The 144,179-nt window shown below is 38.0% G+C and overlaps 2 protein-coding genes across 5 annotated transcripts; both read left to right on the forward strand.

The window, feature by feature from the left end:
* The first annotated feature begins 20,493 nt into the window (after positions 1 to 20,493).
* On the forward strand, positions 20,494 to 77,279 carry POT1 (protection of telomeres 1). Of its 4 annotated transcripts, XM_085041935.1 has the most exons (22): positions 20,494 to 20,961; positions 21,588 to 21,673; positions 24,233 to 24,366; positions 28,466 to 28,538; positions 29,890 to 29,981; positions 33,881 to 33,991; positions 35,165 to 35,212; positions 36,287 to 36,401; positions 43,612 to 43,742; positions 51,834 to 52,124; positions 56,119 to 56,274; positions 61,350 to 61,510; positions 64,212 to 64,300; positions 65,435 to 65,479; positions 65,901 to 66,057; positions 67,325 to 67,530; positions 68,791 to 68,926; positions 71,474 to 71,568; positions 72,268 to 72,359; positions 74,482 to 74,587; positions 75,625 to 75,765; positions 76,884 to 77,279. In XM_085041935.1, exons 3-21 carry the CDS (start codon positions 24,244 to 24,246, stop codon positions 75,735 to 75,737), a joined length of 2,340 nt encoding a protein of 779 aa, XP_084898061.1. In that variant the 5' UTR covers positions 20,494 to 20,961; positions 21,588 to 21,673; positions 24,233 to 24,243; the 3' UTR covers positions 75,738 to 75,765; positions 76,884 to 77,279. The 4 variants fall into 4 exon arrangements, with proteins under 4 accessions (XP_084898061.1, XP_084898078.1, XP_084898051.1 ...); XM_085041925.1 differs by having other exon boundaries at positions 20,495 to 20,961; positions 75,625 to 77,279; XM_085041943.1 differs by lacking the exon at positions 24,233 to 24,366 and having other exon boundaries at positions 20,495 to 20,961; positions 75,625 to 77,279.
* A 33,624-nt stretch (positions 77,280 to 110,903) lies between these two features.
* Positions 110,904 to 124,214, forward strand: GPR37 (G protein-coupled receptor 37). The gene is made up of 2 exons (XM_085041965.1): positions 110,904 to 112,515; positions 122,928 to 124,214. The coding sequence occupies exons 1-2, from the start codon at positions 111,814 to 111,816 to the stop codon at positions 123,744 to 123,746; spliced, it is 1,521 nt and encodes a 506-aa protein (XP_084898091.1). The 5' UTR covers positions 110,904 to 111,813; the 3' UTR covers positions 123,747 to 124,214.
* Positions 124,215 to 144,179: the final 19,965 nt, after the last annotated feature.

Raw genomic sequence — 144,179 nt, forward strand, 5'->3', positions numbered from 1 at the left:
TATCCAACACTGTGTTCAGCACAAATGCAAACCACAGCCCCACACCAACCACAGAAGAAAATAAACTCTACCCCAGTCAAAATAAGCACAGATAAATAATTTTATAATAAATCGCAGAAATAATAGTCCATTGAAACAGAATTCAGCAGGGTTTCCAGATCAAAATGAAATGACAGAACTGGGATTTGGGATGTATTCTCATCCCAGTCCCTCAGTCCTCATGATGTGGCTGAACTGTGTGCTGGGAGCCCAGATGCTCCAAGGGTATGAGCAGATCTTCAGGGTGCTCTAGGCCACACAACCTGTTGAATTTGGCTTAGCAAAGCTGGAACAGCCACGGAACTGAGAAAGGTGCCCAAGGCTAAGCCCCATCCCTTGACAAAGCTATTGCTGAGCAGCAACCTCAGCTGAGGCTACACACAGCACAGGCATCACTGCAACCCCAGCAGCAGATCACAGACCCACAGTATCTCAGCAGGCGGAGCACAGCAGAGATGCCCATCACAGTGGGTTCCCTCCCACCATCCAGACAAAGCTGACGTAATGACTCAGTGTAATATCAGTTCAGGAAATCTAATTAATAGCTCAGGAATGATGGGACAGGGCTGGAGAAAGGCAGATGAGGTGAGACTAGGGGCCCAGGCTTGAGCTGAAATGAGACTTCTGGCCATGGAGAGAGTGGGTGGGTTGGGGTCCCAGGTGGGGCTTAGCAGGACACTAGAACAATTTCATGACGGGATTCAGGAGGCCCTAAAGAGGAAGGTTTCACTATTAGGAGGAAAATGCTTTCTGCAGGGTCTCTAAACTGTCCTCCAACTTCTGTAGGAAAACATCCCAGTGTCATTAGAGTTAGAATTACCTTGGGTAACCGACTGTGAAGAAAAAGTAAATGACTGTAGACCCATAAAAACAAAGAAATAATTAAATAGGTCCTTGTGGATGAGGAGCTTTCCAGAAAACAGAGCAATGGTTGAGCCATTGCTCATTTATCATTTGGTAGATGGTGTTCTAACTTTACAGAAAGAATTAAAGCTGCTTATTACCTCTCCCATTTTCAGTATTGATCCTGGTGTTGTAAAAAATAGTGCTTGGATTATGATGCCAACTGGTTCCTGGGAAAGTAGACAGTACACAAACCATAAATTTCACATTTCCTTCCTGATGCAACAGCATTGCCCATCTTGCCTGTTTCACTGATTAGTGTTAGTTACATTTAAAATTATTAAAACCCTGGAAGTATAAATTAAAAGAGACCATCCTGCTTCCTGATTCTAGCCCTAGGTTTCTGTTCTATAATATAATTTATAAATTACTTAGTTTAGTGTTTGAAGGAATTGGTGGTTTTGCAATCACTGTTTTTTAAAGCTATTTTTTGCATAGCCTTTAGTCAGGATGTGAAATCATCAACACTATTAGCTCTTACAATCAAATGTTCCTCACATATTTTTAAAATAAATGGCTAATTTTATGTCTGATAATATGTTATTTATTTTATAAACAAAATTTTATCAATTCTGAATCTGTGACAAGACCATTAAACAACTGATAAGAAGGTGCCATCCTGTCAGGTAGGGATGGATGATCAGATCATCACCATTTCCTCAGAAACAGTACTAAGCCTCTTTCAAAAATGTTTATTAAACAGTTTGAAAAAATGGTCTGATCAAAATTAACAGCTTCACTTGACTTCCATATAGCACTGAAGTGTTGTAAGTAATTATGGTAGAGGGAATCTACACTTCACAGAAATTCAAGATTAGTGAGAGTTTTCTCCTTCTATGTTTTGCATTATTCTTTATCCCTTTCCTTTTCTCTAGTCTGTGGCAGAGATATGCTAATACTTGTCCAATAATGGAAAAACATTTAAAAGAGCTCTGCATTTTTCAATTATCTGACTATTGCCACTCTCTAGTTATCTTATATTTCCTTTTTCTTTCTGGTATTGTGGCTACAACAGTATCACCAACAGTGAAAGGTCACTAGGGCAGCTTTAGTGCTGGCACTAGGGCTCTTCTGTGACAGATGATTACTGGACCCAGGAATACTCTCAGTATTTGGGAGCTTGAGTGATGGATTTGCTGTGTAAATTTGGATAACCTCAAGCTACTCTTATTCATAAGAAAAGTAAGAAGCTGGCTCTTGGCTTGCCAATATTACAGAAACAGAAATTTGCCTTGGACTACTGTTCACCAGAACTCAAGGGAAGCTGTTCAGTTAGTTGGTCATTGATCTTTTTTTGTCCAAGTATTAGTTAATACAACACTACTGCATTTCTGAAAAGTAAAAATCCCATAGAGAAAGGATAGATTCCTGTAGTTCAATTGCCAGCTTTAACTTTGGATGTTGTGGGCTGGATCCATATCTCTCTGAACACCTGCAATTACTTTTCTGTCAGGAAAACTGGTAAAGTAAAAAAAAAAAAAAACAAAGAAGAAAACACTAGGCTAACTCAGAAGGGCTTGTAATAACTTACCTCTGGTCCTTAGTAAATTCCTGTTGTTTCCTCTTGACTGAAATCACAATTTTACAGCATGAGAATCCATAAATTACCTTTTAAAAACCTGAGGTGAAATTCTGAGGAGATAGTTTTTCCTTTCTTATATGAAGTTTCACTAAAAGAGAGATGCCAAAATCGATACCCTCTTTTAAGAGCTCTGACTCTTTGGTGTTTTTTTATTTTTGTGGTCATTAAATCTTCTGATTTTTTTACTAAGTCTGCTCCATTTAACTATAGAATTTGAAAAAAAAATGTTTTCCTTTGCCTATATGTGATGCTATTGCAATTACTGATGTTTGTCCTTTTATATCAGCCATTGTGAGACGTCCTACTGATTTCACAAGGATTTGTTATGTCAGTGATATTAAATGCCTGCATCTGTGACTATAGAGAATTTAAAATAATGTGGTACATTGATTACTATATGCTTTTAGGCACATCTGCAGTTAACTTTATGCACTTGTATTTTATGATAGTTTGTTGAATATTTCATTTACAGCACAGTCTATTGACAATTTTTTTTTTTCAAAGCTTCAGTATATGGATTCTGGTGATTCACGAGGGACAAAAATATCAAATTCCTACACCTAGGCAGCTACAGGGAGAAGTTTGAACCTCTGAGATATAACATTTATGGTAACTTGAAGCCATAAAAGCAACTAAAATTTATTTCCTTAACCAACCCTTCAGCCAGTTTCCTAAGTAGGAAAGACCCAACTCACTTTTCTGAATGCAGTCTCAGAAACTCTAGATTGTGAGAGATTAGACGTAGTTTTATTGAGATCAAGTTAAAAATTAAGAGAAAAGAAATATGAGACACATGAGAATTATACTAGTAAATTAAATTTACTGAGAGTATTTCTTGGTCTTGAAACCAGGTGGTACAGAAAAGCCTTTTTCCACACTAGTAACCACAGTTGTCCTGGGAAATTAGATGGTTGCACACAAACTATCTATTGGCAGTCCTCACTGGAACCTTCCAACTCCAGCATCATGCCCAGGAATTCTTTGAGTAAGTTACTCATGGCACATCAAAAAAATCCTGCCAAAAACACTAGCTAAAAAGATAAAAGCTTCCTAGCATAGGCATTTGTGTTCCAACATTCAGAAGTGTCATTACAGACTGCATAAAGAGCTAGAAGTTTGTGTCAAGTATTAGGATTGTCTGAAATATGTACATATAAAATTTTGGATGTACATAAAATAAATATATAAGAAATAAATTCTGTAACAGCCATTTAATGTGGCAACAGCTTCTGTGGCTTCTTATGTACATTTCAGTTTCAAACACTATGTTTATTCATTCTGATTCAATTTTACATTATGTCCTTACATTGGCTTGATCTAATGCTATGTTTAATCACCCGCTATTGATCTCACATTACTCTTCTGCTCCAAGTTGCAGCTGAAGAATCCCCCGGCAAGGGAACCTGCTGCATTTTCACTGGAGCAAACCAACAGAACACAGCTCAGAGGCAAAGCACAAGGATGTTCACATGTTCCTTCAGTCACATATACTCTGACATTGTTCATGGGCATTCTTCAAGAAAATCCTCTAACTCACCATGCTAGATCACAGAGTACTCTCAAGCTGGTTCATCCTTTAGCAGAACAACACCTTACAGGGACAAGGCTGGAGGATATGGAGCTGAAGATAAGTAGCTATTAGCAGGTTCCAAGTAGAACCTATGATAACACACAACAATGGCGAATTTCTCCTGTCTAGATAAACTCTGTTGGTGTAATGTTACCGAAAACTTGCATGCATGGAGCCCAGCTGGACTAGACAAATAAAACTGTTTCCATGCAGCTCCAACCAAATCCAAACGCCTGGGTCCTTGCAGCTGACCAGCCTCTGGAAGACATTTTGAGTGCACAGATCATGACTTAAAGCAGAGGAAACTTAGCGAACACTTCTTGGTAATAGAAAAAACACTGTGGCTCTTGTTGGCCAAACCCAGCCATGATATTCTCCTGTAGATATTTCCAGATGATTAACAGACTGAACAGTTTCTTAAGACACAAGAAGTTGTTGAAGACTTGTGAAAAAACTGCTTCACAAGCTATAGGCTGAGACAAACGTCTTGGACCCCAAAGAGTGAAAAACCATGCTCATATTTTGAAGAATTTTTCATCTTGAGGACAGAACATCAGGTTTGCGGAATTTATAAACTGCCAGGTGAAACAGATGAATTGATTTCCAGAAAACTGTTTTCAGCAAGAGCAGTTCGATTTGTCAAATTTGGTATTTCTCTCTGCTGACAGAGAAAATGTCAGGTGTACTAGCACAAATCAAAGTACTTCAAGTAATGTTTGCATGCATGTCACAAGAACAAAAGAATTTTGTTGCTACCCTGGGCTCTCTGACATATAACTGCACAGCAGGGCCAAGCATGCACATTAGTGCCGAGAATGGGAGGCAGAAGCAATAGTATAAAAGATTGCAAGTAATTTCTAGTCCTGTTTATGCCATAAATCGTCCAAGGACTTTTGTGATTTTTTGACTATCAATTACACATTCTGCCCACACATTCAAGTAATCTCAAGCTCATACTCCTGTCAGTCCTGCTTTGGCCAGCACTGAAAGATCATTTCTTGTCCTCTGAAGCATTGCCATATAGATGTTGTTCTGCTAAGCAACAAATCTGATTTGTCTTTGTTCGAAGCCTGCTTCATTTTTCAGAAAAACTCAGTGCAATTTTCAAAAAGCTGATCACTCCACTTCATGCAAGAGATTAAATCAGTACAGAAAACAGTAAATGAATTCCATACCTCAATATTTTTACATCACATCATGACATGCTACTATGAATAGGCTGTATCATTTTATAAAGTACAGTGATGTAAACAAATCTTAATTCTAGTTTAGAACTCCATACAGTCTCAATTGGTTTATATATTTGTATTTTCAGTCACCCTCTTTTCCCTTATGTCATGCTTTTAAGCCCAGCTGGGGATGCAGTGATGCCTGTGCTGTGCATAGTCTCAGCTGAGGCTCGCCCTCCCTGTGGAACAGCCTGACTTGCTGCTCAGCAATAGCTTTGTCAAGGGATGGGGCTTAGCCTTGGGCACCTTTTTCAGTTCCATGGCTGTTCCAGCTTTGCTAAGCCAAATTCAACAGGTTGTGTGGCCTAGAGCACCCTGAAGATCTGCTCATACCCTTAGAGCATCTGGACTCACAGCGCACAGTTCAGCCACATCATGAGGGCTGAGGGATTGAGATGAGAACACATCCCAAATCCCAGTTCTGTCATTCCATTTTAATCTGGAAACCCTGCTGAATTCTGTTTCAATGGCCTTTTCTCCCCCCCCCCATCCTCACTGCAGTGGAATGGGGAGGAGAATCAAAAGTAAAATTTGTAGGTTGGCATAAGGACATTGAAATTAATAATTGAAAACAAAGTAAACTACAATAATAAGAGTAAATAATAATAATAATGACAATAAAAAGGGAAGGAAAAAAACCAAATGAATGAGTTACACACAATATAATTGCTCCACCCACTGACTGATGCCAGACCCCATTCCTGAACCTAGATCAGTCCCTCTTCCAGTAACTCCCACAGTTTACATATTGGGTGTGATATTCTATGGTGTGGAATATCCCTTCAGCCAGTGTTATCAACACCACTCTCATTCCAAGTCCAAAATACAGCACTGTATCAGCTACTGAGGAGAAATTAACTCCACCCTAGCTGAAACAATGATATCCTAGTAATTTAGGTTTGCTTCTTTTTACTTGTGTTATTTGTTAAAACATGGTAAAAATCATTTGTGCTGAAAATAACATGAATCATGTGAAAAGGAAGGAGAGAAAACTGCTACTTCTTGGTTAACTGACATACATATTGTAACAACTTAATACCCAGCTCTTCTCTGCAACAGGGAACAAAGATAGCAAATCATATTAAGTGGAAAACTTCTTTGCTAACAAAACTTTAAAAGGATGACAATATGTGAGGGATGCAGTACTCAAGTTGTTTATCCAGCCAGCAAAAGAAGTGGGTTTTTTTGCTCACCCAATTGCATAAAGGTTCTATCCTCATCATTTTTATAACTCACCCTCTAATAGCTTATGAATCTGAACCAAACACTTTCTTGAGGGAAGCCCTGAGTTCTTTCAGACCAGTGAGAATTTTCAAATAAAAATCTTTGGTGCACAGGAAATTCTCAGATGCTGTTAGATAAATTTTTATTAAGACCTCCTGCTACCTTCCAAGCCTCATTCTTTCATTGAGATTTAAAACACATTACACTATTTCTGAATTAGTCACACTTGAAACAATCTCCAGGGGTTTCCTTGCAGATGTCTCAGGTTGCTTCACAGAAATGTTGACTTTATGAATTGTGAATGGATTGGAGAAACTGACAAATTTGTCAAGCCTGAATTGGAATGTAAAGACAGCTTGTTTGATGCAGTAAATCATGTGAAAACTATTTCCAAGGAGCCTCTTGACAAGCTGTCAGGACATTGGTTGGACAAGCACCAGGTAGCATTACTCAGGACTGGAACAGTGACAACAGTGAGAAAACATGTCATTTCAGCTCTGTATTCTACTTTTTGAGAACCAGTTGCCATATGATAGAAAATATCCTTTCTGTCAGATTGATTTTATGTGCTATGGCTCTACAAACTGGCTGCTTTAAAAGCTGCACATTCACCAAGTTTAACTTCAGGGACAAAAATCTAAAGTAGGCAGGTTCCCCTTTTCTCAGCCCGTGGGGAGACAGGCTCTTCCACAGGCTTCTTCAGAGATCACAGGTGAGGTTCCTTTCATGAGTTCATGCTAAAATGGCTCATCTCCTGGGCTCTTCTCAGCCCACTTCTCTAGGCAGTTGAGGTCCTTCTGAAGAGCAGGTAGCACAGCCATCAGCTGTTCCCAGTTTTGCATCACATTCAAACTTGCTGAGGGTACATTCTGTCCCTTTGTCCAGGCCATTAACAAAAATGTGTTGGGTAAAAATTTATCAGCTGCTGGGTCACTCCACTAACAAGAGTCCCTCTGCAGCACTTTGGCCTGATGATCACAGCTGGAACAGCCAGCAGGTGAATGTGTTTTCTATTCTCTCAGACCAATTTTTGTTTTTCAGGCTATTTTCCTGTTCTTATAATTAGAACAGACAAAGGCAATTACTGATTCTTATTTTCTGCGGATGTTTCTACTCTTTGTGAAAAATTGGGAACAATTTTCAGTAGTATTTTTAAAAAGTGTAATTATTACTGAACTGATTTAAAAAAAAAGCATTATGTGAGACTCATGGCCCCACCTGATAAGCTCTGATGTTTCACAACACCTACTGACACCCTTTGGCTTTCATAAGAACCCTATAAAATTAAAAACTCCACTGTACGAATATTCCTCTTCAGTTATCCATAAACTTAATGGCTAATTGTTAGATTCTGCATTCTTTCAGAGCTCTTAATCATCTTAGTTTATTCCCTAGGGGATATTCCATCGTTTTACAATAAACTATAGATGTCTGGTCAGATATTAAAGTGTTAATCGAACGTTTTATAGTTTTTATAGCCTTGTTTTTTCTTGTTCTGCTGCTTTGTTAACTGTGTTTTCCATTTCAGTTCTTCATATCACCTTTCTCTGATTTTCTATGTAGAAATGCCTATGACAGTTAAATAATTCATATAAGGTTTGTTCATGACTTTCCATAAATATCCATTAATCTCCAAAATGTCACTCTATATAAAGAGTCCACATCAATTCTCAGATCACTACATGCAACACCTGTTGATATCAGTGGAAGCTGTGCTCTGGCATGCATTATCATTTGAGGTGGTACCGGCAAAATTTCCATTTTATCAGTACCAACTGATAAACATTTCCAGAACAATTTGATTCCTGACATTAATATAAGACAGCAAGATTTTTAATATTCTGAGTAGTATGTGGTACTTTCTTTTGCAAGTACATCATGGGGAAAATCACTCTATATTTCAGTGGTTATTAAGCTTAGAATAAGATTATGGTAGCAAATAGACTACCTATCAATCAATGCTTTGCTATTATCTTGCCTATGAACTTCATGATTGTCATCTCTGAATCTTTTTACCTGTGGGATGTGCCAAACTGCACTGCCCTCAGAAAACTCTGTAGAAAGTCCTCTCCATAGAGGCCAGAGACTCTGGTCCACAGAACACAGAGACACTCATCTTCCTTTCTTCTTCAGATCCCAAGAATTTCATGAAACTGCTATGAAGAGTGATGGATGACAAAAAAGGCAGAGTTAATAGGTAGTGATGGCATTTTCAAGAGTTTAAGAGATGTACAAAGTAATTATCTTCAATCACTAATGCAATCTTTTTTTTCCATTTTTTTATTTCTGTTTGGGATTTCTACCATAATTTAGCAAAATATACTTGCTGTGACACATTTGAATCCTCTGAAATTGCTTTTGGATATTTCTCTAATGAAGGTAATGATGTATACTCTTTGTTATGATCCTTTTTTATACCTTGTTTACCACAGTTCATGCCTTTTGACTTTTTCTCACAAGTGGAGACTAGCTTCTGTCAGACTAAGGAGAAAATGGACAGATGACTCACCAAGAAATTGGACTGCTGACCTTGGCAAAGCTTAATTTGCTGCTGTCTTAAAACTACCTCTCATCAAGCTGACTTTATTACCTTGCTGGCTTTCTATTGCCCTGTGCTAGTTGAAAGCAATGTCAGTGGCTGGTGTTCTCCTCAGGACAATGCAGTGTTAGTTTCTGATAAATCTACTTCTAAGAGTAAGGAAACTAATAAATAAGAATAAAATTTGACCATCCTGAAAGAAATTTAGAGCTGGACATCAATACAAATGACGTTATCATTGTCAATCCATAGCAATGTCTGTTGAATACTCCATAAGTCAGACTAAGAGCTAAAAAATACACAGTTTCTATATTATTTGTTTAAATTAAAAGCTGTGAGGCAAGCTGAGAAGAAAGGAATTATTAAAGCTCATAAAGGCATGCAGAACTTCAGATTTCTGATGAATCTATTCAGTTCTCAAAAGTAAAGAAGGGATATGGACTTCCTGCTTGAAAATGCAATGTAGATAAAACTTTCTGTGTTGGTGTGGCAAGGTTTTGGTAGTGAGTAATTGCAGGAGTGGCCTCTGTGGAAGAAGGTCAGTGATTGTCCTGTACTGGACACAGTCAGTTCCAGATAGCTCTTGACCCATCACAGGCCAAAGGTGAGCCCATCAGTGAATTTGGTGTTGCCTCTGCAAAAATGTTTTTAAGAAAGAACGGAAACTCTAGAAAGAGGAGGAGGGAACATAGAGACAATGAGTGAACAGAGATAGGAAGAGGGAACCTAAGGGAAGCAGCAAGAGAACACCAAGGTCAGAGAGGTGGGAATGCTCCATGGCAGAGGGTATATTCCCAGAGGCATAGAGCCTGTGGAAGACCCATGCCAAAGCAGAGGAAAAGAGCAAAGAAGGAGCACCGAAAGGAACCACTATTTCCTGACTGCAAACACTGCCACCCCTCCACCACTGGCTCCCTTGCCTCTTTGAAAGCACTGAGCACAACCTGCAGCTGTAAACAGGGGGGGAGGTGAGGTGCCTGATGGGAAGTCAAGCTTGGGAAAAGAAGTGTTTTCCTTAAATGTTTTAATGTTTTTTTTCTCCTTTTGTTTTTGTTTCTTAATACCTGAAAGAGTGATTAAGTATTTATATTAATTTGCAATAAATAATTTTCTCAGTTTGAGTCTACTCTGCCTGGCACAGCAATTGGTGAGTGATCTCCTTGTCTTTACCTCAAAACACGAGCTATTTTCTTCTGTTCTGTTTGCTCTTCTGCCATGCTGAGAGTGAGAAGAATGAAAAGGAACTGTGTGGATGTTTGACTGCCAGCCAGGACGAACCCACCACAGACTTTTGGGGTAATTATCTTTTTCATAATGTTGCTGACCTCTTCAGTAGCCCCCATTCTTAAATAGAAATGATCCTTGTTTACAATAATCCACCTAAGTCACAGAGAAGCTAAAACTGCTTCCTCACTGCTGTAGATGCTTCAGAGAAAGCTTCACATTTGAGCAGACATATTCAGATGTGTAGTGTTTGATCAGGTGCAATGTTCTGTGAACTGAATCACACAAAAGTTTCACATGAAAATAGCAAAGAAATATTCATACTCACCAAGGTTGAAATGAATGTGACCTACACGACTCTTCTTAATGTCTTCCTGGAAAAGTGTCCTGTTTTCTTAGAAAACACTTTCTTGGACATCCTCTCTACTATTATAAATAATAACATTAATGAATACATGCAAATAAATTGACCACCTCATTTAAGAAAATACTATTTCTATTAGCAAATGCTTCAAGCTCTGAATTTAGTGTGCTAATGTGCTCCTCCATGCTTGACTTCTTTCTTAAAGATGCAGAAATCAGTATCAGGAACCTTTGTCTATAGTCAATGTCACAATGCAGCACCCAAGTTCAATTTTTCAAAATAATTAGATGCTTGGTTGAGCACCTAGTCTTAGTCAATTCAGTTGAATGCAATTGAAATTGTGACATATCAGAAAATACTGTGTACAATGTTTATTCCTTTTTGCTACTAATCAAATTATCAAAGAAATTTTAAATACCTATTTTTGAAACTTCTTGGCATTTTAGATTTTTATGTTATCTAAAGAATGACAATTAAACTAGTAACATTAAAACACACAAACCACAAATCTGAATGACATTGTCAATATACAAAAAAGAACTAAGAACTAATGCAGCATGAAAATGAGGCAATGAACAATCAAGCAAGATTGTTTAAAATAAAACCAAATGACAGCTCTTAAGCTCATATTAATCACATCCAGTCAAATACACTGAATATACACTAAATCACAAAAAAGCAACAAATTGTAAATATTTATTTCAGTCTGCATATGAACAGACTTCCATCCTTATCTACTGATTACTTTGAGTTCACATAAACAGCTGAGAATAATGCTGTCTAACTGAGAATAATACAGTTTTAAGAAATGAATAAATTTGAAGTAAGCAAAGGTTTCAAGCCAAATCTTAAAGAACTATAGAAGAATAGAGTTAAAATGACCTTCAGAAGGTATCTTACCTGTCTATCCATCTATTCTGAGACAAATCAGCTAGCTAAACTAAATATTGTATTAACCTGGCCCAAAAAAAATCCATTTAGTAATGCAGATCTCAGAAAAAACATTCCATGCCTCAGCATTAATTTTTTTTGTTCAGAAAGTCTGTCCTATTGTCAAACACAAATTCATTACAGAATTTAAGCTTATTACTTCTTCTCCTATGTACCACAGACACACAGGAAAAAAAAATATTCACTTTTATTTTTATACACTGGACTCCACATTAAATAAAATTTTAGTCTAAATAACCCCAAGTCTTTCCATCCATCTTCAGTGGTCATGTTTCCTAACCCTTTTCTCATTCACACTGATGTCTTTCAGAACACCTCCAACAGATTTGTTTTTCTTCAAGCTTTATGACAGAAACATGACACATTGCTTCCGCTTATCAGAGCTCTTGAACAGGAAGGTTATTTATCTACCTTACAGGACATTTACGTAATTTCTTTTTTTTCCTTTTTTTTTTTTTGTTTGCTTGCTTTTAGAACAGAATGAAATGGCTGACTCACAGACTCACATGTGATTCATTCCTTTCTTCTCTAAAGAACTCCCACCTAGTCCATTGCTTAACTTTGTGTATTTACACCAAGACTATTTTTGCATAAGTATAGTATCTTTTGCTTGTCCCTATTGACTGCATCTTATTTTTTTAACCATTTTCTTCAATGCAACAAAAATACTTTTGTAGGACAATGAAGAATCAACATTCTCAGTATCTGCTGTTATTTGAGTCTTCAATTTACCATACTACCTAGGTGTGCTACATTTTGCACAGCACAGCAACAAGACCATTGCCAAGATAAGAACCTACCAGCATAATTCTGCAGGGCTTGAACATCTGCCCTGACATTTCTGTGGAAATTGAGCTCATGTAGTGCTCTTGAGAGCTCGGCAATCTGTTACATAAAGTCTTGACACAGATGAAAAATCCTTACTTCCACAAGATTCTATGTGGCTTTAAGTCCCATTGAAGTCCACAAGAATGTAAAACATTAAGGACAACACAGCTGCACTCAAAAAAATGTGGTCAGTAGTGGCTGAAATTACAAGCACTCTTGATTTATGCTGCCCTTATTCTGGCCAGGACAGGGTTATTTTTTTGCAGTAGCTGGCAGGGGCTGTGGCTGGGACATACGGTGGTACATACGCTATTCCCCATCATGTCATTGCTGGTGCAAGGGAAAGGAGCCCTCCTCTGAGGAGAAGGGGTTCCTGTTAGTCAAGAAAACATGGCAGAGGGAGCCCTCTGGTATTGTCTATTATTGGGTTTTTTTCCATGTGAATCGTTTCTTTCCTTGCACCCTCTGTCATTAGTATTGTTGCTTTTACTGTTCATTTTCTTGTTTCACTGCTGTTTCCAGTAAATTGTTCTCAACTTGTGACCTTTGCTTTTTGTGTGTCCAATTCTTCTCTCCATTCCGCCACAGAGGAGGAAAAGAGGAAAATGGGGGAGTAAGAGAGAGTGGAGCATGGTTTGGAGAGTCTTGGTGGGGGCACTGAACTGGGGAGTACCATTCCTAAGCCATGACATAAACAAATTCTAGAAGTAAAGACGAGTGCAAAATCATCACTAAACTGTTAGATACTAATACAGAGGTCAGAAGATTTCCCGTGCTTCCCTCTTATTCAGTTGCTGAGGGAGACTTTTTCATTTCTCTCATGGTCAAAAAACAAATGGCATATTTTGCCTCACTTTGAATATTTTGGCTGTTTCCAAATGTAAAATAACATTTATGTATACCATGTTTTGGAAAATGCTGTTTCTGCTTTTCTGTAACAAAGAAGCTTTAAAAAGTAATCACCTAGCCCACACACAAAAATGTTTGGAAGACTGAAGACAAACGTCTTCCAAGGTGTAAACATTTTTAAATAAGGTGATCTGTAATTCATGGTAGAGCAACTTCTGCTCAGTTTTTCACAGAACACTGAAGATAAAAAGGTTAAGAGCACTGGCCACCCAATGCTTTAGCTTCAGTGTACTGAAAAGCACTTAAGGCCCTTTGAGTTAAACCTGAATTAAGGACCTCTTAGAAAACATTCAGAATATCTCAGGATAGGAGGTGAACACGACTAGCTGACTAGATAAGGTCATTCTGTCTAAGCCACAGGTTTTTCTCCTCCTTTATTTACTTAGTTTTAATTTTATTTTACTTTCATCTTACTGAAAGTTGAAAGAAATAAATAATTAAAAAATACATTGATGCAAAGCTGAATTGAGAATTGAATGTGAAAAACCAGGGGAAAAAATTTGAAAAATCCTGCTATAGTCAATGAAGACAGAATTATCAGTGAACCCTAATAGCTAAAGACTTTTCGAGAGAGAGAGGAAAAATGGGTTTTGTGCTTTTGGAGTATTTTATATATCCCAAAAGCTCCATATTTTAATAAATTATAACTCATTTTATGTATAGAAGTTTTCTTCAGGCTAGAGAACTCAATGATGTCTGGAAAACTGGCACCACCATCACACAAATGAAAGCTAAATAACTTAATAGGAATAGGCTTCCCAGTAACATATCTTCCCAAGTCTCCTACAGCTTCTTGACATATTTTTTGTTTCAATGTAAGTAGCTCACTGCATTTTGAATTAACTCCAATACCAATTTTCTCAGTGTATTTTGACTGCAAACCTCGTGGGGTGAAGACAGACTCTTTTGTTCACCACTACATTGTTAGACACAATGATTTCAGTTCATGATGGCATCTGTAGGTTTTTACAGCGAGGAAAGTGATGCCTGTGATAATAACCATAGTTAGACTTTCATTCTTGAAATGGAAGAACTTGAATTTTCCACGTAAACTGGTTCATAGAGAATTCTATTTAAAGAGTACTATTTTCTACAGAAAAAACCTCAGGTTTTAGTACATTTCATAGAAAAGAAATTTCTTTGGTTATTGAAAATAGCAGGAAGAAACACTTTACTATTTTACAAGTAATACATAAATAGCTTTTATGAAAATAGTTCTCTTTATCTGCACTCACGCAATTGCACCCCTTAAGAAGATCTTTTAATGACTTTTTTGAAAATATATGCCTGGATTCCTGTCCACTGTTGTCTACAACTGAAGCATACATATTCAAAATTTATAAGCAAATAATTTATATACAAACAAATGCTCCAACATTAAAAGATTAAACACTCCAGTGATGCCACTTTGTTTTTAATTACCTTATAGTTATGAGTGTTATACTTTTCTCGCAAAAATATCTTAATACATTCCTGGTTTTATTCCTGTGTCTGTAACAAAATTAAAAATCCAGGGTTTCTGAAGTGCAGGGGTTTCTTTTCATTATCTTACTTCCAGGATATGTGTCACACTAACACATCAACCCTTTGGGAAAATATAAATGAGATTTATTTGTTGCAGCAGCCTTCTTTGCCTGTGCAAGCTTACAAGCATCCATGAAAAAAGCACAAACTTCTACAGCTAGTCAGACAGCTGAGGCTTTAAAATAAAGAACGGTATTTCAACATTCTTAGAGCTAGTGAGTATTTCACTTAAAAGAGAGAAAAAACTACTCAGCAAAGAGATAATAAATTTCCATCATTCTGGTTTCTACAGAAGGCTTTTGGGCAGCTGCCTTATAAGAAAATAAAATCCTATTGCTAAGAAAATTAGCTAAGAACACAAACATAGAGCAAACATATGTAATGAATGTATTAAATTTAGAAAAGAAAAACGTCTCACTTTAAACAAAGAAGCACACTTTATACCCACAAACAGACATCTAATCTGCAGTATCTGTTATGATTCAATAAATAGGAAACCTTTGGAACCAGTGGAAAGACTAACATTGAATTCAAACAGCTTTGTGTCAGATTCCAGAATTTATACCAACTATAATAACTCAATATATTCTCTTAGCATTGATGTTAATGCTCAAAACCTCAGTAAGTTTTGAAATAGCCAGTTGGCACAAGAATCCTTTGAAACAGACTCCATGTATCACACATCACCTTCTTTTACAAGCAAACTTGGAGATTTTCAGTTTTACTTGAGAGTTGGTGAACTACAGAACTGCCATAAGCAGATGTGTCTCCATGATCACATTAGTGGAGACTTTCCTCATTTCCTTGCCTACATTCAATCTCTTGCTCTTCCCTGAATCCTCTCCCATTTCTTTTTCCTTATGTCCCAGATATAGGAGAAAATTGTCTCCTGCTCAAAATGAGTCTTTCTTCACCCAGTACTCCATTAGTGAGTTATTTAAAGCTGGCTGCTCCTGATCAGGGAGCCAGTCATGAATCTGCTCAGTGACTGAGCTACTGAAATATCAGCAATAGTCTGTGAAAGTGTTCCATGCTATCATATAACTTATACAAACCATAACCTATACAATTTGGTCTAATAAAAATTTATCCTCCTCTGCAAATCTTGCTTCTTAAATTATCATAACATTCCCTTTAAATGCTTATAAACGTATGCTCTATTTATTTTTAATATAAGCTATATCACACATAAGCTATATCCATCTAAGTGAGCTTCAATCACACAGAACACTAATATAAGACAAACAAAAAAGAATTACTTATTTTAGTACCTCATATATACTTATTTCAAAATACTCTAATTCTGGTCTCTGCATTTCAGGTTTCCCAGCAGTTAAAACAAAAACTCATGGATCTGACTGTTTTTTACAGAAGGAAAATCCTTTAAGCACAGCACTTTGTAGTGAGAAGTATGCTATAGTCATATGATTTCTTATTGAGTGACTGCACATTAGCTATTTTTATAAAGATGCAATTAGTCAAAATTCATTCCTGGAAATCATCTAGAAATTCTGAAACATTTATACTGTAATAATTTCCGTAATTTTAATAAATATGGAATTTTGACTGCTCTTAGCCTATCAATTCTAGCAAGCAATACATCATTTCAGATGTACTGCAGAGGATCTCTGCCTGAATTTGGCCTGTATCCATAAAAGTTACTAAAAAATCAAGTGCTATCATCAAAGCAAAGCAAAGTTAAAGGAGTAGAAAGGGCTACATTTAGGCTGCAAAATAGCTCATGCTGAACTTGGAAAACATTATACCAAGGAAGCTGCTAATGAAGACAGTCTGTAGGCCTGCAGGACAATTCTCCTGCTACTGTTTACTAAGATATCAGAGGAGAATAAGACTGAAGAGATAGAATTTTCAATATTGCTTAAGGACTCGACTGCCACTGCAATGTGTGCTTGGAAAAACATATTTGAAAAACTTGCCTTGGTTTTTTTGGTTTTTTTTTTTTTTTGCTTTTAGGGTTTTTGGGTTGATTGTTTTTTCTTTTTTGAAAAAAAAAATATGAGCTTGAGGATAATTTCTGAAACCCCTATCTAGTTTCCTGCCTCATTAAGAGAATAGTTTTCAGAAGATCCTATGACTACATATTGATTGAATGCATAAGGCTTCTATTTCGGAAAGCTTTGATTCAATGTCTTATGTTGCATAGTATTTTGATGCACAGGGGGACCTTTTGCTCTTGCTCACATGAATGGAAAGTTTTTATTATTTTCAGTGAGACCAAAATTTGGGGCTTTCCAAGAATTCTTAAACTGGTTAAGAGCATGTGTAACTGTTACATGTGGACCCCACTACTCTACTCCAAAACATGGGTTCAAGAAATAATTTATTTATGAACTTTCATTTTGTAGCATAAGATTTAAGCATGATTTATTAAAAGCCACAAAGGAAAGCAAAGCAAATCAATGTTAAGATCAGAATTCTGGTTTTGGTGATTTTTTTCCTCTGCAGAGGTACTATTTTGTATCATGATAAATAAAAATTACTGCACATTTCAAGACTACTGCAAGTAGTATGAAAATCTACTACACACACTTGCTGGAACATTAAAACTCATCTTCTGACGTAATTTATCTAACTTCTCATAAAATTTCTTGAAAATGCGTAATTTAAGAGGAAGGGAACTACCACAGAAAAGTAAGGTTAAAATTAAAGAAAAACAGACTTCAGGCTAAATTTATGGCAGACCCAATTATTGGTTTTTTGACACATAAAACTGGGATATTCTTTTATCAAAATCAAAGTTCAGCTTATATACAGCTTCTTCTCAGTTTTTCTTCTTTGATTATACACAGGACAGGACATAAAAAACTCCAATTCTTCTAGGTTTAAGATTACTTTATAAAAGAATTTAATATTAAATTTAGAAAGTAACTGAAAACTGAAGCAGCAAAATTGAAGAGAAGATCAAGTAACCATTTAAATTACTCTGGAGTGCAATTTGATGTTTTCAAATTATTTTAATTTAATTCACCTATAATGTATAAGCTTTCCATGATTTCACTTCACCATAATTTTAATTGCTTAACAGATCTTTTACAGATATGAAAAAAGTAGCAGAACAGGAAAGAGAAATGCACCAGTGGCAAAATTTCCTCACTTTGCATTCTGTCAAATTATCCAGATTTTTTACCTAATGACAAGAGGCTCTAAAAATGTTTAATGCCTGAATGTTTCCTTTACCACTTGATCAAATTCTTTATTTGCTGATGAATCTTTCTTATCAAAAATGTTGTTTTCAAAGTGTTGATTCAAAAATAGATATCATAAGAGAAGACAGACAACCATTCCACCAGCAATGCTCACTTGACAGAACTTAATAGCCTAAAGATAAGGTTGATTTTTTTGATATATTTTGATGGAAACAAGAGATATGGGCAAGTCTCACCAATTTTCTCAGCCTATCTGCTGTATATGGCTCTTCAAATGGCAGATTGATCATTAGTACTCCATGTAACCAGGTGTGCTTAAATTCCCAGCACTGTCTCAGCACTGACTCTGGGCTACTTTTATCATACCTGTATAACAAGGTCTTAATGATATTTTTGCTCATAATCAAGCATAGTACGTTAATGCCCAATGGAAGGTACAGGATTAAAATGTATTGGGAACTGTGATGATCAAAGAAAAGAAGCCTGTTCCAGAAAAGGTTGTCAACAGTAAAAACGAGTACAAAGCATAGATGTCCCTCCAGAGGCTTCCTGAACATGGATGGATCCATGTTCCACTTTTTGAATTGGATTTGAATTCCAAGTGTAACTATAAAAAACTCCAGAGACATAACTAAAACAATTCTAAAATAAGAGGAGGGCTGTGAAGGAAATGATTTAAAGGTAGAAAAAGCAGAAAATTACTTCCAGTGGGACTTTTTGAAAATCACTAAGTGATGAGAAACAAGAAAAGGAAAGCTGTCCCAGATATCCAGGACTGCAGAGATGGGAAAGGGAAGAGAGAGCACAGACTGGCAGCAGACATATCTCTGAGGTGCTGGAGACAGAAAGCTGAAGTCTCTCAAGGAAGAAGCATCACTGCTGCAATGCTGAGCCACGAATGCTGTAATTGTGAATTGGCAAGCACTGCAAATGGGATCTTGGCAGGTGTCAGCTTGCAGCATCCAAACATCAGCAAGCCTCAGGGACCCCGTGTCGCTGTCAACAATGAATACTGGTTTCTAAAGCCCTTTAAACAGCAACAGACGCCAGCAAGCAGCATGATGTTTTTTGCCCGCATATTTTTTAACTTTCTGCAGGTAACAGCTTTTAAGTTCGCCTGAACAGGGCGGTGACATCCACGTTTTGCCGGCTACCCAACATCGGTCCTGGCCCTGCCGGCACTGAACACCCCGTTTGTAGCGGACTGGGGTCGAAAGCTGGAGCGGAGGGTGAGGAAAAGCCGGGCGAGACCGGGAGGAGCCACCCCGAGGGTCGGCATGGCTCCTGCAGGGGGGTCTGCGCCAGCACGGGGCACAGGGACAGCCCGGGGCACAGGGACAGCTGGGGCACAGGGACAGCATGGGACACAGGGACAGCATGGGGCACAGGGACCGCACGGGGCACAGGGACAGCTGGGACACAGGGACAGCCCGGGACACAGGGACCGCACGGGGCACAGGGACAGCATGGGACACAGGGACAGCCCGGGACACAGGGACCGCACGGGGCACAGGGACAGCTGGGACACAGGGACAGCCGGGGACACAGGGACAGCATGGGACACAGGGACAGCATGGGACACAGGGACAGCCCTGATATAGGGACAGCCCGGGACCCACAGACAGCCGGGGCACGGACAGGGCGCGCTTTGTTCTCAGCGCTTTCCCCACGCCCGCGCCGCCCCTGCCCCGTGCCATCCTCCTGGAGAGCAGTATGACTACCATTGAAAAACAGAAGTAAAAATTGTGGGAAAACAGACTTCAGGCTCAAGTTCTTGCAGACCCAATTACTGTTTTGTTGACACAAACAGCTGGGGTATTCTTTTACCAAAACTCTGCTTATATACAGCCGCCTAATTTTTCCTCTTTTGATTCTATACAGGACAGGACATAAACTCCAATTCCTCTAGACTTAACTTTATATAAAAGAATTTATACAATAATTTATTTTCTTTTCTAGGAGAATTTAATAGTACATTCAGAAAAAGTAACTGGAAACAGAAGCAGCAAAAGACCAAGTAACCATTTCAATTACTCTGGAGTGCAACTCGACGCTTCCAAATTATTTTAATTTACCTATAATATATAAGCTTTCCACGATTTCACTTCATCATAATTTTAATTGCTAAACAGAGATCTTACAGCCATGAAAAAGCAGCTGCAGAACAGAAAAGCGCAGAGCATCAGTAAGTTCCAGTCCATCCCTGTCCCTCCCTGTCCCTCTCCCCTCAGGACAGCTCTGCCTGCCGCCGCCTGTGCGCGTGCGCGCGCCTCCTGGGCATGCGCAGTGAGCGGGCGGTGCGCGGGGCGGGCGGAAGTGACGCAGCGGGCGGCGCGGCGGGATAGGGACCGGACTGGGCTAGCGGGGAGCGGCGGGATAGGGACAGGGACAGGGCTAACGGGGAGCGGTGGCACTCGGGCCAGGGCCAGGGCCAGGGCTAACGCTAACGGGCAGCGATGTGCTAGGGACAGGGCTAGCGGGGAGCGGCGGCACTCGGGACAGGCGGCTCTGCGGGCCCGGCTGTGCTTCCCGCCCTGACACACCCCCTCCCTCCCTCCCTCCCTCCCGCCTTCCCGCAGCTGCCCTGCGCTGGGCTCTGCTCCGGGAAGTGAGTCCCCGCACATTGCGCTACGGGTTTGGAAGTTCCTTATCGGGCACTGAGTAAGCCGAAAGTGGAGTTTTATTGGTAGTACGCCTGTGCTGGTACATCTGAGGTCTTGGTTTTAAAGATCTCGGCTTCTCGTAACTGATGGATTGACCTTCTGGAACGATTAGTTCATATCTGGTGGAGTGTGAGGTCTGCAGAGCAGCGCTGTCCTGAGGCCTCCGCTTTGCAGGGCGGTGCTGCTCTTTAGAGCTGAAGTACTGTTGCGATAATAACGGCTGTGTAAGAATCCATTTGCCCCAGGTAACGTTTGATTGTGGTCTCTTTTGCACAATGTCGTAGGAGTAAATTTTAATGTGGAATAAAGGATATTTTGTTTGTGTAAGAAATCTAGATGTGTTCTAATGCAAGTACCACCTGTGTAATCAAGAGTAAGAATAGCCTGGAACATAGTGCTAAAAGAAGTGCCTGAAGAGCTGCAGCAAGAGCAAGCTGAAGCCTTGCAGCTAAAGGAATACTAAGGGCCTTGCAGCTAAGGGCTACTGACTTGATTTCTCCTTCTGTTTTAGTTGACCTGACATGAGAATTCTTAAGGAAGTAAAAAATTACAAAGTTAGACTTTTGCAAAAATTCTAGACAGACCACACGCTTTGTTCACTGATAATCCTCTTGAATTCCTTAAGACTGCTGTATGTCAAAAGCTTTCTCTTGTGACTGCAGGTTGGATTTGTGGTAGTTCTGTACTGCATATTCTGTTCAAGCTGCAAATGTTCATTTTTATGATAAAATTCTGCATAAAATAAAGTCGGAGTGTATGGCTGTGTCTACATGTGAGTGGTTTTAAACTGAAGCATTAACTATATAATACTCATTTTAAATTTTGCGCAGTTTAGTTTGAGAATTGCACTGACAAATATTTGTGTTTACAGGGGCTTCAGGTATCTACCACTGTGACTGGCCACATCAGTGAGATGCTGATGCTCTTTGCTATTCCTTCATTCTTCATGAAACTCTGGTGAGGTTTCCTCCAGAAGTCCACACAGTCATGTGTTTTATTCTCTTTTATTTCCCAAAAATGACATTATTTTCTTTATGTAATTTTTTCTATGACTGAAGTGTTTCTTGGTTGTAGAGAAAGGCCTGAATTTTCCAATTTTCCTCTCACTTCTTGTGTTTTCTTTGGGTTTCCGCTCCAAAGATAATTTCTTACTAGTTCTTGAAGAAAAGTTTTGTTCTAGAGGAGACTACAGTATACTTTGTACTTCATTACTATGCTAATTGCCATACAAATTTTGACTATTTCATTTGCATAGAAAATCGTGGAGGAAGGTGATGCCCCAGAAGACAGGCTGGAAATAAAACCCCATAGACAGGTGTCTATAGAGCAGGTATTTGTTTATTGCAGTGCTGGTGGTTTATTTATACAGTAAATTTCACTTAGTATTACTATGTCACTATAACATCGTCATATATGTCCCGGAACTAATTTTTGTAGCATTTTATAGAAGTTGTAGCTTCTAATACCTCACTAGTCAAAGCAGTTGACAGAGGCGGAACAGCATCTGCACCTTTGTAGCAGACTTTTACCTCTCCTTCAGCTCAAGCAGAAATTGAAACCCTACTGTACCTCCAAGCTTTCTGCTGCCACAGGTTGACCCAGGCTGGAAGCCAGGTGTCTACCAAAGCCAATCTTATCATTCAGGAGGATGGGGAGAGAAAATACAGCTAAAACCTTGTGGGATGAGACAGGGAGATCACTCACCATTTACATGGACAAAAGAGTCTCAGTGTAATTTTACTTACTGGGGATCAAATCAGGGTAGGATAATGAGAAATAAGAACTAATCTAAAGACCTTTCCCCTACCTCTCCCATCTTCTGGGCGGAGCTCCACTCCCAGTTTCTCCCCTCCCCGTGAGCAGTGCAGGGGACACAGAACAAGGATTGTGGTCAGCTCATAATGCTTCCTCTCCGCCTCCTTCCTCATGTAAATTAGAGGCTAAGTAAAAACAAAAGCCAGTCATCCTACGTGTAGCCTTGCAGCTGAGACATCCTTGAACCAAAGTATTTTCTTGATATCTCATGAGTGACTGTGACTTCTTGCTTCTATCTGTTAGACAAGAATAACAGCACTCGGGAGTTTCCCAGAAAATGGGGAAGGAGAAAGGAAGGTCACTCACAACAAGAGAAATAGTCATGAGTTATTAGTGAAGTCTGATATCTTTGGATACTGGAGTGACAGTAAGGTGGATTTTTGATTTTTCTGAAGAGTAAGCTATTTTTTTGAAAAAATGGCTATCATATTGCAGTCTGCACCTATATGCATTGACTTATGCTTATAACTTATGATCCAGTGGTCTTTCCATTTTGCAATGGTTTCCCAATTCCATTTCATTATAACTAAATATTTTGTAGGAATTCAGTCTGCTTAGCTCTGAAAAAGCTCTTTTGAACTGAAACTGAAATGTAGGTTAAGCTTTTATTGAGTAAAATGCTAAGTTTTTGTGTCCATTCCAAACTATAGGAAATACTTTCTTTTCTGTCCTTTACTACCATATAAAAATTGCTAAAACTCTGTTTGAAATTAGGATTGTGACTATAATACTGCCATCTGGGTTTTTAGAGAACAGAAAGCATTTTTTCTTAGTTTATTAAAACTTACTAGAAACAGAAGATTGATAATGTTGTGGCTTTCCTGTAGATACCCTCTTGAAATAAAAATTATACAGCAAAGACTAAAGATACATCCAGAAGAAATGAGAGGACCATGTAATGAGAAAATACAGCTATTACTATTTATTGCTAGATGACTTTTTTCTATTTCTCTTATGTGTAACTTCACTATACTAGACTACTCTTCCTCGCCCCTGTTGTCAGCATTATAACACTATCACTAGTAATTTCTTTCATTGACTTTTAGCACAGTGAGGGCAGACAATAGATGACACAGTCATACATTTCTTGGCTTTTTCCCAGTGCCTTCCGAGCTTAGCATCTGTAGATACCCATCTTATTTCCTTTTTTGCTTTTTCATTACTTGATTCATTGATGAATGCTTTTCGATCTGTACATAAGCATTTTTTGTTCATTTTAAATTAAATGACAGAAGTTTTAATTTCTTGCAGTCAAATTTTCTTACAGGGGAAAAACTGAGTATAAAGACTTTGTCCATGACCTTGTGCTGGGGAAGGAGTCATTCAAAGTCTTTGCTGGCTTTTTATCTGCATTTCTGTATATAAAATGTTAACATTGTTTACATTAGCCTGTGCATTTTTATGCATTCCTATTTATTTATATGTAAAGTAATATTTTATTGCCATTTATGGTGTTGGAATGTTTGAAAAATCAAATAATTTAGATAGTTGTCTATTGCCAAGGAAATGTTAACTTTCTCTATTGCTATTTATGGTACTAAGAGATGAGGCCAATCCTTCTGAAGATTCTTAGTCTTACATATTTAAACTGTCTTGTTATGAAATAGACAAGTATTCCCCTTCTGAGTAAGCTGCAACTTCTAATAACTCTTAATTTGAGCCAGCTGAGGAGCTTCAGAACTCTTTATAATTTGTGTTTAGATAAAGCAGCTATGCCTGTTCAGTTGCTGAAGATCATTAAAGGACAATCTGAGACTCCACTACCAAGCCATTTGCAGAGGGAGAGTCTGCAGCATTTGCAAGAAGGCTGTGATCATACCAACAAATACATTCAGGTAAACTGACCAGTAAAAAAAAAATTGTCCTGCTTTGAAATAACTCCTGCTACATTAGCATGGCGCCTCCATATTCCAGCTCAGTTGGTCACTTGCTGCAGCTGTGTCTTTGTGTTGATCTGTTGCATATCTTTAAGCAGTGGAAAATGATGACCTTGTTAAACTTCATTGCATGTTGCTATTGCCTTTGTTGATTCAGAGTCCTGCCCTTTTTGCTTACGTTATCAGACTAAGATTTTATTAGAGTTTCTCTTTTCACAGTTTATAAGCTGTGGACCAATTTGAAAACTCATTAATATGCAGAATGCTGTGCTAAAAGTGGAGGGACTGGGGGAGGTTAAGTGGTATTTTGTTTTAAAAAAGTAGTAATAAGCACCTCAGTCCTGTTAAAGATCAGATTTCAGAGTAATGACTTCTAAAGTAGTTTTTCTTTCGTATGAAACAATGCAATATCCAGTTGTATGAAAAGTGTTGTTTGTAGCAACTACCAGCATCAAGACAAAATTAGGTTTTTTTTATCATTACTAAGTGTGCACTTATGTTTGACAGCAATCCCGAATATACTTCAGATTGGAAGTATAATCATGCTATGCTAGTGAAATGCAGAAATATTTTTCTCATGAGTGAAACAAGTATTCTCTGTAAAATGCAGTGTCAATTCTTGAGTGTGTTCTTTTTTTATCCTGTTTAACTGTTTTTGTGTGGCTGTGAGAATGTTTTAGTCATCCCTGATGCTTATGTGTCAGGAAATCAGCATTAACTAAGGCTTGCTTTCAGTATTTTACTGAAAGAACAAGGGGAGAAATTAGGCAGTCTAGTTCTGTAGAAAACCTAAGTTGTCTTTAATCCTCTAAAAAAAGTCACAAGCATTTTAAAAATATGAGCTGAACTGATCTAATGTTTTTCTGTATCCAAAAAAACCATTTATGCTTCCACAGCTGTGTATTCTCAGTTTCCAACTCTAGTGCTTATGTGATCCTGGGATTGAGTCCATTCATGAGAAGGACACTGGCAGAAGACCATCCATATTGATGGAGAGAGGATAATTTTCTGCTGCTTTCACTCTGCACTGGTTCATTGTGGTGTCAAATTGACATTAGGAGTGGTGCACTTCGGTATAGCGAAGGAGCAAAACTGCCCTGTTAGGAAGCAGGCAGCAGTTGAGTGGTAGAGGAGGTGATTTGATTGAGAATGATCCAGCCTCCCTTGGGTCTTGTGAAGGAACAAATGGAAACATCAATAATCACTGCTGCTAGCAAACGGGTTTTATCCCTCGGGGTGTAGTTTCCTGTCCCTGTTCACCTGCAGGATATATAGAGTTTCCTGCTTTGAAGAGCTATGTCTGCAAGCAGCCCTGACATGGAAGAGCAGGGATTCTTGTTCAGAAGGAAGAGGTGAAGGAGAAAAAAAATGGATTACAAATTAGAAAATGTTTCTGCCAAAATAAATGTTTCCATTAGGAAAGCAGACCAATTATTACCAGACTATGATTTAAAGCATACATGAAGTGCTGTAGCTGATTCTGAAAGGGAAAGTGTATATAATGTCTTTCTCAGACTTCAGCCTTATGTGAAGTGAACTTCATGCTGCTGCTGACATGGATTAGTAGGTAAATCAGCTTGGCATAAAAACAGCACAACTGGAGAGCTGATAAAGCTGGTGCTAATGCACCATTAAATGTGTAGGAAAATCCAGTTCTGCAGGCTGAGCTTGAAGTGAACCTTAGAATGCACTGATGTTAGGTTGTCTTAATGGTGGCACACCGTCACTCTAGACCTGCCAAAATAGGGATCAGGTCCTGCTTTGACAAGAAGGGAAGGGCAAAGGAGGATTTTATGGAATGTGTTCTGGGAAAAGCAAGAAAAATCATTTGCGATGATTCTGTCTGGCTTGTGTGCCAGTCCTTTCATTCTTCTGCATATTTTTTTCTTCCTGGCATCTCTTTGAACACTGCAAGCTTCTAATTTGTGGAAAAATGGCACAAGCGATGTTTGTACCTCCTCAGTCATCATGTCTGGTAACTAAAGATGGTGCCTTCTCCCATTAGTTCATCATCCTCTGGATTTTGCTGTGGTGAAGCTGAACGAAACCTGAAAATCAGCTGCCAGATCAGCTACAGAACCAGACTGAGGGCATATGAAATGCAGAGGGTTTTGGGAAAAGTTTGCTTCTGAGCTCAAGTAGTGCAGGATTTTTGGAGGAAGAATCAATTTGAGCAAATTTTGCTAATGTTACTTTTGAAGTTTGAAGCCCAAGAATTTCAGGCATATGGAGAAAGCAATGGGGCAGTATGAGGAAGTGAGTTGTCACTGGGGAAGAGAACTATTGTGTAGGTGTTTGGGATACAATGGAAAGTGGAGAGGCCAGACCATTGTAGCAAAGAATGTGCTTCCAGAATTCAAAAACTCTTTGGAAGATACTGGGATGTAAAAGGAAAAATAAAAAATAAAGGTGGTCCAAAAGCAGTCACTATCTCATCAATGTATTCCACTTTTAAATAGTGTCCTGGTGCAGACTGAAATTTCTTACTAAGAAAAACATACATATGTAAATGCTGAGCATTCCTGAGGTGAGTGTTTCGCTGCAAAGACTTTATTACAAGAAAAGTTCTGTAGTCTCTTACTTATCTGTGAGTACAGTTCAAGACAATATCAACAAGAGCAATTATGTGTGTGTGTATATATATATATGCATATATGTGTGTGTGAATATATATAAAAAGTGAAATTTTAAAAAAAGTTGTAATTTTGAAAACTAATAAGAAACCTTACTGTTTTTAATAGCTAGGTTCCTACTCTTCACAGAGAAGACTAATGAGTTTTGTAAGGAGACTTAATTATCAAATTATTTTGGAAGTCAGAATCTGCAAATAATGTTGAGATTTTGTGGAGTTATATTATTGCTCTATAAAACATCTAAATCTAAATCTTGATTTAGATTACTCCTCAGCATGTTGTAGGACAAATTTTACTCTGAAGTGCCTCTGGAGTAACAATTCACTGCTGCATATTTTATTTTGATTTGGTTTAAAAAGCATTTGCTAGCATTTAAGTCAAGTTTCCCACTGAATATGTGTACTGTAAAATCACTGCAGTTTACCTGACTGTCCTCTTAGTGTTGCTTTTGTACATTTATAGGCAGATTGCCCTGCTCTCCTTTTACAAGAAACATTTTAGTCTATTTTTGTGCTGTTTGTGTAGTTTTTTAAAAACATTTTATACAGTCTGTTTTCAATATTTTTATTTTTCTTTATTGAACCAATTTTTGTGGCTTTATCGTTGAGAAGGATATAGTACCTTACCTGCTATACTGTGAAAGAATGCACTTGACTGACATTTTTGGTACCGTTGATGAAGCCATCTTTCTAACTAGATGTGTTTGTTCCAAACAGATGTTAACATCACTGAAGTTGCTGAACTGTGATTTTTGCTTCAATGTGACTTCAGCATCACAATAAAAAGAGTGTTTTTAATTAATTGTTAAATCATAGCATCTTTTAGAGCATTTGTATTATTGCCAAATAATTAGGACACCACAGTTTCAAAACTTTGTGATACTCTTCTCACAGCTGTATTTTTTTTCACGGAAGATTATTTATCTTCATATGCATCTGTTATATCTTGACTGTGATTCTGTGCTGATATTTGTGTTGTAATCCTTTGCAAATATTTTTTGAGAAATTGCTGTATTTTTTAATATTTTGATCACTACCTCTTTAGATGCCTTTTGGGGTTTGTGCTAAATCTAGTCTTTTATGCTATTTTTGTAACTGGTAAAAATTACATATATAGTTCCGTAGCTGCTATTTTATTGTTTAATTTAGGGTTATCATCTACACAGTAGCATCTAAGTAGTATTGATATGTAATACTTCCTTTGTTATATCTCAAGAATGTTGCTTTTTACTGCTGTCTATAGCAATTTTTTTGTTGGTTTTTTTTGTTAAGAATTTAGATGACAATTTGCTCTTATTCCTTAAATTACACCTTTTTTAGCTTACAGGTGTTTCAGCTGTTATCAGTATTTCAGTAACTTAGAGGCGTACAGTCTTAGTTCACAACATTTTATTTTGGATTTTTTTTTTTTTTTTTGCTTTTTAGGGAGTAGTTACTCTTTCTTACCCATTAACAAAACTCAAAGATGGAACAGACTTTTTCAAGATTGTTCTTCAAGGTACTACATTTAAGTATACATTTTAAATCTATGCTACTACATTACCTGCTTCTGTTTAGTGTTCAATAAAATGTTACATATAAAATATTCTCTAAAACTGTTAATTTTCCACTAAAAAAGGTTTATCTAAAACTTATGCCAGATAGGTTAATGGAAACATTACAGTCTTTATTTTCAGAAGACTTCTTGTTGCATAATTTTTTTAAAGATCATCCTGGAAATGTATTAGATATATGTGTAGCTTTAATACTATATTTTCAAACTACTTATCATAAGAAGGACTAAGAAAATTGCACACATAGTAGTTACTACATAATATACATAGCAAATAGTACACTAGTGCACATTTAATGTAGGTCAGTATTTTGATTAGCAGCAAAGTATTTGTGTTTCCTTCTGTTTTAATCTAAGCACTTAAGAAAAGGAAATTTCACCTTACTACTCAAGTATTTGAACATCAGTAGCTAGATCAGCACTTTGAAAGACCTAAGTTGTTCATCATGTAATAAATGATACAAAAAAAAATAATGTGTTCCTTTTAAGTCTTAAGATTATCGCCCCCTCCAGTCAGGAGGGTGGAGGAGGTAATTTGTCAGGAGTCTGTTGGATTCAAGGAACTTTTCATTTCCTTCCATTTGATTCTCAGCTTATTCCTTACAGTGGCTGGAGAATTATCACTTGCTCCCTCTAAGCAGCAGGCTTGGGGTGTGCAGGTCCTGCATGGTGACACTGCTCGTGACTGGTGTTAGCAGAGGTGAATGAAGTTGATGGGACCTTAGTCTCCCTGCTGGCTTCAGGGTTCTCAGAGGGATGCTTAACCTCCCTGAGTCTTGCTGATTTCAGTGACTGCTCAGGAGAGGAGCGAGTTTCTGCACGTTGTCCATGTAAACATAAGTTTGCACATCTAAATCACTGACGTTTTTTCTGAAACAGTAAAAGGTAGAAAACTCTTAAAATAACAGCATAATTTCTGCTTCAGTCCTCGTGAAAGGTTATTAATTAATATGTCTATGTCCTGGAATATCTTCAGTTTGTAATAAATTCTGCAATAGGATCTGTGTTAATGTGACTGCATAATATTTCCTCTCTAACAGTATACATTGAACTATCCAAGTGGAAATCTTTGCCATTTCTATTTAATGTACACTGGTGTACAACATCATATTTTAAATGGTGCTGTTATGAAGAATATCCTGAGCAGTATACCTATAGGTAGCAATTTTTTTGTTTGTAGATTAATTGAAAAGTGTTAGATTCTGTAGATCAATTTGTTTTGCAAATGTCTTGCCATTGCTGTTTTGTTTTGGAGAAGGTGTAGTGATTGGGATCACTTTTGCTTTTTTCCCACTAGATTCGGAAAACTTGTGTTCCCCGATCAACAGCATCAATATTTCAATATATGGAAAAATGGCAGAGGACTGTGCGAGGATTATACACCGTGGGGTAAAAAAGCCACCAAAGCATACATACATACATATTCTTGTTTTACGAGTTGTTTTTCACAGATATATGTTGACTTGTCTTGTCTTAGTCTACCTATCCCTAAATAGAAATAGTCTGTTCAGTCCCTTCAAATCTATAAATATGAACCGGAACAAAAAAAGAGTATTTGCTTATGTAAATTCTTTCTCACACTAATATTGAAATAAAGCAATTCTTTTTATCAGTGCTGTTTACTTGGCAAGCAAAGGATCATGAATATAGATCATAGAGAAGTCACCCATTTATATTCCTATTTTGAATGTTTGGCCATTGGATAAGATATATTTTAGATTAATTTAAGAGACAGTTACACTAAAAGATTTTTTTAAAGATTTCAAAACTTTGTATACAGGGGTTTTTATTGACTTGGTGCTGGTGTCTTGTTTTGTCAGGGATAGAAGCTTGGTTTGATTAGCTCCAGGTAAAAGACTTAGACAAGTCAGTCTGTGAGTTTGTAAGACAGTGTGTTGCCACTAATGAAGGAAAACAAGATAAAAAACAACTATCTCAATCTTTTTAAAAGATTGCCTGTCAGTTTACTGACATTTCAGTATGAGCCAAATACCAAATTAAAAATACTATATGATACATTATGAGCTCATGTTAGTGCTTTTTCATTTGTGATACACATTCTCACTGAATTACAGAATGATTTGGGCTGGAAAGCACCTTTAAGGATGAACCAGTTACAACCCCCCTGCCATGGGCAGGGACATATTTCACTACATTATATTCCTCCAAAGCCCTATCCAGCCCTGACTTTGAACACTGCCAAGATGGGGCATCCACAGCTTCTCTGGGCAAATTACAGTCTTTGTACAGATTTCTCACTTCCATGGAATTTTGACAGGGAAGCCATGGTGGGAGTTCCTGAACTAATTTGCTAAATATGCAAGCTGCAGAATCTTTTGAAATTCAATGAACAAACCAATTTTGTCCCAATAAAAATACAAATCTTGAACAGGGCGCTGAGTGGCAATTAGAAGACAAAAAGATCAGTACTGAAGAGCTGAGTAGGAAACTACAGCCCACGGGCAAAAATCCTGAGATGTCTGTGTGCTAAAACCAGAGTTTGTTCTTCCCCAGTGAGCTGAACCTTCATGGTCCTTTCCATATGTCTCAAACGAGATTTTAATTTTGGAGGAATATGATTATGAGGAAAAAATCATTTCTGAAGCTAGCAGGGTTTGAAAAAAAAAAACCAACATTTTTTAGCTGCTAAAGAATTACTTCTGTAAGTTCCATTTCAGATTTTAGTATTTTTTATTTTCTGTACTGTTCTTGGCATAGTGTAAGAACTTTGGCTAAGTAGCCAGGGGGAGGAGCTGGCAATTTCCAAAAATATGAGTAACCATGTTGTCTCCTGAGAGTCTTCTAATATAACAGAATAACCATCAGGGAAAGTATTGTCCTTCCTGTATTTCACACTTCTTGAATGAGGGAAATAGGATTTCTATTTGCCATTTAAAAATGTTGGTTGAATCTGATACTTTCTATATGCAATACTGTCCTGTTGACATGAAAATCCACCAATTTATGTAAATAACCTTTAATTCCCAAGCCAATTATGAGAACTTCTTAGCTAAAGGTGAACTGGAAACGAATCTATTTTGAAAACTAATACAGCATTAAATTTCAAAGCACTGTGTGAATATTATGAAATTTTTTTGCAGATTTAGAAACAGCAAGTTATAGCCTGTCGAAGTTGACTGTGAATTTGTAGAAAATCTGAGAATGTATCTGTTCTTTCTGCCTGTAGAGCTAGATTTTGAAGTTAGTGCTGTCTTTTCCTTGTGGAAATTGCACAGGCCTTTCACAGGGTTTTGTTTGTGGCTTTTTTTTTTTTAATGTGATGCTACATATGGCATATGTATTATATGAAAGTAATCACTAGTGACCTAATATTACTCACAAAAGTTTTCATTTATTATGAGCCTGTTAAAAGGCTGAGTCTACCTAATTCTGAAGTTCCTTCTGACACAGGAGAGCAAGACAAGTCAGCTGTACGGAGCTCCAATCCTCACTCAGCAACCACATCCCAGAATCTTGTGCAGCCTACAGTCTCATATAATGCTGAAATGGGAATAATGTATAAGCAAGGAGTAGCTTTTAAGGTGAAGGTTGATTTTGCTGCTGAAGGAGCATTCTGGGTAGCATCAGCTAACAGTGAATGGAAAGACACATAGTAATACCTGATTTCTGCAAAATTCATGGAGTTTCCTGAAGTTTATATTTGTGTGTTTCTGTATCTGGAAAGAATTAAACAACTTCCATGCACGTTAGCAGGATAGTATGTTAGTGGTGCAAGGAATACTGAGTGTTCTAATTGACTTGACACATTTTAACTTAGCTTTGAGTATGGCTTACTTCTTGGTGACTTATATACTACTTTTTAGTCAAAGTATACATTGTATTCCCATTTGTGACACTACCTGAAAATCACCATGTCCTAAGTAGTTTCATTGTGAATTAAACTGTCTGATTAAATTTGTGTTTTCTGCAGAAATTTTTTCCCCAATGTTTTAATAACTAAATATATCACTGTCACTTAATCTAGCAGCCTTTCTTTTTCTTGCACAAAACATTAAGGTTTTGGATCTTAAATCATGCAGAGTAGCATTATCGGATTGCTGAAATAGCAAAAAAAGCGCTGTCATAGTGCAATATTTCGCTAAAACTGTCAACTTTAATCAGAATACTCTTTTATTTGTTGTAATCAAATAAACACACAAACAAAACTCATTCAATAAAAGTTTATCCAAGTGCTTTTGGTAGAAGCTTGAATAGAAATAGGGTTCCAAGTCTAATGTGTTTATTGGAATGGAGCACACCGGCTCAGCCTTGCTATATAGTTCTAATAACAAGGGAGATGACTATGAAGGAGCTTTATATTGTATCAGATGGCTTTTTTCTTTAATCACCTCTGATTACCTAAAGCTATTTAACGTAATTTTCCATCTTCTCCTACTTCTTCATTTTTAGGGGGTTTTTTTGGTGGGCTGTTTGTTTCGTTTTTGGTTTTTGTTTTGTTGTTGTTGGGTTTTTTGTTGGTTTTTTGTTTGTTTGTGTTTGTTTGGGGTTTTTGTGTGGGGTTTTTTTGGGTTTTTTTTGTTTTGTTTGAGTTTTTTGCTTTTTTTTTAAATTTGGTGAGGTTGCTGATAAAAACATGAAGTGCTGCTGGGACTTGAATCATGGCATAAATCCTCCTTTTCTTTTTCATTTTGTGATGTCTGAGGAACTTTTTACCAAAGTGAAAATAGAGTTGCAATTGCTTTCTTTGCCAGAATCTCGGGAGTGATGCCACAGAAGTTTGTAATTCCCCTTTTGCTACCAGAAACCTACCTATTGACTGACCCATCTATTTGACTTTTAAGGAAGATGTTGGCCCAGCCAAAATATTTACAAGGAGAGTTTCTTAAAAGTGCAGCTATAACTCAATGAGAAAGAACGTTTTATCACTGCTGATCCAATGTGTGATTTCTTTTCTACCTTGGTTAAGCTAACCAGAAAAGAGTCAGTCTTTAGTGTATGCAAAGAGGAATGATGCTTTCACATTATTCAGCGTGAATCTTCCTCCCTAGGCCTTGTCAAAAATAGCACTCAGTTAAAGTAGCATCAAAGGTGTGAAAATTTTAGCAGAATTTAAAAGAAAAAAGGCTTTGTGGCATTTGTTTTAAATATAAATTCCATGGATAGAAGAACTAAATTGGTAAACTTAAAGGCAGTTTTTGCAATTTGTTCAGGATTTTTGTTTCTTCAGTGTCTTGAGACGTCAGGTTGAAATTTCACATCATATACTCTTAAAATAGAGCATGTGATACAGCCTGTGTAATTTTGTGTTTATTGTTCTGTCCCCATAGGAAACCTTCATAGTTGCAGGATTTAAGGTGATAAAATCGCCTACAGTGAGCGAGGTTGGTAGACATGGTTGTCATCTGGAAGTGTCTGAAGAAGCTGGATCAGCCATTTACGTATGTGGTTGCCCAACTTTTTTTTTTTTTTAATGTCCAAAATACTTATGTTAACATTTTGTTTTATAGTAGAAAAACCAGCAAAATCTATTAGAAACTGAAAAGCTGCAGATTATTTTACTTTGTTCATCAGGAAACAAGACACGTTTGTGTCTGTGTGCACATGTAGTTTTATAATAACTGTAACCACATTATTTCCCAGGTAGATTTGTACTTGTCAAGGGCAGGAATTTGACTTCAGTTGACTTTAGATAGATTCCTAGAGCTGTTTAAACTACTGTTGTGAATAACACATTTCAATAATGCACACAAGATAGAGGGTTCAAGAGTGATTTCAGGTCTATAATTTTTAGTTTTCTCTGATCTGTGAGTTTGTTCTGCTTTAACTCAAATCAGTCATTTCCTTTCAAATACATGCATTGCTATAATCTAAATTTTATAAAGAATTGTACCCTTTTGTCCTAAGTAAAATATTTGTTCTTTTATGCTATTTTCACATCAGTGCTTTTATCTGTTTAGTTGCTGTCTAATTAAATCCTAAATTTAAGATAAGCCCCAGGCTGGGCTGTGGCCTTAGGCTGGTGGCTGAGCCCTGCATTCCTCACAGAGACATGGGGTGTGTTGGCTTTTCATCAACTCACCATTTTAAAAGGCCTTACACTAAAAGTGTCTGGCTTATAAGGAAGGCTCAAAAGGCTTAGGAACTATCTTTAAATAAAATTTATCCTATTCTGGTGAATTTTTCCTGACTTTTTAAAATTTTTTTCACCTGAAGGAAAGTAACAAGTCATTGAGAATAGATCTTCTCTAAACATTGACATGTACAAAACTTAAACCCATTTAAGTTCTTTGTTAAGCAGCTGCAGTTTTTAATTTGTGGCCTCCAACTTTCAAATGCTACTCTATTAACATGACCTAATATATTCAACTAAGTGACTTCAGAAAATGTATTATTTTGAAGAAACTTTTGTTTGAGTGTAACTGCAGTAAATATTTATTTTTTTCTGTAGCTAAAATTTTACTAGATTCCAAGGTGATTAATATAGCAAAAATGTCTGTAGGGCTAGTTTGTATCTCTTTATGGTGTTGTGTTTGCTTTAAAGTTATCAAATGTTATATTTGCAGTTCTTTCAATTTTGTAATCATAAAGTTTGTTATTTTTTTTCTCCACAGATTTACACTAAACCAGGAGCAACTGCTGCTTCAGAAGCTGCATCTGTGGTGAGTTTGTATTTAGGATATTTTTAAATCACATGAGATTAACTGCATGTAAATAAGAATGTGTGGAATTAGTTTTTGTTTCTGTTTAATTTAATTCCATACTCTTATACCGGCAGTCATTTAGCTTTTGCAAATAATATATCCTGAACACAAAATAATGTATGAAGAAAAGTTTTCTATACTTGTAATATAGTTCCCATCTCGATCTCCAAACAGACTTCATGTTGGTTTCGAAAACTTGAACAATCAGACTTCGGGTACTGATCTTAACATTTGTTTTAATTGCTGTTCAGAACAATCCTTTATGTGTCTAAATTAAAATTCTAGAGGAAATAGTATATAAAAGGCATAGGAACTGGTTTATAAAGTTTAAATGTTCTTTATAATGATGTTAAAGATTCAGTACCAATGGTAATAGAGCTCATTTGTCATACTGTTTTTATTTAGCATTTCATTTTTTCAGTATAGTCCTTGAAAACCACAATTACCAATGTTTGACAGAACCTGTAATCTTTAAAAAGAGTCTAATCAGCATATATTACAACCTTAAAATGAAAGGACAATGGTCCTTGAACTGTAAAAAGTAGTCCTTAATTTCTTTAATCCTCCAGCAGTTGTGCTATTTTAATTGAAAGATGGGCACAGTGGCTATGAGAAGTGACCCCCCCTGCCAGCCAAAGACAATGATTCTGTGCAGTGACACTGCCAAGCAGAAATACAGAGCTATGTATGTATGTGCTTTAAAAATGCTCTGGATGGGCATGTTAAAACAGATCATGAAAAAATTGTCTTTCGTGGTTTTTTATTGTACTGACTTTTACTCACCTGGTTCATATATTGAAACTTACTTGAACTAACTGTTTGGCTTATTGTAAGGAAGATTTAATTCACAAAAATAAATTAAAAGTCTTTTGTGCTCTCTGAATCTAAAGTGAATAATATATAAAGAAACAGATAATTTCTTTTAAGATGAAATAAACATGTCTGAGGATAAATGATGTTAAAAGACAAAATTCTGTATGAATGTTAGAATAATTTTTTCTTCTGTTCCCTCATTTTATCATGCCTTTTCAGTCTGTTTCTCCAAAATATGTGTATACTCCCCTGAATCATCTTAAAGATGGAACTATAGTGAACTTGTATGGTGTTGTGAAATTCTTCAAGCCTCCATATGTTAGCAAAGGAACTGGTACGTACAATGTTCGAGAGATTTGAAATCTCCAGACAGAACTTTCTTACTATGTTTGTTAAAAATCAGCCAGGACCTCAACTTGTCATGATCCTTTGACCATAGCTTTGACCAGCTAATAACCAAGGAAACAGAACAAAAAGATATGAGCTATCAGTCCGTTTAGGCAGACTGGTGGAGATAGCAAATGAAGAAAGTTCTTAAAGGAGATTTGTCATTTGTCCAGCTATTGTAACAAGACTTTGTGGAACTGAGGACTTGGAACATCTTAATTAGACAAGCACAGATTGCTCAAAATCATTAAGGCAGCCCTTCCTTCCAGATATGTTAGAATAGTGAAGTTAAATGCACTGGCTTTCAAAGTAGCATGTGTCTGAAGCGGCTAGGAGAGATTTTTTTTTTCAATTGAGTTATTTGTCAAGTTAATCACTTGAATTTCATAACTAGTAGAAATTTAATAGGGAAAATGATTATTTAACAACTAGTCCTTGCCTAAATATCATTAATAAGTTCCTAATAGCTCTTCCCTGTATTTTTTCAGTTAGTATTATTGAAATAACACCACAATATCAGTGGAGAACAGGGACACAATTTGATGTTTCTTATTTTTGAAGATAGTTGTAATTCACTTGCTACTTTATAATGAAAATCTCTAAAACAGTATTATTTTAAGGTTTTGAGTAAAAATATTTACTAATCAGTCCAATATTTCAGTGTTGTTTTTTGACTTTTTTTTTTGCACAATCCAGAGTGATGTCTGCTTGAGAGGGTGCAAAATGGTCAATGATTGTTCTGCATTGTCAAGGCATGAAATGGCTCTCGTCAGAAAATTCTGTTTTCGCGTTAGATCTGGCCCAGTCCTGCACTAATACATTCACTGGCACTATTAATAGAGTCGTGGAGCTTTAAGCTGGTGCCTACTGGAAGCATGGAAAGTGGGGCCACTGTACTTAATCCGCATGGGTCTTCATTGACTACATACATATGCCCTGGGGGATTAGATGCTGCTCCTTCTTACATGTATTAAGAGTGAAGCTTTGCACTGTGTTCCCACTGAAAGGGGGTACCTCTGGAGTGGTTCCTAATTTGGTCTTGTCAGTTTATATAATCTATAATTCAAAGTTCATAATTGCTATTACCATTATTGCATTAGGTGAGTGTTAAAACACTGATGAATGAAATGAGTTTTCAGGATGTTCATAAACTATTTATTGCAGAGAAAGTTCTTTTAGCTAAGCACACTTTTGTTCAGGCCTATAGCTTCAAATGTCTATGCGAGAGCTTTACAAGTTATGAAAACTGTCCAATGAGGAACTTCAGGTCCTGCTTGGTGCAAGACACAGATGGGATTTTGTCTGCTAGAAGATCAATTGGAAATGTTCAAAACCATATTCTAACCTTCCTTTGTCAGTAGTTTAAGGATCTTAAGGTATTTTAAATTTCTAACAAAGATGATATTCTCCGGTCCCCACTTCCTTAACCCCAGGATATCTCCCATATTTAGCCTTGAGATTAAAAAAAAAAACCAAAAACCACTAAATAGAAGAAAAAAGAACCTCTCTCTTTGGAGTATCCAGTTACAGAGATTATGTGCTTGACCATGAAAGTTTTAGGACATTACAACTTGACACTACTGCTTCCCCACCCTTTTTTTTCATGTAGATATTAGTCAGTGTTTTCCATGAAGTGGGAACGAATGCAAGAAGAATCATTGCTGCTGGTTAACAATGTCATAGAATTAATGTCCTGTTTTCCTGGGGAAACCTCCATCTAGCATTTTATTATAGAAATATGCAGTATATTTGTATGTAACATATTGAATTAAAATCTCATTTTATCCTACCTAGACATGCATGTAGATTGTAACAGTTTTATTTTTATGAAGTATTTTTTAGAATCAAAATTAGTAAAGGATAGCAATTTCAGAAAATACAATTCTGAAAAGCTTGAACACTTCCAGGTCAATAGTTCTACATGCCCAAAATGCAGCTTATCATAAATCAGATTCTTAAAGTATTTTGAAGTCTGAAGTTTTTTTTTTTTAGTTTCAATTTTTGTTTGATCTTGAGTTAAGTTCATAAAAAAGCCCAGAATTTGTTTAAAACTGTGTAGCTGAAAGAAAGAACTTTACTTTAAACTATACCATTTGGTCAAGTTGAATTACAATGGTCAATTTTTACTAAGTAATAGCAAACCAACTTTAGAGTGCAAAGCAAAGCTATCACAGAATGTTGTGTGTGTTAGTTTGAAAACAAACCAGTGGGATATTGCAAGTCAGGATTAAAATTGAATAGGAAAAATTAAACATAAGTGAAATAATACAAGGAAAAGCACTGACAAAGCCAGATACAACCTGACACCCTGTTAGGATGGTGGTAGCAGTCCAAGTGAAGTATTTCAGTTGAAGTGGTGATCCTGTGAAGGTCTGGTCTCCAGCTGAAGGTCCAGAGGCAGCTCTTGTCCTCTGGGAACCCAGTAGACAGGACTGACTTGAGCAGTTCCAAAGCCAGGTTATATCCAGGTGGGAATGCTTGGCTCCTCCCTCCTGGGCGGAGCATCTCACAATAGGATGAGATAATTCCATGAGTCATGCGGTGGGTTCTTGATGGCTCATTAACAGTTATCAGGGGTGAGTCATAGCAGGAGATAACAGCTAATGCCCCACAGCTGGTGGTAATAGAATACTAAATACATCTGTGTTGTAACCTAGGACATTGTGGTACCCATTGTGAGGAAGCACACTCAGTTAAATTTGCAGTAGTTTTTCCTACAAAGTATTGTGTTCCAGTTTGGGGTTTTTTTCCAAATCATAATATTGAGGATTTATTTAAATTTTGCAGAACAGAGTAAGAACTGTTGCAGAGGTAAAGATAGTGATTTCATTTCTGGACCCCTAGAGATTAGAATAATAGTCTTTTCCCTTCTGTTAACAGTGGTTTATATGCATTTCTTTTTAAAATAACCACTGTTTCTTATCAAAAAATATAGAAGATAAATAAAAGATAAAAAGATGTTTAAAGTAAATAAAAAAAAAACAACTAGTTGAATAAATAGTTAATAGAAATTTCAACGCAGTTACTTTGATGTACAATTTACAAATTATGGCATTGAAGCATCTGTTTAGCCAGATGCTTCGGGTAGTTACTAAATTGTTTGTATGTCTAAAGTGTATCACCATGTTAGAAAAACAAGCTCTAGTAAAGCAGTTTGATTCTTTAGAGGTTTTGTTTTGGGCTTCTGCAATATATGTTTGAATGTACATATATACACACACGCATAGGAGTGTGTAATTTTTGTATTTTTCTTCCTCTCTTGTTGAAATGTAAGTGGTAAATTAGCTGTTTCAGCTGCTTCATGTTAGTGCAGACACTTGTGTATTGAACAGCCCCAGTAATTCTTGAAAACAATATTAATGTTCCATTTAGTTTTGAAGAGAGAATCATTTGCTACAATAATTTCTCCTTTTTTGGTGTGTATTGAAATAAAAGAAACAGAATGCAATCTTTAATTAGAGTCCCTGACTGCTAACAATATTGCCAAAAACCTTTTTATCTCTTTGAAGGGGGAAGTTATGGGTTCAGGATAGTGTGTTTTCCACCTAAATGTTATTGAAGATTAAATATGTGATTGCCTAAAAGGGAGTGTGTAATTAGATTGCTGCTTTCCACCTGAAAAATTTATGCAGCATATTTGTCAGGAACTGCTGAAGTCCTTAGTAAAACGAAAATAAATGTTTAATCAATAAATACTAAACAACTTTTTAGTCCTACAGTATCAATAACTAGAATCTGGAAAGCTTTTGTAGCAGTTCTGGTTTTCTTATTGTATGTGAAGCTGTGGGGTTTGGGGCTTCCGTGTTTGTTTTTTGTCTATCTGTACACACTGGAGAAATGCTGACTTTCTGCTCATGCTGGTGACTGGCATAACAGGCCATAAAAGAGTGGCCATAAAGTCAGGACCTAGAAGCTTGACAATCAGCATTCTCTATGCAGACAGTGTAACCTTCTACTGATTACCAAATAGTCATGGGTTTGTTATGAAATGAAATAAAGAACTCATTAACAGGTTACAGCAATTGTATTTTTAAAGAACAATAAAGACTAGTCTAAAGAATATTAAAAGCATGTAAGATGCATGCAGACCATCACTGTCCTTCCATTTAAATGAAAGATCAGCTGTGTCTCCTTGTTTCCATAAACTTACAAACACCCATTCTGGCCTGTTACAAGCATCCTTAAAAGTAGCTGTCCCTGGCAGGTGGTCCCTCACATGATGTTAAGCCTGAGTGAGGCTATCACTTCATAATAATTAAATGTATTAAAAAAAAGGTAGGTGCAGTTTGAGGTTCTGTGTAGTGTCAACCAAAATGCAGTGCTTTTACTGAGACAGTCTAGTATGAAAGTAAAAAGCTTTCTTCTATAGCATACAAATTTACTGAGCTGAGCATCCATTGTGTCATATTTTTAAGACTGATTATTACAAGTAATATCTACCAGTGGTAAAAGTTCTCTTTTAAAGAAAATCAGTGGATTTTTTTTATCAGTGGAGTAAATTTCTCTAATAAAGGAAAATTGTCTCAAAATATGTAAACTTCCATTATTTATTTATTTATTTATTAGCTTGGTAACAAAGGGATTTTGCTTTGTTGGAAAGTATATGAAGAAAAATCAAAAGTGTTGCCAGTGACATTATATTGTTTTCTTTAACACTAGCACATTATTTAAATTCAGGAATTCTGTTTAGAGTTTGACTCACTGTTTTTTCAGAAAAAATGAATTTATTCACTGATCTATAATGCTACTGTGGAAAACAGAAAACAATTTTCACAGTTCAGCTGGAAAAGACAGGTGGCTTTTTATTCTTAGTCTTCAAAAAGGACTTTGCTGAATGAGGATTTAATTTTAAAAAAATCAGTCTCTATATTTTGTTCTCAAAGACTTCTATTGTAATTAGGTTTAGAGTGATGTTTTGAGGTGATAGAGAGGAATGGAAGACTAAAGTCAGAGAACCTGTATTATGTACAAAGTGTTCCCAGGCTATGTAAAGCAAGTGTAATATTTTATAGTGCTTTGACTAGGATGATTATGCTAATTACACAGAAAATTGAGGCAGTGTGTTAACTTCTACCATTAAATAGGCAGCTGCACATGTATGAAGCTGACTAGGTTGTATAATCACAGCATCAAAGAGTAACCACAATTTTAATGTGCAATGTTTTTGCTATTTCCTCTTGATTCTGACGTTGGATTGTATCAGTGCACTGTAGCATGCTATTCTGTATCCCCAAAGGATTGTAAATCTATGGACCATATGGGTTTTTCTTCTTAATTGCTCATTTTGCTCATATTTGCAACAGATCTGTTAAGTTAACCTCTAGAATTCATACCCAAAGAAATACAACAATCAGTCTTTGGATGTCAGTAGTAAATACTTGCAGTTTTGTCAGCCAGTGACTGGAGTTTATTCGTGAAATTCCTGGCGAAGGATGTCAAAATAGGCTTTATGTGGACTTTGTGCCTTGGGTGGGAGTGTGCAAAAGAGTGATCTCAGTGACTTCTGCATGCAAAAGTTGATAATTCATCGTTATTCAGTCTGTAAAAATCATGGGAAGGAAGAAGAGTACTAGTTTTATAGAAATACAGAAGGTTTTTATATCTGTAAGAAAAATTTTATTTTTTGGTAAGCCTTCAGTGGATTTTTTTCATCACTTCATTCACTCAAATCATTAGGGAATTTAAACTTTTAAGTGTAAATGATAGTAAAATTTAAGGGTGTATGTGCTGGAAATGGAAGAATATTTCTTTTGATGCATGTATTTTATTCCAGGTTTGCATACCTGTCTTCACATTTGAGGAATCTGTTGACAGAGTTTGCATATCACAATCATCTTTATTTTACTTCTTTCCTGTAGCTTTTTTTATGAGGCAAATCTGTCAGTTTTAGTTGACTGATAGCACTGTCGTTCAAAGGTGTCTATCCACATCTTATGTGCCTGCATCTTTATAATGTGCATGAAGGAGTTTTTATCGACTTTATTTTAGAACTACAACACCTTTGTTCAGTTCCCAGATATGTGGAGTCTGGTTTAGTGTCATTATCACTAGTTGCCTCATAGAATTATAGCTAAGGGAAGTTGGGGTTTTTGATCATACAGGTTTTCTCTTCTGGTTGGGTTTTTAAGGGATGAAAAGGTGTCTGTCAGGGCAAAACAGATTTGATTTGGGGAATTTAATTCATGGCCAGTTAATATAAAGTATATTAACAGATACTGCGAAACAAAGAAAACACACATTTGGACACTTAGGGAGAACACCTTTCCTCCACCTTTCCCAGCCCCAGCCTCACTCCACACACCCCTCCTTCCTCCTTCCTAGTCTCTTTTCTTCAGCTGTGGTTACAGATCTGTCTCTTGTAGGGACAATGAGTGGTTCAGGAGATTGGGGTCAGGATGTTGTGTTTCTTTCTGCTGCTACTTGGTTTCTCAGGCAGGGTACCAGCTACTGTGACATTAAAGAGCAAATGTGCTTTTGCTCTGTTTTACCTTTATGTCATTGCAAATACTGCTCTATTCTGGACTGGTCTGCATTGTCATCTTTGTATGTTGTTTTCATTTTACTTTTTAGATCATTAATAGAGGTGAAATTCTATGAAGTTTAACTTCAAAGGGCATATTTCATATATTAACTCTACTTTCTAACTACCACTGTGTGACTCTATTCTTGGGGATGTGTTTATATATATATATGTATATATACATACATGTATCTTGCATATTTTGTTGAAGTGAAAGATAGGTAATTTAGGTTTTAATCTGCTTTTAGAACTTGTAGAACTCATTACCTTTCAGAAGGCTGTGCAAAATAAATCTTAGAAAAGGATTTTATAAAATTGTACATATGTTCCTGATTTTATAGAGCAAGTAATTGAAACCTGAAAGAATAGCATGCCTGTTGCAGACAGAAGAAGGTTTGTGTGTTCTGGCTCACAGAGCTGTGCTTAATCACATTTCATTTTCAGTTATTTGGGCTAATTATTGAGAAGATGAGCCACACTTCAGTTGTTATGATACTGTATAAAAATTAACTTTGGAAGAGTTACACAGATTATAGCAGAAAAAAATTGGCCATAGGGGGGTTCGTCCCAAATTTAATATCTGTATTAATAATTCCATAATGCCTATTATTCATTCAGACACTTTTATATTTTACAGATTATTGCTCAGTTGTAACACTTGTGGACCCATCAAATGTGAAGTTAACGTGCACTCTTTTTAATGGAAATCTAGATTCTTTACCAAAAATTTACAAAGTTGGAGATATTGTTCGATTTCATAGAATAAAGGTATGTACTAGGATGTGGGGGGGTTATGTGCTTGCTTTTCTGCAATGAGAAGACCATAAGAATAATTTAGTTCTACAGAAATTAACACTTGGAGACATTGGATAAAGCAGCTGATGGTTAAAACTGCTATGGTTGTGGTATGGACCACAGCTGAAAGTAACTATGACACTTTTCCAACCTCAAGAGTATTTATTAAATTACTTGACAAAAAATCATGTAGTACTTCTAGATGAATAGAGTTTAACTGACATAAACCTGCACAATTTATTCCTCTTCAAACTAATAGGACTGAGGAGTTTCTTTTGGTCTTCTGTTGTGGTGCAGTTTAGATCAGCTGGAGAGTAACTGCAGTAAAGGGAATCTCTGTGGGCTTGTCAGTGTGCAGTGTGCCTCAGCTGCTGCTTCAATGTTGTCCTCACTTGCTCCCTATTCATCTCTATCAAAGGACATGCAGGAAACTGTTTATAGCCTTGATACTGCTTCTGCTCGCAACTGTATAGGGAAGAGGAGCCACCCTACAGGGACTGAATAGCAGTCTTGTACTGCCGGACCATACTTAAAGAGGTGCATAATAGGACCAAAGATGTGATTTTGCCTTGTTGCATATTAATGTACAACATAACCATACATAATTATATATTTACTTCTTGTGTAAAATAATGATAGCAGAAATTAATAAATGTCATGAAAGAGGCCTGTGGGGAAGAAAAAAACAAACCACCAGTTTGCATATTTGAACACTCTTGAGAGATCTAGGAAACTTAGGATTGTACAAAAGGATGATAAAAGGGATAAATATCCATAGCACTAAGCATGCTCATTTTGATATGTTGTAGCAGGAAAACAAAGAAAATCCCATGACAATAGATGTAAAAAGTGGTAAGATTTATCCAGTATTGGAATTTGGTACCACCAAGATCATTAAAAAAGAACTTCTTAAGATTCAGAAAGAGCCTTTGGTTATTTATCTACATTATAAATATTTACAATTGAGAGAGAAATTAGATAACCTATTCTGGGTTAGTATAAGGTTTCTTTAAGGTCATCTGTATATATAATAAGAGTGAAATTAAACTATATTTTGAAGCTTGTGTTGCTGATCAGTACTTGAGATGTGTGATTGGTCTTAGAAGTTCATGAATTTAACTTCAGATGGGAAAGTCTTATGTTCAATTTTAATATTTTCTCTGAATCCATCAAGGGGAGTGTTATACAGATACACTCATTTTAGAAATTCAGTGGAGGTAAAAACTTGTTTATTGCTTCTGAAAATAGAGTGTATATTTTATAATAAATATGTGAAAAAGGAGAAAGTAGAAAGGAGCTGGTCAAAATAGAAGACTTGAAAAGTTGCGTGACTGTGGTAGGTCATTATTGGATTTTTAAGTACGCATTAAGAAGACAAACAAGACCACTGTCAGGAAATTTATGTATGCACCCTCTTTTATGCAAACATAGTATTGCCTCCCCCTATTTATTTTTATCACAAACTTATTAAGGAAACGTGATACAGCACAGGTAAGGGACCTTACCATTCTAATTTGGCATCAATTTTTTGAGGAGATCATTCTGGACTCCTTGTCAATTGGTACTTCATTCTCCAAGATGATGTTCCAGTATTTAAAGACAGGGTCTGTTAATTCACTTCTTATATACTACTTTTTTCTTTTTAATCAAAATTGAGCTGTTCTAAGTGGTTTCCAGTCCTAACAGACCTCCAGCTGCTCACAATCTATGTCTCCTCAGATGCATGAGCTGAGAGTTTGTTCAATTACTTTTTAAGTTAAAATGATCTTGAGTCGCTAAATTGGTTTTTTCTGGGATGGGAATGTTCTGACTGCTCCAGATTAAGAAAGAGGTACTTTGGAAGTTTTCATATCTGATCTAGGCAGGTAGAAATCTGACACAAAACCCCGATGCCGGCTTCTGGGAATGAACTGGGAGGGGAAGGACCTCCTTCTCTTTCAGCCTCAAGCAGCATAGTAGGTATGATTGCTATGCAACACGGTTTTCAATTTAATAAAAGTCAACTCTAACTAGATTTCTGATTACACTTTCTGGAGTTCCTCCTTCACTGTTTTCTGCTTTTGTCTTCAGGCCTTAATCACCTTCTCTTAGCTTGCTGAATGGAAAGTAAAGGTTAACAGAGGCCATATTCTGTTGAAGCTGTGCTTATCAGTGAGGACAGACAGATATACATAGTTCTTAAAGCATCTGTTCACATTCTGTCGGCCCCAGATATGCTTTCGACAGACTTCCAGGAAGCTGGCATTGATAGCAAATACATGTTAGAAATTACTGCTCCCAGTTACACTGTCGGCTACTAATGGATAATTTCTCCTCGTAGTGACAGAGGTGTTGGCAAAATCTGATGGTTAGAGCTAATAAGAATTTAATGAAGAGGATTCTGTTGGAATTACTCTGAATAGAGGGTAATTCAATTTGCTTAGTATTTGCAGAGAAGGAAAATTTTAAGTGTCTTAGTAACAGAACTGAAGAATTATCTAGTTTTAATTACATTTCTGTTAATATTTCTTGAAGTGCATCTTTATGCACGTAATCTTATCATTTCTCATGAATTGTAGCATGTAGTGATTTGCAGTATTGTGGCTGTGCTTCCAGCCACAATCAGTGCTCTGCAGAGATGGTTGAAGGCAAGCCCTCCATCTCCTAATATAAAAGCCAGACCTCTGATCTGTTTGTCCAGTTGCCTTCTATCTTCATGACAAAAGAAGGCATTTTTCTGGGTGGATTTTGCTTGGAACTTTGTTTTTATTGTTCGCTGTGAATGCTCTTAGTATCTTAGAATTACTGCTTAATGGTTACACTGTTAAAGAGAGGGAAGAGGTAACCTGCTGGTACTGGCTAAGCCTGCAATATTTTATCCTCACTTGGCTTAGGAGTTTTGGCTGGTATTCTGCCTTTCTTAAAGTGCTCAAGCCCTGCCATAATGATAGAATTGTTAATTTACTCATTGGCTTTTCTCTAGTATTCCTTATTACGTCTGAGTGATTCACAAACAAAACCTTATTTCCTCACTCCCAGTGAAGTGAATTGGTATTTGATTTCCATTTAAGTGTTTGAGAATTGGAGAAAAGTGAAGCACATTCGTATTTCAGTGTTCATCTTGTTCAGTGTACTCTTGTTGTTTAACGTAGCCACTGTCCAGGATGTGTTCTGGTGGGTCTTTTTCCTGAATACACAGCATTGCAGAGCTGTATGACTCGTGTGCAGCACTTGGAGAATGAAGACCAAGAGAGTGACCTCTCATTATAAACTTTACTTCCGTGGCTTCCTTGGCTTTCTTGGCACAATGCAAACTCTGTAGCAATTACAAAGCCTTAATTCTTGAGCTATTTGTCATAGTAATCTTGTTGCTGTTCTTCTCTCTTACTTTCATTAACCTTAACTTCTACTGTACATAGGCTCCAGTTGCTGTTACAAATGAAGTAGGAGTCAAAAAGTTGCCAGTGTGTTTCTTAGACAGCACTGTTTCATCACTACTGCACTTCTCAAATCATGCACTGTGTAGGAAAATAACCCATAGAAAAGTAGGGTAATGAGGGTAATGGAACACAGTATCATAAGTGCCCCATGATCTCAATTGAGTTTGCACGGACTTCAGAAACTCTGTCATCTACTAACCTGGGGATAATTATGAATTACAATCCTACTGTTTTAGCTTTGTGGTTAGATCACAGAATCAGAGAATCATTTAAGATATGAAATTATCTCCAAGATCATCAAGTCCAACTTTTTACCAAATACCACCATGCCCAATGCAGCATCCTAGATCTTTAGAATAACAAAATGGAGAAAAACACCAGGAAAATCAAATTCCTTGCATGCTATTAGTTGCACATTCATCTGATTCAAACTTGTTAGATTTACAATATAAAAGCATTGCCTCTTTGAGCAAAAGGATTTCATAGCCATGATGTAGATGGTTATTCCTTTCATAGACCTATGATTGACAAGTGTAAGATCTATGTTTTGCTGCTGAGTTTCTAAGCTGTTTGTCTGTCCACACAGGAGTGGGAATCTGAATGTCAAATATATGGAGCATGGCTTCATAACAAACAGAAGTATCACACTCCCTTTAATTTACTTAATTTAATTTTAATTTAATTTAAATTTAAATTAAAAGCAAATATTTGTCCTATAGTAAATTTCAGGAAATATTGACTGTAGGCAGTGATAGAGTGTCTCTGTAATTTGAAGTCTTAAAAATTTGCACAAATGTTTTCTGAAATTTTCATCTCAATACTTTTGGTCAAGTTTCTGGATCATGATTTAAATATGTAGAAAATATTTCAAAGCAGTAATTTTTTACTCCACTAGAATTTTCTTAAATAAACTATGCCACTTTATCTGAGGAATGTTTCTAAGCAGTATCACAGTGCCTGCTGGTTTTTTAAATTATTAAACCAGAAATTATTCCAACTGGCTTAAGTATATATACCTTTTGCATACAATTTTTACCACAAAATAGTTATATCTTCTGGTGAATTGAATTGGTAAATGAAATCTACAATGTATTGCTCATTTTCTTCTTTAATTTGTGTTTCCATTGCTACAGATGTTTCTGAGGATCTTATTTTGCAGGCAACTATTCTCAGGAATGCTAGAGAATAAGCTGTCATTTATGATCCTAATATCTAGGTGTGTTTATCATGTCTTCCAAAAATTCATTTTACTTCCATGTGACTATCCCTTAATTTTCTTCTAGAAGGTGCCTGCAGGTAGTTTTGGTAGTTCAGTTTTCTTCTTGTTATATTTAAACATATTCAGAATGGTTTAATTTGTACTTCAAATGGCTTCTCTGTTTCATTAGTGTCTCTCTGTTTATACAGCTGGAGGTACAAGTAAAGCAGAATTACATTATTAAAATATAAGAAAATATAATCAGTATACTGTATTACCCAAATTTGGTCAGTCTATTTACTTAAGATGAGAAAACATTTACAAAATATAAAGAGATATACCAGATGCATTCTGGTGGGTTTTTTTCTGACAGGATACTTTTTTTCATACAAATATCATCAGTGACAATCATAAAAAAAAAGTCTTCCTTCTTACTATAAAAACATGTGCATTAGCTTGGTATATGTTGTTTCCCAAGGCATTTTTTGATATTGCAAGATGATCTGTGACTGCAGTGGTTTCATAATAGTCCTTTGCTTCTATAATTTAACAATCAGTTTTGATGGAAAACTACCTTGGAGATGCTATTATTCCAGCTTTATACACTACTTACTATCACACTTTTCCATTTAGTGAGATGAATAACACTATCTTCAGTAAAAAGAAAAAAAAAAAAAGCCAAAACATGTCTTTTACTATGCTGTAAATCTATTTATAAATATTTCAATATTAGCTTATTTTCAATAACCATATTCAGGATAGTGTTGTACCCCATAGAAATCACTAGAGTTTATTGTCCATGCAGTTTGTTGAGGTGACATTTCACCTATTGTTCTTTAGTATACAAAAACTGTGCCAAAGACTCCTGCAATATGTATTGGATATTACTTGCTTGCTTAGAACAAGCCAAATGCATTTTATCTGCTTCATTTTTGTCCCAGAAGGTACTTTTACTTAGCAACCATTATTTATTGAAATTATTTTAAATTCTAAGGGAATTTTTAAAGAGATAGCCATCTGCCCCACTTCCCTTTTCTCTCCCCCACCTTCACACTCCCCCACCAGTTTTTTAAAAAAATATCTCCACATCCTCTAGAAATTACACAAAATCTAGTGAAGGGGAATTGTTGTTATATGCAAAAGTCCCAGGTAGACTCTTTTCTAAGTTTAATTTAATTTCAAAATTGTTTGTGTGGAAAATGTTTACAGTATCAGTGGTTAGCTTGTTCTGAGATCTGCTAAAGAGTGCCGTGATGAAACAACATTTGCCCATAGATTTTGTTCGTTTTACACTCCAGTGATCTCTCATCACTTTAACAATTATTTGTTTTAAAAGGACAAGCCCAGAGAATTTCCATTGACCGTCATATTTTCTGTGATCCAACATAAGTAATTTTCCAGCTATGAAATATTTTGTTCTGATACCCATTCTACATTCTTCTCCTGTTTCTTTTGTTGTTCACTAAATAATATTATTGAATTCTGTTTACCTTTGAGAACACTCAGTGGCTTCTCCACTTGCTTATGCCTGAGGACATCTGCTTTTCCTTAAGGATCATTGGTAATTTTCTTATCATGATGGTTGAGATTTACCTTCTTGCGTATTTTATTTCTTTTTTATGTTATAATTGCCTTTTCCTACATTAAGGCTGATTTCAAATTCACTAAGTGAGGGTACTGGGAGATGTCAGAATTACAGTGTGTTTGAGATCAGCCTCCCAAATGCTCAAAGCATGACATAAAGGATTTGGGAAAAGAGGAAAATAACTTACAGTGAAATATTGGTGGAAGCCCAGGGAGAAGAAGTAGTTTCTTGGCCTGGTGAAACGTTTGGAGCCTTCACAGAAGATTAGGACAGAATTTTTAGTAAGAAAGAAATTATTTTATGATTTAAAAGAATTAGTACAGAAATAAATGAATAGGTAAATTAGAAATTAAAACACTTTGAGAAACATTTGGCATGTCAAATAAGATACAAAAAATACTCTTGAAGTATATTTTGATGTAGGATGAATAGGTAAAAGTGATGAAAGAGAGTTTTTTCTCCCCTCTGGACATTACCTGTTTAGTGAAATTATGGAATATAATGCCAGTGTTAGCAACTAAAGTCTGTGTGTCTATATTAGATAACATCTTACTGTTACAGGGGGACATTTTTTTCCAGATCATGGATAATGGGGTTCAAATTGATTATGCAACTATGTATTTCCCTGATCTGTTTGTTGACTTTTCTTGTATTTTCAATATTTAAACATAAATATTGTCAGATTAAAGCTTTTCAGTGTTTCACGGGAGAAGTACCTCATGAATTGATGTACTCCATTGGTCAGGTCTGGAGAATGCTTAAGTAAATCGGAGTTTATCTTAAAGATGACCCTTAATGCATTTATGCATTATGTAAAAGTAGCAGGTATTAAAGTAGTTCCTGTCACCAAGATTGAACAGGTTTCTTTATAAATTTCCAAGGTCAATTGTGTGCTTTTTAAATTTCATTGTGTATATAAAATACAGGACTAAATCATTGGCAGTGTTCTGCTTTCAGAACTTATGACACTGATTTCATGTTTTGTACTTTGAAATCAATAGGATTTTCAACATTTTAAAAATAGAGCCCTGGGAATCCTGTACTGGACTGTCTCACAAATGCTATATTCATGAGCGTTATCGCTTATTTGGTAACCAGACATTAATTAAAAAGGGATGGATCAAAGCAGGGATGGATAATGAGTCATGCAGTGCTTTGATATGGATACACATATAATGTGCAGGGAGCAGTAAGACTAGACTAGATCCTTGAAGGAATGCTTCCAACTTTAAATACTCTGTTTTATATGGCAGCAGATACACAGTTAAATGAGCAGGATTCAGGAGACCTGCCACGTGCAGGGCAGTAGGCATTGAGTAATTGTGAAAGCTGTATTCATAATTCAAGGAATGAAAGCTCGTCACTGTTAGCTTTAAGGAAAAAAAACACCTCCTTGAACTGATATTTTCTTTTTCCTTAATATTGGGAAACAGGGCTATTGTGAGGTGCTGAAAACAGGAATCCATAATAACTTTGCTCCATCATCACTCTGCTGTGTAACCCCTAAAAATTAATTTCTCTCATGCCTTAGTTTCCCCATTTATAAGAGCAATCCTGATGTATTCCACACTCAAATATTTTGACGTGGGTGAATAAAATGCTCTGCAGATATGCTGTATATTTACAGGTAGTCGTTAGTCTGCCTCTTCAAAACTTTTTTGTATAAGATTATATTTTCTGCTTATACATGTTGTTTGCTTATTAATTTTATCTTTTTGTTTTGTTTTTATTTTGACTCTCTTCTCCCAATAGAATCAGGAACAGAAATGATCAGTGATTCATTTTTCATGCACATGATAAAGCAGAAATATGTTTGTATTTCCATGCAGTGCAAACTTTTTTCTATTCATATTTTATTACAGATCAGGGAATACAATGGACAGATGCAGGGAATTACCAGTGCCGGATTTGCATCCTTAACATTTGATGGAACTGTAGGAGCTCCAGTAGTTCCTCGAACTTCTAGCAAAGTGTACACTTTCCTGGATGAAGAACAGAAAACAATTGAAGAATTACGTATTTGGGCAGCCAGTAGTATTTCCATCTCTGGACCAGCTGCAAAATTGTCTGGTGTTCAGCCAATGCTGTACTTTGATCTCACTTGCCAGCTGGTAGGAAAAGCAAAAGTGGATGGAACTTCTTTTCTTCTAAAGGTAGACTTACTTTTTTTGAAAATAATTTGTTAGATTTATTATGTCATAGTGATATGTTTTTCAATAAAACACACATATTAATTAATCTAAATAATGTTATGTAGATAAATATTTAGCGTGTAAGCCAATTTGTGATCCTTGGCCATTTTATTTCTATGAAAACAAAATGGAAAGCCCATTACTCTTTGAAGTTGATAACCTGATTTGTTTTTTTAGAGAAGTTTATTAAGATGGCAATATATGGATCATCATTTCACAAAGGTTTGTAGATAAACACTTCAAGTTTTCTTAGCCTTGAAAAATGTTAGTTTTGAATTTTATCCTTGTTTTTTCATTAGCAGCATTTTCTGCTTGTTTTTTCTAGATTTGCTGGATATGTTTATGCAGTAAGTAGCACTATCTAAAAAGGAGTGAATGGATTATGTTTTCATGATGGATTTCAGGTGGCTTCTTTTAGTTATACATAAGCACTTTGGGCATCAGTCCTCACTGAAAATATGAAATGCAAAGTGCCACAGAACAGGAGAATAATTTCTAAAGGTGATCCTTAACATTAGCTAAATAAAAGGGAGATCTCTATAATATTCCTAGTTTTAGCTGGAATCAGTGTATCAGTCTGGTGTTGTTTTAAAACTCCTCTGTATTTATTTTTTAACTTGATTGTTAAAACATGAGTAGCGATCAAGCTGTTATTTTCCACTTTATGACTTCATAAAATTATATGTTGGTTCTACTGTGTTAAACTGTATTGTTACAATATTTTTAGAAATAGCACTTGGCATTATTCCTTCATTTGAGCAGCAAAGGTTTTTCTTATACAGAGCAATGCACCACTACACGGGAAAAAACCTTATGTGCATGCTATAACATATTCTGCAACTGCTACAAACATTTCCATTTAATCATCTCTTATGAATTAGATGTCAAATGGGACCCAGTAAACTTCAGAACTTCGTGAGCTTTCATTAAGTTGTTTATTAATAAGTTTATCTTCAGCATTTAAAGACCCTTTGGAAGGACATAGACAAATGCTTTCTTAAAGTATTAATATTTCTTTGTATGCTTTTGTGTGTTGTAAGATCTGAAGTCAATTTTGTCACTTTCATGTAGTAATGGTAATGATTGGGGAAATCTTAGGATAGACTTAGGAGGGTAAAAGTTTGAAGTCAAATAATGCTAGATCAATTTTTCTGATACATAATATCTTTGACAGTATATCTTTTTTAGCATAAAGTATTAAATACTTAAATATGTATTACAATACACCAGACAAGCTTAAAAATGCTACATTAACATTCTGTTGCTAATTTCCTCAATTTTCAACAATGGCAAAATCCATTTCTGATCTCAAATATTGGTCATGATAGAAAAAAAAACCTTTCTGAAAACTTGTACACAGATCTCTGTTTATTTTCTGATTTGCTAAACAAAAAAAATCAAATGAAACAACCAATTCAATACCAGCTCAAATTGTGTGATCATTAAATATTACTTTATTGTATTATTTTCATTATGCATTTTATGTAATGATTTATATTTATTCCAAGTATATCAGTTATATTAATGGTTGATTATACTATGAAAAATCATGATTGTTTTAAGCGTTGATCTCATGTACCTAGTGGGGATTGCTTCAAAGACAGCTTAAATTAATTTCAGCAATTTTGTGCATCACCTGTAGCATAACTTTTAAATTAGCCTTGATTAATTGCTATATGCCCAGCAGCTGAGTTGGACATGGCATAAAGATGGTATCACTGACCTGTTAGTGTTTACCATTTTCTGAGAATTTTCTTAGTCAAATTGGTGGAGACTAAAGAATGCACACTAGAAATTATTGTCATTTATGCCTTTCATAAGAGTTTTACTATTATTCTTTTCTTCCGTTCTGTCAGTTAAGTTTTGTACATTAAGGTAAGTCATACAGTGAGTATACTCTGCTGAAGATAGAAATGGAAATTTTGTCTCTCCCATTTCAGTGTTTTCCAACCATGGTGTTTAAAGGTTATCACTAACTTTTCTTTAGCTCCAATATGTTCATGACTAGTAATAGAACAGTTTGTTGTTTCTTACTCAGAATTAATTTAATCAATGTTGGATTTCAGTCCAGTATTCATTTTTGAAACCAGGACAGTTTGAAACTGGGATATTTTTGTGCGAAGTGGAGCTGCCAAGGTCCTGAGGTAGAGAGCTTCATCTGCTTTCGTATTTGTGCAAGAAAAAAACCAAAACCAACTACTTTTCAAAGGATTTTTTTTTTCTTGTAAAGAAAGTTTACTAGCTTATAAATTCCTCCAAAAGGTACCCTGGTTAGTTCCTCTGGTGAAGGACATTTTAAAACTAAGTTGCCATCCTTTTATCTAAACAGGGAGCATGCAGGTTATTTTAATCCATTTGTCAGATGATCTGTCCAATGTAGAATTATTGAAGTGTCCCAAGTAAAGCCAGTTGAAAAATAATGGAAAACTTGACAACCTTAAGGCTCTTTACTTTGTCGAAGTGACTAAATTTGTAATATATATGCATTAAATCTGTTTCCAAGCTGAGTTCTGGAAAAGATGTGATAATTCAAGCAATAGGCAACCTCTCTTTCAAAGGTGGTTTTAAGTATTTCATGGTGCAGGATCAGAAGATAATAGGCTTTTTTAAATCTGTGGCAGCCTATACCACCTCATTATCTGGGTCCTTCAGAATACACTCTTATTTGGCAACATTAATTTGATGTCATGGGTCATTTTTGCTGTGAACAGTTTTCCCTTTTATCTCTTGATTTTGGATGCATATTCCATGAGCTATTCATAGTGCATTTATGCATGGCTTTGCTGATTCTTAGATCTTTTCCTGTGGGTCTGTTGATCCAAAGCAGTTAAGTATAAGGGGTAGAAACCCTTTAAAAATTAAGCTTTGGTGTCTTTTTTTCTTGCCCTCTGCAGTGCTTAACTCATGGGACAAAGCACCTTGATATCATAAACCCTCTGAAAATTACCTGCTATATAACCTATATGCATGGGATCCTAAGAAAAGCAGCATTTCTGAATTATAGTCCAAATGCTTCCAGATTTTTATTTCACTATGCCAGTATTTCAGGCCATTATTTTTTGTGTCTTTGAGAAGAGTATATCTTCAGAAATTCAGGAAACCATAGATTACAGAATGATGTTTGGGTTAAGTGGAAAGATTTTGGTTTTAAGGTGTTAAAGCCTGTTGGTAAACTTACCTTTTCACAGTAACTTTGATAGTTGAAAAATAACAACTGATATTTCAGTACTTGGAGGGTATCAACGATTTAGCTTTAGGCAAACAAGTTTTAGAATCCGTGTTAATAAGTATCTGTTAAGTACTGATGTTTGTCTAATGTATTCTGGATAACTAGCAGTGTATACTGATATAGGAAATCATCAGTAATTGAGTCAATCTATCCTGTGTACACAGTCTTCACATACTGTAGCTGGAGTGGTTAAAACACCCCCTATAGCAGGATTAAAATATTAAGTACAGACTGTTCTGGATATGATGAATTCTAATAGTTGTAGCAGCTGACACTAAGATTGGCTCAGCTGGTCAGAGCATGGTGCTAAGAACACCAAAGTTGTGGGTTCAATCCCCATGTGTACCATTCACTTAAGAGCTGGAGGTGATGATCCTTTTTTTGGGTCCCTTCCAAATCAGAATAATGTGTGCTTCTGTGCTGGATAGACAGCTGCGGTTTTGCTAGAGCTGTTAGTTTTATTTTTTATTTAAATATTAACAAATTCCAGGTCTTAGCACTTGATTATATTCTCTGTAGAGGTTATTTTATGCTCTGTAAGGAATAAAAATTTTAAAAATCCCATAAGGTCTAATTCAAGTATTTTAAGGACTTTTAGACTGAGACTACAACTAAGATTTCTTATTGTCATCAATTCTTCATGAAACAAAATAACTTTAAAAAAGTTATTTATATTCTGAATCTAAAGTATTCTGAGCGCATTGAAATAGTTCATTTGCATTGCAGGTCTGGGATGGCACAAAATGTCCCTACCCCACATGGAAGGTGCCTGTGAAAGCAAATGACCTGGTAGGAGCAAAACTACTTCTTCATCAGCTGAGAAATCTCACAGTGGACATTCTCGTCTATGATAATCATGTGCAACTGGCAGAATCACTTAAGGTAATGCGCAGTTTGGTATTTCAAGCTCTCTTTTTGTGGTCTATTTTCTGCTTAGAAATCACTTCAGAGAATTCATCAATTCAATTCTACTGTAATTAGTTTCATGTTCCTCTTTATCTTTCACTGTACTTCCCCTACCTTTTATTTGAATGCAAAACTCCTTCAACATGTGTTAAACAGGCTCATTACCCAAAAATTGCCATGAAAAAATTCTTCCAATTAAGCAGTTCTTTCCAGACACTGTAATATAATAGATAATACTATGAAAATAATACATTTAGAAAATGTATTCTATGCTTTAGAATTATTTTTAAATGACGCAGTGCAGCATTAAACCTTAGTCCTGTTTAAGACCCTTAATTTTAAAGTCAATAGAAGATTTTCTGTTCTATAAACTTCTGTAGTTTGCAGTGCAATCTTCATTTAGTACGTCAGTAATGTTGATTATGCTTAGATAGAGAAAACAACAACATAATTAAACATTTGATCTTTAGCAATACTGCCATCTTGCTTCTGAATATAGGAACTTGGAGAAGAATACATCTTTCATTTCATGCTTTGCCCTCTATACCCAGGATCCTTTTTAAGAAAACATTTACCAGAAGATAAGCATAGGTGATAACCATTTTTACACTGGGTCTGTCAGCAGACTTGAAATCAATTTAATAAATTAACACCCATTCATAAGTAAACTACAGATAGCAAAATAAGTGTAAGAATTTGTGGAAGAATTCATGACAAAACTGTCAGAAATATTTAATTACTTACAAGTTTTCTTCCAGATTTTTTCTCTGGCTAACTGGTGTTAATAATTGATGTTCCAGTGAAACAGTATGTTTTGAAAAGTAAGGAGGAAAGTATTTTAATATTGATAAAACATATTCTTGAGTAGCCAATAATAGTACCATTTTATTATTCTCCTCCTTCATCATTTTTCTCAATTTTTTACTTCCTATCTGCTTGCTCTTTCTCATTTCTGATGCATTTGTACCTTTGCTGGATACTGCACTGTGTAGTAGAAGCTCTAATAATTTCAAAGGAAATTGTTAAGAAACCTCCTTTGACCTCCTGTGGGTGTTTTTCTCCTCCTGGCTATGTCCAAAGTTGCAGTAGTTTCACTCATGTAAGCTGTAGGAGTTTCAAGTTAGATAATTTTTGTACACCACTTTTTAGTGCATTGTCTTAGTGGAGTTATCAAAGAAAAAGGGCTGATATGCTGACTATAAAATTTCAGAAATACTTACTAATTTCAGATTACAACATGTGGAATTAATTGTAGTTCACAGAATAGTATATGTATATATAATAAAATTCTGGGGGAACGCTCCTTGAAATGGAAGACTTCATTAAAGGTTTTTAAATACTAGTGGAAATCATGTGATATCATAAAAATGTTTAATTGAAATGTGTATGCTATTTTACTGAGTTCAGGGTCTTGTATGCAAAGTTTTAAAATCATTTATGTAGCAATATAGAACTGGAGAGTGTTTAGTGTATCCACGTGCACCTTCCCAAGTGTGATTAGCTATTTTGCCAGTTTGTGGTTTCAGAACAGTTGAAAGTTGCACTATTTTTCAATCTTCTACATTTAACACTAGCTTAGAGTAGCCTTTTTTAATGTAAATTGTAGGATTATAAGGTTGCATTCTCACCTGTTGTTGTGTACCATTTGCAATCACAGTTGCAGCTTGGAAATGATGTTTTATGTAGGAGCAATCTGTTTTACACAACTTTGGTAACAATAAGGATAGATTTAAAAAAAGCCCTGAAATATATGTTCTTATTTTAAAATTGTATCTGTAAGCACATGGTCAGACAAAGAAGTTCTGAGTAAGTATGACACACCAGAGAAGGTGGGTGACATATTACAGGGATTTTTTGGCAAATCCCAGGACAGTGTCAGGGATATTGCTGCAAGAGTTTGTTAAAAAACTTCTTGTTTAAGTCTGTCCAGGGAACACTGAAGATATGAGCACTTTATCTCATTTTCAAAGACAAATAATACTTCAAATTCTCTCCACTTCTGTCTTTTTACTCATTGAAAGGGAAAAAACCCAAAAGATAGCAGTACTGAGTCCTTCAAACTCTTCAATGGATTTACTTTGGTATTTCTTACTGCCAAGGATGGTGCCCAAATGCTGTGTATATTCTTTGCCTCATTTGCAGAAAGTTGGGCACCATTTACTCAGTAAAATTAGACTGTTGATGCAATAAAAATGGTGACAAAGAAATCTCATGGAATACAATCAACCATAAAAATAGGCATAAAAATGAGTACAGGTGAATTTATTAGGTGATTCCTGTAGATAAAGACAGCTTGTTGTGAGTGCCTTTTTGGACAAACATGAACATTTACCTGCCATGATAAATGCTGTTATGAATTCACCAGTGTGAGTGTGAAGACAACTCTATATGATTTGAAATAATCATGAGAATTTGCTATGCTAAAAAGTTGTTTTAGTTAGCTAGTTAAAGGGAACTGCACATATGACTTCCGCGTTTCTATTCCCTCTAGCCTTAATATGTATTCTTTAAATGGTCATATTTGAATTAGACTGAACATAGGTTATTATTATATTTTATGTTAATGCAAGAAATGTTTTTATACTCCTTTAATTTCACTTTTAAATAAACCTCTTCCCCTGAACGAGGTAGGTCATAAACAGAACTGCTGTAAAGTTAAGTAAGGAGCTGGTTTTGTATTAGATTTTAGTGATGGCTCTGTAAATCATGGTGTTTACTTTAATGTAAATTATAATTTCTTCTTAGTCGAGTATATAAAGTGCTCAGTCTGCAGGCATTATGTAAACAACAGAAATAGAGTAACATTTTTATCCCTAATATCCACATTTGCTCTCTGCTGTTAACAGTAAGCAAGGCTGCCTCCCAAAGGAATCCATGGAAATGACATTCTGTCCACCCAGGAATCTCTGGGCTGACAATCCTTACAGGCTTTTGCAGTATTTGGCAGTGCTGATTTTTATGCATCTCTTTTTTATAGTTCTAAGTGATATTAAAAGATATAATAACATTTTCAGAAAGGGATCTAATAAATGTTTATATAGGAAGATTGTTTTATAGTGATTATAAATCTTGTAAAGGGAATGTTGCTCTAAAATGTGTAGTTCAGTTGACTTTTGCGTGAATTTCAGCACAGAAGTTTAGAAGGCAGACACAGCATTTTGTATTCCTGGCTTCTGAGCTCTCCTCTCCCATATTTAATTTTTTTGTATTTATACGTAAAGAAAATAATTATTTCTTAAATATTCTTTTTTTAAAAAATTAATTTGTCAATTAAAATTACATGCAAATTACACTTAGTGGCAGGGAAGTAGTTTAACACTGTTTTATTTACATAAAGTTATTTCATAAGCAGAACTTAACTAAGCACTTCTAAAACAACTTTCTCCAAAAGCATTTGTCATAGTCATTAGATTAGCCTTATGATATGAGTGTCCTTTGTGGTTTTGGATATTCAACATAATTAAGTGAAATCAGCATCTGGAAAGGAAAAAAAAATAAGTCTTTGGATAAGCCTCTTAACTGCCATCTAAATGCACAAGCTGTCCTGGTGGTGCTTTGAATGAACAAAATGAGCAGCCTCCTAACAGTGCAGATCAATTAAAACTCTAGTAAGAGCTCCATGCCAGAAGCAAAATAGGTGCAGGCTGCAGTGCACTTTTTATGTCCCTGCTTCCTCAATTGGAAAATATGCTGCCTTTTTCATGTGTGATTATTGTTTAAAAGAGCAGTTTGATACCAGCATTATGTAGTCATAGTTTGTTCTTTGATACAGAGGAGAATTCTACACACAGCTTGCTGCTCCATCTACTTTTATGCATTTATACATGTGTTTAAAAGTGTTGTACTATGACATGACCAGTCCAATCTAATAGGAATACTTTTTTGGTTTCCACTGGCTAAAGTTAGACCTGAAGCTGAAATAAGACTTAATAAACTGACTGCTGTAAAATTAGTTTTAATTGAAGTAAATTTAAAATAATTTTTCATTTATATCAGGTTATTTAAAAGGTGCATCGAATGAATATAAATCCAGGCTGTGTGTCGCTTGCCAGCTATCAGCTGAATCTCAGATTATATATTTAAAAAAAAATACTTGGGTAACTCTGTAATTGAGTATCCAGATTAGCTACCTTTAGAATATTGAGCTTGGTTTTGGTTGGTTGGTTAGTTGGGTGTGACAGTTTCCTTTTGGGGGATAATGGGAGGGGTATTTTGAAATAAAAACAAAATTATAAAGACATATTCAGTGTTTAGCACTCCTTCTTTAGTAGGTGCTTGTATAAGTTAGCCTAAATCCATTTGTGTAACTTGACATAACTGTTTCAGGAAACAAAAATCATTCTGAGCAAAACAGGAATCATATTCTCCATCTACCTGAGGAGAAGATCTAAGAGAGACAGGAAAAGTGCTGAGATTTTTGAGTTTCTAACATATTTTGTCTTTTGTCCTGGTTTAAAAATGTTGTCTGTAATGTAAGAGTAAGATATGACAGAGAAATCTGAGTAAGCAGATATGTTTTTGTGTACACATAAACAGATAGTAAGCCATGCACGATGACGAGCAGGAGGTCAATTGCTAAATGTGATCATATATGGACAAATCACAGGATGTGAGTCTCTGCAGGGCTGTGTTGGGAATATAGAAGGCAAATTGTGCCCTCGGGAAAGGAATGTATTGACTCGTTTGATCTGTCTTTTGAAGTCTGTTTGAGAATTAGATTTACTAAGAAGGCTTATGCTGGTTCTGAATCACTCTTGCAGCCACTAATGTTGTCTGATAAAGCAAAACAAACAGGTCACTCAGAGAGGTTTTGCATTTTCCATATTTGAAAATACTTAACACCGCAACTGGAAACAATCTTAAGCCTGCTCCAGTTGTGTCTGCTTTGGGCACAAGAGTTGAATGAAGTAATGAATGAACCAGAGGTTGCTGACAGCTTCAGCTGTTCTGTGATTCAGTTAAAACAGGAAAGAAGCTTCATGAGGACTAGAATTTTCCATGTAAATAACTAACTTTGTGTTATCAAAGTGGATTTTTTTTTTTCTTTTCAGATTGGAAGTTTTCTGAGAATTTACAGTATTCATACGAAACAAGCAAGTGCTGATAACGAAGATGTCTCACATGTACAATTTCATCTTCACGGTGGCACCGGTTATGGTCGAGGAATAACAGTTTTGCCAGAAAGTAACCCAGATGCTAAGGAGCTAAAAGAGTAAGTACTATGTGTAGATGTTTGGTTTTTTTCCTAGATGATTCTTGAAAACTCTAGGCTAATGTAACAGCTGTACAGTTCAGAATTATAAATGTATCTACGAATCAGAAACTCAAGAAGAGAATATGTCTTTAGCACCACTAAAATGAAGAGTATTTGGAGGGATAGGTAAATAAAGGTGATTTTTTCAAATTTGAAACATAGTAGGCATCAAGATTTCTATTTTATAGTTCTGTAATAATAAAGCTCAGCCATACTAACATAATTACTCTATTCTAATCTATAGTAGCATGTTATCTTTTGAAGACAAAAGCCTTGTTTCAGCAAATAAATCAAGCACACTTTAAACATGCATATGTGATACTTGGAAGTGGTGAAATTTGAAGATATGTTCAAAATGAAGCAGATAATATGCATTCTTTACTGAACTGTGTTACATTATTAAGGAATCAGAGTCATAGAGGTTGAAAAAGACCTTTAAGATCATCAAGTCCAAATGTAAACCTTTTCCAAGTCTACTACTAAACTGTCTCTAAGCACCCCATGTACATGGCTTTAAAATACCTCTAGGGATGATGACTCCACCACTTGCCTGAGCTGCTTGTTCCAATACTTGACAACACTTTCCATGAAGAAATTTTTCTTAGTATCCAATCTAAACCTTCTCAGGCACAACTTGAAGCCATTTCTTCTCCTTTTGTCACTTGTTGCCTGGGAGAAGAGGCTGACCCCACTTCAATACAACCCCCTTTCATGTTGTAGAGATATGTGATAAGGTCCGCCCTGAGCTTCCTCTCCTCCAGGCTAAACAATCCCAGCTCCCTCAGCTGCTCCTCACAGGATTTGTGCTCCAGCCCCTTCACTAGCTTCATTGCCTTTCTCTGGACTTGCTCCAGCCCCTCAATGTCTTTCTTGCAGTGAGGGGTCCAGAACTAAACACAGGCTTTGAGGTGTGGCCTCACCAGTGCTGAATGCAGGGGGGACAATCACAGCCCTGCTCCTGCTGGCCATACTGTTGCTGATCTAGGCCAGGATGCCATTGGCCTTCTTGGCCACCTGGGCACATGCTGCCTCATGTTCAGTCTCTGTCGACCACCATCCCCAGGACTTTTTCTGCTGGGCAGTTTTCCAGCCATTCTGCCATCAGCCTGTAGTGCTGCATGGGTTGTTGTGACCCAAGTGCAGCACTCGCCACTTCACCTTGTTGAACCTCATGCAGTTGGGCCTTGGCCATCAATCAAACCTATCCAGATCCCTCTGCTGAGCCTTCCTACGCTCCAGCAGAGCAAGACTCCTGCTCAGCTGGGGTCATCTGCAAACTGAGGGGTGACCATGATCACCTCGTCCTGATCATTGGTAGAGATATTAAACAGAGCTGGCCCCAATCCTGAGCCCTGGGGAACACCATTTTTGAGTGGCCACCAGCTGGAGGTAAATTTACCGCCACTCTCTGGGCCTAGCCATCCAGCCAGTGCTGTACCCAGCAAATAAGCACCTATCCAAGCCGTGGCAGCCAGTTTCTCCAGGAGAATGCTATGCGAAACAGTGTCAAAGGCTTTACTAAGATCCAGGTAAACTACATCCACAACTGTTCCCTCATCCCATATCCATAAGCAGATCACTTTGCCATAAAAGGAGATGAAGTAGGTCAAGCAGGACATGTCTCATAAACCCATCAGCTGGGTCTGATCCCCTGGGTAATCTTCATGTGCCACATGATGTCACACAAGATGATGTGCTCCATGACCTTCTCCAGCCCTGAGGTCAGGCTGACAGGCTTATAGTTCCCTGGATCACCCCTCTGACCCTTCTTGTAAATGAGCATCTACAGTAATTTTCAGTCCACTGGGACCTCCTCACTTCTCCAAGACTGCTGGTAAATGATAGAAGATGGCTTCTTAAACACTTCCGCCAGCTCCCTCAATATCCATGGATGGATCTCATCCAGCCCTGTAAACTTGTATGTGTTTAAATAGTGTAGCAGGTCACTGACCATTTCCTCTTAGATTATGGGGGTTTCATTCTGCTCCCCATCCTTGTCTCCCAGCTCAAGGGTCTGGGTACTCAGGTAATAATTGGTCTTACTATTAAGACTGAGGCCAAGAAGGCTTGAAGTGCCTTGGGCTTTTCCTTATCCTTTCTCATTATGTTTCCCCCACATCCAATAAAGGATGGAGAGTCTTTTTAACCCTACTTTTGTTGATGATGTATTTGGGGAAACTATTTTTTTGTCTATGGCAGTAGCCAGATTAGGTTCTAGTCAGCTGTTGGCACTTCTAATTTTCTGCCTGCATAACATCCTTGTAGTCCTCCTGAGTTGTCTACCTCTTCTTCCAAAGGTTACAAACTCTTTTTTTTTTTCCTTAGGAGAGGTTAAGTGACCAAAGTCCATATTCCATTATCAGGAATTCCATTTCCAGTAGGACATATTTCTTTTGTCACTATTTTGTGTTTAATGTTCCAGAAGTGATTTGGAAAGTATCACATCTGCATCATTAATATAATCTCCTGCAACTTCTGGCTCAGTTGAGTTTTATGCCTCTGCTGGAACATTTATGTCTGAACATTATACCTGTGCATTGATAATAAATAGGTTTCATATAAGTATCTGTGTAATCCCATATATATATATATATGTGTGTGTATGAAGGTATATGAAAGATTTCTCTAGGGTATAAAATATTTCATCATTTAACTTCAGGTTCTTAGAATCTGTGGATCTGACAGGCAGTCAGAATATGGAAAGCATGTGTTCAGAGGAGTTAGAAGGCACTTTTGGCAATGTTACAGGTAAGAGCAACTGAAAGCTGATTTGCTCTTTCTTCTAATAAATATATATGGTCAAGATAAGGTCACAATTACTGCTTCTCTATGTGTGTAATGTTACTTTGACATGCAAAGCCTTAGAGAATTCCTTCAGTTTATTAGACTGGAAATTTACATTACTTTTTCTGTCTCCCAGCACAAGCATTTCCTATTACGTGGAAAGATACTTTTGTAGGAGGTAGTGAATAAATTCTTAAACACAGATGGTGCTCTTAATCATACTATATTAGATCACAAAGCAGAGTTACATAACTGCCTCCCTCTATAGGGCGATTCTGCAGGGACAGGCACTGAAAACACTGCTGAGCAGCTGCCTGTTGAGGAGCCCTTCTTAAGCCATTGGATGGAAAGTTGTCTTAGTGGCAGAGCTGTAAGGTGCATTTCCATGGAACAGTGGTATCTTATAGACAGTTCTACAGATCCCATGTTATTCTCTGAATGGTATTTTTAGCCCAGGATAAGAATAACTAAAAGGGAATTAAATGCTAAAGCTGGTTGGACAAAGTCTGTATCTTTGGTTCTAGCTTTTAAAAATCTGTGTTGCTCAGCCATTATTAATATAAAAACATAGGACATTTTTAAAAGGATGCAAAAGTCAAGAATAAATAAATGATTCATGTCCAGTCCATAAATGAAAATTTAGAAAAAAATTTTGCACTTACTTACTGCAGTTCATGTGTGTAGTAGAGGTTGTTCAGAGGAGGGACCAGGCAGTCCATATTTGTTTTAGAATAATGTATTTATGTTCTTGTCCAGAAGGATTACAGAGGATAAATACAATTTATGTCAGCAGATCATTCACGGTATACTTTTGAAAAGTGTTCACTTTGATAAGCATTACTATTTAATGAATATGCTAACTTCCCCTCTAATATATTAGATACTGTACTCTTGGTATATAATGTTTGTCTCCTGCTCACATTGCTCTTTTTTGTTGTTGTTGTATTGTTTTCATGTATTATTGGGATTTTCATTTTCATCTGTTCAGCTTTGGGTTTTGTGTGTATATATACCTGTCTATCTACTTACCTGTTTGTGTGTGTCCACATGATAGAAAAGAAGGATGGAAAATAATTAGGAAATTCTTCTTGATTTTAGATATTGAATTGTACTTGCAGAGATGTCAGCAGTTATCTGTTACAGGTAGGTAACATTTTGACCTTCACGTGAATTTTAATTTTGCTAAAGAACAAAAGTAGTTTTGAGACATTATCTTAAAGGTTATTAGAGGAAGAGCTATTTTTAGAGTATAAATGCATGTATTTTGTATTGGGTTTATTTGTTTAAAGGAATAAAGCATATTTGTATATTCTACTTTCACTTGTCACATGTTGCATTTCTGTACCCTGAAGTACACCATGCTCCTGCAGCCTGGTGTGATTTATCTTACAGACTTTAATAACAAGTTGTATTGATAACATTGAGGCTGCAGCTGGGAAGGAAAGAAAAGTTGGAAATTAAGGAAAAATGCATGCCTGCAATTGCTATTTCTTGTATTACAGATATTATGGTGGTTAATATGTATGCATGGTGCCTTTTTGTCTCTCTGTGTATTGTTTTGCAGTTTTAACTGATCATCAGGATTTGCGTAACACAGAACTGAAAACCATAAAAAACAGCAAAGCTCCTCAACAGTATCGCATTAGAGCAAAGCTGAGAACTTACAAACCCCAGAAGCTCCATCAGTCTGTTAAACTTCATTGTTCCAAATGCAACTCTTTGTAAGTGTTTCACACAGTATAAGTAACTAGGAATTGTTCCATATGTTTTGGGATGCCTAGATTTTCAGTGTGTTTTTCATTTTTTTTGTGTAAAATGAGCTGAATGTATGTCCTTTTCAGCAAAGAATTGAAAGTCACTGATAATAAGTAGGAAATCTTTAAATCATCAGATGAGTTCCATTTACAGAATCCTTTGCATGCTTTCAAAACAATAACTTTTCTTTATTTTCAAATGCAGCAGTGCAGTTTTTTCCATACCATAGTTGTATTTAAGTACCTTACGTGTTTATTGCAGTTTTAAAATAGGATATACAAAGAGGTGTAATAGTTTCTGAATTAATTCATTAAATACCTTTGACTAAAGTGTGTCTTCTGGACAAGGCATCTTTTATGGATTCACAAATACTAGGGAAATCACACAACTTCAGGCCATTCCCTCGGATCCTGTCACTGGTCACCAAGGAGAAGAGATCAGTGTCTGCCCCTCCTCTTCCCCTCATGAGGAAGTTGTAACTGCAGTGAGGTCTCCCCTCAGTCTCTTCCAGGTTGAACAGACCAAGGGACCTCAGCAACTCCTCATATGGCTTCCCCTCAAGGTTCTGCACCATCTTTGTTGCCCTCCTTTGCACATGCTCAGAGATCTTTTCTGACCTAATTGGTTCTGTAATATTGGTGCAATTTGAATGGCTTGCATTGTTGCTTCTCTGTGTATGAGAAGTGGAAATGCATGAATGGTGCACTCCAGCAGGACAGGATAGAAATTCTGGGGTGCAGAGATGCAGACTTTCCCTTTACAGTTCTTATGTGAAGGTATTCCGGTCCTGTCCTTTTCCTTTTTTCTTTCTCAGTATATGCAAAGACAAATAGACTAAAACATAAAACTTGAAATCACATAAGCTTATGAGGTCTTTTTCACTCAAATGAAGTGGTATGCAGTTTGTGGCCTTTTTAAGGCCCAACTGAAGTCACATCAAGCTGATATATTTGGTTTTCCGTGAATTTTCATTTGTGTGGCATGTAGCCACTAGGCTGCTTCTTCTAGCAAAGTTAGCATATTACTTAGTATGTTTATTGACATGCAAAGTCATAATATGCTATACAACTCTAAATGTTTAAAATGATAATATTATGAGGATATTTTTCCTGTATGTACTTTAACTTTTATGACTGTATTCTAGCATTTATTTGGAATACTGTCATCCTTGTTGGTAAAGTGCCTAAGGAAAAGTTGTTGGAATTTACTTACTTATTCTGGAAATCGTTTTAGGCAAGAAGTTCCAAATGGAGATGACTTTGACTTCATTTTACGTGGCTCTGCCTTTACTGCCCCAAACCCAGAACTGCACAATACGTTCTGGTATGAATCTGTAATGTGGACTACACAGGACCAGAAACAGAGGGAAATAGCCATCCATTTTGTGAAGCGCGATGAAATGCTTCAACATCCTGAAGACACCTTGCTTATGATAGAAGGTAAGGTAAATTGCAATATACCAGTTCTTATAGCAGTGTCCACTCTTAAGTATGTACAAAGTAAAGACATGTTGAAATTGTATTCAGTGTAAGTAGCGATGATCATAAAGACATCTTCAAAGAAAAGAAGAGCTCAGCTGGAGCTGTAAGTTACTGTTGTGCAAAGAGGAGAAGGTAGTCTGTGAAGATCTTGTAAGATTCTTCCATCTATTTTTTAAATTATGCCAATATGTTTATTGTTGATTGTGCTAAAGTTAATATCTGATTATGTTTATTTTTTTCTAGCTGTGCTTACTGGTTTTTGAGTTGTGCTTTAGAAACTTGCTGAGTCTTCTAAACAAGCCAATTTTTAGTATTGTTGTGGAAAAGTTTTGAAAGGCTTCTGGTAATACAAGCCTCCAATTAACTTTGTCAGCCTCTGGATGTCAGTGTTGTTTCAGATTAATAGGGCTTTTCTCAGTGTGAGTTTTTTTGGTTTGGTGTGGTTTTTAGCAGATTTCCTCAGGGAAGAGAAATAGCCACTGACCTGTAAACAAAGCAATTTAGCAATAATACTATTGAGGAATTTGTAATCTAATAAAAATAATAAATAACTGCATATAGTGCAATTCAGAATTTAAAACAAAGTCTTCAATTGTGCTCAAGTAGTGATGTGAGTAAGCAAATGTAAGTCCAGTGGTCTTTTGTGTGATGGTCAATGACGAAACCCCTTCTGTTTTCTTCTTTCCTTTATAATGGATTAGTTCTGGTAGCTGTTTTATTTCTGTCTTGTTACAAACTGATTTCAATCTAATCTTTTCTTTCTGAAAAAAAAATCTATTTCTTTTCCGTTTTCCTAAAACAACTGAGCAATACAATTTGGTAAATCTATTTTCAGATATTAAAGTGTCAGCAAGTATGTCTTTATATGGATATGTGCATATAAAATGTCAGTTTGATTGCTTAGATTTTTTTTCTAAGAAAACGGCTAGTAAAATTACAGGAGTAATTATATGAAATTGATGTTAACCAAATACAACTTCTTGGTTACAGTGTTAGCTATGAGGAGCCTATTAAGACATCTGCTTTGATAAATGTCAGTCTTTGTTTCTTAGGTGAGTCTGTCGTTGAGTAAAAGTGAGAAGGTATTGGGCTATTTTTCGATTTTTCAGTAATGTATATCCATTATTATTGAAGGCCCTGAAATCAGCTGAGAAATATTAGTTGTTCAGTTTATTTCTGACTACTGTTTAAGAAACCATGTTTTTTGGTTTTTAATAGGTGGAACACTAAAAGAAATCTGGAAGCTTACAAAAAGATTTAAGTGTGTTATTCCTGTGAGATCCACAGAAGATGATCTTGAATTATTAGATCTTTCAGCTCCTTTTCTTCTACAAGGGAATGTAAAATATTACGGGTAGGTTAAAATTATTTGTTGATATTTCAGTAGTTGCGGTAATAGATAGCATTTCTTTCAGTAATTCAGACTGCAGTGCTCAAGGGATAACTTACCCAAAGACTCTTTGATGTAAAATACATAGCATGATCCACAGTACTGACATCAGGGATGAAATGCCCTATCATTTGATACCTTGTATCAAAGGACTGACTGCAGTTTGGCTCTTGCTCTGTAAATCTTAAACCCTTAATTACACAGCACGTCGGGTTAAATCTTGTCTGTGGCGCGTGAGTAGGGCAGTGTGCTATAGAGATGGAAATACGCATGCAGTGTACCTAAATACCTCTTTTAGTCCAGATCTTCTGTTTTTGGGCTCACTTAGACTGAAGTCAAAACGTGTTGTTTTTAAAACTGGAAGCTGAGAGGTTTTACATATATATATATATAAAGACGACATAACAGATAATATTCAAATAGAGATCCAGAAAATAATCTCAGGCTGTCAATCTACATCTAAAGTTTGGGAAAGCTTGAGGTTTGGAAGAAGTAAGGAATTTTGGACAGCATTTTCTTACCATTTGTAATTTACTGTGATCCACAGCACTGCCAAGTGCCTTACCTCTTTGTGGATGTCATTCACTGTAGAGATGACTTCTACACGTTTCTGAATTCCACAGTTCCAAAGCTGTGGAATAGAGTACGTACATCTAGATGTGGTATCTGTGATCTGCCATGCAGTGCCATGTTCCTGCTCAATGAGAGCTGTCAGCAGTGTGTTCTGGTAGTGCCCAGCAGCATACAGCTGCTGAGCTCAGAAATACCAGTCTCCTTCATGCAAGCGACTGAGTGCTCTCTCTCAGCACTTCAGGCAGAGCGCAGAGCAGGGGTGCACTATACCAGCTCTGCAGGTGGTAATAAAATTTCTGTGCAAAAATACTCCATGCTCCATGTGAACCCTAAAGTTTCCCATGGGGGCTATCCATAAAATGAATACAGGTAATTGTTTTTCTTTGTCATATATAGTTTTGACCTTTCCTGATATTGCTGTCTACAGCTTTTTTTAAATAAAGGCAGTATATGGGTATTCCTACTGGGACAGGATCTTCACCAATACAAAGTATTTCCCCTTGCTCTTTCATAACCCATATATTTCCCCAGCTACACGCAACTCACCTTCAGACATTGTTCTCTCTTCAGATGGTTGGATTGTAAATTTAAATGCTTTATAAGATATTCCACGATTGTTTATAGGATATTTAGGGAGGAACCTCACAAGGATACTGACATTTCAGAGCTGTGTTTCATGCATGTTTTTATCAGTGGCATATACTTAGCAAAGTCTAGAAAAGATTTTATATGGTAGAATGAATTATATATGTGTGCATATGCATGTATATTCATCTATATATAAAAATAAACACAGACTCACTGCATATGAAAAGCAAAACTCACAGTTAAATTCATTATGGGAATTTGAGTGGGTTTTCTAAAGGAAAAAAGTGATTTAGCTGAGCTTGACTTTATATCACTTAAGCAGAAGTAGTTTTACTGATTTTTATGACATGCTTTGCATATAATTCTAAAAGATAATAAAGGTTTATTTCAAGTTGTAACTATAATATACTAATACAGAAGCCTAATTTGGAACAAATAGTTTTGTTCTGTAATTTCATTCCTTGAGGCAAATGGGAGCGACTTTGAAAACAGTTTTTCAATATTTTCATCCACTTGCAGAATCAGCTTACTCTGTCATGTGTGAAATTTATAATAATACACCAGAAAATGCACCAGAAATAAAATAGATTCTGGTGCAAATACACCAGAAATAAAATAGATTGTTTTAATAATTCTTAGTTAATATTCTCAACATAGGCAAAGCCAAATTTCTCCTGTAACTCTGTAATGGTTTTAGAGTGTGCTACAAGTTCAGATTCATTCCCGCTTTTACAGAGTGAGAAGTAGTGGCATATGAATATAGTGATCTTAGACTCACAGAATGGTTTGGGTTGAAAGGACTCATCTAATCCAACCCCCTGCCTTGGGCAGAGACACCTTCCACTAGATCAGGTTGCTCAGCCCTATCCAGTCTGGTCTTTTGAACACTTCCAGGTATAGGGCATCCACAATGTTCCTGGACAACCTGTTCCAGTGCCTTAAATCCTTCTTTGTAAAGTATTTCTTCTTTCTGCACAATCTAAATCTACCCTCTTTCAGTTTAGAGCTGTTGCTCCTTGTTTTTCACTACAGGCCCTGGTTAAAAGTCTTCGTCTTTCTTATAAGCCCCTTTTATACGTTGAGAGGCCACAATAGGGTCTGCCCGGAGCCCTCTGTTTTCCAGGCTGAACGACCCCAACTCTCTCAACCTTGATGTACAGTTTTACTCCTGTCTGTTCACTGAAGTGGTCTTTTCCAGATTTATTTCTCCTCAGGGATAGTTAATAAACAGCATTAAGGATTTTGTTGTGCTCTAAAGCTGGTGTGTCTAGTAAAGGAGTTATTTCAAGTAGCAATAGAAATTCTTCTACACTTCCACTGTGTAAGAAAATATCTTGTTTCAAATGCTAGGTGCAAGCAGTGTTCAACTCCAAAGCCTATGAGGAGTCTAAGTTCCATTGCAGCAGAGCAGCAACCATCATGGGAACCAACTGAAATAGCACAAGGTCAGCTGACATAATACTGTCCTGAAATACTTTTGTGTCTTCATTCTGAAGTGTTTGTATGAAATAGTTTGATTTGCAGTTCTGGGGTGCAGGTTTTTTGTACAGAGAGCATGTAATTATGGTCATGTTGTCTGTTTCCGTTATTTTATGATGTTTGCAGCATAACAGTTACTGCTGCAAGTGAGAGTGACTGTAGTCATTTACTTCCACTGGAATACTTTCAGAACTGCCAGCAAATTTTTTTTTCTGAACAAGACGTTGCCTGATAGCTTTTACTGCATCATATGAAATAAATTGTATTCCTCAGAAGGTAGTTTTCAGGTGGAATTCTTATTACCACTGAATTAAGAGCACCTCTCCTTTAACCCTCCATGGATAAAAGGAGTAGGGGGATCCTGCTAAGGTAGGATCTGAGATCTAAGAAAATATTAGCTTTTTGTTTACTAGCATGAGAATAAGTATTTAAAAATCTTTATGTGTTTTTACAGGCTCATCTATTAAAGTGTTTCTAGGAAAATTGCAATGTGGTCTTAAAAGATTTTGCTGTTCAGAGCCTCTATGTTTTGGTCTTTTAACTTACACTTTTAATGACAGTAATCAAAGTCAGTTACTATTAAAGGAGGGATATTGTCAGCTCGCCTTCTTATAGTTTGTCTTGCATATTCTTTCAGGGAAACATCAGCTTTTTCTTTTCTTCAGCTTTAGGTATTGAACTGCTCCAATATGTTTTTATTATGAAGTTTACACTGGTTGATGAAACAGGAGCACTAAATGCATACATTTTTGATTATGTAAGTAAATCTAGGTAAAGGTAGGCTCTACAGATGATGTGAGTTTGGATTTTATTTTTTTTAAAATAGTAAATATATGTACACAAATACTCATTCTATGTTACCTACAGTGTTTTGTGGGAATGATTACAATGTTGTTAGGTTGTTAATACTTTGCAGAGTATAGAATATTAAAGCATAAATACAAAACTGAAGCTTGAAGATAGATTATTTGGTATTTCCGTAACCTTTTGTACACTTCTGTGGCTGAATTTCTCTTTTATTGGCAATGATAAATTATGCAGCCTGAATGCTGTGTGAATGATGGCAATGTTTCAGGATTTATGCAGGTAACTTCTGCATTAGTTTAAAATCTTGTTACCTCTTTTTTTAACCCTCAATAGAATGTACCCATTCAGTAATTTTTGATTTTTTTTGTTTCGCATGACCCTGACGTAAGGAACCCTTTCGTCCCTAGACACAGCTCAGCTATATCTGTACAGATACTTATTTTGGATTTCAGAAGCAGTTTATTCAGCTACTTTACTAACCTTAAAATCAGTCTATCTTCAGTTTTCTCTGAAGCTACTTAAGACCATTCCTGCTATCTGAGACACTGGAGAATGGATGGTTTTCCTGTCACTGCAATGTGGGTGGGACAAAATGGGACAGAAAAATTTAGTGGGTTTTTTTTTTTCTGCACAGCAGTGCTGTTTAACGTGTATATAATCTGCACATTTTCCACCATTATACTAAATTACTTTGAATGAGACTTTGAAGAGAATGATCTTCCTTGTTTAATTTTAAGATTGTAAGTAAAAATAATACCGGAAAAAATGTGGTTTTTCTTAAAATACATGGTGTTCTAACAGCAACAGAGACCAAAGACTACAATCCCCATTTCAGCCAGACATCTCTTTTCCCTCTACTGTCCTTTTTCCTTTTTATATCAAGAAACCAAACTGCAAAAGGAAGGTGAGGGAAAAGGTTTTAAACCATCTTGTGATGCAGAAGTCCAAAATTTTTTCTTCAGGGTGGCTCACTTTCTTATCAGATACTGCTCAGTATTAGAGGTTAGCTGCAGGAAAATACCCACAATTTCTTGTGGAGAGCCAGCTGCTTGTATTCCTGCTGGTAGTACTTCAAAGACAAGCCAATAGTTTCCAAACCTAAGCTCCAGTCCTTCAGCACCACCTGAGAAGGAACTGGGCTGCTTTGAAGTGCAGCTTTGCACAAGCTTCCAGTTGCACTTCCATGGGAACACAGTTCTTTTCTTTCCTCTCCTCCTTATAGGAAAAATCAGTGAAGGAAAAAAAATGAAAAAGTTTTATAGTCAGAAAAAGAAATGGAAGAGAGAGTTGTCTGTGTCAATTTTGGTGCTGGGTTATCTGCTGACTTCTGGTGATGGCCATTAAACATGTCACACAAAAATTATACAGAGGCAGATTATTCTGTATTTGTATCTTTTTAAAAAAATGAGAAGTTCCTACCAAAAATCTTAGCTCGCTCTGAGAAGTTATAAGATGAGGAGCCTTTAGAGATACAAAATCAGGTAACAAATATGGGAAGAATAAGCTTGGAGTTTTTTTCTGTCATGCTTACAGTATGTGGTTTAATAATACACAGAAAACATTTATTTAACATTTTAATGTTCCATTTATTGTTTTCTGTCTCCATTTAGAAATGTACCCCACAGCCTTTTTCCATAGTTTCTAAAACCATCAAAAAATGAAAGTCTCCTTCAGGGAATTCCTCAAATGTAAAGCCATGTTGCAGTGCCCCTTGTTGTCAAGTAATTTTGTTCCTTTCAAGATGTGAGGGACTGTTGAGGGGGACTGACCATCCTCTCTGGCCAAAAGATTTTCTGGTTATAGAGGTTCATGAGGAATATCTGCCAGTTATGTTTAGAGACCTACATGTGTGTTTTCTGGCTGGCTGTAGTCCCTAAATACTCAGGGGTACTGAAAACAGACAATTTTTTCAGACAGTTTGCTTTTTTTCTGTATCGGAACAGTTTTTTGAGATAAAATTATTCTTCTGTTGTGTTACCTAATTTTAAGTTCCTAAAAGAACATGCAGTCAAGGTTCTGGCTAATGATTTCTTACACTTCTTTCAACCCCTCATATTTTTGTTCTCTTTCAGGAGAAGTTTTTCCAAATTCCTGCCTCTGAAATCTTAACCAGCAGTTTTCTTCAGGAAAAGATGCAGATGACCATGAATACACTCTGTCCTCCAGGAAGAAAATTAGGTCAGCTTGCTGTTATTTTAAAAGGGGGGTGGGAAGGGAAGTGGTCTTTCAATCTGCTATTACATATGCAAAGTCTTAGAATTCAACTTATGTGCAGGCAAAACTCAAGACAGAGAAATGCTGGAGTCTGAAAGCAGAGTTCCAATTAATTTGTTCTGATACATGTCTTTAATATTAGCTCTCCCTTTGAGAAAGAAAAGGAATGGTTCAGTACATTCTCATGTAGCATGCAGGGATGTGTGAGTATAGTCATGCCTGTGCAGGCACTAACATGCCATCTGTATTCATATGGAAGTTAACCAGAGCACCCTGGTACTGAATGTCACAGCATGTTAGGGAAAACTAAAAGGAAATTCAGCGTATGGCACATGCTTTGGGTGATATTCTGCTTTTGATTGCACATGCTGATTTAGAGCATCCCTTGCCATGGGAAATATGCATGGAAATTGAGCAAATGCTTAATCCAAATTCATTTACAGAGATTTTTGTGCAGTGTATGCATTGTAGCAGAAATTAGCTCTGCCTAAACGACGCATTTCCAAGGTAGCTGGATGTGTGACACAGCTCTGACATCCAGAGCACACTCCAAGTGCATGGCTGTCAGTGACCACTGCAATCACCCTGGAGTCTTTGCCATACTTAGAAAAGGTTGCCCTATAATAAAGATTGTAAAGGGTTTTCCCTTTATGACCAGTGAAATTGTCTCATTGAGACACATGGAGATGATTTTTATTACTGGAAAATCTTTACATATATGTTTTTTATACTGTGGCACAACTACTGGGTCCAAGTTTTGTGTGGAGTGCTGGTGCAAGGAGCACTCTACACAGTCTTGGAAGACTCACTGAAGGCCATTTCAGGTGTTGTGGGAAACTAAAGATACTAATTGGAATTTCAAAGTTAACAATTAATTTTTCTTCTTATTAACTATTGTATACATTTAGATAATCTGAGTTAAGATCCTGCTCAAGTTATACTTTCCTCCTATAAAAGTTATAAAAATTAATATTGAATGCTAATTTGAGTTTTATTGATAGGTGACTTGCCATGGCTGGAATGCTTCATCAGGTCCTATAATGTCAGAGATGCAATGGAACATCAAGTTTATTACCAAATTTTTGACACTACAATTGCTGAAGATGTCGTATAGTCATGTGTTGCTGATTGGAAGTAATCCAGTAAGAATCAATTTTTGTGGGGGCTTGAGATCAGAGACTGTATTAAAAAAAACCCAAATCTTTGTTCCTTTCTTAGGAATTCAACCTGTATATATGATTTTTTTAGTTTATGTATGAATGTGACTGGGAATTATGCTTTGATATATTTGCTATTTTCCTGGCATACAACTTTGTGTTCTGAGGGCAAGTGGAGGTACTAAGGTTTTCACTGGAAGCTGCTTGGCTTAGGTTGATGGAAGCAATCCACTGTCCATCTATCCTTCAAAATGGCAGTGATGAGGTTACTCTAAACTGGTGAACCTGACTCACAAAAATGTGGTCAGGATGATGCTGTGTGTTTATTGCAGTATTAAATTATGTCAGCAGAGGTAGGAAGAAAGAGCTCTTCAGTAAACTCAGACTATTTTGTGCAAGCCAATATCACTGTTCTCAGAAGTTTTATGGGGAGGTTGGTTTTTAGAGACTTCTTTGATTTCGTACTGATTATGTACATTTAGACAGAATGTTAGTAATACTCAGGTAACTGCTGCATGTACCACTTACTGCAGATTCTGATGGAGTTGTGAACGTGACCATGTAATGATTATCACTAAAATTAAAGGCAAGCCATGAAAGTAAGGTACTGTAAAACTGTAAAATGAATATTGACATTTGGTAGATGGTAATGATTCTTGGATGGCTCTGCTGGGTACCAAAGTTGTTAGCATGCTTATTAGCTGGCTCTGTGTTTTCAAAGGCTCTTGTGTATCTGGGTATAAGTGCTGTCAGATTGCACTGTCTCAATCTGCCTTTTCTGTCTAGCATAATCAGATTGTGTGGCTAAATTTAGAGATACAGAACTGATCTGGTGCTATCATGGATTGAAAATTCTGCTGGACTAGAAAATTACTTGGTGGTTTTACTTTGCATTCAGAAGTCTCTAGGACAAATGCAAGACATGTTTCACTAAGGATAATGAATGTAGAAATCCCTGTCAAATCAAATGCTTTCCATCAGAGCAAAATTATGTAGTATTTACAGCAGCTGTTTTTAAAGAAGTTCAGGAGCAAGATGGAATATTTGTAAGTAGATTATTATTTTGATAGTAGATGACATTTTATTTTTTTTCCATATTTCAGGGCCGTTTAGTGGATTATGCAATTTGTCATTTAAAATTACATCAAATATCCTCTGGTAATGTTTTGTACCGTAAAATATTATACTGGTTTTGTATGTCATAAAGCCAGGATGTTGTTCTTTATTGATCAGTGTATAGGGACAACCAATGTTAAAAGTGATGAGTGGATATTTCCTTTAAAAATTCTGTAAAATAAAACTATTTTGGAATTGAACCAGCAGTTTATCAAAGAGTCTACTGACGTGTGAAAGTTTTTTTGAATCTTTGCTAAAATACATCAACAAAAAATAGTTATAACAAATTAATATTACAAAACTGTAGACACTGGCCATGCCCAAATGTTTTCACAAGTTAGAGGTTAAAATTGAAGGCAATCTTTTTTGCTTTTATGGTACAGAGTGTACTCAGAAAGATATTGACATTGTTCATTTTTTCTAAATAAATGTTTGTAAAGTAATAAATAAAAAGATGTTTTGAACTTTGGTGTAAAATAAATCAGTTTCACCACATGCCTTGTCTGAGATCCCTGACTAAAACCTGTACATATACATCATGTGATTTTTTTACTATTGAATATGGTATTAAAATGTTTAATAAAGATTTCTCCAAATAATGAATTTTTCTTGTATTTGACTTTTAGTTTCTATTTCATAACTGTGAAAACTTTTTCATCAATGGCCTTCATCCAGCATAATACTCCAAATTAATAGATAGTTTGTTGGATTGAAATGTACATGTTTAATTCTCTTTTTAAATATAATGCATAGAAATAAATTAAGAATTATGTATTTGTTCATGCTAAATATCACTGTATAGAAAGCAATTACTGAACAGACATTTAAAAGTGGGTCTCATTGGTAGCCTTTGTATTGAGCAGTAGAAGTCACTGAGGTGGGACTTGGACCTCAGTTACCTATCCTGGTCAGTGCTGAGAGCTGGGAGCATGTGGCTGAAGAGTGAAAATCCTGAGATTGTTGTGTCCTGAACATGTAACACCCACAGGCTCTGGTTTCTGAAAGATGAACATACCAGCCATCAATGACTTTCAGCCATTGCTTACAATTTCCTTCATTATGAAGAAAAGTCTTATTTCCCTTGGTGTGTGATTTCAGTTTCTAAAGCATTCATAAAAGTTCAAATGTCTGCTCTAATAGTTTTTAAAATTACTGAAATAAATATTCAAAGACACTCAAAATTTGAACCAATAGGAAATCAGGTTAACAGGTCCAGTGAAAACTCCAGGTATGTCTTGCTGGTTTCACATCTTTCTCCACATACATCCCAACATATGGGAAAACTGAATCAAAACATCACCTTCTTGAGAGAAGTGGAAAATATGCATGGACTGTGAAGTACATCACACACAGCAACATCACAAGGGGTAAGAATATATGAATATAAAGGAGGAACTGCAAGGGAAAATAATAGAACTTTGAAAGACCAGTAAAGGAACATGAACCCATTCCCTGCTCCAATTACATGGGTAAGTGCAGAAAAAGTGATAAAATTGTAATTAAAAAGTATTTTCAGGGAAAAAAGAAAATAGATTTGGAATAGTATTTTTGGGGGTGCCTGTGTGATTTGGCTCCTTGGAGTTTTAAGATTGGAAGTCTCTCCAAATTCAGTTGCATTTAAACTCTTGGACATGTCACACTCTTGAAATTCCAATTGGAAAGACAGAATGTGAATAACATAGTGCAGAAACTGGGAGGCATTCCTGGTAGGTGACCTGCTGTTCAGTAGTGATTGAACTTTCTCATCAGCTTTTGCAGTTATGGGATCCAGAGATTTACAGACAAGGCTTTGAAATGCTTAGCTTAATACTAATCCTTTGGCTACTGAGCAGCAGGAACTGGGATTGTAAGGAGCACAGTAGAGCCCACAAGATACAAGCTGAGGTTTGAGACGGAAGAGAGTTTATTGTCTTAAAAGGGATGAGTGCTTAGCTTTTCAATGCCACAGTATTTCTGACCACGAGAATTTATGCACTTCCGGCCACTTTTTGGCCAAAGCCATTGCATTAAGATGTGAAACTGGCAGGAACAGATAACTGCCCTAAGGGACAAGGCCAAATATTTAAATGGAGTTGTGAAAATGAAGCAAATATATATGTTCGAGTTCTTCAGGTGGAAAGGGACCACTGCAAAAAATATTTATTCAGTGGAGGAGAGAAAAAAAATCTAAAAAAATAATTTACTTCAAGTAGTATTCAAAGTGTGCAGTAAATGTTAAGAATTGGAAACAAAAAATCTGCATAACATGGAGACAAAGAAAGAACAGCTCCAGAGGACAGTAATAGAAGCAAGATGTGATAGTAGTCTTTATGAGACAGTTTGCTACAGTTCCTGTTCATAGCATTTCCTACATGTGAGACTCCCAGTAAGAGCTGTGGTTTGGGAAAACACTCATCTGGTGATAGATTACAAGATCCAAAGTGCATGAAAAATATAGAGCAGAATTATGCTATAATTAATGAATTCATATTGGGGTAAAAGTGTGGGTGGGCTTCATCCCAGAACAATGTGCTACAATGTATTTTTCCTTGTTTTCTGCTGCAAGTCTGATACATGCCTGCGGAGGTATTTCCATAAAACTGCTGGTTTGGTACCATTTGTCTGCATAAACAGAGCAGACTGAAAGTCTAGGAATAAATCTACATTTTGCAGATGCTTGTTTTAATTTGAATTTTTTACAAGTAAACTAGGAGAAAATATGCTGAATGTGGAAATATGTGCCAGAGAGGAAAAAAGTATATATATTTTTTAATATCAACTATCCTATTACATAAAGCTTTAAGCATAAATTTGTTCTGTACCGTCTACTGTGTGTGCACAGCCTGTGGACTGACACTGCTAAAAAGATACAGTTTTGTACAAACTACACCTTTAGAATTGAGTCCATATTCAGCTGTAATTTCAAAGGCCAGCTATCAGAGAGCTTTGAATTATGGAGGTGTTACTTCTCTGAAAGGAATTCTCTGGATGATGGCAGTTTATAAATGCTGCTTGCATTTTTTGGTTAAGAGAGCAGCAAAACTGAAATCTGCTGCTGGGACAGATTTAATTACAGATTTTATTTCTTTCTTCTGTTGTCTACAAGTGAGCCCTTAAGCAGCTCAAAGCCCCTCTGAAGCAACGTTTGAAGTGACGAATATGATCAGTCACTGGCAGGGTGTGCATTAACCATAAGGGCTCTTTATTGTTTTTAGAGGGGTGGGTAAGGGGCTTGCACCACCCAACTGTCTTTAATGCTGTCATTCGATACTCCATCTTGAAGGATACACTTTCCTAACATAATTACTATGCTAAAGGGATGAAATCCCATTAATAAAAATTAAAACATTGGAGTGATTGCATTTGACAAAAGCCCAGAATGTGGAGATGTGAAAAATCGTCTGGACATGCTGCCCTTTGGTCTCCCATCATGCAGAGGTGTCCTGGTACTTGTACTGTTGTGGTGTCCTGGTTGTGGCCAGGACAGGGGTAATTTTTTGCTGTAACCAGGAGGGAGCATGGCTGGGACACAGAGGTTTATTCTGTACCACCTCACATCATTGCCAGGGGTGGGACAAAGTGACTCTCTGCTGATAAGAAAAGGTTCCTTGCCCTGGAGTAAGTGTGGCAGGGGAGACCTCTGGTATTGTCTACAATGAGGGGATTTTTTTCCATGTGAATAATTTCTTTTCTTGTACCCTCTGCCATTAGTGTTGTTGATGTTACTGTTAATTTTCTTATCTTACTGCTGTTTCCAGTAAATTGTTCTTATCTCAACCTGTGACCTTTGCCTTTTGTGTCTCCAGTTCTCTTCTCCGTGCAGCAGGGGATGGAGAGGGGAAAATGGGGGAATGAGAGAGAGTGGAGCGTGGTTTGGAGAGTCTTGGTGGGGGCACTGAACTGGGAATGCCATTCCTAAACCATGCCATGTGTTTAAGGTCTCACTGCCCAGAAAACTGCATTTGTCTTAAGGGGAAACGGTTGCTTCCATTATTTGCTGTTTTGTTGAGAGTAAACCAACCAGCCTTAAAAGTAAGGAGAAAAGTGAAGAATTGCTTTTTCCCTACAGGTCAGTCAATGCATTTGTTTGGCAACGTGCTGCAGCTTGGGTCCTTCTTGCAGGAAATAGAAGCAGAAAAGAAAGCTTGAAAAGTTTTGTTTGAAGGGTTGGGAAAGGTCAGAAATTACACATGAAGGAACAATGAGAAATGAGGAGTGAACCTTAAATATCTAACATGGCACTTCTATAAATCAAATATTGTACCTTGCAAATCCTAATGCAGAGCTGTTGACTGCCATGCTCTATATGATTTGATAATAAATAAAGTTTTGAATATTATTCCAATCTGTTGTAAATTATTAGTTAGACTAATTCACAATTATATTTCTAAACAAGTTTAATTCCTCTGGGTCCTGTTACTGGAAATCCTTTTTATCCTATAAAAACTGTGTGGAAAAAACATTGACAAAATTTTAAAATATTTGTCATTCACCAAGTGCCAGGGCCTACTCACATCAGATCATTTTTTCTGGCAAGGATGATATTCCACAATGATACTTTCTAAGTGTACCTTTTCACAGCAAGCTTATCGAGGCAGTGTAAAAATAGCAATAGTTTTCAAAATTCATTTACCTCTGCTGTAAAGCCTAGAAAAATGTGAATGTCTGGCCTACTTTTCAATCTGGGTAAAGAGGTAGCTGATGTGATGTGATGGAGCAGGGAATCCTGAACTCCTTTCTTAGTGGCGATGGCAAAGGTACTCAAGCCTCATTTTAAATATCAAGGTCATTGGCTAATATGTGTCAGGAAAGCACAGAGCTGTGCCAAATACTACTGTCAAGAGCACGTTCACCAAAGCAAATAAGAATTGGAAGTCAATTATAATTGAAACTGACACAGAAAAACGGGACAGTGATATATTCTGCCTTTGGTAATTCAGCTTAGGTAAAGAACTTTCATCTGAAACTTAAACCAAATAGTGAATAAAAATCTGATGAAAAGCACAAGGCTACTTGCTCAAATAGAGCAGATGACCCAGAGGAGGCACTGTATTGAAAAGCCATTTTTTTCTTATGGATGGAATATGACTGCTTTATACCATAGCATAACTGGTCATGGTACACATAACAAATTCACAGGTATCCAATTTTCATGTATTCAATATGTATTCAACCATAATTATATGTTTAGTGCCTCATCTTGTGCACTTCATATAGTGTATCCACCTCTTTGGGAGCCATACCTTTATTGAGCTCAGAGCATTTGAGTGCACTATCCACAGGACCCTTCAGGGCTGAGTCCAGGTTCCAAACCTGACAGCTGTCAGCAGTGGACAAATCTGTACCTGACAATGCCGGTGAACACAGAGCTGCCAAGCCACAGCTCCAGCTGGGACACTGTGGTGTGCTGAGACCCACAGGGAGGGGCTCCTCTGACTCTGCAACAGATGTGCTACCCAGCTCCAAAAGGGACTCAGATTGCTGTCACCTCCTCTACAATTCCCAAACTTAATAAATCATCTAACAGCTCTGAGTGTCAGTGTCTTTCTTCCTGGGATCCCAAAAGGACTGGCACCTCCTCAGTGCAAAACACCGTCAAATTTCAAAGAACATATCAGTACTCTCCTGTTGCTCCTCAAACTCATTTTCAAAGGTTGGATATTAAAAAATGCAGCAGTTGGTCTACATCTAAAAAGGAGCACTGACAAGCTCAAAACAGAAGGAGCAGATTAAATCACAGTTTACAGTGGCTGTGTCTGAAGTTTCCAAACACATATGGATGGGTGTACACCTGTACTCAGCACAGCCTCTAACTTTGCAGGCACAGGAGTAGATGCTTGCTCTAAGACACTGATGTCTGCCCACTGCTGCCTGAGATGTCCTGATCTCAGTAAAAGAGAAGATTGTGAAAATTGACAGCATAATAAAGAACTTGGAATGTTGTTAATGCAAATATTAGCATGTTCACTGATGGAGCAGTCAGGCCCTTGATGAGATGTGGGATTTTGATAAACACAAATAAATTTGGTTATGATCCATAAATGGTTTGATTTCCCAAATCAAGAGCAGGAATACCATTGGACAGAAATGTGCATTGTGCTACCTTTCTGTCCCAGCTGTCTGACAAACACATTATTTAGCACTCAGGGTTGTATGCTTCCCTGTACTAGACACACACACCTTAGCTGATAGTTGGCAATAGAGGTCTTGGGCATTTTAATCAAGAGAAGAACTTAACACTTAAGGCCTAATTGTACAAACAACCCATCTGTTTTGTACAGTGCAGAACCACAGGCATATTTTTAAGGTTAAATCAACCCCTTAGAAATTAGAAAATCTGTTGCCACTTCTACCCAGCTGTGCTTCAGGCAGTGGCACTATTATCTATTAATTCATCTAGTACTAAGAGACATGCAAATGGATGGAAAGGGCTTCAAAACATTAAGCAAATGAGTATCACATCTCTTCTTTTAATAGTACTGGTAGTACAGCAGCATAGATGCAAGCACAGTTAAGTCTTTTGTGAGTCCTGCAGTGTTGTCCAAGAAAATGATGACATTTATTTTTTTGTCTAAGTTTTGCCATAGGCTCATTCATTTGGCAAGCTATGTGTCCACTTAGGCAAAATCTAAAGTGCAAACCTGTGCAGTATTTCTTGAGGCAGTGGCTATCATCTGGACAGGTCAGTCCATGTATTCAGCTATTACCTTTTGCAGCCACTTGAGTTACAAAGAGCATTATGAAACTGAAGAAACTTCAAGGTGTACCAGTAAATTTATATATTCATTCAGGGCAGATGGGTTAAACAACTGGTAAGATTAAACTATTTCCCAGTATCTGAAGTAATTGCTAGTTTCTGAAGTAAACAATGACAGCCCAGAATGAAAACCATGCTAAATATGCTCTCTGGGAAGTAAGATTTGTACTTGCCTTTTTTGAGGGGGAGTTTTTTGTTTGGGTTTTTTTTTTGTTGTTTTTTTGTTGTTGTTGTTGTTGCTGTTGTTTTTTGGGGGGGTTTTGGGGCTTTTTTTGTTTGTTTGTTTGTTTGTTTGGGGTTTTTTTGTGGGTTTGTTTGTTAGGGGTTTTTTAACAAGCATAGGAATAGAGCAATTCAATTCACTGTGGTCATATTTCAAACTTAGTTGAGACCATCAAGTGAGATTCAAACACAGATCAGGAATGAAAAAATAAATTCCGACACAACAAGCTGAAAGGGAACAATCATTAGTCAGAAAAATGCCTTTAGAAAATCACAATAGCAACTGTGTTTTATTGTAATTTGCTTAAAAGAGTAAGATCTCAGCCTGAGCAAACATATCTTGCTAGAAGTACATCTGAAGTATTTCCTTTTTGATCTCTATAGACAGAAAACATCTGACTAATACATAATTTTTAAGCCAGTCTAGCCAGGAACCACAACCAGAATTGGAAATCATGTGTGCCATGTCCCTCACAGACAGGCATATGGAGACAGTCTTTGTTGTAAGTGGTGTGTGCTCGTGATGAGATGCAACTCATAAATGAAACAGATGAATGGGGGGCATGTGAACAGAAAAATGTGATTTTTTTTCCCTTTAGCTACTCTTCCTTAGGCAGGGCTGTCCTGAGAACATACAGAGAAAGGGGTTTCATCTTTAATAAGTCTTGGGTTCATTCATCAGCAAAACCTGTTGGATTATTTCTTGCTTCCAGAAGTCACTAAAAGGCTGGAAGCTGTTCCATATTGTCCTGTTCTGCAAATCCTTTCTGAACTTTGAGAATTTCAGCATCAAAAGATGATAAAAGTGATTATCTGAGAATTTTCAATTTTTAAACAACAGTGAGTTAGAGGGAAGCAGCTCTATCTCCACACAAGCTGTTATTGTATTGGCAGCAAATCCTCTTCCAGATTTACTTTTGTACCCAGCTGTGTTCTCCTCCACCCCCTCTCCAAAAGTTTATCACCTCCTCTGGATTTGAGCATGACAATTCTCCAAACAAATTTTAAATGTCTTGGCCTAAAATAAAAGATTTCCTTAAAAAGAAATGTTAGAAAGTGATCACTTAATCTGTGTTATTCCACAAATGCACATGTGAAAAAGTCACATGAAAAACTGGGTTACCAGAACTAAGAGAGAGTGGGAATAAGTGACAAAAATGGTGGATGTAACTTTTTAAACTGGATTTGGTGATGAGCATTTAGTGACATCTACCCACAGCTAAAAAGACCAAGTGGACAGGGCAATCCTAGGGTGGTGTACCACAACATATTTGTATTTAAGTTTTTAAAAGGTGTTGCATTGGAGGACGTCTGGAGATCTGTTCAAGTTTCAGAATTGTCTCTGTTAATTTCAGACTAGCTTTTCAATACAACATCCTTAAATAATATCAGCCCTTCTTTTCAGTCTGAGAAAAAGAGAGTGTTGTACAGAGCTGCACAAGCCTTGCACCACCCTTACTCTGAGCCACAGGAATATGAACGATCAGACCAAACTCAGAACTGTACCAACCACGCCAACATGGATTTCATTCAGCTCTGAGCACTGGCAGGATATATTTACATTTTCTTATTAAATACCCCAAGTGAAAGACTCAGTCCTCTGCTGAATAATCACAGTACTTGGTGCAGAAATCATCATTTTTATAAGCTGTGGCTAGCCTTGCCCCAGGAAAAGGCCCATGTTACATTTAACTCTGAAGCAGACCGACAGAGATTTTGCCCAGATGAGCCCCCGTGAGACTTCAGCCAGACAAGAACATATGAGGAGAATTTAAACAAGGAAAGAAAAGCAACTTTCTCAAGGAAGCTGTATGTCCTAGCATAATTCAGTAGAATTTTACTGGCTAAACATTCTAGAAATATAAACTGTACAGAACAAAGAAAGCAAAAGAGTTGAAGGAGAAGAGAATAGCATATTTTACAGGCTTGTGATTCACCTTCCAAATGAACTTGTAATTGCAGCTGATGACCATAGCCACAGAAATGAGGAGAATGACATGCCTTTTTGAAATCACTGGTTTGTTGCTCTTGATTTTGTTGCATTTTTTAACTATTCAAAAGAGTTTAAAGCAAATCTCTGGTACTTGGTTGTCAAGTAAGTTTAGCTTGGCTATGTTTTCATAAGTTTCCAAATTAAAATTTAAAAAATCTGTATTTTCTTCCAGAGCAACATAACACTTTTTACACATCACAAGTTTTAGCCATGTCTGAACTATAAAGTCCACACAATTCCAATATTGCAATTACAACATTGGTAGGGAAATAGACATACCTACTTCCTAAGACAGATGGATGACTTCTGTACATGGGAAAGCACAAATGGAGTGAGTTCCAATCCAAAATGTTAGCAGCCAGTTAAAACTGCAACAACAGTTGCAGAGGCCTCTCGTGGCAAAGTCCTTACTTAAAGAGTACCTTTGGCTGTTTTCTGAAACACAGGGAGACATTTTAGAATTAGAGAGGAAGGTAGCCCCATATTCCTGCAAGAAGAGAGAAATGGATATAAGTTCTGCTACGTGTTGTTGACACAGCAAAAATGTAGGCTGGGATGTGGCAAAAAGCAGTCTTAAAGTTGTTTTATAAAATGAAAAATTACAAGTCTAAATGCAAGCATTTTGCAGAAATGCATCCCATTCAAAGCCTTCTGCTGGAGCACAGACTATGCTCAGCTGGAGGCTTGCCAGCTGCCTGGCAGCACCAGATGCTGAAGAGCCTTGTTTTTCAGGCTCTGTTGCTCTAGGGCTGTGTCACCATGTGGATGTCTCTGGGCCTCCAGGGCTCCCAGGTTATCTGCTTCCCATCACAGAGTCTGGAAATCAGATCCGTGATCTGAGATCAATGTGTGAAGGATAGGCTTCTCCTCCTGCTCCTTAGCAGGAAGCTGTACATCCAGAGCATCTGCTTTAGGATTTACTTCAGGATTTCTTCTTGATTTAAAGTCACTGTTTCAGAATTACCAACACATCTGAAAAATTCAATTTGCTTATAATAAATAGATACTTGCACCAGATCTAGTGGAAAAACAAATTTTAAAAAAGACAAGTCTTTTTTCTAGTCCTTCTCCCACTCCCACGCAGGACTGAACATTTCCTACCAATGTTTTCTTTGGGCAGATGCAGCTGACCTTACTGCCCATGGCAAGGCCAAGGAAAGGACTTGGGCAGGGATTTCTGTGAGGTGAAGTTGTGCAGCACAGCAGCAGCTGGCACCACATGGCTGTGGGAAGCACAGAACTCCTTTAAGTCTATCCCACCACGGCAGAGCCAGGATGACCTTCACCTCATGCACACAAATTCCTATTTCTGTCAGGAAAGACTGAGTGAGCCACCTCACAATGCCATGGAGGGTATGTGGAGTGAAATCTGCAACATGGATTTAAGTTTGTAATGAAGATAATTAATTCCTAATTTTGTAACTAAAAAGCAATAATTAGCTAATTAAAAAAGTCATGATGAGGGAAACAAGGAAGTGGGAAGCCCATTAGAAAATCTGAAGTGCTGAATAACATTTCAATCATCAGTGAATGTTGCATGTGTTTCTTAATAAAGCAGGAGGAACTTATATATGGATTTCATTAACGTGCAGTAAAGCTTGGCATATTATAAGATATTGTTTACAGAGAAAAAGCAGCTTTAATATCTCTCCCAATCTGTCACTAACAAAAGCTAAATCACTAAATTAAGATTTTGCTTGGGGATCTTTGCTGCCTGTCTAACCAACAACATTGATGACTGACTCACATTTGAATAATTTGACACATTCTTTGTGAGACAAAAACTACACATTTGGAAGTGAAAATAAGAAAAGTATGTTTGTTAACAATTTTCATAAGCTCTGATTTCAGACCAGACAGTGCAAATTTATCATATATCATAAAAAACTCCACAGATTGACATGGATATTTTGGGAAAGTGGCAAAAAGCAGAAACATGACAAGATAAAATCATACCAGCCATTTGTATTTATTTTAAGTGTGTCAAACCTTCCATCAAGTTAGTAATAAGCATGCAGGTCATTAAACAGCTTAATTGAATTTGAGTGACATCTGCTTTTGAACAATTAGATGGCACAGCATATTTTCATAATGAAAGAATTTCCTTAATTTTCATGTTCTTTCATTGAAGGTTTATTAAGTAGTTCAGCCATTAAAGTGCTTATTTATTAGTGAAGCTCAGATGGCCAGCCACTCTAAGTGTAAATAATAGTTGAGTCATGTCAGACCTTAATTAAGAGATTGCAAATTGGAGAAACATCACTCAAATCACAGGGGCTAACATTACACTTTTCTACTTTTATAATTCCATAATGATTTATGGAGAGAAAAAACCCCACACCCTAGATATGACTCATTCAGAATACAATCACAAGATAAGGAGAATGTGTGATATCCCTGGTGTGAACCCTGTACCAAAGCTCTGTCACTGATTCTGTTGAACTTACCACCCCTGAATAGTCTTTCCTTCATATCTTTGCAGGGTGCTATGACTGCTGTACTTCACATGACCTCGATGGGAACTGAGGGTATTCAGGAGCTGAAGGATTAGGTGAGAAGTCTGTCATACACATTTATGAATCTGTCTTGTTTCCTCACTCTGAAAGGGAATGAGCATGTAATAGCCACACAGAATCTTTTGTCTAAATGTAACTCCTAGCAAAAGATTGCAACACAGGGTGAGACAGATATCTTTCTTCTCTGAGTCAACTGGTAAATTTAACATTTGCCAGCTCCTGTGGGACTGTTTTCTTGGGTGAACATAAACAGAGACCGACAGCCCTCTCAGGACCCATTTTAGCTGTTGTTCTGTCCCAAAATATCTTCATTTACACAGGATGAAGAAAGGAATTGTAATTTAGACTACAGACGATTTGCATTTTCTGATGATCCACAGGTACCACTCTGGCCATTTTTCTGCCTGCTTTACACAAAGCTGGTGGAAAAGACCTCAAAATACCAAATGTATTGACAAAGGATCATGGCAAAGTTTAAGCTCTCTATAAATATAGATTTATGTTTCCCACAAGATGTGCTTTACAGCAGCTGGGTTTTCCTGTGGCTCAGCTTCTGCTTTCATTGCTTGTTTCTAAACTGAGTGCTCACGCAAAACTATCACAGCTTAAATAGCAAAGGCAAGTTTTGTTTGAAGTTTACAGTTCCCAATTAAATTCATTCTCAGAACCATAAGAAGAGTTTCCTTAACAAAACATAATTCTAAACCAAGATGGGAACTGTTGCAACCCAGGCATTCAATTCTGCTATTTAAATAACTGTAGATACTAATTAGATCTTCTATCCAGGCCAGTGCTCAAACAATGAAAATCAATTTAAGCTTAATGTTGCACATAACTCTTCCCAGTGTAAAGACTGAGAAAAATCCATAGCACATTTCGTTTTTCCTTTAAACATTTAGGAATTTTCTGGATGCTGCCATCAACAAACAACTAGAAGACAACAACTTTTAATGTCATGCAGTCATAACACAAGCCCACCATTCCTTTTATCCCAGCACTGGGTCCTTAGTCTATGTGGTGTCACAGGGAATTATTTATTCGACAATGCACAAGGGGTGACATCATTGTAAAATTCACCTCATTCCTTTGGGTTTTAAATCTTTTCAGTCCCAAAGGCCACAACCAATGAAGATTGCTTTTCTGACAAGGTTGGTGTTACCCCACTGCATCCACACTGCCTCACTGCTGGAGACACTAAATCAATACAGCCATGGTTTTAGGCCATCAGTTGAAACTCAACATTTTGCTCTAGTGGATTGAAAAAGCTGCTGGTTGCACAGCTTTTCTAGCATGAAATGGGAGGTGATTGTCACACTGGATGCATTAAGGATGAGAAAAGCAAACAGATCAAGGACAAACTGGCTGGTGAAATGATGCAGTCAATGCATTGCTGATGCTGCTGAAATCAATAGGTGTGTTTTGCTTTCAATTTCAGCAAGAGTGGGATTTCACCAAAAGCTTCCCTGTGCTTAATTCCCGATGGGATCTACACCCACAGTTAATTGCTTGGCAGTTCCTACTTCCAGGCTATTCCTGACTAATTAGAAATATGAACTCTCTGGCAGAGCATACCCCTAAACCACTAAACCACATCGAAAGACATTATTCATCAGTGCTGTTTCTTATGCTCTTCCTCAGCTTTTGTCAGATGAGAGACATTTTCCTAATGTTCAGTCTGAACTTCTTTATTCTGTTTCCTCAAGTCCTGTTGCTGGTCCCCAAAGGAGAGGAGATCAACAGCTCCCTCTCCACTGCCTCCCTAGAGGAAGCTGTAGACTGTGATTTGGCACCCTCAGCCTCCTCCAAGATGAACAAACTAAGTGACCTCATATGCTCCTTGTAAGTCTCAGAATATTTCAATATAGTTTAACATTGGGTCTTATAATGCAAAAGAAGATAATAATCTTAATGAGATTTTGGTCTTTTTTTCCCTTCAGACTATAGTGTATTTTTTCTATTGTTAATAAACTGAATGGATATCCACCTATTCAATCTCACTTAAAAAGTCTTGCTTTGCATTATAACATGGGTTTTTCTTCTTGCATCAATAACTGTTCTCACTGTTTTGTCTTTGTTAATGGGATATCTTTGAAAGATCAGCACTGCAAGCTATGTGTATATTTATATTTTTGCACACTGACTTCAACTGTGGGCCAGTGTGTAATTTGAAAGAATCTGGGGCAGCATAATCAGTCTCAGTAAGGTTATGCCCTTTATTGTGGCTGAAAAATTAGTCTCCACAGTACGATGTGCAACCCAGCAAAACAGTGCCAACAACAACCAAAACTTAATTGCAGATTTTAGAATATTTGATTAATGAAAAAATGAAAGGAAACAAAGGAAAGTGCATCCAGAGCTTCATGTTATAATTCTGCCAGGTTTATTTCTCATATTCCTGGAACAGTTTTGTAATGACTGATCTGATCTTAATTCCTATTCCATCTTACTAAAGATTCATCAGGAAGCAAAGGAAAGACTAAGAATATTAGATGTCAGCAGTGACAGGTGGAGACCTAAAGTGCTCTGTACCCTGCCTGCAGCCAGAGAATAGACGTAACCTGTGTATTGGCTCTGGCTGAGATGGAGGTAATTTCCCTCCCAGAGCCCCCACAGTGCTGTGCTTTATGTTGGGACCTAAAAAATTGTCACTAACACCTCAGTGCTCTCTGGCTGCTGCTCCAACATTCCACCACTCCACCAGTACGCTGGGGGTCGGCAAGGTCTTGGGAGGGGAAAAAGTCAGGACAGTGAGCCAAACTGACCAAAAGGATATTTCATACCTTATGTCAAATATAAAAGCTAAGAGAAAGGAGAAGGAAGGAAGGGCATTCGTTATTTACAATGTTTGTCTTCCAGAGTAACCACTATGGGTGCTGAAACCTTGCCTCCCAGGAAGAGGCCAGACATTGTCTGCTGATGGGAGGTAGGAAATAAAATGTTTTACTTTTGCTTACACAAGTGCAATCTTCACTTTTTCTTTAGTAAATTGCCTTTATCTCAAGCCACCATTTTTTTTCCATCTTATTTTCTCCCCCTGTCCTGCTGAGGAGGGGAATCATAGAGCAGCACAGTGGGCACCTGGTGCCCAGGCAGGGTAAGCCCACCACAACCTAATTTTAGCTAATCACCATATTTTTATGGCTCTTAAAATAGTCAGATTCTTTCTGACGGCTTTTCCATACATGTGCATGTTTTACTAATTGAAAGAGTGAGTATAGCTAAAGGTAAAGACATGCTTCTTAAAAATCATACTTTCAGAACCAAAAGAAACATTTTAGTGGAAGTAAAAATTCTGGACTCTTCAGTAGGTGTTACAGAGCTAGGTTAATAACCTGTTCTACAACTGTGGGCCTGCAAAATACATGGGATGTGACAAACTTACATTAATTTCTAACTAAGGTCAACACATAAACTTCTTTAACCAGTTTTAAAATCCAGGTACCTTGCTCCTTCTCCCCACTCTGCAGCAGAAGGGGACCATTTTGATTCTGGGATGAGCAGGCTTTTGTACCACCTCAGCTGGACCTGCCCATTAAAAAAACTTTACAAATTTACTGGATAACAACATAGAAGTTTATTATCGTAAGTATTATTTATATATTTTTTAAAAATTTATTCTGATGTTTCTTGTCATTTCATACTTCTAAAGGACAAGGAAAGAAGGGGACTTTGATCAATATTCACAATACATTTATTATTTGTATTGCTGTTGTACCCAGGGGTCTCAATTAGTATGGATGTTCCTAAATACCAGTTAAGCAAATGCAAGCAGAAAATATTATCTAAATCACTTCTCATCTTTGGCAAGCCCACTAATTTGTTTCTTAGGCCATACTTCTTCCAGAGGATGGATAATCTGTTACGGTACTTCATACATTTTCTTGCAAACACCTGACATGTTACAATTAATGAAAATGAACTCTAAAGCCTTTATCCTGCAGGAAAGTGGGGGTTTGAAGGCTTTGGGATGTTTTATTAATGAAAAGATTGCTCTCTGTATATGCTAATCTTACACTGTTCTCAAAGCCTTGGATATCAAATACTTTTTGAGGACTGACCCAGCATCTGCATTCCTGCAGTATTTGCATTCCGACAGTATTATGCTGTCTAAATGATGATTATGAAACAGATGCTTCTTTTATCTTCTTTTCATTGAAAGACTGTATAAGCCCTCCAATCAGAGAAGTCCATAAGAAGTTTGTTTCTTTTCTTTTAGGGAAAAATTCCCTTAATGAGCTGTTTCTATTGTGTTTCTTAGAGACCCTTATTATATTTGTAAATTAATTTACAACCTAGATGTCTGAGTACAATTCACAAATTACACACTCTAAACATAGTAAATACTGTATAAATGTATCAGCAAGTGCAATTTACCACTGCAATCCAATTAAATGGGCTGATTTTCCCTTTAACACTTAAGAAATAGGTACAAGATTGGTCCTCTGTGACTTGCAGCAATACCTTATCTTTTGCAGGGGAGGGAGCTATTCCCCACAAATTTTAGGATGTAGATCTGTAAAATCAGTATGCTAAGGAGAAATATGTGACAAGGGCAGCTACGCTGGGTAGGTTAGAGGTGCCTGTGAAATATTTTGTTCTGTCTCCAAGATTAAAACAGATAAATGAGATTATAAGAACAGAGGAAATGGTCTTTCCTGCAGACCTTCATCTTAACAATATGTTCCAACCACTTGCTTTGCCCTATATTGCCACCTCATCTAGGGAGGAAGGAATACCTAGCTGAGGATTCAGGTCTGCTTAAAGGTGGAGGGGTCTGCACACATTTGTGATACCATTAATGCCAAACTCTCTTTCTGTCTATATAAGCAAAATATGATGTTAAAACCCCATGTGATTCTTCTACCGAATCTTGGTTATTTGTTGGCATCTGGCAGAAAATTTCCAGCCCAGCTTTGTGCCCTCTGAGCTGCTGTGGCCCCACAGGGAAACTGCACAACGGGGCTCTTATACTATGAGTTGGAAAGCCACAAAGGGCTGAAGGAGAATCTGTCTGTGTATTGGTAATGTCTTCGCCTGTAGTACCAGCAGCACACAACTCTTTGGGCACATGACAGGTGTTTCTTGCAGGGCAGGCAGTCAGTGCCTTCTGTGCAAGTCAGGATGTGGCAGCCCTGCTCGTGCTCTGTGGGTACACCAGTTTATGTGGGTACACCAGTTTATGGGTGAGCAACATCTGAGTAAGAATGGATTCTTGTTTTATCCATACGTAGCCCCAAACTTGTATTTAAAAGCAGAGAAGTATGTGTTAAAAAAATTAATTGGAAATATGAATAGTGACAGCTGGAATTATCTCTGCATCTGTTCATTTAATTCCCAATTCAAACTTCCATGCAGGCTCTATTTATGCTGCATAACAGTTAACACTGCAAATTGATGCAATTTCAACACAGCCTAAGCCACACAGGTGAAACATATATGGAAACATATTCTCTACATCAACAAGCAACATCAGTGAATCACTTGCACTGTAAATTGAAAATCACAATAGGATAGACTTTGTCAGCTAAACACTTTCTGAAAAGCTCCAATCACCCTCTGGATGGGAGGCAAGGGAATGGAAAATAACTTTTTGGTGTTTCCAGCATTGCCCCAACCTTGCCTTACCTTCCTAAGATTGTGCTCATTAGTATAACATGTACACAGGGAACTGACTATTCCCTCACACCTGCTTCTTACTGCAAAAGATCAAGAAAAAAATCAAATTAGGCTCAAGTTCATAGAACCACTGCAATTGCAAATTAAGGAAGCCCTGCTGAAACTGGCAGACCTGAAATGCAACATTCTCTCTCCTCATTTTTGCTCTGTAATATTAAAGCAATTTTACTTTTTTTTTTTTTTTTAATTAGTCTTTTTTGTATTTTCTCTTTAGGTTCCAAAGGGAAAATATGAGTGCCAGAAGCCCACCAGTTTATCTCAGCGAGCCAACTTGGACACAAATTGAAGGAACAGAATTGTGATAAAGAACAGATTCACTTTCATACTGATGGTTGTTATGGAACACACAGAAAGAACAAATTCTACAGTAATTTTCATAATTTTGAATGGCATCCTCCTCTTCTCTGTCGTCTTTCTCTCTTGGGCAATTGTACTTACAGATGTTAAGAGGCTTTTTATTTCTGTGCAAATTCTCCACCTGCAAAAACAGCTACAAACACCCATATAAATTGCCTACAGAATCCTCTTTAAAGCTCAATTTGTATCTATATACAGCAATGTTGTTGAAGAAGAACATGAAAATTGTGCTCATCATTACACAGGCTACAGAAATAGCCATCCCTTGCTTCTGTATTGGAATCTGATATTGTTCACCACCTAATAATATTCATTGCCTATATACAAATAATTTTGATGTAACCTTATACTTTAAGGCCATTACTGAGAAAAAAATAAAGAGTGTTATATAATTGTAAGACAGATTCATGATCAATATATTCATTACAAAATTATATTTATGTGCCATTTTTGTTACAGTATTTTTCTGCAAGCATTGTTGTAATTCATTCAGTTTCATGATTAATATATTTTAACAAAGTCTTCTGCATTTCACTTTTGTATTGGAGTTTCTCTTGGCTCAGAAAAAGGAGTTCCAGGGCTTCAAAGACCTAGATCCTTTTTGTTTGATATTGGTATGAAGTTCTTTTTGTCCTGTCAATTGAAGCAATAACAGCAATAGAATAAATAATCATTGCATACATCAGGTTTGAGGTTCCACAAGATCGATTAATAACTAAATATCATTGCAAAACACCATCTTTTTAGCTAAACTTGATCATCTTGGCTCTGACTTCGCTCATGGTTATTTGTCTCAGTAAAAGCAGAAAAAATAGCCTGGATGCAGTGGAACAAACAAGTATTAGATCAAGTGTCTGATCAGTCAAATACTTTTCTTTTTTGTATGGTTGTTCTGGCTCTGGGAAATGCCTCTTTAGAGTGACAGGATACTGTCCCGAGTTCAAGATAGAAACAAATACCTGAATCTTTGAATGGACTCTCAGGAGAACACTAGCTCAGCAGATCTCCATCCTTCCCAGGGTTTCAGGACTGCCAGGATTGCAGCTCCCCATGCTGGAGCGCAGCTGGCAAAGTATCTCATACAATCCATCCCAAATAATTTCTCTTTTCCATCCACATTAAGACTAGTACTGCTCAGAAAGGGCTTCCTCCTCCCATTGGGTGGATATGCAGCAAACTGCTCAGCCACTGCTCAGTCACCAGCAGGTTTCTCTGGCACAGGTTTTGCCCTCACTGCTTGGGATCACTGCTCAGTGAGTAGGGAATCCAACATGCAGGAATCCCCTGGGGAGCAGAGATGGGGGCTGTGTTCACTTGCTTCCCAGGAAAGTCCTAGCCCTAGGATGCCAAGCAGGCAGGAGATAGGTGTCTGAATGACTCCAAGCAGGGAACTGAAAGTAGGCTGTTATTTCCTTATGGCAGCTACTAATCTCTAACCTGTAATTCAAAGATGAGCGTCTAAGCCATTTCCAGAGCCACTCTTTCCTCCTTTGTGTTCCTGAAATTCCCACATTCCTGACTACATAAAGGAAGAAAAAAGCTGCACTGGTTTGGAAACAGCCATCCTCTGGCCAAGAACCTTAACCATTAGAATATAATCGAAAAATTGTCTGCTACTACTACAGTATCATGAACTTCCATCGGTTTGGATGAGTCATTTAATGCACTGTTACCTGTCAGCTTCAGAGCTACTACAGCCTCTTGTCCCTTCAAGAATTATTTCTTTGCTGCTTCATTTCTTCAGCCATCCATTATAGCTGCCTCAGCATTCACACTGCATGCTCCTCACTCATCCCTCAAATACCTGTTGTTGCATTCTGTTAGTTACAGCTATGAATTGCTATGCTGCAGCATATTTGAATAGTTCACTTGATATCTCATTGTTAAACACTTAAGTTGCAGCTCATCAGTTTAATTTTTATGCTGTTACAGCAGGATTGCTGAGTTTTCAATGGCAGTAACAGTAGTATCCTTAGAAGATTTTCAGAGATGTTTATTGCTAATAGTACTCAAACTTCATCAGTTTTGGAATGAAGTGAGTATATTTCTTTAGAGCTGACAAAGAACATGAAACATTTCTCATGTTAAGGCACATGTCAGTGAAAATGGTTAAAACCTGTCCCTCTCATTCTGACTAAGGTATTGTGCTATTTAAAAAGCCCCTGTGGATTAATGGGTCTGATCCCAGTGTAAAAGAAGAACGTGTTACTCCTCCCTTCACATTTTACTAGCATTTTTTTGTCAGACTTCTTTTGCTTAGTTCTTTTTTCAATCATGGAGAAACATTTCAGGCCAAAAATTCAACAGCATAATCACTGCAAATAGGAGCATCTTCCAGTAGCCCTCAAACATCCTTGATTGCTTGTGAAGAGAGAGGTTATTTCTTTTTAACTTATTGTAGCCTCAGGAAAAGAAAAAAACCAACACAGGTAGAATAGAAAGAAAGACCTTTCTGCAGGTCTATTATGTTCTCTGAGGATTGTTCCCTGTTATGATCTGACTATTGAGAAATGCTTCTACCCAAATTAAGGTGCAAATGAGACCATATGGCAAAGTCATTCATACGGATTTTATTTAACAATAAAATGTGATGGAGAGAGAAAAATAGAAGGGAGGCGGGGGAGGGGCAGGGAGAGAGATATCGAGGAAAAGATAGTTAGCACCTGTGGATCCAACAGTGTCTCATTGCCCCTTCTTCACCCTGGGCTTCTTGGTGGTGAGGATCCTGAGGTCATTCAACACTTTTCACTATTTATAAATTTTAGCAAACAAAGAAATTGATGCTTACTGGCTACAAAGTTCCCTTATTCTATTAGCTAAATTATTCCCTCACTTCTAATGTTAAGTAGTCCCATGCTCAGTGTTCCACTTTTTTTGGGTTGGTGGGCTGTGAGTCAGTGGGTTGTGAACTGATGGTCACGATCTCCCCCCAACAGAACTACCTGTCATCGAGTCCTCAGCACAGTTGCTGAGTTTGGTTTCCTTGTAGCACATAAATTCTGCCATTATCAGTAACACATTCTTCTCCCCCAGCTTTGTTAACCTCCCCCTTGCTCTAAGGCAACACCTGGCAACACTGCTAAACACTACCACCTTTATCTTATCTCAAGCTCCTGTCATGGGAACTTAACTTACAGTCCAAGTTTCAGGTATGCACAGAGGCATACTCAGGGGAGCTTCAGTGGTCCTTGGTATTTGCAGCTGCCGTCTGTCCCATAACTTGGGGTGATCTTAGTTTAACCAGTGATATGTGTACCAGCAGTTGCTTCTTGACATGGTTTACCACAGTGGGAATTTCTGTCTGGTTGCCCTAGCCAGGATGTGCTAGGGAGACCTCACCAGACCCAGAGCCAGCACCATCCTGCCACTCCATTCTGTGCTTATCCCATGGCAAAGTCCTTCTGCAGCCCAAACAGTGTTTGAGAGAGGTAACTGTGGTCTTTAAGTCCTTACACTCTCCTGTCTTGTCAATTACCATTAAGCAAACTAGAAAATGTTCCCTCAACATCTCAATATAAAGCAAAAATCCTGTTTTCTGAGGCTGTTCCCAGAGAGGCTGGGAGATCTTTGCTGGAGAAATTTATAAAAAATGCCTCAGAAGTATCAGCTGGAGACAATTGTTAGTGAACTCAGAAAACTGCTGGAGAATGAGAGTTTTTTAAAGTTCTTTTTCCAGTCCCCAGATCTAGAGAAGAGGATAGTACAGTGGTATCCCACCATGGCAGTTTAAGACAAAAGTGCTTTGTCTAGTCTTCCCTTACACTGTCTACATATCAAGATGTCAAATGTAGCAACATTCTGGTAGCAGGAGACAAAAAAAGAGCTGCCCCTACGCTTGTTATGATTATGTGTGGCAGGGGAAACCAGCAAGAAAAACTAGGATCTTGGGTGTCTCAGTTATACAGAGCCATATACCAGCACCCATGAGTGGCATAACATGTCACAGCAGAAATATGACAGACATATTTCTAGAGAGGAATGCAGCATTCATAATTTTGTGTGTGTTTGTGTGTGGTAAGCAGCATCCTTAAAAAAGAAAGCATGGGGGAACATGCTAATGAAATGACATTACCATTCCTAAAAGACCTGCCACTCTGAGCTGGGTTGTCCAACTTGACAGTGACTCTCTAGGATAACAAATTACTGCAGACCCTGCACAGTCAGTATCGGGATGTATCACCAAATATAATTTTAGAAATTTGCTGTGAAGCACAGAAGTAAAAAAGTACAAATGTTCTGAAAAATATGAATTCAAATATAATCAGTAACAGCATCAGCTGAAACACTTTATTATATGGAGGTACAATATATTTGCCCTCTGGCTCTTCTCTGAATACACAATTAACATAATAACATTATTGTATTAATAGGCATTGATAATCTTCTCAATTGTTGTCTACTTACTCTGATAATCTACCAAGCTATTAGTCCACGTCAGTCTGATATAATAGGCATTCCAGAACAAGTGGATAGAAATACATCAAAAGGTGGTAATCAGAAACAATAATATATTAGATTGAAAGTGTATTCACTCATTTAACAGGCTGATCCATAAAATATTAGTAAGACTCCCCTTATTTTATCCAGCGTGCTGTTTCAGGGAAGTGCTGTAGGAAATGTTAGCATTCAGACTTTTAAACACCTCTACTGCAGCCAAGGTCCTGCTGCTTCTCCTTCGTGCTGACAGCCATGACTACTCCCCTCTCTTTCACTTTGTGAATACCAATCATATAGACTCAAGAAAAAGATTTTTAGCAGCATATATGGCTGAGATCAAGAGGCTCAGGAGGGGCAAGATCTTATATTTGATGACTCACAACCCATTTCAGTGTGTATTCACTGCATGAAGCAGGTACAGGGTTGGAGGAGCTGCTGCTGATGGAGCTTTTGCCATTCCAGCAGGGCAGGCAGAACAGCCCACACACCCGTGCTGCAGGGCTCAGCAGCACCACCTCCTCTGATTTCCCCTGCATCCCCTCCTCCCCTGTCTCTGGTGCTAACAGTTGGTATCGTTACCTGCAGACACACGAAGTAATTTCCTGACAGGATATGCTGGGGCAGGACACCCAAGACAAGTGTCGTTTTGTGTGTGTGTGTGTGTGTGTGTAAGGGACGACTCCAAACACAGCCCTGCCATGAGCCTACAGTGCCCCAAGGTCCTGCTCTTACACCATCAAGAGAGAAGGGCACAGCTTGCTGCCTGCAGAGAGGAAAAGCAGCTCCACTGGAATCAGCTCCACTGAATACTATTTCAGGGAAATAGTAAAAGGGAACCTCCTCTTTCTCTGCCCTTTTGCAATACATTTCAAGCTTCTGCTTGAGAGCTTCTGAAGGAAATAGTTGTCAGCATTTCACAGAGATCAAAACAATAGATAATTTCCTTAATGCTCTACCCAGAAACTTTTAAAGAAAATGATCTAAAAATTCAGCAAATAATCCTACTCAGTTTTGCCAATTTGTAGAAAATGCAAAAACTCTGGAATGAAATTTGAGGGAAGCATTAATTGCAGTTGTGCTTACCTGTTCAGTCTCTCAAGAAGCTCAGTATTATTTAGTTTTTCCTGGCATTCTTAAATAAATAATGTATCTAATCCATAATATTTCCTTTTAGGAGACAGAGGAAATGGCTGGTGTTTCTAAAGCTGCTCTCCAGCAGGCTTATTCATTGCTCATGTGAATGATCTGCACACAGTGCAAGAACTGGGTCCTTGGAAGTGCACACAAGTCCAAATAGCATTGGAACATAGCGCATTTGATACTTTGTAGGTGTTTGGTATCATCCCATGGGCCTAGAAATATCAAGAAAATTAGAAGACCAGAAATAGTGATCCTCTTGTAAATAAGGACAAAATAGCAGCCAGTTGAAGCACTTACTCAAGGGCACACTAAACAAACTCTCTCGGAGCCGGCTACTGAGCTTGTATTTGCCATGATCTTACATGTAAGAGCATCCTTCCCCTTCCAGCTGTCTAAAATGGGAGATAACTGGCTCAGCTGGGTAATTATGTGTCAGAGCAAAGGAATTTGAAATGTGGCACCCTTCAAGGCTCTTTTCCTTTCCCATTTCCCATGCTGTAAATACGAAATCTCTGGGTGAGATCATTACTGAGCACAGGACAGAGTATTACCATTATGCTGATGATGCAAGATCTTTTCCTGGCCTTGTAGCTGCAGGGCTGGGTCCATGGGAAATTTTGAAAGACAGTTAACTGAATGCATCAGAAGTCATTAATGCCCAGACCTGAGAAGACAGATCCGTGTTCTTGGTGGAGGTCACACGCCTCAAGAGGGTACTCAGAAGTCTCCAGCCTACTGCCACACTGCCCATACTGACTGAGCCTTTGTTATTATTTTATTCAGTTGCATCATTCCAAGACACCATCATAGGGCTCTCAAAGGGCAGCTGACATCACTGCAGCTGTACATTATCTCAATGTGATGGGCTATTGTGACACATTATGTCCACCAGCAACTTTTTTTTTTTTTTTGCTTCAGCTGCTGCTTATTATTTCTAAAACTTTTCACTAGGCTTTACTTTGGCTATATTTAAGAGATATTCACTGAGCTCTAAACTGGTATGGCTCTGTGCTCATACACCACCCACTGCTGAAAATTTCTACCATTGAAATGAAGTCAGCTGGATAGTTTAATTCTGTTATGACAGCCCTCCAGAATAAAATTCCATCTACATCACATCTGTTCCCATTTCCCCATTCCCAGTGTTATGAATTTAGACTGCAAATATGCCTCTACTTTCTTGGTTGTAAGATTAACATACAACACAACATGGAAAGTGTGACATTTACTTTAATAAGTGTATGACAGAACATGTGTTTTTGTGAAACAGTGCACGTGCATATGTGCACTTACAACATACAGGTTATAAAAATGTAATTAATATTAAATTGGAATAAACAATATGTAAAGAAATCTATTTCAGGTTATCAGTGTTTTGCATTTTTATATTCCCATAATAATTTTACAAGCACACTATGAAATACTGTGTAGTTTTTCTATTTGCCTCTTCTGTGTGCACAATTGCATTCCAAATGCTGTTCAAGACTATGCACTCTTGCACTCTACAGATGTCACAGAACATGCAAATATTGTAGTGTACAATGCACCTACTGTGACTTGTGCCCCACAGGGTATTCTCTCATTTATAAGGGCTTGATGAAGATGTTTAGATTTCAATTTATTGTATTTGTTTTTGATAGAATAGTAGGAAGGCTAGTGTGCCAGAGATAGTCTTGATGGATTTGCTATGACAGATCTGGTGCTTATGAAATCTTCTACCCCTCAGAAATCAGTTTTCCTGCAGTGATGGCTCATGGGAAACTCGGATCACTTCCATTAAAAACGATGCATTGGTAACAGTACTGTATTCAGATGTGGAGAACTCAGCCTAAGATTTTTACAGCCTACACAGAGAAAGAAGGGGGTTTTCTTGGATGGACTCAGAGCAGCTGCTGTGCATTTCTTTCTAGCACAAAGATATCTGCAATATTTATATTTTTTCCTTACATTTTGCCAGTCTTCCTTCAGAGCTGCTCAGTCAAGCCCCTGCATTTTTCAGGGAATAAAGCTACTCTCATCACCAAGAACACTCCAGGGCCCTGTGACAAGAAACCCCTTCCCCCACACATGGCCTCTGAGTCTCACATCTGTCTGTCTGAAGTCATTAATCCAAAGACCTCCATGGAGGCGGGATTCTCACGCTAACAAGCTGGCAGCTTGGGCTGTGCTCTGGTTTCTGGCTCCAGCTAAAGCCTTCCTTGCAAGACGTTAGAAAGAGCAGCCCTTCATTTTAAGCAATGTTCCAGTGAGTGACTTGAGCTGAACGATAAGTGCTTTTCAGACAAGCTCAGCCTGAAAACAGAAGGATCTTCACAAACATAATAGCACAGCCCCTTTCTATTTAAAATATTAATTAAATACATTTTGAAAATTCTTCACATAGAGAACTCCTGCTGTTCCTTACCTTTATAATGTGGGAGGGAACGTGGCAGAAGCCTTATCTCACAGTGACCTACAATTCAACCAGGCTCATATATGATCCATGTGTTTCACATGAAATGCATGCATGGTTTCACTCTACCATAAGCTAACGTTTTGCCAGCACCCAAATGAAAACAGTTTCACAGTGTCTGCTAAGGAAAAAAAAACATTATCAAAAGAGATAACATTCATTTCACAATTAGACTATAATAACCCTTAAATTTCATTCTGGAAGTAATAGTAGAGAGAAAAATAATTGCCATTAGCTTTCTTTCAAACCATAGTTATTTGAAAGGGGATTCAAGATTATTTTACTTGGAAATATGAATTACTATTTTTAAAAACAATTTTAATAACCTCTTCCAGCCAATAATATATTTTTCTTCCTGAAAACATATGGCATTCTCTGCTGTTCAGGCTTCCATGGAATTAAGTTCTCTGGGAGGTCAATAACACATTTCTAAAGCTCTTTACAGCAATCAAATGGATCCTTGACCTTTTTTTCTGGTCTCCTTGTGCAATGAACTACACATATTAAAAAGTAGCTAAAACAAGGCAAGTGATTTTTCCCTAATTTAAGAAAGTTGCTGATTGCCAAACATCATCTAGGATGGCTCTGTGACAGCCCTCAGGAGGAAAGAGGGCTGCAGATAACAGTCCAGAGCACTACTTCTGTGAGCACCCCTGAACCTCAAAGCAGTTTTCAGAAGCTTTAGAGTCAAAGCAGCTAAAAGAAAATTTACTTTAACTCTCTGTATCTTTTCTGGCCTGGTTAGCAAAGAACAGCTGCAGCCAAAAATGTGTCCCACTGCACAAGTAATTCACTTACCACTCAAGTGAAGACATTTCTGCTATGGGAAATGACCACACTCTCAGTGTCAAGATATTTTCGGTCTTGCAAAAAGTATCCTGGAATTTATTACTGGGCACAGACAACAAGTGCCTCCTGATGGTATTTTATTTGACAGACACATTCTGGTACTAGTGGTCACAGTTTAAATCACAGTATTTACCAATGATTTTAAGAGAAGAATATACTAACTCGTGCAGCAAACTGAGGTTTCCACCTGTACAGAGATAAGTGGTGGAGCTATTTAGTGCCTTAGGAAAAAGCACAGCCTAATTTAAAATCACCACAGGCAGCTTTTACCAACACCCTCATATGCCTTTTGTGGTCCAGGTCATCTGTGATTCATAAGACCAGTGACAGAAGAGCTAGCATCCCTGAGTGCTTCTTCTCAATGCCCTACTGACCCTGCCAGTGACTTTATACTATGTCCTCATTAATAGATACTGGCAAATTGTAACATTGCTATAGAAAGCAAGGATTTTAGCCTTTAAAATAAATATAGAAATTTTGCTAATACAGAATATCTACAAGAAGTTACAGATATATTTCTCAGAAGGTAATTAAATATAAAATAAAGTCAAATATAATAATAGTAACAACAGTAATAATAATGATATAAAAACAAGAGAGGAACAAAACCCAAGAAAAACAAGTGATGCACATGACAACTGCTCATCATCCACTGACTGCTGCCCAGTCCATTCTTGAGCAGCTCCCAGGCAACTTCTCCCAGTTTATATACTGGGCATGATGTTCTGTGGTATGGAACATCCCTTTGGCCAGGTCAGGTTACCTGTCCTGGCCATGTTCCCTCCCAGCCTCCTATGCAGCTCCTCACTACCAGAACGTGGCACTTGACTTAGGGTAAGCACTAATATGCAACAATTAAAACATCAATGTGTTAAAAACATTCTTCTCATACTGAACTCAAAACACAGCACCCTACCAGCTCCTAGGAAGAAAATTAACTCTATCCTAGCCAAAATCAGGACAAGAAACAAAAAATTGCTACTTATAGTAAGAAAAACAATTGTACCCAGTCAATTAGCCCAGGTTAAAAGCATCCCTGAGTGCACACTGAAAATAGTAAGCCCTCAAAAATTATATCTGAAAAGTCATATAGCATAGCAAATATAGCCTCAAACATCAGTAAAGGGAAGAATTGTGGTTTATTAAACACAGAGTTTAATTTCAAGCATATTCTGTAATGAGAAAGAACAGAACAATTGCTGAGGGGGAAAAAGAAAATAAACAGAAGAAAGAAACAAAACTCATGACTCCAAAACACTCCTCTAAACATTCAAAGGATAATGGTAGGACGAGCAATAAGCAGCATGGGTTCATAAGGAACATGCCGTGCCAAGGAAACGTGATTGCTTTTTTGATAGAACTGCAAAAATCCTGGATGAAAGATACACAGCATGATTTTAATAAAGGATTTAATACAGTGTCTTACTAAATCTCCCAAAATGAATTCAAATTGCTTTGGACGTAAGCACTGTCATGTAAATTGAAAACAGGTTGAAGGATCGCAAACGCTGCCTGATGAGAAATGGCAGCAGATCGCACTAAGCTGTGGGGAAGGGGGACATAGGCAGTGGGTCTACTGCAGGGTATGAAGTTGTCTCTTGTTTTAATAACTTCATTAATAAGCTCAAAGAAAAGGTAAACAATATGTAAATTACCTTGGCACATGAAACTACTGAGAGTAATGTCAAAGCGGCAGAAAATAAAAAACTAAGGTCTAAATTAAACAAAACAAAACAAAAAACCCAAAAAACCCAAAAAACCCAAAAAACCCAAAAAACCCAAAAAACCCAAAAAACCAAACCAAAACAAAAAAGGTGAAGTAGCAAGCAAGCTACTGCATTAGAGAAGGGTAGCCCACAGCAGAAAAAAAAACCCAAGCATCTTCTATGGGCAAAGCAATGGCTTACACTTAGCCTAGGAACGAAGGGCACCGTATGTTACTTATGACACATATGACTGTCTGGAGTGCACTTCATAGGACACTAAAGTTAATGTATGTCCAAGCCACATGGGAAAGGAGAAAATCATCTGAATGTAAAAAATATAAGGTTTTAGTTGTGAAATATTAAATACATTTTAGCACACCAAAGTACAGAAAAATCTCAAGATGCACACAGAAGGGACAGATAGGGACCACAGCACCAGGAGATAATAACAGGGGCTAGGGACAAATAATCTACAGATATCTGCTCCATTATTTCAAGGGGTAAGGCAGCATCTGTACCACAGTCTTTCCCTTCTCCTTTTTATTCTTTATGCACTTCTTTTCCTCATATTCTCTCAAGAGAATCCCTTCCTCCACACTCATGACTTTTTTTCTGCCAGTGTTCTTGATTTCTCTCCTTCTTTGTATTTCAGAGTTTCTCAGCTCCCCTTCCTCTCATTTTCTTTGTTTTTCTTTACAGCTGCACAAGGCTGCTTAAAACCAACTAGTGAGATGCCACTCAGCTGCCTCTGCCACTCTCAGATATATATGATCACCCAGGCTGGGCTGGACTGCAGGCTGGATTAGAGGAGGTGCTGCTGTGCTGGGCAATCAGGACCATCCCAAGGACAGCAGTGCTGCCAAAACCTTTTGAAATTCTTTGGAATTTCACAGCACGGTTGTAACTGGAAATGGTGAAGCTTTCCTTCTTCCACCAGTTTCTCCACAGCAGCTGTGAAACCTTTGTTATGGCCTCAAAGATATTCCACAGTTCATGGAGCATAACTAAGAAGTCACCACAGTTCAGATCTTAATTTCCCTTGAACTTCAGTTTTGCATTAAATAACAAACTAGGGCAAGTAGTGACTCATGGGAGCAATGCTCATGCTGATTCTCTGTATCAGAATGGCAGTCTGCCTTGAAACTCTGAATACCAGCTTGTGCTTTTTAGGGTTTGTGGCTCTGAAAATGAGTTAAAATAGTCAGACTCTGGTAAATATAGGAAAAAATATTTTGCATAAAGCAGCTAGCAAAATCAAACAAAACCCCACACAAGTAAATGAATACCTAAGAATTCTCTGAAACACAATAATCAAAAGAATTTCACCATAGTGGATGCTTAAAGACAAATCACTTAGGCTGAACAAGAACTAACACTTTTGAAGACAGTAAAGGTATAACCTGTGTCTATGCGACTCTTATTGCCCTTCTACAATTCTTACTAATTACAGAGTGAAAAATCTAGATAAACTTTTAAGAAATAAAGGTTTTGGTTTTTTTTTCTTTCTGATCTAAATTTCATCGCCAAGCAAAGAAAAATCTTTGCATCTCACTTTTAGTATTGAGACCTTTACTGTACAGAAACCTGAGAAGATGACCACAAGGGTAAAATTGATGATGCTAACAGAAGAGACTGAAATAGAATGAATTTATGTGGCTGGACATCACACATTGGCTTCACCCTCATTGTCTTAAACTATTTTCTATCAAGGAAACCCACTAATAATAGATACTCTTTCTCACAGCTCTACATCATATAACTTACTCTTCAAGTACTTCACCTTAAAAAAGAATTCATGACTTCTCACTCCAACGATCATTGTTGTTAGATAGTCAATATATCACTCTGCCTTTTGGATAAAATAGGACAGAAAAGCAGCAATGTGAGCATCAACCACATCAGTTTTCCATGTAACATAGATACTTGTCTGTTTATTACTAATAGTAATCGAAGTGCTGCTGAAACTTGTATTTCAAAATCAGTATAACTTATTTGGACTGTATGACATAAACACTGACATTCATCCTTTAAAATAGAACTCAAACATCAGCAAATGAGAAAGGTTAAAGTGAGATCAGCAAATGAGAAAGGTTACAGTGAAAAGCATTATCATTTAAAATTTGAAACTAGAGAAGAAGAGCAATCTGTACTCAGGAGCCAACAGACGCTTTCCTAATAAATGTCAATAAATGCACAATCAAAATACTAATCACAAGAAATTTACAATATTATCATTAAATTTTAATTCCTTCTTGAATTTAAATGTCAAAATTTTCAGCATTTATATATTGTTACAGAGCCTGGCCCAACCATATAAGCAACTGAATTCAACAAAAAAATTCCTCTGGCTGATTAGAGTATGTTTATCTGTCTGAAATAAAAAGCCCAGTGATACCACATCACAGTAACTATGTTCTCTCAAAACTCAGATTTTAATGAAAAAATAATACACATCAAAATCCAGTGAGATGTAAGAAGGCAGCATAAATAAACCTACCTTTTATATAGACAAAAAAGTTGTCCTATTAAATTTGCCTAAATGAGAAAGAAGAAACGAGTGTAAAGTTTCTGAGCTGAGCACACACTAGTCCAAAAAGGACAGACGTTGTTTTGGCAAATATATTCTTTTCCCTTCTTCAGTGATGAACTGTTGAACATTGCTAACTGTATCCCAGGCTGCATCAAAAGCAGCATGGCCAGCAGGCTGAGGGAGAGGATTCTGCCCCTCTGCTCTGCTCTGGTGAGTCCCCACCTGGAGCACTGCATCCAGCTCTGGGGATGCCAACTTAACAAGGACACAGACTTGGTGAGGGGGGGCCAGAAAAGGGCCACAAAGAGGATAAGAGGGCTAGAGGACCTCTCCTACCAAGACAGGCTGGAGAAGAAAAGGCTCTGGGGAGACCTTAGAGCAGCCTTCCAGTACCTAAAGAGAGCTGCAGAGAGAATTTCACAAGGGAATGTAGTGATAGGACAAGGGGTAATGGCTTCAGAATGAAAGATTAGGTTTGGATTACATATCCAAACCTGGAAGAAATTCTTCACGATGAGGGTGGTGAGGAACAAGTTGCCCAGAGAAGCTGTGGATGCCTGATCTCTGGAAGTGTTCAAGGCCAGGTTGCATGGGGCTCTGAACATCCTGGTCTATGGAAGGCACATGGCAGAAGGGGTGGAACTAGATTATCTTTAAGGCTCCTTCCCACACAAACCATTCTATGATTCTATGAACCCTGAAGAGAAGTAAAAAGAACAGCAATAATCCCTTTTTGCTGAAACACAGTATCATGTTCAGTTTTACTTATTTGGGTAATGAATATTGGAGATGTCAAAAAAAACCAGCAGTGCAGGCACTGAAAGCCTACTGATTTTTTTACCATAGATGAAATATCGTAGAACACCAACATAACAGAATGAATGTATTTGGAAACCTTTCATTTTTTATTCTTTTTTCATGTAGGAACATGTTTATTGGTGTTCCTTTTATAGATTTTGGCTGCAAAAAGAGCTATGAATTTTTGTTCCCCCATCTAACATAGAAAAAATTTTTGGGTGTTTCTGGGTTTTTGGGGGTTTTTTGTGGGTTTTTTTTGTTTTGTTTTGTTTTTAGCATGTTATAAATATAAAAGTCTGCTTGTGGTTTTTGAGATCTTTTCTAGGCTGATGCATGAATTAGTAGAAAGACTGTCAAAACATGTGCAACTTCCTTACCAGAGTTGTGAAAGCCTGAATGAATTGTCAGCTGTATCAGAATATCACGCAGTAGGAGCCTTATCCTAAAGGAAGATCTTACCATAAGAAGTAACAGAATTATTTGAAAGACATGGGACAAATGCACCATCACCCCCAAGGAAAGCCACAATGAACTCCTTCCCTAAAAATACCCAAACAAACAAACAAAAAAAAAACCAAAAAACAAAAACAACAAAAGTAAAAAAAAAGAAAACAAAACACAAACCCCAAAGCTCAGAAATTATATGGACTGCAGCAAAATCTCAATTAAATATTTGAAACCAAAGACATTTTAAAAATGCAATTTTCAGACACTAACTCACTAACTTTCAGTATTCAACAGGGCAGCAATAGTAAACAGGGGACCATGACATTGGAAAATCATCTGTTTTTAAAGCCAGCAAAAAAAGACCTTTTTAGACTTACTGAATACAATCAACAAAATCCAAATTTTCTGCATGTGCTGTTCTTTGCAACAAATAAAATACTTAGGCAAAAGAAATGTGACAAAGATAATAGTTTATGAGACTTCTCTTTGTGTTCAGAAATAATTTTCCTCTGTTATAAAGCAGGTGGAATGCTGACACTGGAAAACCTATACACAACTCAGTTCTTACCTCACCATTAAAGGATCACTGATGTCAACCAAACACTTCTTAACCTCCTTCATATGATTCATATTTCTTGCATAAGTATGTAGAAGGGCAATATGTCTGCTAGTTCCTGTCTGCTCCTTTAATATAAAAGCCAGCAGCAATATTCCCCAGTACCCTTTAACAACAAGCAGTGAATTTATCATATCTGTTTGTAATGCCCCTTGGGACTCTTCAGGAAGAAAGGAGCTGTAAATGTAAGCTCATTATCATCATTAACTCCTTTTATACACCAGCTGAGCTCAGAAGGAACAAATGGGAGAAAAATATAAGGGGGAAAAGGTTAAATATATTTGCCATTCTCTTCTTTTCCTGGAAGGTTTTAACATTTCCTAGTTACTTTGTAACATTCATGGATACCTTTATTAGATTAAACATATTATTTATTCGGAAGTCTCAAAATTAGCTTGGTCATTTTTCTCCATGAGATGATACTTACATTGCTAAGGAAGAAGAAGAAGCAAATGGCTTCGCTTGTACTTAGGGACATGCAACACAGCAGTGCCTAACTTATTACACATTCCCATAAGCCTGGAAATACCTTAAGGTTTCCACAGTTACACCTCATCTACATGTGTGAGAGAATGGCTTGAGAAAAGGAAAAACTTTCTGTTTGTCCTGTTTGTGTTTTCTGGATAACTGTCACGGACATTTTTCAAAGGAAAGACAGCACATCACTTTCTCAAACTGCTTTATGGGAAAAGTATTAAACTTTAAAGCTAGTTGGGCGTAATTTGCACAAAAGCTCTAAAATAAAAGGCAACTGGTAGGGGTGATGGAGAATCCTTAAGGGTACTTATAGTTTTATGTAGTTACTGCATCCAAATTCGGCAAGCCATCACCTGAATGAATAAAAATCAGAGAAACAAGCAGAAAGAACTGTGAAGTTTATCTAACTGCAAAAAGGCAAGAAAGAAAACCATACACAAACGTCCACAGCAGTTAAGAAATCTGTGGAGATGCTTCTGAAGCTATTCCACTGCGGGATGATGTGTGAGCACCACCTCCTTCGCTCAGCCGCTTCGCTTAGCGCTCTCCCAGGGGAACACTCGCCCCTTTCTCCCGGTCCGTGGCCTCTGCCCCTGCAGCGAGGTGTAATGTGTAGAGCAAGGCGGCTGCTGTGCCGCCCCGGTGCCGGCAGCTTCCCCAACGCCTCCCAGCCCACGCACCCTCCGCTCGCAGTGCCCGCGGTTCGTGCCGGGCCGAGACTGCCGGCAGCAGAGCAGAGCGCTGTGCCCGCCTGTCGCTCCCCTCAGCCCCGCTGGCACCCGCGGCCCGAGCGGGCAGCCAGCCGCTGAGACCGGGGCGCGGCGGGGATTCCGGAGAGCGGGCGGCAGGGATGCGCCGGCAGGAGCCTCACCGCCGGCAGGAGCCGCATCCCCGCCCGGGGCCGCATTCCCGCAAGCAGAGCTCCGGCGGCCGGCGGGGAGCGCCGGGCCCTGCCCGCCCCACGCCCGGCCCTCGCCCGGCTCCCCCGGCGGGCGGTGCCTCGGCCCCGCGGCACCGCCGGGCGGCGCTTGCGCACTGCGGACGCCGCGCCGCTCGCCCGCCTCTCCGGCGCGCCCCGAGAGCGGCGGCGGAGCCGGTCCGAGCCCAGCGAGCCTCACCGGGCTGAACGGGGCCGGGGCCGCGGGGAGCCGGCACAGCAGCGCAGCCCGCCGTACACCAGCCCCTGCCTGCCCGGGGGGCCGTGGCTGCCTCTCCGCTGTTCCTGGTGCCCGCACGACTCGGGAGGCAGGAGCAGCCCCGAGGGCTCCGTCCCGGGGCTCTGCCCGGCCGGCGCCGGCAGCATCTTTGTCGCCCCGGCCGCGCTCGCCGTCCCGTGTTCCCGTGCGAGCGCTTGGGGGTGCGGTGTTTGATCCCGGCAAGAGTTTTGCAAAGCTCTGAAACACCCTGAGCGGCGCGCAACAACCTGCGTTCTCCGAGGTGCTGGAGATGAGGAGTTAGTGTTCGCGACCGCCCGCCGAGGGGAGGTGTCTTCCTCAAGGGACCTTTCCTCACCCACAGAGCCACTGGCTGCCAGCGGCGGCGGGAGGACGCAAATGGGCAGCACGAGACCGGTGCGGCTGCTGGCGAGGAGGCAGCGGTCCCGGGAAAGGGCGGAGCGCCGGGGGGGAGTTCTCCCGGCGCGGCACTTGCTACATTAACTCGGCGCGTCGGAGACGGCGACACAACTTTCCGGGTCTGCCCCGGGCTTCGGCGACAAGAGCCTCATCGCCACTCCGCTCATCGCACCTCCAGCGCCCGCCGCTACCCGCGGCGGACCCCGGCGGACCCCGGCGGCAGCGAGAGCCGCGCTCCGGCGGCAGCGGCGTCGCGGCTGCTCCTGACCCGGCCGCGGCCGGGCGGGCTGTCCCCAGGAGCCGGACGGGCATGTCTCCCGCTCCCAGCCCCGCCGAGCGAGGCGGCCGCCGGGTCTGAAGGAGAGCGGGTGAGCCCCGACGCCTCCCGGCCATGCGGCCCCTCGGCGCTCCCCTCGCCCTGCTCTGCCAGGTGCTGGGCGCGTGGGCTGCCTGCGCCCTGGCCCCGGACCCTGTCGCAGCCCCCGGGCCGCCGGCGCTCCCGCAGCGCGCCCGCTCGCCGCCCGCCCCGACGCCCCTCTCCCCGGGCCGGCGGGCGGCAGCGGCGCTCCCCGGGCGCGGAGCCCTCCCTCCTGGGGCCGACGCCGCAGCCGGCGGAGCGGCGGGGCCGGGCAGCAGCTGCGGGGCGGCGGGGGCCGGGCGGCGGCGGGCGCGGAGCAGCGAGCCCGGAGCCGGCGCGGCGGCGGGGAGGGGCGGGGCGGGCGGCCCCCGGTGGCTGCCGCTGAACGGCTCGGCCGGCGGCGAGGGCAGCGCCGGGGGCCGCGGGAACGCCACGGGCCGCCGCGCCCGGATCCGCAACCCCTTCTACCCGCTGACCGAGGAGTCGTACGGCGCCTACGCCGTCATGTGCCTCTCCGTGGTGATCTTCGGCATCGGCATCATGGGCAACATGGCAGTGATGTGCATCGTCTGCCACAACTACTACATGCGGAGCATCTCCAACTCCCTCCTGGCCAACCTGGCCTTCTGGGACTTCCTCATCGTCTTCTTCTGCCTGCCGCTGGTCATCTTCCAAGAGCTCACCAAGAAGTGGCTTCTAGAAGACTTCTCCTGCAAAATCGTCCCGTACATCGAGGTAATTAATGGCCGTTGGTGGGGATACGCGGACCCAGAGCTCCTCTCCCCGCCGCAAGCCTGAGCCGTGTGCGGGGTCGGCGCTGCCCGCCGTCATTGCTGCCAGCCCAGGCACATCCCGGTTCGCCGTGGTCCGGGTTACCCCGGTGCTCTTGCGACAAAGCGAAGCCCCGGCCCGGCCCCGCAGACACCGCAGTCGGCAGTGGCCGCAGCGGGTCCAGCGGCACCGGCATTTCTGTGCCTCCAGCTGAGTGCGTCCGGCGCTTCCTGTCACTCGAGTGACTTCTACCAAACTTTCCGTGCTCCTTGTGATCCTGGAAAGCAAGCGATCCTCTCAGAATTAGATTTCAAGTATTTTGCTTTGGTTGTTTTCGGGAAGTGAAGTGAGTAAGGAAAGCGGGTGAAGGGCTTGAGGGGATAGCTTGTAAGGAGGTGATTATAAAAGGGACCCATCAGTGGGATGTCTGGGCTCTTAACTTATCAGCGTTAAAATCTCACTTTTATTTAGCTTTTTTTTTTTTTTTTTTTTTTTTTTTTTTTTTTTTTTTTTTTTTAAGACACCACCTCCGTTTAAACTGCAGGTTCTTGGCAATTGTTCAGAGGCTCTGTCAAAGAAGCTCTCAGACAGCTGGCCACAGTCCTGCCGGCAGTGCTCAGGTTGTCTGCCTTATTTATTTACTGGAACTGAACACTAAGGCTTGCTACTAGGGGTGGTAGCCTGTAGTTCTGGCTGGCTCTCCTGTATTACCAAAACCTTTTGTTCAACATTATTCTGTAACTGAGAACTGGAGAAACAACTGGTGATTCTCCTGTTCTAAGAATAAACTATTAGAAAAAAACACCAACCAAACAAAAAAGTCAAACCTGCACCCCCCTCCCAAAAAGCCCTCGAATACCCAATCTGTTATTAATACACAGAGTATCAGTTTCAGCAGCACATTAGTACACAGTAACCTAGAATTAACTGTCAAATGATATTATGATATTTTTAAGAAAGTGTTAAGAAAGATGTGTATCGTGTGTAGCCCTGAAATTATCATTGCTTCTTTCGTCTGTGATACAGTTTATCACTGGTGGTATTGGACAAAGGGTGGAGCTGTGCTACACTTAGTTGAATTCCAGGCTGGTGCTATACCACTGCATTTGAAAAAGTTAGAGTACATTTAATTGGTTTGCCTTTAAGAAGACATGATTCAGTAAATATGTATTTATTGAGAAACTGATAGTGCTTCAATCTTTTAAAATTTCTGAAATGGATTCTGGGCCTACTCTGTAAACCAATAAAATAAGTAGTAGTGTTTTTAAAATAACCATTTCAATTAAAATAGATAGTGTAGTTTGTGTTTCAAGGACTTTCATGTGACATTTTGTGCTTCCTAACTCTTTTTTGGTGCATCCTCATGCAAAATTGAAATAATTCTTTGTAGTGTCAATTCTAATTAAAGGTCAGTAATTTAAATTATTTGCATGGCCACGCTGTTCCTCAAAAGTAGTTGCTTATGCTTTGCAGCTTTGGGCACTAGAGAGCTTGTCAAACTGAAAGTAGTTTAACTGAAATGTAGTTGCTGAAGTTCAGAACTGTAATCCTGAAAAATATTCATCTGCAGATGTACCCCATTATAATTTAAAGTCATGTTATTTTTTCACTTTAATGTTCTGAGGATGTCTAGAGTTGAAGTCTTATTCAAGAACTGTCACCAGTCTAGTCAGGATGAACCAGTAGCTTGGTCCCTGTCTTGGGCTTGATTATTACTGGTGTCTAAAAGTAAAGCATTTTCCCTGAGGAAATATAATGAACTTAGGTCTAAGGTACAGATATGAAGAGGTATAGCCTTAGGGTTCTGTGTTGCTCCCAGAATTGTATATTTTTTGTTCAGTGGTCATTAAATATAATACTCATGTATGTAAAGTATGTCATCACCTTGAGAGGATTAAGTAAAGGGCTGATTTCCCCCTCTGTAAACTGTAGCAATGAGTGGCAGAGGCTGAACACCAGTGGATCATGACTCTCTACAAGCTTCACCTGGCAAGAAGGACACTGGCCTTTAAATCAGGATTTGACCCTGCTGAGGCAGAGAAGGCAGTTAGAGCATAGGTTCACCACTTTCCAAGTGTTGTTCTAACCTCACAGACATTACACAGTGACACTGACACCACCAGGAGCAATGCAGATGTGGAGCATGTCATGAAATGCAGCCCATGAGCAGCTGCTGCTCCTTGCTCTGTCCAGGATTGTTTACAGCAGTGCATTCATCTGACAGCTGAACAACACTTTTCCCTTGTAATTCACCTGGGGAGGCCCATCCTTCTCACACACTGGGAAGGGGTGAAGTCTTCTTAGCAGCTTGAGAGGAAAGCTGTAGACAGTTATCTTCTGGAGAGGTCTCCAGACCTTTGTGGAATACAAATAGAATCATATTCTTGAAGATGGAGACATTTTAACCTCTTGTCTGTGTTTTCTGTAAGTTTGCAGAGTGACTAGTTCTTTTAAGTGTCTCTTTGTTCCATGCTCTCCATCTCTTTTTTCTTTTTTTTTTTTTTTGCATGTGCTGTTTAGGGAGCTGTGTCTCACTCAGGTTTGTAGATCCAGAAATATGTCAAGCATTAAAAATTCTTACTGGCCTGAGTCTTCTGTCATAGCAGCTTTTATTTTCAGAACTAGCAAAGAGGGGATGTCTGATTATGTGCAACAAGTGATATGGTGATCACAACATTTTAACATAATTCAGGTGTGCTTTGTGGTGTTTGAAGGTTTCAAGTGATCCCAGGGAAATACCTTGAGTTTTCTTAGTTCAGCCTCTTGTGGCCAATTGGTTTTTATTTGTGCTGTTTAATGGATATTGTGCAGAATTCCAACAAAGCATCTGTTGCCAGTGATAACACATATGCACACACAGTCTGGGGAAAATGTTTTATGAAATCTTCCTGTGCTTTTGTGTAGGTAAAGACTGAGCTTCCAGCAGTGGAATGTCTTCACAAATTTAATTTAAAGGGCAGTTTTCCCATACCTAATAAAGATCTTCTGTGACAAGTACATTAAGTAGTCATTTCAGCTGTGCACTGTACCACAGTATGGCCACTTGTAATACTAGTTCTGAATGTACTGAAAAGGATTTGAGAAGGGAATTAGAACAGCTGATGCAGCCACTCTGCCTGTAAGGATGTGTAGGGATATGCTTCTCCTTTGCACTTTTAATACTCTGCTTAATTTTTTGCCACTTTTCTGCATGAATTCTAGCTTTTGGCATACATGACTGAAGTGTTTACCTGCACACTGTGTTTGTCTTTCATATACTTTTCACAGTATTACTCAGAATCAGGAGACATGGGGTAAATGACAATACAAAGACAATTACTTTGGCTAATTCCTGCTGATGTGTAATCCTTTTGGTTTTGTTTGAAGCACACACAGTCTTTTGAACAATGTAGTTCCAGTTTTCCCTGGAAAGATTTATGCTAGGCCTTAATAGAAAGAAATATGAATGTAGAAAAAATCTGTATTGTTACTGTGCTTCTAAATATTTTACAGCTGTTAGTCCTGTGAAATTGTATTGTTTTTACTTTTAATACTGGAAGCCAGTAATTAAGAGATTAAATAAGTTGTTTAAGACCCAGAGCAACTTGCTCAAGATGACAAATGAATTCTGTCAGCTAGGACTAGAAACTTTCTTTTGGGCTTTAGAAGGAAGTTTGCTTCAGTTGTGTCCATTTTGCTCTTGGAGGTTACACCAGAAACTTTATGTGTTTGAGAGGGTTATAGAAAGAAGGCATCATATTCTGTGCCAACATATTGAATCAAGCTACTTATAGCTGAGTAAGGATTTAGAACTGAGGAATGGTCCAGCACAAGGTTTGCAGAGGCTGGTTTATCATCCTGTGTAGTCCAGCACAGAGCAAGAAATTGCCTTGGCCAGTGATGATACACAACCCTGCATTCAGTGCTGGTAAACATGAGCCCCTCTGCCTTTCTCATACACCTCACAAAGAACGGAAAGACAATGTTTGTGGTGTTCTCATCTGGACCATACAATGCATATGAGACTGGCATGACTCTGGAGCAGACTGACAGTAAAAGCCTTTGAAATCTGATGCCCAATCTCTGCATGTGCTTTTGGCAATCGTTTTGTGGCATCAGTCCTGTTTCTGAGTTCCAGCTCAGGAAAGCTATCACAATTAGTATTCTTAGTGGAAAGCATAAGGATTGATTTGGACTGAACTGTGAATTACTCTCTTTCCCTGGAGCTGGTCCTCCAGGGCAATTTGAGGTGAGGCTTTTTCCCATTTCTCTCTTTTACTTGACAGAGGTAAGTTAGAAGCACAGAGAAAGTGGCTGTTCTCTGCTTGTTCAAAGCTGTCAGAAGAGATCCCTATTTTGAGTTTCACTTTAGGGAAGCAAATACATTTTTAATGGGAGTTTATAAAAGCTGTGTATTATCTGTCTTTTCTGTGTCTTTTGATGTGTGGCATTTTCTTTATGTCTCTTCTTTGACTCTAGTCAGAGCTGTGCTCCTGAACCTGCAATGAGTCCTCTGGGTCAGAGGCAAAGACACTCAGAGATGTTTGCAGCTTCAAAGCTTCATCGTGAGAGTTTTGTAGGGCAATGGCTACATGTGTCTTTTAACTGAGCAGAATATCTTCAGTATTTCTCACATAATAAATACCCATTTAAAACAGAAGTGTTAATGTATCTCTGCCCTTTTGGTATTAATGGCACCATGACAGTAGCTGCCATGTTGGTTGTTCTGTCAGTCTTTCTTTCCTCTGCAACCCCTGTCCTTAGGGTTTTCCAAGTTGTTGCTTTTTGATAAACTTTGCATGGGGCATTTATGCCTGGATATGAATTTGTGTCAGAGTAAGTTTAAAATTGGGTCAGTAATATTTAAGTTACATATGTGTGGAGAGGAAAAGGCAGCATCTGTGATCCCAGCATCATTGACTCTGCTCTGAACACTGGGATGTCATTTCTCCATATGACAGGATTTTTCCTGCAAAAGGATGAAGAGGCAGATTTCTAACAATAATTCCATGTTAGAATATTAATATTAAGAATTAGTGCAGGAGTCCCTTGTGTACTGTGATAAGAATTTGATCATCAGTTTAGAATGACACTTGTTTCTTTATCAAAAAAGAAAAAGAAAAAAAAAAATTACCTGTATAGTAGCGTGGTAGATTGCAAACAGGAAAACGAACAAAAATTAAATCCTTTTGTTCTGTGATATTTCCAACCCCCTGGATAAGCATGTGGCATACTAATGAATATTTCCAGTACCCTGATATTCTGTTGGCTTTTGCTTCTAGCAGAACTCAAGAGTGGCACATGGAAGTGGACTCTGATTCTGAACAGGAGATCTTAAGATTTACAGAAGTATATCTTAGGATATACAGAAAAATAAATATCACACAAAGCGTGTGTGTTCTGTGTCTCCTTGATGTGAATGTTGGTGGTACTACAAAGGGAACAACAGTATTGTACCTGGTATTCCATGTGTGTAGGACCATCTCCATGATAGTAGTTTCTGGAATTACGATGTTGTCTTTTAGGTAAGTGATGTAGGTTTTTATTCAGGATGCATACGTGGTTGCTAATGTCAGAGTGGTACCCTGACCCTAGAACTTCTTAGCCACTGAATTATTCTTGCCACACCATGGTGTTTTCACTGAGTGACTCTTCCCTATTTTAATACATAAAGCCATTAATGTTTAATAGCACTTGTAAGAAATATAGAGATATTTATTTATTTTTGTTCTTTCATATAAATGACTGGTTTTATTGGTTTTGATATGGGTTCTTTTTTTTTTTTTAGTAGAGGGGGACTTTTTAATTAAAAGAACAGAATTCAGAAATCTAGATAAATACTACATAATTGTTTACAATGGGATGATCTTTTATTTTGCAGTAGTCTGGTCTTATTACTGGACTATGTATTGTAAGTGTAGAGTAGCACAACGAAAAGTATTGTAGTCTGTGCTGACTTTATTTATTTATTTATCTTAGGCAAAACTGATAAATCTGCAGTAGCCCCCCTGGTATCTTGCATTAACATATTCAAAAGCTATGAAGTTTGATGTGGATGTAGAACAGCCATAAGAAAATTATAAACTATAATGGCTTGTGGAAAAAATTAGGCATTTATATGATATAACAGGAATGGATGGAAAGAGTCTACAGGTTATCACTGATAGCTCAGAGGTGGCTTGGATGGTAGTTGTCAACCTTTTCTGTAGTTCAGCTTTCCTATTACAACAGGAAAATATTTTGAATACTCGCCTTGTAACAAGGGAAGGAAGAGTGCTATGTAGTTTTAAGAAACTCTGTGCTATCAATATAAAATATATTCTGTCTTAAAAAATTCAGCTTCAGTTGGTAGAAGCATTCACTTCTTGTAACATCTTTATCATTTTCAACATAACATTGTCTACATTGTTTCCACTCCTCCATCAGAATGGTCTCATTTCTGGCCTGGAGTTGCTCATAGCTGGTTGATTTCCCTTCTGTTACATTCACGGTCCTTTGGCTTAAGCAACTTTGTATCTCGAAATTGATTTTTTTTTTTTTTGTAGATAGCAGCAATATCACTTGTTGCTCTTTGTCTTACTGGATGGAGTGACCCAACCTCTCTTTTGTATTCACTTACAGAATTCGGTCTTCATTGATCTTTCCACCAAGTCACCTTTTTTGATTTTGTTTCTGGTTTTCATTACCCTTGACCAGAAATTAGTGGGTGAAAATTCAGTCTTATTTCTGTGGCCATAACTCACTGTAATACATCTGCACTGCTCTGCTGGTCAGCCAGAGGCTCTGCTCCTGGAGGTCGGGGCCAAGAGCTGTGGGACCACAGCCAGGAGAAGTAGGGCAGGCCAGGAAAGGCCTGGGAACATTTTCGTAATTGTTCAAGTTTGTGAAAGGGGAACTGATGTGTTGGAACGATGGACAGGAGAAGTGATGCAGTTATGCTGAGGGTTTCATGAGTTTGCTGTTGTTCTCTGTGGCCTCAGTTCCCCAAATCAGTTTTTACGCAGTTGACTAAAAGATGGTGAGCTAATGTCCAGAGGTTTATTCAGTGTCTCCAAGGGGCATCACTGTGCCCAGTAACATCCCTGTCAATGTTTTTTAAAGAGCAACAGTATTTAAAGACACTCTTTTGTAACAATAATGTCTTCCTGTGTGTGTGTATGCTGTAGCTGCTACTCCCTTCAACAGCAGTTCTCTGCCCAAATAGTATGGGTGTATCCTCAAAGCAGGGGTTCCTTCACTACTTCCTCAAAACAGATTGATGGTCATTCAGCTGGAAATTTGGGGAGTTTTCTGATTTCATGTAGTAAGAGAAAGTTGTAAAATGATGTCATCCTGAGTGTCTAAAGACTGCAGGAGAATCTTCAGAGGGACCATATGGAAATAAACCAGTCAAGTAAGTGATGATCAAAAACTGCTGAGACTGGGTTGCCCTTACCTTGCCTCATTTCCTGCCAGGTTGGTGGAATTAAGACTGCAACAGCACATCAGACACTCAGCTGTTACAAGAAGAGCACCATTAAACGTCATGCAGCCTTGCACCACTTTACGATTTGTTAATTTGTGCTTTACCTTCTCCTGGTTAAATTAATGATCTTCGTTCTGTAGTTGTTTCAAGGCACTAAACCACTGAAAAAGAAAACTTCTGTGACTTCTTTCACACTTTCAGCTTAATTCTAATTATTAGTGTGACTAGCATGAAGAAACACACCTAAACTGAAATTGTGTGAACATGCAGAATTCCTGTTCAAGTTCTCAGCCACATAGGTTTTGAGCAGCACTCATTCATTTTGCTGGCTATAATTCATAGTCTGCAGTGTGGGGTAAGTAATCCAACCCTTGGATTGCTCTACTGCATTTTAGCAAGTCAGCTGGAGTGAATCCATGATCATCTGCTTGAGTGTTTTTGTTTGGTTTTGCAAGCTTTTCCATGGCATCACTAACTCTGCTAATCTACAGAAAATAGGAAACTGTTGCCTGTTCCGGGGAAACACCGGCTTTGTTTAGTGCGTTTCATCAGTAAATCCACGGGAGGGTTTTCAAAGCCGCCTTCCAGTATTCTTAGCTGTTTCCTCTTGCTCTATTTCACTGTTTTAAACCTCCAAGTTGTTGGTCAATTAATGTGACAGGAACCCCGTAGGTTATGTTTGTTCATGGCAGACATGTCTTCTTTCATTAGTCCAGCCCCAACAGCTGCAGAGTTTCCTTGTCTCAGCTGCTGTGTAACAGTCTGTTTGCAAAGCAATGCTGAAGCAGTGCAAGTGAGTGTGTCAGGGTGGGGGCAGACTCGTGTAAGAGCTGAGAGGGAAAATCTTAATCTACAAAGACTCAGGTTTTCTTCTGTTCTGCTGATTTGTATTTCAAGCCCTGTTAATTTCCAAATCTGTTATTTCCCTGTCTCTTAACTGTAGCAAGCTGAGTCCTGACCCTTTTGTTATTTATGTTGAATGTTAAGGCTAGAGGTTTTGCTGTCACTAAGAAATTTGAAGACTGCACACACATTTAAGCATTTTGGAAACAAAGTTGCTAATCTTGAATTAAAAAATAGGGCTCTCAGCTGTGATACAAGAAAATCATATTTTATTAGGGAAGTTTATCACTGTTCATAAAGATTTCCCTGTAAATATTTTTTCTTGAAATTTAATTTTTCTTTATTTGTTTTCATTTTTTTGCTGTATTTACCAAGCTTTCTTTGAATCTTGTCAGGCAATTTAACTTCCAAATCAATATGTTTACCTATTAAAAATGTTTACAGTACTGCCTTGTCATTATTAAATGTTTCTGCAAATTAATTAGGAAGAGATTGCATCTTATGCCATCTTTTAGGAAGCTGCTTCAAAGAATTCTTCAACCAAGTGAACATCTTACAGTTCTAATCCCAAGTGCCTAATATTTTTCACTGATAGTCAATTTTAGCAATCTGATATGGCCATTAAATATTGAAGGCCAAAATTAATGACACATTTATATAATTGTGCATAATTGTGCTATCTATCTTTGCAGAACTTTTTTCAGAGATGCATAAACAGTAATAGTTCACTATTATGGTGGAAATCAGAAGGTGTTTCTTAAAATCTGCCTATACGAAATTTAAATGTAGCATTGCACATCAAATTTTGATAAGTAAAATTATAGTGAACCGCCTTATACTACTTTAGATTTCCCAGGTAATTGCACATATAGGGTTCATTCATGATAAAAGTAAGCATTCTTCACAATTATTAGGAATATTATTTAACTTCTTTTTTTCCTTTGCATCAACACATTTTCAGCATAATACAAGTATGCAAACCCAAAGAAATAAGTGAATTAAAATTCAACAGGGCACGTAATCTTTCACCAATTGAAGTTAATGGGCATTCTGCTTTAAATTTGAACTGAAGTTGAAATTATTGTTAATTGAATTAGGCCAAAATGTATATAGTCTTCTTACAAATTTCTTTTTTAGTAAATTGAATTATAAACAGGATAAAATTATAGGAAATGATGTTTCATGACAGCACAAGATTTCTGTTCATGCATAGAATAATGATTATTAAATCTTGAGAACATTATCATTGCTCTGTACTTGTTCCTCACAGTATATAATTGACAGCTCTGTCTAATGCATGTTTAAATCATTTAAAGAATGAAACTTCCCCCATTTCTCCTGGCCTACAGTACACTCTCCCACAGGATGTTTCATATGAAATTAAGCCTGGATTTTCCTTGCATTTTTTCTAAATTAAATACTGACTATAGATTATATAGACCCTAACTATTATAGTGAAGGTTAATTTTGCACAGGCTCTGGAAGTCTGAGGATTTCAAATACAATTGCTTTGAACTCATGACACAGGACGGCTTTATGCACCTACATCCCATCAAAATTTCACTCAAAAGTCTAAGTCCACAAAAATAGTTGTTGGTTCCTGCTCAATTCAGTAGATGCCTAATCCCCAGGGTTTCTAAATATTTTAGATATGGAAGGTTTAATTTTTTGATCCTTTGCATCTATGATCAACTTGTGACGTGATCATAAGTTTGTACTTTTGCTGAGGTAAGACTCTCCAGTCTTCCTTGATATTTTTTTTCCATTTAGTGTTGCACAGATGCTTGCTTGGATCTCCAGGACAGGTTGACACCAAGCTGGAATAAGAATTTGTAGGCAAAAAAATAGAAGCCTGTACTCTTTTTGGAATGCATGCTGAATGATAGTTCAGCAAACACTGGAAGCTCAGTTCTGTCTGTGGTGCCTCTTTTGATGGTGCTCAAGCACCACACTGCTTAACTGCTTCTCCTTCCCCCTCCGCCTTTTTTCTCATTTTCTTTTCCCTATTTTTCCTTACATACTGTTTTTTTTCTTTTCCTCCCCCCAGACAGCACGTGTATTAACCTGTGTTGCCTTTCCTCCTTCTCAGGTGGCCTCCCTGGGAGTCACCACGTTCACGCTGTGCGCGCTCTGCATCGACCGGTTCCGCGCCGCCACCAACGTGCAGATGTACTACGAGATGATCGAGAACTGCACCTCGACCACGGCCAAGCTGGCTGTCATCTGGGTGGGTGCCCTGCTGCTGGCCCTGCCGGAGGTGGTGCTGCGCCAGCTGGCCAGGGAGGACCCCGAGTACAGTGGGAGCTCCCCGGGCGAGCGCTGCGTGGTGAAGATCTCCACGGCGCTGCCCGACACCATCTATGTTCTGGCTCTCACCTACGATGGGGCGCGGCTCTGGTGGTACTTCGGCTGCTACTTTTGTTTGCCGACCCTGTTCACTATTACCTGCTCCCTGGTGACGGCCAGGAAAATCAGGAGGGCAGAAAAAGCTTGCACAAGGGGGAACAAGCGACAGATTCAGCTGGAAAGTCAGATGAACTGCACAGTGGTGGCTTTGACCATTTTATATGGATTTTGCATCATTCCTGAAAATATTTGCAACATTGTGACTGCCTACATGTCCACAGGGGTCTCTCGACAGACTATGGACCTCCTCCATCTCATCAGTCAGTTCCTTTTGTTCTTTAAGTCCTGTGTTACCCCAGTTCTCCTATTCTGTCTCTGTAAACCTTTCAGCCGGGCCTTTATGGAGTGTTGCTGCTGCTGCTGTGATGAATGCATCCAGAAGTCTTCCACAGTGACGAGTGATGACAATGACAATGAGTACACCACAGAACTGGAGCTCTCCCCTTTCAGTACCATCCGTCGCGAAATGTCGACTTTTGCCTCCGTGGGGACACACTGTTAATTGACCTTAGGACTTTATTTCCTGTATCTTTTTCCTTTTTTTACTTCATATTTTTCTTCTTGAAGCAAAATGCAGGAAAAGAATTTACTGTTAAAAACTACTCTTGAAACCAATCTTTATTAACAGTTATGCTTTGGAAAATAATTTGGATATTGAAAGAAAGAGAGAGAAGGAGAGCCAGCACTCAGTTTTAAATCATGAGATTTTGTATGGTGCTAGGATTTCATTGCTTGGGGAGGAGGATCCATATCAATCCACTTTTTTTTTAATTCCATAGTATTTTTTTCGATAATCACTGTAAAATTATTATATAGACATTGTGGGCTTTGCAAGGTGTTTCATGTAAAAGATGTGGTGGAAAGTATTTGAAGGTAGTTTTAATCCAATTATTGTACACTGTTGTGAGAGGACTTGGGCTTCAGAAAATTTATAAAGTAGCATAAAAATAAATGAGGTTTTATTCTTTAACTTGATCGTCAATCTGCATTTAACAAAGACACCTATGAGTAATATTAAATTCCTTTAATAGGTAAAAAAAATCTTTGAATATAATAATTTAGATGGCCATATTTAATTAACGTTTGGATACTTACACTTGGAGGATATAATTACAGTGTTTAAGGAAGAAGGTTATAATGGTATTAGATTTATAGGAGCGGGCTTTTTTAACATTATATTATGAAGGTTCAATGTGCCTCACTGAAAAGTTTGTTCTTAACCTGCAGGTATACAAAATCTTGAGTTATTTTATACTTCTTACAAAGAAATATTCACTTTATCACTGAATTTTGTCATGTGTGGTTTCAAAATCAAGATTCTTTTCAGAACACTATGGTTTTACATTGAGATTATGTTCTCAGTCTCTGTATATTTAGCTCCTACTGACTTCAGTGAGAGTCTCATTGCAGAGAAAGGCATTTTTTTTTTGCCAGAGGTTTGCTGACAATAAATGTGAGGGACTGAAACATGTGGAGAGTGAATTCCTTCTTTTTTAAAAGGTATAAACACACTTGGACACCTGGGGCTTGACCCAAAGCCCATGGCAGTCAATGGAAAGTTTTCCATCAATTTCAGAGGGCTTTGAATCAGACTGGCATCTCCTATTTATTCTGGGATATGTAGCATGAATATTAATCACAGGGGCTCTGTATATTGATTCAGAACCATGCTGCTCTCAACAGAGACTGCTATTCACTAGCAGCTCACAGCTCTGAAGCTGGTTTTGAGAGCCGTGGTGTGTTTTGCTGATGGCTTCTTGCTGTCCACAGAGTTGTTAAAATAAGGGTATGTCAACAGTGTGATATAGTAAAATCTACAGTTGTTACAAGCAAGCCAGGTTGCAGACTGGAAAGTGCCTATCCTTATCAGCAGAGCTTATTTCCCCACTCTTGGCTGAAGGAAACATTCTGTTCTTGGCAGGCAAGCTGGCTCATCTTTATACTGGGCAGCAGGCTGAAGTGTAGATGCACACTAAGGAACTGAATTTTTTATGGATAGCTTGTGTTTTAATACTAATTAAATAAATAATGCAGTTGTAATGAGCAGAAGGAAAATCACATGCATTCATGCTTTGAAATTAACAGTGAATGTAACTGATGTAGACTTACCTCTTGAAATCTGCCTCTGTGTATGTTCTGGAAAGGTCTCTATTTTTTGTTTGTAGATTCCAGACTTAATATGTCTAATCTTTGTATCTGCTTGGGCAAGCACTGTTTCTTCTTTTTCTTTACCATTTTAACCTATAATAATTTCAACTGAAAAAAACCAGTTGAAATTAATTAATATGAATCCAAACATATGTACACCTGAATTCTTTTTCTGACTTTTGAATCAGATATTGGGCGCTAGCAAGGCAATCTGTTTTAACCACAGGTATTTGTTCCTGCTTAGAACTTGAGAAATTACCTAAGTTTTTTAAAATCCTATTTAACATGCTCAATCACTTCTGAAGATGGGAATTGTCCCTTCCTTATAAAACCTTTCATTGACTTTACTTTGCTTGATTACATTCAATAAACTATGAAAGGGATTAAAGAGCAAAGATGAAAACAAAATCTTCCTCACTTTGGTGCCTGTGTTTCCTCAAATACATATTCCCATCTCTGCATTTTGATTCTACTATTCTTTCTTATATGCCAATATTTATAAAGAACAGGAATAAAACTCCCTTTTTGTTCCTTGCTGAGAGGATTGTTTCCCTCAGCTGTGTTTTCTGTTACAGTTGGGGCTCAAGGATCTTGGAAAAGAACAGCAGAATGGGAGGAAACACTTTAAAAGAAACAAATGAAAGAAATAGAGAATTTACTTGGGAATGTTAAATGATCACATTTTGCTATTTTAGGTACAAGGTTGCACCAGGACATGAAATGACCCCATTGCTTTGGCTATAGGATGCTTCCAGCTTTCCAGTTGGCAGTGGCTGGGTGTCAGCTCTGCTAAGGATTGTCACTAGCTCCCAGGTTACATGTCCTGTGTCCCAGAGAGGTGCACTTTGCTTCTCCATTTAAATATTTCCACAGTATCTGTATAATAGCCCTGGGAAATAAAACAACCAACCAAGCCAAACAACAAACCCAACAAAACCAACAAAAAACCCAACAACAATAACAAACCCACACCCAGCAAAAAACTCCCACCCCCACACAAAAAGTTGTAATAAATCATTGGAGAAGAAAGGATTTGAAGATCAGTGATGCTGTGTTTGTAAATACATCTTCCTACTCGTGGCAGAGCATTCTCCAGCCTTGTATTCAATGGGATTTCTTTGTTCCCTGTGTAACCTTGCCTTTTCTGATGCTGAAAGAGCATTTTTCACAGCTATTTCTCTGCCTTGCCATGGATAACTAGCAATTTGACGTGCTAGACACCCTTTCATTCTAATTTATCTAAATTGGTTAAACTAATAACACATTAGCAGATTTGTAATGTTGCATCCATTCAAGTGTCATGATAAATGATTCCTTGTGTGAAAGATGGGGTACTGCATTGCATTTCTTCTGACATTTGGGATTGATGCTCTGAACTCTGGAAATTTTCTTGGTGTTTGGTTTTCTTACTTCCTTTAATATTATTAGAAACTCCTTCTTTCTATTTTGAATCCAGTTCTGTCAGACGTTTGTCTATCAATAAGAGGGCACTTGATGTCTGAAGATTTATCGCAAAGATTTAATTTTTTTACCTAAAGTAGAGTAACTTTAGGTGCAAAGTTTTTAAGTAAAGATGGTGATCAATATAGAAGAGTGATGGAATGGAAAATCAGATTGTAAGGTAGCAAAACCTTATACCTCTCAGGTATATAAGCCTTTAATATATTAACACTAATTGTCCCAGCTCTGGTACAATTGAGAAATTAAAAACCATGAAACTCTTATATTGTGTTCCAGTATCTCCAATGAAAACATTTCATGACCTGTATCAAAAATATAGTTGAGTAGTTCAAAGTACAGATGGTAAATTGAGTAATATTTTTTCAGAAGAAATCTCTTATTTTACCACTTCCAAGATAAATTCGTACATTCAGACTTAAATAACTCCTCCCCTTAAATAATGTCAGTGAGTTGCTCAGCTCCTGCTCTGTCACTGAGACTGTGATGTAAGCTCTCACAGCTGCTGCTCCAGCAGCTCTGGGAATGGCTCCTAAAGACACTGCAGAGGTTTCCAAGCATGTTGTCCTACATCCCTTCATAAGAAATTGTGTGATGTTAGGCTCCATGGTGAGACTGTCCTATTGTGCTCATGGCACTCAGAAGCAAACTAGATTCTATGAAATGTGAATTGCTATTGAAATTCTGAGTAGCTTTTCCAGATTTATTAAACAACAAGAGTATTCAAAACCTCTCCTCCAATCTGTGAGCCATTGTCTTAGACACAGTGTAAATACATGCAACTTGCCCTGTGGGTGCCTAACTGCTGTTGATGTGCTCAAATACTTTGCTGAGCTGCTTCTGGGCTTTTTTTGCCAGGTGGCATTAACAGAACTCCAAAACCACTTAAATCATCCCCTTGTTATTGTGCTGGAACTAAGACTGAAGGAAAAACTTGCCCAAAAATAATCTGTCTCCTTAGCTGAGCCCTGCCTTGTCTGGGCATGGAGAGCACATCTAAGGTTACAGGCTGTCAGGGAATACAGGCTTAGCACAGTAGCATCAGCATCTATATGTTTGTGCATGTTCTGATGTATCAAAAATTAGGTTCTGTTATTTCTAGGATGGAAGAGCAAGATTCAAAACCCTGCTCTGCCTTACTTGTAGTTGAAATTTGTAGTTTGAAATTTGGTGGTTCAACATGCCATCAGAAAGGTGTAACTGCTATAGTAACAGCCATGGTGGTGATATTACAGAGGGCAGAAACTACAAGAAGTAAATTACCTTTGTAAAGCTGACTCACCTTAGTTCCAGAAGACTGTAGACCTAATGATTTGCCCATATTGCAAAGGCAAACTGGGACCTTGAAGTGGATCTGCTATGTCCTGACTTCTTACATCTTCATGCTGCAATGATCCTTCTTTCCTCATATCACTGAAAAAATGTGATTAGGAGGAGTTACAACTTTTTTCCTTCTTTTTCTATGAAAAGCTCAGCCAAAGTCAATGTGAGCAGATGATAGGAATCATTAAAATGTAATGGTGTCCTACATGCACTGTCTCAGTCTTCAGGAACTGTACTTTTTCACTACTGTTTTGTATATGATTGAGTCATTTAACACCTATTCTTGGCAGATGTCAAATTTTCAAAAGCTGGGTATGTTTTGTAATGAATAAGAAACAATGAAAAAGACACAGGCTGAGAGACTCCAGGACACCCAGGCATCTCTGCTACAGAAACACTGACTCATGCTGAGAGCTAGAGGTTCACCAGTCAGGAGGAGAGCTGTGTTTAATCATGTACTGCATTTAACCCCTAAAATCTAAGCTACTTGCTTTCCCTATGATACAATTTTGCCAGTTCTGTTTTTGGGTTTCAGGCAGTAAAAGTTGTGGCAAAGACTCCCTGGCATTTTCAACATGCCAACACAGAAAGCCAGTACTCTTTTCCTTCTGGTGACACATTCCCTATGTTGTGTTGCCTGGAATGCCAGAATCCATATGTCTGGACGTCCCATACTCTTTCAAGGAAGAGGTCAAAGATTTCTGTCCTTGTGCACTGTTGTACATCACAGCTTCTTATTACCGAAAAGTAGAAGATACTAACCTGACTAAAATGTCTGTGTGGTTTTTCTTCAAGTGGAAATCACCCCTGTCAGAGTTGCAGGATTCTCAGTTTAGAATATTTAATGTAAGTGCTAGTGGCAGCATTGTTACTTAAGGTAGTAGGTAATTTTTAGCTGAAGAGAAAGCTTTTTCTTTTATGTATATATTTTATCCTTTATATTTTCTCCTTTATTTGTCTGTGATTACAAAGTATTTTTTTCCTAAAGAAAATGCAAAAATTCTGCAAGCACTCATTCTTTTGTCTAGTTAGAGAAATTCCATCATTAGTTTACATCAGACATCTTCATTTGTATCCACAGTGAATTTAGCCCATTGTTCTTTGAGAAAGGAAACCAAAATACTCAATTAGAAACATGGTCATGACTCACTTGATCTTGAAGAGAGATTTGAGTAAACTTTGACGGCTCGAATGGTAGTGTAATTTAAAAAAAAATAATAATTACAGTCTTACCAGCCTAAACTTTTTAAGAGATGGAAGATGCATACAGTTCAACTATAGCTTGTAGTTGAATTTTATAATTGTCACTAGGGACTCCAGAATACATACCATCTGGAATAAAATGATCTAATGTCTGAATATGCATGTGATAGTCCCTACTGAAGACAATACAAATATTTAAATAAACAAATTCATTTTAACCTCTTAGCTATTATACCAGAGAACTAAAGCTTCCCTAAAATATGCTTCCACTTTGATGTAATATACATGTGTGTGCTAGATTAGTCTGTTTAGTGTTTTTAGTGTTGCATAGGGAACACAAAAGCTTAAGAAAGAAATTATCCTATCTGTAATTGTAGCCAGCAGTTATACTTCACATTTTTTCTTAAATTCTTTCCTTTGTCTATTTTGAAGCAATTTCTACTGACTGTTCTTATCAGTCCTTTCACTGTCTTATTCCATTTACTAACTCTCCCCTGAGCAAAGGAAAATCCTTTTGTTTTTCTGATGATCAATTCTTTTAAATTGAGCATGTAAGTAAGTCTCATTCACTTTGCACAATCTATCCACTGGCAGACTTAAAGGTGAACAGTCCTTGTCCCTGTGGAAAGTATTTACAACTAACGAAGCTGCAGTCTGTCTTTCTCTAATGTATCAGAAATAAAAATATCTCATCAATCTGTCCAAGACCTGTGGCCAGAGTATCCTCACTACAGTATGTATTTTGACTGAAAACTGGCTTACCTACCTGCAAATCATGATACAACAGACAATAATGGTGTCTCCTTGCCAAACCATGGGAGGTTTCTACAAGAAACTGACTCAGGTATCATTATTTCATATGGTCATTCTCTACGGACTCTCTTTTCATCTATAAAAAATCCTCTTGTAGATAGTTAGATGCCTTTGTGACCTCTGAGTAAACTATTTCTCATCAAGGGCTTCATTTAAGAGGTATCATTCACGAGCCGTAAGTCAGGGCTTGTATGGTTAATCTGGGGGTTGGCATTACTTGGGCTGTACAAGACATGCCTGTGTGTGGACAGCACTGTTGGCAGCTGGATCTGGAAGGTGAGAGGACAGGCATTCCCCACAGGCAATGCAGTGCATCAGCACCCAGCCTCCTGCTGGTGGATGACAATTTGGTGACAAGTCTGTCGAAAGCTGGAATTAGTTCTGAAAGGTGTGTGTAGCACTACTTTTGAAAAGCTTTAAGAGGTGGCCAGTCTCTTAAATTATTAACTCCCACTTAAGACATCCTTGTTTCATGTGGAGTGGAGCTGCCTTTGGCTTTTGACAATAGAAGAGGAAGAAAGAAGATATAAGAAAAGAACAGAATTCTGCTCAGATGTGGATAAGCTGGACTTCTCTCTTTGAGGACAGAATTCTGTAATTATAATGGTTTCTTAGCTTCCCAAGGTTAAAGCAGATTGGACACTGAATCCTCCAGTCTAATACAGACCTCCACACTGCTGCTGAGGATGGAGCTAGTGACCTGGGTAAAACAAAGACCCCTGAGAGAACAGCTGGCTTTTTTCCCTCAAACATGCAGGCCTGTTTGAGTGATAAGTCCATTCAGATAAAGGGAGAATAGAGAGCATGTAGGTCAGACTGCTTTTTCTGATGTCTCCCCTTGGTGATGAAAGGGTTAACAGCGCTAGGATTTGGTCTGGCAGAGCCTGGTTTCAGATGAATAGGGGCAGTTTGTGTCCTCTCAGTGCCTGCTCCTGGCTGTCCTCATCCTGCACAAGGCAGCACTGTATATTGAGATCCTGAAGGTCCTACTGCCTGCAGGGCTTGACTTATTTTAAACTTTATTTTGGTAAATAAAAGGAAAGAAATAAAGTAATTGTTAGCTGTTTGAAGACTTTGCTTTTTTCCTCCTGGAGTGCCACTGCAGTATTTGCAAATATATCCATGCCTAGCAATTATACTCAGAAGCAACTATGGAGACTTGAACTCTACAAATCAGTTAAAAAAAACTTGCAGAATTGTGGGTTTGCATTGAATTTGCCAGACAGTAGTGCATCAAGTGAAAACACACCAAAAATCTACCTTGCTCTGCTTTCAATGCACCACTCACCAATTATAGCATAATATTTATTTTAGTGTCAATCATGGTACTACTGCTTAAGAATTCTTGAAATGTCTTATTCTTCCTTTCTGTGTATTTTATTTTCCTTTGTCATCTTCCATTCTGTTCTCCATCTCAGTTTTTCTTTTCAGCTGGAGAATTTTACTTGTTTGTGCTGTCCTCTATACATCTCAAAGTGACCTCTGTTTAATCAGAGCTTGAGTTCAGTGAGTGAAAAGTGAGTTAAAGAAGACAGAAAGTGTTTCTAGCTCGTTGTGTTACCATGTACCTATGTAGTTTGGGCCTTAACTCCATATAAAAGCCAAGGAATAAATCAGCCTGCCAGTTAACCAAAAGCTCTCAGAACCTGGCAGCTGATAGGATGATCATTACTGAGAGCTTCTCTGCTCCCACTCAGCAGCCAGCTGCAGAGATCTGCCTCGGGATGGACCTGCCAAATCAGAGATGGGTGTCCCTTGGAACTAATCTTGAATAGAGTGAAAATTAAAATATGAGGTATTTTAAATGAAATATGCTGTGTTCAGCAGAGTAGCATTTCAGACACCAAGGTCTGTTCCATCAGAGAATACCTGACCTGCTTTACCCCCAAGCTGCTGGCAGGTTGTCAAGTTTTTGGCCCTGCTGGAGAAGAAAATCTATTTTGTTGGTTCTGCCATCTAACTCAAATATTAGTGTCAACCTAAAAGTATTAAAAGATGGGATTTTTTATGGGCAAAAGTGATTCCTTATGGGCAAAAGTAATTCCTTCTTGACACATTCCTAACAATCGCTAGCTCAGGAGGGACATTGTGAGGTAAGATTTATGTTTGCCTCTAGAGAAAGCTTCTTTAATCAAATTAAGAAAGATGAATTTGAATCAAGATTTGAGCTTATATCTATAATATGCTAACTAATTTATCGTATGGTATATAGTAAACAGGAATATCTCTTGCTTTACATTGAGATAAATATTCATATAGTGACATTAAAACCTAAGGACAAGAAAGCAGTAAATTAGGCTAAATTGCTAAATGAGCCCTCACAATTTCATCCAGTTACTTCAGTGCCGAAATCCTGGTTCAATTTTGGATACCAGAAGCACATCTAATTGTTCAGTCATGATGGAGACTCCTGCAATTCCATTTGCTTCTAGTGCTAATTATGCTCGTTAAGAAAACAGCAATCCTGTGACTTCAACAAACTTTTCATAATTTTGATAATACATGTTCAAATAGATCTAGTTATTTAAATGGAACTGGCTCTGGAATAGCTGAACACAAGATTAGATCTCTTTCACACTCAATTTCTGAAGCTGAACAGTTTTCTAACCTCAGGATCTGTAAGCTCGTTACTGGATATTTAAATTTAGGTTTTGGTGACAATACAAGATAATTAGCAGTAGTTCTTTTCTCAGCTGAAGCTCTTTTAGTGTTTCCTTCTCCTCCCACATAGTCACTCCTCTTTAAAATGCATGGAAAATATGAACATTGCTCCATTTAGCATGTGCTTCTTTTGTGCTCTCAGGACCTTACATCATTGTTATTTAGACAAAGTTTTTAATCTGATTTCCAAACTATCAGCTAAAGATAGTCCCAATTTTTTTCCTCACCCATTTTATGTGTATAGGGTTTTTCCTACTTCCAGTGTTTGTTTTTAAGATGAAGTTCAAGAGTAACTTTTCTTTAGTCTGTTACAGGAAATTATTTGCTGAAAAGACAGACTGTTAATTAGCAAAAATGCTCTAGCTGTCAATTATCAAGTTAATATAAATTCATCAGGGGAATTTAGAGTTGTTTTAATTTTTTTTTAGAACATTACACAGTCTGTTGTCTGCTTTCTTAAAGATAAAATTTACTGCATTTCAGCTATCAATTATGCTAATACCACAGCGTAGAGCCAGAGGCTGATCTCAGTTGTATGGGTGTACACTGCACAGGTATTGCTCCAAGAATGTTATGATGTAAAAATACACTGTAGGGGTATTATTCCAAGATTCTTCTGATGTAAAAGAAGATTAATTTGCTGAGGGAGCAGCACCAAAAGCCCTTTGCAGAGTGGTAAAACCTCTGCTGCATGCCCTGGCAGTACTGGGTGTTGCATTGCACAGCCTTTCCAGGCAACATGGAGTTGTGGCTCCTGCTGATGGCAATGCTTCTTGCAGATACAGCAAAGCACTTCTGTCAAAACCAGAAAATACCGTTTCTACGGTGTGGATGTGATAAACCACAGCAAGGGCAAAAATACTCAATTGTGCCCTTCAATCTGCATGACTGTTAGGGTTTTCTGCTTAGGGTTTTCTGCTTCCAGCCCACAAACAAATGGAGATTTATCTTGGGGAAAGAAAAGAGAATGTTTCTGAATGAACAAGCTGAGTAATTCTGCAGTTGTTCTACTTCAGCAATGCTGGGGCCTTGGTGGACATAGGCACTCAATCCTCTTTTTCTTTGGCTCCTGTAATCTCCTTGGGCTACACTGATTCAGACAGGAGATGTCTACAGGAAAGCAAGTGCCTTGTCACTGTCACAAAGAGCAGCCATAGAAAAAGTGAACACATTTTCCATCAAGGAGACCCCAGGTCTCAGAGGAGAAAAAGTGATGCAGGTGATCAGGAGGAGGCCCAGTGCAATGATTTTCTGCCGACCTTCATTTGCATCATAAACCCATCATGTTCCCAAGCAGAAGGGAACAGCAGGGCAGGCAGTGATGGGGATGGGGAGCTCTGGCTGTGCTGTGCTGCCCAGGGAGGGATGGATCACACACTGCTGCCATCTCTGCCACACTTGGCTCCAGACAATGCTGCTCGTCTCTCACCTTTAAGAGAGTTTAAAAGGTTTTCTCTCCTCTCTGTTGGGGGTAAACAAACGCAGTTTAAGTATGTGTGTTTCTGCTGAAGCACCAATATTTTTTTGGTTGCCATTTGTTGTTCTCGTTACAAAGAACAATCTTTCTGTTAACCTAAGTGATCACTTGAACGCTGCAAGACTGTATGTCATTTTTAAGCTACTGTATAGTGATGGCCTTAGGGAAATTCTACAGATGCCTTGCCACAATCCATTTCTTCCCCATGAGGAGCTACCAGACTAGTTGCTTAGATTCATTTGCCACAGCTGTTTGCTTCTTTGACCTCAAAGCTGCAAAGGTATGGTGCCAGTGGAATAAAGGGGAGACTGCTTTTTAAATTACTGATTATAAGAATTATTTTCTAAAGTAAAAGGAGGGAGAAAACAGTGTTTTTATGGCCAAATGGAACTACGCATGTGAGTATTTTTACTTCACCTTTTAATAATCTTCCTTTCTGTTTTCTGTTAACCTGTAGACATAGATAAATGAGCAACACAATATTAATGTGCTTATTAGTCTGGAATAATTTAAGACAGACTAATATCTCCCTGACAGAAAATTGTCAGCTCAGTTCTGTCATGGCATGTCATTGCAAGCTATTAAAGTTCTAAAGCAGAGCTACTAGGTAGGTACTAATTTTATTTATTTCTGCACTTCAAACATACCCCATTTCCATTTTGACCAGTAGTTTCTATCTAGTTGTGCTTATTTATTTGAAGTTATTTATAGGTGATACTGTCCCCAGCTAACAGCTCAGCATGCAAGAGATTATGAATATTAAACTATAATTTGTCTAAGAACCAAAGGCAACAAATCTAGGTCAAAGATATTGCCTTCGGCAAAGTCCACACAGGTTTTTTTGCATCACTGAGTATTGCAGCTTCTGTCTTTCTGTTTAAGAATGGTCATACCTCATCAGGCAGGTCCCTTTCTATGCAATTGACAAACCATTTAAAAGTATCTCAAGAGCTAAGTGTGCAAATCCTGAGCTATGCATTGCAGAGAAAAACAAAATGCTACCTCATAATGTATATCAATAAAATGACTGATCATTGAGATTTGGGTTTCTGTTTGCTGCTTGTCCCCTTTTGAGGAAAAGGCTTGCCACTAAACAAGGTGACTGATAGAAACAAAGAAGTAGGGAAATTTGAGCAGCTCCTCACATTCTTACTTATGGAAGATGTTCATTCATGAAAAATTACACTAATTGCTTCTACTGTGTCATTTGACGTTTATATCTGGTTTACTGCATAAATGCTAGTTTCCTGGTCATCCATGTTGTGTTTATATCATGCTACTTGTTGTCTCTACTCTGGAGTGAATTAGTTCCCTCCTAATGGAGGTTAGTTTTCTTCTGGGTTCTCAGAGAGCATGGCTGAAGTCAGCCTTGTGCAGGAGGTATCAGCTTAGGGCAGTGAGAATGAGGGCACATCCACACCCTTGGAGGTGGTTTAGGAGCCAAGGTTCATTCTGTCACAGTCTGCAAAGCCCCTGTAGGTTGCTCTTGCTTGCTTTTCAACAGGGTTTGGCTGGCTATTGTGCTACAGAGAATGTTTTCCTTTTAAAGAAAGTTTTTAAATAGTTATTTGCAGTGACATAAAACCATCCATAGAATATTTTGCACTGCAGATATTGATCTCCAGCAGATGAAGGGCATGTTTCCAGATATTTGAATACTGCTTATGAATGTTTGACCTTGACTACAAATTTCTTAATTTTAAGTTATTTTTGTTATTCTAAATTCCTGCTGAAAACAAAATTGCATCTGTTTCTTTATAAGACCATTTTCTAATACACTTGCCAGCCTTCTTACTTCTCATGTATTATTGTGGTTTTTTTCCTCATTAAAACTGAAGTAAACAGCAATAATTATGTTCATATACTTATTTTGATACATTCAGAGCTGGTAGTTTGGATAGTAGATATGGCTTTGTAGCATATGCATGGTTACCATGCTGTAACCACTCTACAGCTACACTAGTCCCCATTATTTACACAAGCATATATTAAATTTAACATCCCAAAGAACTCATATTTTAATGAATTAAAACCTTCATCATGCAACAGAATAATGTTGCCTATAAAAATTTTTTTTGTATTAGACCTTTTGTGCAGAGGAGAAACATGTAGTATCTAAGCATATCAGGTGTTGATTCAACCATGCAGGAGAGCCATATCTAATGAAAAACACTCTTCCTAAAATCCTTGCCTCAGTAAAATTAATTTTATTTTTTTATGAGATGCAAAACAAACCACACTTAGATAAGCAATGTTAGAATACTAGAAGGATATAAATGCAAGTAAGAGAGCTGTTTCCTTTTGCCTCATACAGGTGTAGTGATTTATTTATTTTTATATGTTTAACTCATTTTTTCATGTATAATTCTTGTTTTAAACTGTCATTCCCAAATTGTTTAAGCACATGTTTGATTGCCTTTAAAAATGAGTTAAATATGTTTAAATGTTTTTCCTAAGTAAATCCAGCCAAAAATATTCCTTTAATAGAAAATCCAAACATTAACATTTCAGTGGTGTGAGTGTCTGCTCCTCTCCTGATTGTTGATTGCATCAATCCATTCCTCCCACAACCGCAGCAGAACTTCTGCTCACCTTAATGAGGCAAGATCAAGGCCATCATTTTTACCAGGATGAGCACATTCCTTATCAGTTTACCTGCCTTGCCCCCCCCCCACAAAATTATATCAGTTTAAGTTATTAAACCCATTGATACTTGGCAATTGTTATGTCAAGCAGGAAGATGCAAATGGAAGATTTCTTCCATTCCACAGACAGAGCTGCCAGAAATCCATGTGCTCTGCTGGATTTTTGGAGCAGGGAGCTGCCCACCCTGGCCTAAGTCACAAATGAGAGCAGTCAGCTGTGATACAAATGGATTGTGCATAAACATATGTTTCCTTATCAGAATTTGCTTGTACCTATCCTCTGATCCCCAAATTCTGAATACAGAAGGCTTTACTATTTCATTTCACTTACACCAAATTGCCTGTTATTTTCAGACAAAAATGACTTTAGATGCATAGACATTTACAACAACAACAAATCAGTACACAATTTTGTGGAATTAATTCTTTTAAAATTATTCATAGACCATAAAACTGAAATTTCCCTGAGAAAACCTTTGAATGGGAAAATAATTTAAAATATATAATTTCCTTTAATAGATGATTTTATTTTTAATGGGAACAAAATTTTACAGAATCTTGAAGAACATATCTTGGTTTAAAAAATTCTGACTTTGAAAAAACAAAAAATATCCTAGAACTGATCACACAGAATCCTGTCTTTCTGAACAGTAATTTGTAGGTGACATCTGCACATTATTTGCTATAATATGACATCAAATTATTTCAATTTGAGCTTTGTATACTTAAAATTGTATTTCTCAAAAAGTGGCTTGAAATTAATCAACATTAGAAATCTTGTGACTCTGATTCACTCCTCTAGTACATAAAACATTTTCTTATTGATGATAGTACAATTTTTATTTCCTTGAAGCATATTATTAATGTTAATGTTAGTGTTAATTTTGTCCCTATTATTACTATTTAATATTGTAAAACTTATAATGATACCATAATATTCAATACTGTGTGTTTATATGTAGTAATATAATAAACAAACTGCAGTAATAATATTGATAACTGATAAATAACTAATAACATTTTTATAATAATTAAAGTCTACCATCAGAAGTGAAGTCTTATCAGGTTCTAGAAGCTCTTAGAAAGCTACAGCCTTTCTCCCACAAAACATATACGAAAATCTTTCTAAGACAGGCAAAAACATGCCAATCCATAGAATTCCTAATCAATGCAAAATGCAAATTTTTTTCAACTGTAGGCTTTTTAAAGAAAAAAAAAATCTCTGGTGTGATTCCTTTTGTTGCTTCTCTCATCTTTACATAATTTGGTTTTCCTAAATGACATTAATCTTGCTCTGAGGATGAGGCAGTACACCACAGGGGAATTGCTCCTCACTGGAGCATGGTTCTGCTGTGCAGCCACTGCTGATTGTTTCCTGGAGTCTCTGTCTCTCAGGTAGCCTGCTGGGCTTACTGAGCAATTTTGGTTGCTTTCCTACTGTCTCTTCCTGCCAAAGATAACTGCAAACAACTATATTACATAGGTGTCACCTTAGGAGTAAATATAAAAGCCTTTTATTGGAATTATAGAGTGGTTTAAAAAGCCTCACAAAGTATTCCATGTCTTCAGGCAGCTAAGAAACAAAAAGCTCACAGCTTTCCTAATTGGAATACTGGAATTATTTAAAGTGAATACAGCTTCTGGGTTTGCCTTGCCTCAGAATACATTCCTTTGAAAACCTCAGTCAAGGGCTTTAATAATTTAAATACTATGTTCTCTTTTCTATCTCTCTCTCTCTCTTTTTTTTTTTTTTTTAATTCTGTGGAGTAGAAGATGTCAAATATCAAAACCAGCAAAAAAGGCCTGATGCAGTTTGCACACAGGGGCCTGCTTGACCTTTAACCTTGCAATTTAACATTTCTTATGTGCACAGTACACAGGAGGATCGCTTTTCCCTGGTATAGCTGATCACAACAGCTGAATGAGGAGAGGCCGGAGAAAGGGGTGGTGTACCTGTCTCAGGTCATTAGCTGCTCCCTACTTCACCTCAGTCAGAGCTCAACTTAAAAAGAATTGGCTTTAGCTTGAGCTCCTGTGGGAGTACTGGGAATATGCAACATGCACAGGTAATGTTTTGTGCAGGATGTCTTGCTGGAAGAACACTGCACATCGAGGGGGCTGGAAAAGCCAATGTGCACACTTCATTGCTAGGGCCATGTGTTGTGCTGATGACTTGCAAAGGACATCCAAGAGAACAGTGTTAAAGCTGAATTGTCTCACTTGTCTGATAAATCAGGCCACTAGGGAATCCTAAGCCACAGCTTCAAATCTTAACAGTCAAAAAATCCTGGTAAACTTTATCCTTGGATCACAAGACTTGGGGCTGCAGGTTTCCCCAGCCCACAGCTGTGATGTGAATAAGAAACACCAGCTTTCATTTGCATGTCAGCCTGGGGAGTCAGCTCTAACTCAGGCAAACCACAAGAATTTCTTAATTACATTTGTTACAACCCAGCTTCAGTCCTGGTAAAGAAAATGTGCTCTTATGATCCTCATTATCTATCTATCTATCTATCTATCTATCTATCATCTATCTATCTATCTATCTATATCTATCTATCTATCTATGTCTGTCTATCTATCTATCTATCTAATCTATCTATCTATATCTATCTATCATCTACTTGCTTTTTTATATGCCTATACCAGCTGATTAGGACAGCCATAAGGTACAGCTTAAAAATGTAGGCTCAGACGAAGCTAAGTAAACATTTTCGTACTGGTGGGAATACTGTACGCCTTCTCCAGGAGCTCTCTAGGCACTAGTAACCATATGTTATGCTGTTATGTTTTCAGAACAATCCTGGTCACAATTATCTTCCAAATGTCTGCTTGAGATGAGTAGGGAATGACATTCACTGATCATTCCCAGATGCCTTGCAGAGGTTTCTGCTCTGAAAATTAAGATAGTTAATAGCACAGAACAGAGGCTGTTCTCTGTCAGCTGGCCTCATTGCCAGGGTGTGGTCATCTGTGGTGTCTTATTTTATTCATATTTTATTGAATGAGGCTTGCTAGTTGAGCTGCTCAGGAGGCAGCTATGTCAATAGAGGTTTGGAGGCAACCAAAGCTCTTGGCTGGTAATATTTAGTTTTGTGGTCATAGGTCATGATCTATGGAACTGTAGCTGAATGAGTGACATCTTTGACTCCAGTTTTGAAAGTTTTTACAAAAGTACAGATGAACATGAGTAAATATCTATTGGAGCTTCTGTGGCTTTTCCTTTCCTTTTCTTATGACTCATTTGATCTTTCACATCCAAAGCAATACCTGGCAGCCTGACATGGGATTATGGGATGTAATTGCATTTTCTCCTCCTAGCTATTTGTGATGAAGCTGTGGGAATATCATTAGATAGAGGAGGAGTGGCATTATGATGTTTTATGGTAGAGACAAGAGAGAAGGTATTTGTAAAAGTGGGGGAGAATGAGAATGCTTTCACCACTGGGAGTGTGAATCTCTCAGCCTTGCACATATGTAATCCAAGAGCAGAGAGAAGGTTCCTCAGAGCCCTTACACAGTTGGTTGTTCTTCCACACTGAAGCCCTTTGGAGATTTCAGTTCAGAGCCAATTCCACAACATCTGGATTAGTTTGAAAAATACTTGGATTTATTTCATCAGCCTTAACAGATCGCCTGGGGAGCATTAGAAGTCTTCGTTGTTGGAGGTCTTCACCACAGCTTATACAAAATACATGCTCAGGACTGACCCAGGGGTTACAGAGTCTGTCTTGGTCCAACCACTGGACAGCTGATCATTTGAATCCTGTTTCAGCCCCGTTTTTCTAAGTTTCTGTGAATATAAGAACATGAAAAGAACAAGTCCCTGACAAAAGTTGGAAGAGTAATTCCTTTCTAATTAATTCTAGAATCCAGACAGAGTCCAATGAATTTTTATATACAATCACACAGTATATTAATAGCAGACCATTTTTTGAAGATGTTAAAATTTTGTGGTATCAAGTCAGAGAGATCTGAATTGCTGGAAGACAAATACTTCATATTTTTTTCTCTTCACCCCACTTGTCCACTAAAGAGCATGCATGTGGAAAAAGTAAGATAACCACATAAATTTTAAAAACACAGTAAAAGTAGCTATTCCCAAAAGTTCAAAATACTAGTAATTAATTTGGACACTCCCTTTCTTGCTTGTTTGATATATGGACACACTTTGCCTCTATTAGATTACCCTCTCCCAGCAAGTGATTTTAAACAGTAATTACCTAAGCACTAGGTCAGACACTTAGCACCTACCTTACAACAATTTGAACTGAAAACATCAGTGTTGTCAGGTAAAGGATGTGGGATAGAGATTGTATTGATGGTCACAGAAATTTACTGTAGGAGTTAGAAAAGTTTCTGACTTAAAAGATTCTGAAAGCAGTTGCAGATTCTCCCTGTTGTGAAAGTTACAACCACTTTTGGCAAAGCTCTGCATCTTGGAATAGACTAAAACTTTGAAAGCTAAGTAAACATGCCACAAAGTCAACAGTCATATTATGATTAAATAATTTGAAAACATGCATATGACTGTGTCTTCTTATCTGTCTTGTGAGTAAATATTCTGTATTAAGAATTATCAGCATTACAATTAGGAAGTGCGATAAAATTGTTTGACAATAAAGACAATAAATAAAAAATCATGTGTGTCTCATTCGGAGTGAAGCAGTAGTTTTGGTAACAAAGTTTGCCCTTGCAGGAAGAAAACTGCATTTTAGAGGAGTTTTAAAATAACATTCACTCATTGTACTACAGTAATGAAAAAGGAAACAGTGGAAACTTTTATTTGGTACAACTAAAAGCATGAAGCAATCTCACTGGGTTCAGCAATTTCAGCATGTGTCTGTTAAAGTCTTTGGAAGGACACCTTGGGAGTCAGTCTCCTAGAAAGACATATATTACTGAGAGATTTGGGAAAAACAGTTATGGAAAACTTACAGGCTCTGACTTACCTCTGAACTGTATGCATATGGTTCTTGCTGCCCTTTCTATCTACCATAATGACAAACCTATCCTGTTGTGGAATCAAAATCATGGTAGGCATAGGATGGAAGGCACTGATGTGGTACATACTTGCTTTGCTGACCAAGTTTATTTTAAAATATTAATAAGCTCCATATTGCCCGGCTACCTGCCAGATCAATTATTATTTGTCTGCATGTCTCTAACTTTATGCCAGATCAGGCGTTTTCTCTACTTTTCTAATTGGCATAAAAGCAAAGTAAAAAAGCATAGCTAGCACAGATGTTATACGCAGAGAGCATCTGCCCATTCATGATCCAAAACAAAGGTTTGTTGCTATATGTGGTAGACACAGTTCTAACTCATGTAGGACCATGGCCTCACAAATGCCATCCGGTAGTCTCCACAAGTTGCAATCATTGTCACTGAAGGACTGCAGAAATGACCAGGGAGCCAGGAAAACCCCAAAGAACTTGTGGAAAGTGCCCAAACTACATGTGGCACTCGAACTCCAGCTTTGAGGCCCTTTGTGTCATGATAAGACAGAGATTTCAGAATTCAAACTGTATCATCTATCACAGAATCATCATAAAATGGTTTGTATTTGGAATGTGTGGGAAAGGACCCAAAGAAAAAGATCTAGGTGGAAGATCATCTAGTTAAAAGCTACTTACCAGATTGCTCAAAACCTCATCCAATGTGGCCTTAAAAAATTCCAGGAATGGGGCATCCACAATTTCTCTGGGCAACTTGTTCCAGCGCCTCACCACCCTCAGAATAAAATTTTCTTCCCAATATCTAATCTAAACCTATCCTCTTTAAGTCTTGTCCTATCACCACATGCCCTTGTACAAAGTCCCTCTTCAGCCTTCTTGTTGGCTCAATTCAGGAACTGAAAGGCTGCTCTAAGTTCTCCCTGAAGCCTTCTCTTTGCCATACTGAACAATCCCAACTTTCTCAGCCTTCCTTCATAGGAGAGGTGCTCCAAGCCCTCTGATCATCTTTGTGGCCTCCTCTGGATTTGCTCCAAAGTCCTTAGGATGGGGACCCCAGAGCTGGACACAGTACTATGGGTGGGGTCTCACCAGAGGGGAGTAGAAGGACAGAATCATCTCCCTTGACCTTCTGGCTGTGCCTCTTTTGAGGCAGCCCAGAATATGGTTGGCTTTCTATGCTGCAAGTGCATATTGCCAGCTCAAACTCATCTTTCTCTATCCATCAGAATTCCCAACACCTTCTCCTCAGGGCTGCTCTCAATCCTTTCTCCACCCAGCCTGTATTTGCACTTGGGATTTCCCCAGCCCACATGCAGGACCCCGAACTTCGCCTTGTTGAACTTCATGAGGTTTGCACAATCCCACCTCTCCAGCCTATCAAGGTCCCTCTGGATGGTATTGCCTCCCTCCAAAGTGTCAACTGCACCACACAGATTAGTATCATCAGCAAAACTGCTTAGGGTGCCCTTGATTCCACTGTCTGTGTCAGTGACAAAGGTGTCAAACAGCTCCAGTCCCCATACCAACCCCCGAGGAAAACCACTTGTCACTTCTCTTTGCTTGGATCCATTGCCAGCGCTTTGAGTGCAACCATCCAGCCACTTCCTTATCCATCAAGTAGTCCATCGGTCAAATCCATGTCGCTTCAGTTTAGAGACAAGGATCCTGTGCCATACAGTGTCAGGTGCTTTGCACAAGCCTGGGTAGGTGACGTCAGTTGCTCTTTTATTTTATCAACCAATGCTGTAAACCCATTGTAGAGAGCCTCCAGACTTTTCAGGCATGATTTGACTTTAGAGAAGTCATGTTGGCTGTCACCAATCACCTCCTTATTTTCCACATGTCTTTACACAGTTTCTCATGAGCATGAACATGAATAATCTTCAAACAAGACTACTGGAATACCAGTGGACAGATTAGCAGGATTTCTGTCTACTCTGGTGTATGTTCCAGGTCCATAATACATTTTTTGCAGTCTGAAGTTGCATAATTGTCTGTGACTGAGTGAGTTGGTATAGACAGAACCTGGTATGCCTGCATGAGTAGCAAGTCATCCACCTGGACTTCAGTGAAGCACTCAATCAAGCATAACAGAGTTGCATGACTCACTGAAGTGAGTGTAAGAGAGCAAGGTGAAAGCCCCTGTTGCCCATGAGTCCTGTTTTTATTATATAGTTTGAAGCCCATTTGCACAAAGGTAGAATCTATCAAAAACAAAATGTCTGGGGGAAAATTCTTAATGCCAACCT

The sequence above is a fragment of the Lichenostomus cassidix genome, chromosome 1Aa (assembly GCF_008360975.1).
Source record: "Lichenostomus cassidix isolate B80296 chromosome 1Aa, HeHo_3.0, whole genome shotgun sequence".
In the NCBI taxonomy this organism is placed as follows: Eukaryota; Metazoa; Chordata; class Aves; order Passeriformes; family Meliphagidae; genus Lichenostomus; species Lichenostomus cassidix.

What these genes read in the sequence shown, in the direction of transcription:
- POT1 (XM_085041935.1), top strand. Translation starts at nt 24,244, where the DNA reads ATGCCTGTTCAGTTGCTGAAGATCATTAAAGGACAATCTGAGACTCCA. An exon ending in TTTCAAGATTGTTCTTCAAG is followed by an intron (nt 28,539 to 29,889) that starts GTACTACATTTA and finishes TTTTCCCACTAG; the next exon opens with ATTCGGAAAACTTGTGTTCC. An exon ending in TCCTCCAGGAAGAAAATTAG is followed by an intron (nt 74,588 to 75,624) that starts GTCAGCTTGCTG and finishes TTTTATTGATAG; the next exon opens with GTGACTTGCCATGGCTGGAA.
- GPR37 (XM_085041965.1), top strand. Translation starts at nt 111,814, where the DNA reads ATGCGGCCCCTCGGCGCTCCCCTCGCCCTGCTCTGCCAGGTGCTGGGC. An exon ending in AAATCGTCCCGTACATCGAG is followed by an intron (nt 112,516 to 122,927) that starts GTAATTAATGGC and finishes CCTCCTTCTCAG; the next exon opens with GTGGCCTCCCTGGGAGTCAC.